Source organism: Prionailurus bengalensis, chromosome A2 (genome assembly GCF_016509475.1).
Source record: "Prionailurus bengalensis isolate Pbe53 chromosome A2, Fcat_Pben_1.1_paternal_pri, whole genome shotgun sequence".
Lineage (NCBI taxonomy): Eukaryota > Metazoa > Chordata > Mammalia > Carnivora > Felidae > Prionailurus > Prionailurus bengalensis.
Window position 1 is genome coordinate 162700703 of NC_057348.1, and position 133542 is coordinate 162834244.

Consider the following 133542-nt stretch of genomic DNA (forward strand, 5'->3'; position numbering starts at 1 on the left):
GGGAGGGGGGGAGGGTAACTATGCAAATTACACGGAAGAAATAAATAAGTGTTTAACGGAGGTGCAAAAGCTGGGAGGTGGGGTCCTAGACAAGTCACCCTGACTGCGGTAAGAAGGCATCTGTGGGAAAGAAGGATCGGGGGGGGGGGGGGGGCGCGCCTCCATAAGCTATACGGGACCTCCACACTAGTGGTTCTCAATCGTTGAGTAGGCGGAGTGTATCAGAATCACCAGGACAATTTTTTTCCCAAATACACGTGGCTGCCATCCCTGGAGCTCTGATCTGTCTGGGAGAAAGGGATGCATCACATGGAACGCGCACATGTTTTGAAAAAATTCCCCAGGCCCCTTTGGGTCCCTCGTCCCCTAGGACCAACACTCTATACTCCTTAGAAGTCCTGGGACATCTAGAGTCCGCCGGCAGCACCCATAGACCAGCAACCCCGAGGTCCCGGGTAACGCTGGCGCGTTACTGTGGATAACCCCCGCGGTGGAGGGTCGCACGAAGCACACGCTGCTGAAGTCACCCCAGGACTGGCCCGGGCAGCAGGCGGAAAGCAATGCCCCACTTGCTCGGCCCCGCCCACAGCCGGGGGCGGGCGGATAGTCGGCTCTGTCCAATCACACTTCCGGAAGGAGAAGGACCGAAAAGGCTTTCTTCAATCACAGCTTGCGACGAGATTGATGCGTCTTTCCGCCAATCGTCGCCGAGGCGCGAGGGGGTTGTCGGGATGGGGGCCGGCGCCAACATGGAGCCCTCAATGGGATGAGGGTGAAGCTGCCGTTGCCGGCTGCTCCTGTGTTCACGTCCCATCATGTTGGTGCACTTATTTCGGGTCGGAATTCGGGGTGGCCCTGTCCCAGGCAGGCTGATACTACCCCTCCGCTTCCAGACATTCGCGGCCGTCAGGTAAAAAGTGACAAACCTACTGGGAGCGCGGGCCGTTGACCGGCTGGCGGGGCGTGGGGCCTGCCGGGACATGGAGTCCCGGGCTCGCGCGAGGCCTGCTGGAAGTTGTAGGCCGGCCCGGGGGTAGAATGTCACTCCCCAGGGATTGGCTTCAGTTATTTATAGCGAGTACCTAGGTGCCAGCAGGAGACTCGGCCCGTCTGTATCCGCCTGTGGGCTGCGCGGAGGGAACGCTCTAGGTCGGTGACCACACCGGGTCCGTGCTTCCCACCAGAGGGCGCCAGGTGTCGAGCCTGGGTGCTGTTCCTGCCCCCTCCCTGTCCTCTTTCTTGGAAGTGGTCTGGCAATTTGGACAAAAACTGTTCGTGTCCAGAGACATGTAGTGTTGGTGTTGCTCCCAAGATTCAATATGAGCTGAACAGAAATTGTTCCTAGATCTGGATGTTTTCAGCAGAGATTAAAAAAAAAAATCTAGAAACACGTACATGTGTGTTTTTGTGTGTTTACACACGTTGGTCCTGAGAGAGAGAGGCAGGTAGGAAACCAACGTAGACCCTGAAACTGCGACCCCAGTGTAACTGCTTTTGAGAAGGGACGGATTCCTTTCTGATCCTGGAGTGAATAACCTGTGGGCCAGGAAGGCAGCAGATTGGCAGGGGTGAGCTGATAGGGACTTGTGTCATTTTGAAAGCCCATCTGATTGAAAGAGGAGAAGAGCTGGGCCAAGCTGGAGCTAGAAGTACCGTTGCTGGGAAGTAATTTGCCAGTTCTTGGCAGTGACCAAGCCTTGCTTAGAGTCTTAGTTTGGAGGAGATGAGAGAAGTTGGAAAGTAACCATGGTAAATTATTAAAATGCTTGAAACACTCCTTAGGAAGAGAGTAAGGGTGTTGATATCATTTAAACCAGAGAGAAACCCGGAGAGAAACCTCAGATAATATGCAAGTATTTGTGTGCCCACGAGTGCAATGTCTTTCAAATGTGCAAGTCACAACACAGTAGATCAAAAAATGAACGTAGTGCGTAGGATCATGTAAAAGTGAATGTAATAGAGAGTGCCTAGTGAGCATGTGACTCTTGATCTCAGGGTCTGAGTTCAAGCCCCACGTTGAGTGTGGAGCCTACTTTTTAAAACAAGTGAATAGAATAGAATACCCGCTTTAACATTAGAGAGAGTATTGTTTTGTGAAGCATTTCAATTTTGTGTGACCTGTGTTTATTGTACTGGGTGGCAATTTACAACATACTTCTTACTGTAGGCCTCAGTAAGTCTACAACTTGCAAACAATGCAGTAACAGGACAGGTCAGATTTTTCCCTTCTGCATTTCTTTTTTTTTTTTTTTTAATGTTTTTATTTATTTTTGAGACAGAGACAGAGCATGAATGGGGGAGGGTCAGAGAGAGAGGGAGACACAGAATCTGAAGCAGGCTCCAGGCTCTGAGCTGTCAGCACAGAGCCCGACGCGGGGCTCGAACTCACAGACCGTGAGATCATGACCTGAGCCGAAGTCGGACGCTTAACCGACTGAGCCACCCAGGCTCCCCTCCCTTCTGCATTTCTAACAAGGGCATGCACTCAACAAACATAACCATAACCGTTTGCTGAATATCTGTTATGTACAAGAACTCTGCTAAGTGCTGGGGGTGAATGTGGATAAGATAGAGCTTCCTGCCCTCGAGGAATATAAAGTCTCATGGGGAAATTGGACAGTTACACTGGGCAGAAGGAAGATGAGCTTCTCTAAAATTTAGCGTAGACATAAAGTACACAGTGGAAAATGAGACATAAAAGCCAGGCATGTGGAATGGGGTGGAAGGAGGCATAACAGAGAGGACCCGGGCCTCCTTGAAACGAGGGAAAAATTAGGTGGAGTCTGCAGTTGGGAGCATCTGAGAACACAAAAGACCATCCGAATAAAGAAAAACCTCATTCTATTTATTCCTTTTTTTTTTTTAATGTTTATTTATTTTGAGAGAGCGAGTGAATGCGTGCAAGCAGGGGAGGGGCAGAGAGAGGAGAGAAAATCCCAGTGCAGAGCTCAATGTCATGAACTGTGAGATTATGCATGACCTGAACTGTAATTACGAGTGGAATGCTTAACCCACTGAGCCACCCAAGTGACCCTTTTTGTGTTGTTGGTTTTTTTTGTGATGTTTATTTATTTATTTTGAGAGAGAGAGATCGTACAAGGGGCAGAGAGAGAATCCCAAGCAGGTTCCACGCTGTCAGCGCGGAGCCTGATGCAGGGCTTGATCTCACGAACCATGAGATCATAACCTGAGCCAAAATCAAAGGCCAGACGCTTAACTGACTGAGCCACCTAGGCGTCCCCGTATTCGTTTTTAAAAGCCTCTCCCCATCGATAACCTCATTTGAATCTTTGAACATCCCACCATTTACTCTTGGCCAAATAACTTCTGCTTGTAACAGGGTCCCCGTAGCCAGGCTTGCCCTTCTCCAGCCTTCTCCCCTCTGCTGTGATCTTTAAGATGCAGATTTGATTATGTCATACCTCAGCCTAAAAGCCACGAATGGTCTTCATTGCCCTCTAAAGTCCAGCTGTCCTATAAAAACTTCGATGCCTGTCCTGCCCATGTCTCCTCTCCCTTGTATTTCAGGTTCCAGCTCTTCCTTCTTTCGTACCTGCACATGTCCCAAACACGCTCCCTGCTGCCTACAGCTCTCCCCCACTTTATCCCCACCCCCTTCACTTAGCCAGCTCCTTCCCATTCTCCCTCGGGTCTGGTCAGGAAGGCCTCTCCTGATGCCCTCACACAGGGAATTCGTGGTCTGTGCTCTGAGCACCTGCCGTTCCCCTTTTCACACTCAGCAACCTTTGTCATTAGCTGTTAGTCCTTCCCACCATGAGGGTAGTTACATGGTCTGTCCTGTTTACCTCTTGTTCCCCGTGCCTCACAGCAGAGTGTGGGCACGCAGTAGGCTCTCTACCCGACATCACCGCGTATCGATGCAGAAACTGCAGACCAGAGAAGGTGATTTGGGCCGGTCTGAGATGACAAGATACATTATTTGGATTGTTAATTTCTTTTTTCTCCTTCAGTTGATAGAGAGGGAGTGTGTCACCGTTTTTCTCCATACGCTGCCACATAAGCACTCGGGGCCTGGGAGGAGTCTGGGTGTTGGGGTGCAATGAACAGTGACCAGGGGTCAGAAGACACGGGGCCGGTCCAGGCCCTGCCACACCCAGCCTTGGGCACAGCACACGTGGCAGACTAGAACAAGCCTGGATCCTGGAGTCACACAGCAGGGTTCCCCTCTTGTCCAGGTGCTGCTGCTTGGGGACAAATTATTCCAGCTCTCTCAGTCCCCGTGACATTCTCTTCCATCAAGTGAGAATAAGGGCGTCTCCCTCCCAGAGAAGGGAGGATCAAACACAGCCGGACCATTGTCTGGCAACATGGGGGCCACGTGGGCCAGGCGTCGCCACTGCAAGCCAGCCCAGTGCCGGGTGTGGCCAGGGGGCACTCTCCTCTTGCCTCTCTGAACCAGACTCACTTAGGACCTCTGCTTCCTCAGCTGTAGAAGGAGTGCCTGCAGACGAGCTGCCGTCCAAAGTGATGTCCCGTGATCAGAAAGCACGTGGGTTGGAGATGGCCCCTGACCAGAGGGGCCGCTGGAGGCTGAGGGGGCCCAGCTGTCTGATGGCGTGGCGAGAGCACCTTTCCGACTTGGTTGCCGACTATTGTCTTGCTCCTCAGCAACTTGGCCTCAGTGTGTTTCTCTTAGAAACTGAGGTGCTAAAGAACAGCCCTGGGAGGAGTCGTGTAGGACCCTACGGAGGAAGAAATGCTGTCCAGAGGCCTCAGCTCAGAGCCGGCCTGATTGGTTGCTCCCTTGAAGTTCACTCGGGGCCGTGAGCCATCGATGCCATTGTCTCCCTACAGGTGCTCTGATGGCCGCCACAGCTCCTACCTCCTCAGGGCTGTGGCCCAGCTGCGCTCCCAGCTCCGGGCTCACCTCCTTCGAGCGCCTCCAGCTCCCAGCCAAAGACCCTCTGCCTGGCGCTGGGTCGGGGGCATCCTTCTGGGCCCCGTGCTGTTGAGTAAGTGCCCCCGCCTCTGCCTTGTGGCGCTGTGTGAGGCAGAAGAGGCCCCTCCTGCCTGCTCCAGACCTTGTGTCGGGGATTCCCGCTTTAACTGGAAGCTCTTCTGGCAGTTTCTGCGCCCCCACCTGCTGGTCCTGGCGGCAGCCATCGTGGTGAGATGCCCCTCCCCTTTCGCCCACACCAGGGACAGGGAAGGACCCAGCCAGGGGTTTGCAGAAGCACCAGCTGGAGCTGCACAGGGGCAGCTTGTCTGCCTCACCAAGTCTCAGGATAGACCTCAGGAAGCAGCAAGGGCTGGCTGCCTTAGGGACTGGAAGCCAAGGGATGCCAGGCGATCCCGCACAGGGCAGCTGGCTGTGCAGGGTACAGGAATCCCCAGGCTCTGGCAGCCTGGGCTGGAACTCGAAGAAGCACACAGCCAAACATGAACAGCTGCAGGAGAGGGAGGGCCAAGGTCAGGGCCAGGGATGGGGAAGAATATGGCCCCCTCTAAATGTCTGCCCCCCCCTCCCCAAGCTGGCACTGGGTGCGGCCCTGGTGAATGTGCAGATCCCCCTGCTCCTGGGCCAGCTGGTGGAGATTGTGGCCAAGTACACAAGGGACCATGTGGGCAGCTTCCTGACTGAGTCTCGGAATCTCAGCACCTACCTGCTCATCCTCTATGGCATTCAGGTACAACAGGAGGGAGGGCCTGGGGGCACCCAAAGGAGCCTCCTGGGCGCCCCTGAGTGCCCCGGCCTCTCTCCCAGGGCCTGCTGACCTTCGGGTACCTGGTATTGCTGTCCCGCATCGGCGAGCGCATGGCCGTGGACATGCGGAGGGCCCTCTTCAGCAACCTGCTTCGGTACTGCCAGTGCAGGGTGCGGGCAGGGGGAACTGCTGGCCCCAGAGGTCTGGACAAATGTAGGGGCAGGGTCTTGTCCTAAACTAATGTCTCCTCTTCTCCCCAACCTACTGTACCCTTGACCTACCACCAGACAAGATATTGCTTTCTTCGATGCTAAAAAGACAGGGCAGCTGGTGAGCCGACTGACAGCTGATGTGCAAGAGTTTAAATCATCTTTCAAACTCGTCATCTCCCAGGTCAGTTCCCCAGGCCCCCCTGTGTGTATACACACACACACACACACACACACACACACACACACACACACCCCAGTGTAGACACATCAGGCCAGCCCCACCCGCCTTGCTGTTGGGCTCTGAGCTTAGGCTCGCACCAAGTGAGAAGCCTGCTGTCTGGTGAGGGTGTGGATGAGGGAGTGGGGAAGTTCACGGAAGGGAGGTACTGTGGTATCGTCCAAGGTCAGGACAGGCTGTTTCACTCCTGTTCTGAAATTCTACCTCCCCGGAAAACCTTCCCAAGGACTCAGACAAGAGCCTTTCTTGGACCGGCTTGCCAAGAGCAAAATCACCCTGGCCTGCCTTACCCCCAGAATGCCTGGCATGCTGACAAGTGTTAACGAGAACGAGTAAAGGCTTTTTACTGCATTACTGATGTCCTGTTCTCATCCACCCACATGGTCACTGTGGCTGCTGGGTCATGCCTCACACTGGCCCGTAGCAGTCCCTGGGTGACGTTCCTGCTCGATTCTTTTTTTTTCAGTTCCTAAAGCAAAAGGCAAAGCAAATTGGGATTTGTCTGGGGGAAGGAGGCTGTGGTCCATAGACATTCTCACCCAGGCCTTTCATGCCTGCTAGGAGAGAAAGGGTCATGCATTATGACTGGGTGGACTGCCGGTTGGCCTTCCAGGGTCAGACTCATGGCCTTGGCCTTCGGAAGCGTCCTTGGCCGCTGTAGCCAGTGGACCCTTGGTGAAGTCCCCGTGTCGTGGTGCTGATGCCAAACAGCCTTCCTGCGTCCCTTCTCTCCCCCAGGGACTGCGAAGCTGCACCCAGGTGGCTGGCTGCCTGGTGTCCCTGTCCATGCTGTCCCCCCGCCTCACGCTGCTGCTGATGGTGGCCACACCCATTCTTATGGGAGTTGGCACCCTAATGGGCTCAGCTCTCCGAAAGTTGTCTCGCCAGTGTCAGGAGCAGGTACCAGCATTCCTGCCATCCTTGCTTTCCCCATTTCTGTCTGCCCCGCCATTCCTCCCCGTCCCCAAGCCAGCCGCCTACTTCCTGGACTCCTTGCAGATTGCAAGGGCGACAGGCGTAGCAGATGAGGCCCTGGGCAACGTTCGGACCGTGCGGGCCTTCGCCATGGAGCATCGGGAAGAGGAGTGAGTCCCAGACGGAGAGGAGCATGAAGCAGGGAGGACTCCCTGAATGCACCCCAGCAGCCCTGCACCCCAGCCCGGCTGCTTCCTGACAGCCGGGCTTGGCCTCTCTCCCCAGACGCTACGGAGCAGAGCTGGAGGGGTCCCGCTGTAAGGCAGAGGAGCTGGGCAGGGGCATCGCCTTGTTCCAGGGGCTCTCCAACATTGCCTTCAACTGTGAGTGAGCAAGTCCCCACCCGGGGTGTGGGCGCGCCCCGTCACGGCTGGGGATGAGCGTGGAGCAGTGAAGGGCAAGTCCCAGCCACGCAGGGGAGGGGCGGCTCTCCGCCTGCTTGATGTCCTTCAGACATCTGTAGGAGTGCCAGGTGTGTGAGCTCCACCACCACACATGCACGTGTGCGCGCACACACACACACACTCATTTCCGCATGAAACAGGTAGACGCTATTCCAGGCAGACGCCTTCCTGACCGTCTGTCCCTTTCCACACGCAGGCATGGTCTTAGGCACTCTGTTTATTGGGGGCTCCCTCGTGGCTGGACAGGAGCTGACAGGGGGAGACCTCATGTCCTTCCTCGTGGCCTCCCAGACGGTGCAGAGGTGAGTGTGAGGCTGTCCCCGTCCTGCAGGAGCCCTGCTGAGTGGAGGGACAGGGGATGGTGGCCCGCCCCAGGGGCTGGCTGGGGAGAGTGCCCCCGTGCCATCCGTGAGCACCCTGTAACCTGATTCACCGTCCGTATGCTCAGGAATGCAGCTGACATCTTCGGCCGCCTAAACGGCTCCGAAATTTCCGAGACAGCTTCTTAAAAAATTGGTCATTGTAGCAAAACACACGTAATGTCACATTTACCATCTTAACCGTTTGTAAGCATAGAGTTTGTGCATCTGTTACCACCATCCGTCTCCCGCCCTTCGTGCTGCAGCACTGAAACCGGCTGTTAAATGCTGAGCCCCCACAACCCCTTCCCTCAGCCCCTGACAACCTCCACGTCTGTGATTTGCCCACTTTGGGTGCCTCACGTAAGTGAGATTGCACAGCGTTTGTCCTTTTGTGACGGGCCTATCTCACTCAGCATATCTTCCAGGTTCGTCCATAGCGTAGCCTGTGTCCATTTCCTTCCTTTTTAAGGCCGAGTGAGATTCCACGTATGGATAGACCGTCTTTGACATGCTCTTTACGAGCTCACCTGCCATCCTCTCTGACCTTCCCAGGGCTGAGCGGCTCAGCCTCTCCCCTGCCCTTCCCAGCCTGGAGCTCACTGTGTTCGTTGTTCTGCGATCTACCTGCCCCACTGGGCCTGTCTGCCCGGACCTCTCGGCTCCCTTTGCTCAAAACCCCCAAGGCCTCCCCTTTCCTTTCTCTTCTGAGCTAAACGCTAGCAGTTCCTGCTGCAGTTTCTCATCATCTCCCCCCCACACCACATATGTGAGAGCACGTAAAGCATAAGTAGATGTCGTGATGAATAACAGAAGAGCAAATATGCTGTAATAAATCATTGAAGAGCAGAGACCCAAATTACTGTCAAGCACGTCAAGAGAACAGACTCTCACCCCAAACACCCCTCCGTGCCCCTCCCCCATTGCTTCCGACACTCGTGGCCCGGCTCTGCATTGTGTCTTACTGCCTGTTTCTTACAGCGCCCCTCGTCATCAGCCTTGTTATTGTCCCAGGTAGACTGGAGCCAGTCTGAAGATGGGTTGGTAGAAAGGACTCCCATCCTTGGCCCCATTTGTGTCTGGTGCTCCCATATCTGGGCCCATTCACACCTTCTCTGAAGTTCAGACCCTGGGTGGCCTCATCCCTCCTCCAGCCTGGGAACTGTTCCCTGGTAGCCTGGGGACCGAGAGGACTGTTGTAGAGGTGGGACTTGGCACAGACCCCAGGCTAAGCCCTGGCCTCGTGCTCTGGTCCTGAGGAGCCCGACAAACCCGCCTGGTTCCACGCACACAGTCACCATATGGCCCTCCACAGGCAGTGATGGGAAGGTCTCCCTTTCCCTACACCTCCCGAGTCTGGCCCTCCTCCATCAGGCTCCCCTTCATCTGGGCCCCCACTTCCCTTTGTGGCCTGAGTTCCGACCCCTTCCTTTCCTCCCCACAGCATGGGCTAGCCAGTTAGCAGAGCTTTCTTATAAACAGAAAAGCCTAGGAAGTTCATCTATGCTGTCTCTCTCTCTGGCTGCTACACGGAGCTGCTCCCACAGCCACGGGCCTTAGGACTATCCTTTGTGGGGGGCCCTCCCCACGTGGAGATCCTTCACCACCCACCTTGGAGGAATTCGATCTATTTAGGAGGCTGATGTATTTCCTCCTGGGGTCCAGCAGGGCAAGGGAGGGGAGGGAGGCAGCCTCAATCTTTAGACCCCATTCTAGGTGTTCTTTTTGTGGCACTGGGTCTCTGGAGGAGACGGAGCGGTACCCAGACAGACCACAGTCAGGGCCAGGCCACCTGGTCTACATCCAGGTCTGTCCTCACCGGTAAGGGGCCACCCCCCCGCCAGGGCTCTCAGGGCTGCCTCCTGAGCTGTCTCTGAGAGCAAGGTCATCGCGCACCAACGTGTCATGTGCATCTGCTTTTTGGTTGCTGCCGGGCACCTCTGCCAGGCCCTAATGGCCTCCAGATCTCTTGTGGAGGATGTTCTCCCTTGTCGTCCACAGATAACTCACTGTCCTGGCTCTTCCTTGCTCAATGCCTCTCCACTCACTCCGGCAAATGCCAGTAACTCTCTGAGCCTGCCAGAACCATTTCCTTGCAGGCCCCTCCCCTCCTCACCCCTGGCGCTGGAGGAAGTGACTTTCCCGTTCAAGGCGCTCAGTCTTTTCCACTTCAAGGACCCACATGCACACTCACAGACACGCGCACTGTCGCGGACTGGCCAGCCCGGTCAGGGCCGGTGACTGAGAAGCATGACTCTCCACCTTCCAGCAGCCGACAGCCTTGCACTGCAGAGGAGGTGACCCCCCCTGGACAGAGACACACTCGCACCATGCCTTACACAGGGCAAGCCCGCGCTAGCGTCTCTATGGAACTTTGTTTTGGGGCCCATCCCCCACCCGTCACATGCTCCAGGGTCTTCGAGTTCCTTCTTTCTCTGAAAGGATTAACATCCATTTTCCACCTTAATTAGCCCTTGCTCCCCCAGGAGTCCACCGCACTAGAGCTGACCTTGCCCCATGGGCCTCGTGGCCCCGACCTGTTCACGGTGCTGGCGCTCTCCCTCGTGTTGTTGGTGCAGGCAGGCAGCACAGAGCCCAGCTCCCCTGAGCCCCGTGCCTGCTTCCTGTGCCCATCTCCCCGGAGCCCCCAGGCCTGAGGTGGCAGACAGTTGTCAGCTTCATCTGGCCAAGGAGAGAACAAGGAGATAACGTGGTTCCAAGGAGAAGCGACCTGCCAGTGAACTATCTGGTGTTGCTGGATCCCAGGGCTCCTGCTGTCCCAGATTTCAGGAACATCCTCTGTGTTCGCCTTCAGGCTGCCCGTTTCCTAGCCTCACGCGCCACGTCCTCTCTGCCCCCATGCAGCTGAGACCCATACCCTTCCCTCTGGCACCAGCCTTCTCTGGGGCTCCTGTCCCCACTCTTTGAATCTTTCTCTCCTCCTCACAGGTCCATGGCCAACCTCTCTGTCCTGTTCGGCCAGGTGAGTGGCAGTCAGGGGGCGGGCCCCGTGGTGTGGACATCGGATCTGGGCTGGAGTCCTGTCAGCAACCAGCATCACCTGTGTGCTGCAGGAACCAGGTGTCAGGTGGAGGGGGTGTCAGGAGATGGGGCTGCACTGCCAGCCTTGCCCTCAGACCCCACCCCTCCCTCACCTCGGACTTTAATTAACCCCCTCCCCAGGTGGTGCGGGGGCTCAGTGCGGGTGCCCGGGTGTTTGAGTACATGACTCTGAGCCCATGCATTCCGCTGGCTGGGGGCTGCTGCATCCCCAGAGAGCACCTGCGCGGGGCCGTCACGTTCCACAACGTCTGCTTCAGGTCAGCGGCATCAGCGGGTGGGCATGGGGGCGTGAGGCCCTGTGGGTCCGTGTCTCCCTCTAAACGAGCCCCCCCCTCGGGGTACAGTGAGACTCGAGCAGGGGCCAGGGCAGAAAGGGGCCAGGACCTGGTCTAACTAAGGATCTCCGTTGGCTCCTTCCAGTTACCCCTGCCGCCCCGGCTTCCAGGTGCTCGAAGACTTCAGCCTCACGCTGCCCCCTGGCAAGATCGTGGCCCTCGTGGGCCAGTCCGGCGGAGGTGAGAGGAACCCCCCGCCCTCCCACTCTAGGACCTTCCTTCCTACGGTAACCACTCAGAGTGGGATGGGAGGAGGGGCCCCTTCACCTGTCACCGGGGGTCCCTCTTCCCTGGCAGAGCCTCCAGAAACCATGCCACCTCCCTGACCGCCCTGTGCCCCCACGCCCACTTCCCCAGGAAAGACCACGGTGGCTTCCCTGCTCGAGCGCTTCTACGACCCCACAGCCGGCGTAGTGACCCTGGATGGGCGGGACCTGCGAACCCTCGATCCCTCCTGGCTCCGAGGCCAGGTCATCGGCTTCATCAGCCAGGTGGGAAGCGCGTCTCCGACTTGCAGACGCCGTCTGTCTTTTCTCGCGGTCCTTACTGCACCTGGGCCTTTCCCCTTCTTCCTCCCTCCCGCCCACTTTACCCCTGCTCTCTTTGTGGGGAGGGAGTAGGGGGCTGAGGCCATCCTGACTGGCTCCCCAGCGGTCATGGGATCTGGGGCTTGCCCTCCCCAGCCCGCCGCAGCTCTGCCCTTGCCTCCCCGGGGCAGGAACTCTGCTCCTCCCTTACTGCCATCCAACCAGGTGCAGTGGGACCCTATTTTAGGACCCCTGGGTCCTCTGACAAACATGTGGTGTTCAGAAGGTCTAGAGACCCCCGCCCCTGACTAAGCAAGCCCCCGTGGCCCCACCCTGAAGCCCTCAGCCTCACTTCTTTCCTTCTGTGTGAGGCGGTGCCCCCCAGCGAGGGTCCACCCTCCTCCCGTGATTGGATAAAGAGGGCACCCTCACCAACCCACCACTGCAGAGAAAGCTAGAATGAACACCCCCTTCTTCCCCATCTCTCCCAAGAGGAGAGGTTTTGCCAGGCCAGCTGGCTCAGCCACCTCCCCATCCCACTCCTGAGGGACCCTGTGCCCTGCAGGGAGCTCGGCCTCTCCCCACTTTGACAGATCTCTCTTTTTTTATTGGACTTGTAACTTTGAATTGCCCCTACCTGTCTTGCAAGAGGCCAGTTCCGGTGTGGCCAAAATCGCCTTTTTGCCCCGCTCCGGGGTTTGGGGCAAAGTCAGAATGTCCCATGTGGACCCACCCCGCCACCGCAGGAGCCAGTCCTGTTCGGAACGACGATCATGGAGAACATCCGTTTTGGGAAGCTGGGTGCCTCGGATGAAGAGGTTTACGCAGCTGCCCGGGAGGCCAATGCCCACGAGTTCATCACCAGCTTCCCCGAGGGCTACAACACCGTAGTCGGTGAGTCCCGGGGACAGTGTTCTGCTTGGATCTGCCAGGCCTGCGTGAACAGGCCACAGGGACACAGGCCTGGCATCAGGGAAGGCTAGGTCCGTGGCCGAGGGGGGCAGACACAGGTCTGTGGTTCAACCACACGCAGGCTGCAGAGACGGGGATGCCTCAGAAAGTGTAGGCGCAGGACCCGGCCAGGGACACTTGCAAGGGGTCTGTGGTGTCAGGGACCTTCAGAGCTTCCCAGAGGCCTCCACGTCCTAAGACGGGACCAGAAGCACTGGACTGCTAATCTTCTCGTAATTCCTTGTGCTTCAGGCTCCTGTTTCATTCCTGCCCTTTTGTTCCTTAATTTAAAAGCGTTTCCGTCTAGTTACCCACAGGGATTGATGTGACTGAACAGGTCTCCCTTCTGACCTACCCAGAGAAGGGCTTTCGTGGTTCTGGGACGTTGCAGTGTTGCGGCCTCACACTAGAATATTCACATCGCGGCTCGCGGCTTTGTGCATTCACAAAGGGGTCTTTTTTTCAACCTCTGGGGCCATGTTTATCACCCCCAGTCCTTGGCTGTGTTGCAGAATGTTCTGGCACGTCTCAAGGTGTAGGCATATCTGGGGTTCTTGGCACATCTTGAAACTTAGGCCTCAGTCTGGCTGAGCTTCAGGGGTGGTACCACCCCTGTCTATAGCCATCATCCACGCTGTATTAGTGATCCAGCCCATTCTGGTCACCACCCAGAGTCCACACTCCCCCGACTGGAGGTGCTGTGCCCACACCTCTCGAGAGGCACCTTCCTTGTACCTCTGACCCCAGCACACTAGCAGGCTCATCTGGGGCTTTAGTCTGCCCTTGCTGACCTCTGACCACCATCCCCATGGTGCTGTTTTTCACTCCCAGGCTGCCCCCTCTGCTGTTTTCCTGTGAGCATGGTAGACCCCAAGTGGGATCTTCCCAGAATGCCCCATGGCAAGCCGTCACTACACTCCAGGGCCCACATCTGGGTCGTGGACGTCCCCAGGGTGGCGGAGACCCAGCAGGCCAGGAGAAGGCAGCTGGAGCCACAGGCCCAGGCATGGCTCTGAGACCCCACCCCGGTGTGGGAGGGGCACTGGGTGTCTCCAGGGTGCACTGAATCCCGAGTGTGCGCCCCTCCTGCTGTCTGGTGTGAGTGCACATGTGCGTTTGCACAGGGTTATGGGATCAGGATGCTGACCCATCCGAGGCAGGCGAATGTGCATGGTGCAAGGTGGTGAGCCTGAGGGACCAGATGGAAAGTTCTAGACGGCCCAGGTGCCCCTTTGTAGGGCCGCCCCCAAGTGCAGAGCTGAAGATCGCTTCAAGGCCCTGCCCTGTCCCCTTTCTCCCCAGGTGAGCGGGGTGCAACCCTGTCTGGTGGCCAGAAGCAGCGCCTAGCCATTGCCCGTGCCCTCATCAAGCAGCCCACGGTGCTGATCCTGGACGAGGCAACCAGCGCACTAGACTCAGAGTCCGAGCGGGTCGTGCAGGAGGCCCTGGACCGCGCCAGCACTGGCCGCACGGTGTTGGTCATCGCACACCGGCTCAGCACCGTGCGTGGGGCCCACCACATCGTCGTCATGGCCCACGGCCAAGTCTGTGAGGTCAGCTGGGGGCCAGGCAGTGGGTTGGGACAGTTTTAGCCGTGGACGCAGTGGAAAGAGTGGCTCGGCTGTGAGGGTCTGGCCTGGCCCTGGGAGCCTGGGGCGTATTCTGGAAGCAACACCCTGTGTGGATTCAGGAATTCCTGCCCTGGCCTCCCAGGGCCCGTTTCTTCCACTGTCCCGTGGGGTAGTAGAACTACCTCATGACTCCCAGAACCGAAGGGAAGGGACTCAGAGAAGTGTGGAGCACCAGGGAGAAGGGGACTAGGGGCTGAGGTACAGCAGAGGCAGCACCAGGGACCCTGGAGAGGGGCAGGCAGGGAGCTGTTCTCCACAGGCTGGTCTGCAGCAAGGCCGGGAGGCTGCATGAGGCCCGGCCCCCAGCTCCCAGCTGCTCACTCAAGTGAAAGCTGGAGTCTCTGGGTTCCATAAGGGAGATGCTCTTCCAAAACCCAGCTAAGCAGGGAGATGGCACTAGCGAGTTCAGACGTGCCGGTGCTCTGGGGTCATAGTGTCTCCAGGAGGGACGATGGCTGAGAGGACAGTGCGCTCGATGGCTGATAAGAAGCCAGCCCTCCTAGGGCTGTGAACTGTGTTGGGGTGACCGTCTGCCCCTCCTTCCTCTCTCCAGGTGGGAACCCATGAAGAGCTCCTAAAGAAGGGTGGGCTCTATGCGGAGCTCATCCGGAGACAGGCCCTGGATGTCCCAGCTCCCGAGATGCCCAGAGGCCCCAGGAACCGCCACCCCAAGTCCTGAGAGCAGCTAGGGTCTGGTTGCCGCCGAGCATCGGCACCCAGGACTGGGGCTCGGCTCAGGGGAGCTCCCAGGGACCAAACACCCAGGAAGACCAGTGCACTGGGGTGTGGGCTGCTGCTCCCCTGCTCACAGTGCAACCTGGGACTCTCGCTGAGCTGGAGGCGGGGAGGTCGGGACCACTCCCTCCGCCCCCCGCCCCCGTTTCCCCCTCCTGCCTACCTCCCTCCTGCCAGAGCCATGAGTCATTAGGCTGCACAGAGGAGGCAGAGTCCCCAGGCCCCTGCTCTGTTCCCTCCGTCTGCCCAGATCCTCCCAACCCCTCTCAGGAACCCTGCCAAGTATCCCCCTACCTGATAGCCTAAAGGCTTCCGGCCCCACCTCTGTACAAATCAGGGGTTCACACTGGGGTTCCCCATACCCGTGCCAGGACCTCACCGTCCTAGCCTGACTCCCTTCTCTCCTCCGTCCCCACTGCCTCTCTGAGCCCTGGGGGAAGGAACCCGCCCCTTCGGCCAGCCCCTTGAACCCACAGTCCCCATCCTGAGAACAGTTTCCCCTCCTCCCTGCTCCGTGAATAATGGTCCTTTTTCTAGGTTTCATCCCCCCCTCCCACTCCCGTCCAGCGGAACAAGTGCCCCACATGCCTCCAGCCCGTGGGAAGGGGGAGAAGGGGCAGGGCATGCCATGGTCTGTTCCTCAAGGAGCTTCCGACTCACCAAGCCATCGCAGCCCTGCCCTGGCCCCGTGCACCTCGTCTCCGTCACCCTGTGAGATTGTGGACAGCCCCCTTACACGAGGACACCCAGCCCTGAAGGAGACTAAGGAGGAACCGACACACCCCAGGCTCCAGCCACAGGGGTCGTATGGTGCTGGTGGTCACCAAACCTCTAGGGAGAGGTTGATACTTTGCCCCCAGGCTGACAAAACACAAAATCAGTTGGACAGGCAGTGCCCTGTGTCAGGGGCGGCAGCCGTGCGTAGGACCAGCAGAGCCCGCTGTAGCCGGAGGCCAGCCTGGAAGAAGCAGCAGCGGCTCAGGTGTGAGTGCAGGAGGCCCCACAGCCTCTTCTGGGTGTGGCTTAGGAGCAGATGCTCCTCTGGGACAAAGCACCTGAAATGTCCCCGGGCCACAGCCACCCTAGTTTGATACCTGCTTCCTTACAGATCAGAGGTCACTGCCGGGGCGGCCACAGCCCAGGGGGGCAGCGCGTGGGCTGGCTCTGGGTTGCTTTGCCGCTAAACGCCCACCCAGGAGGCACAGCCCAGAGCCAGCCTCCGCTCCCAGCCGGGTCCACGGCGGCCTGCCAGACCCCTCCCAGGGAGAGAGAGCAGACAAGCTCCTGCTCCCCCAGCTCCAGCCCCAGCCCCCCCCCCAGAGACCCCTCCTGATGCCAGACTCCGGTCTCTCCGGACCTCTTCAGGGCGGCCTCTCCAAATCCCAGCCCCCCCACCCCTCAACCCAGGGAAGTAGTGAGGTCTGTGGCGGGCCTTGAGCCGGAAGGTTGTGCGGTCAGCCTCACGCTCGCCACGTGGCCTCAGCCTCAACCTTGGCTCCGGCGACTATTCAACGTGGGTCGTAAGCCTGGCGGTACCTCATCCCGAGAGTTTAAGAGTTGAAATGGGATGATCTGTGGTAAAGTACTTAAAACTCCCAGTGCCACAGCCTCGGGAGCTGGTCACATGTACAATAAACTGTTGTTCACTCCCTGTTTCCAAGATCCGTGTATCATGTGCCGCACAGCTGCCATGGGCGTGAGGATGTCCCCGCCCCCCCCCCCCCCCCCCCCCCCCCCGTGAAAGTCTTGTCAGGAGGACAGACAGGTGGACAGGTGACGACAGCACAGCGTGATCATGGTCCGTTGGCGCACTGTGTTTCTTCCACTCATGGCCAGGAGCCTACCAGTGTGAGCCCGGCGGCCTCAAGTGAAATAAGCTTCAGTAAATAAATTAGTGGAGGTAAACCTGTGTTCTCCCAGGCCTACCGTACAGCGTCTCCCCATTCCCGGTAACAGGCAGGTGAAAATTTACTTCACCAAATGCGGGGCTGGACACCAGGCCCTGGCCATCCTCCTTGGGGGGGGTGTCTGGGCTGACCCCACCCCTCCCCCTCCCCCCCCAGCCCTCAGCCACCAGGCTCTCCTGCTGTCCTTTGTCCCCATGCCTTGGATCAGCACGACACATTTGGCCCACTGCAGGCCAGTAGGTACCAGCCTTTCGGACCGCCGCTCTACTTCCTGGAGGTGTCTGCTCCAGCTGCTGGGAGTCCTGCCCTGGCTGCCCCATCGTCTCCTCTGGATCATCGGCAGCATCTTCAGTCAAATGTACCAGCTCTGCCCTCTCAAGGCTGGCATTGCCATGCCATGCTGGGCACTGTGGCCCGGGGCACCCCAGCTGGGTCAGGGGCACTGTATCTCTTCCTTTAGAAAAGCCCCCCTGCAGGGGCACCCAGCTGGCTCTGTGGGTAGAACATGTGACTTTTGATCTCAGCGTCATGAGTTCAAGCCCCATGTTAGGCACGGAGCCTACTTAAAAAAAAAAAAGAAGAAGAGGGGCACCTGGGTGTCTCAATCAGTTAAGCGTCCAACTTCGGCTCAGGTCATGATCTCATGGTTTGTGAGTTCGAGCCCTGCATCGGGCTCTGTGCTGACTGTTCAGAGCCTGGAGCCTGCTGCGGTTTCTGTGACTCCCCCTCTCTGTGTGTCTCCCCTCCCCTGCTCACCCTTTCTCCCTCTCTCTCAGAAATAAATAAACATTTAAAAATTAAAAAACAAAAACCCCGCCCTGCCCACTCCTGCAAAACAGGCACACTGCCCACCATGATACAGGTGTGCAAAATGGTAGAATTCCCACAGTGGGGAGTTTTGTGGTATCCACCAAATTATCCATTCAGCTGCCTCTTGACCCAGCAGTTCTATTTCTGGGAATTTACAACCATGCAATGGTATTGAGAGCACCATTGTTTACAATGGAAGACTGGAAACCCCCAGTGTTCATCAATGGGACTGTGAGTAGATAAAACTTGGTCCGCCCACATAGTGGAATAGAATGCATCCATTTAAAAAATGGGGAAGCTTTCCAGGTACGAGGTAATTCCAGTCTCCAGAATGTTTTTAAGTGAAAAAAAAAAGTGAAATTCTAGGGCACCCGTGTTCCCCCGGAGAGTGCCGCAGTCACTGTGGCAGAGGCCAGCCTCTCAGGAGGCCTCAGCGTGGGGAGGTGGGAAGAGGACACTCAGACCACTCCGGGACTTGAGACCTGCAGAGACTCTGGCCACGCGGCGTGGGCTGCTGGGGGCTCGAATCTGCCCACTCCAAACTTCCCACCACTTTCCAGCCTGGTCAAGAGCCAACTCCTCTCTTTGTGAAGGAGCAAATTATCCCAAGTGAGGTTAGTGGGAAGGGAGGAGAGACAAAAGGAGGGAGGGACCGGGCCGAGGGTCAGCAACTGACCCTCCACCCAACCGCAAGGGCCGCAGCTGGGAACCTAGAGGGCCATTAAGGCACCCCCAGCCCCGACATCTCTCCAGACTCCCTTCAAGCCCTACCCGGGATTGCTGTGGTTTTCCGCTGGCGCCTCTGGCCTCCACAGCCACGCCCCTCCCCCCCAACACGCTGCACTAATGGCTCAGCCTGGGGCCCCAGGGACCTTCCCTGCCCCCCAGACTGCTCTGCGGGCCCCCTTGCCCCCTCACTGCTGAAACCCAATCCTCTGCGGCAGCCCTGGCTCCGCAGAGCAGCCTCCAGCAGAGCGGCCCCTGCCTCCCAAGTCGGCTGCGCCCTACCTGGCCTCTCCTGCCGAGCCCCCGGCCCAGCGCCGAGCCTAGTGGAGCCCCGGCTGGTTCCTTCGAGACAGCCGAGCCGAACCTGCCCGGCCAGTGCCTTCCCGCTTCTTGGTTTGGGCCCCTCTCCCCACTCTCTCCTCCCCTCTCCTTCCCTGCAGTGACCCCTGCCCGGCCCCCCAAATCCTCAGTCCCTCCCAGTCCTCGGACTGACCCTCTTTCCTCTCTCCAAGTCCCTGCAGCCTGATCGCCAATCCCCAGCCCTCTCAGTGTCCCCCACCCTGGACCTCAGCCATGAAGCCCCATCCTGGGCCAGAGGAGGCCCGGCGGCCAGCTTCGGACATCCGCGTGTTCGCCAGCAGCTGCACGATGCATGGGCTGGGCCACGTCTTCGGCCCTGGGGGCCTGACGCCTCGCCGAGGGCTCTGGGCCGCAGCCGTGCTCCTGTCGCTGGCCGCCTTCCTCTACCAGGTGGCTGAGAGGGTGCGCTACTACGGGGAGTTCCACCATGAGACAGCCCTGGACGAGCGCGAAAGCCACCGGCTCACCTTCCCCGCCATCACCCTGTGCAACATCAACCCACTGCGCCGCTCACGCCTCACGCCCAACGACCTGCACTGGGCCGGGCCCGCGCTGCTGGGCGTGGAGCCCGCTGAGCATGCCGCCTTCCTGCGCGCCCTGGGCCGGCCCCCCGCGCCCCCCGGCTTCATGCCCAGTCCCACCTTCGACATGGCTCGACTGTACGCCAGGGCCGGACACGCCCTGGAGGAAATGCTGCTGGATTGCCGCTACAGAGGCTGGCCGTGCGGTCCTGAGAACTTCACCGTGGTGAGCTGGCTGCCGGCCCGGCCTACCAGGGACCCGGCCAGTACCTGCCCAGGACCCGCAATTCCCCCAGCCTTGCTGGCCCAGGCTCCTCCTAAGCTAGGGGACCTTCACACCTGTGCCGGGGATCCTTTCCTTCCCAGCAGGGCAACAGGCTCCACACCCCACCAGTGCCTTTCTGTCCAGCCCAGGAGACGGCCCTCCTTGGGGACCCCTGCCTGCCATTCAGCTGGACTGCAATGTACAAGGTCATGCCTTCCAGCACAGGGCACTCACTGGGGCTGGCTCTGGGCCCGAGCTCTGGTCTGTGGAGCCCCTGCCCCTGGGGCCTGGGGGAATCTAGTGGAGCCGTTCTAGAGCAGAACGCTCTCCTGCCTGGGGAAGTGGGCTTGTCTTCCCTCTGCCTCTCCAACATTCTGCCAGTCCTGGAGGAGGGCAACTGAGACCCACTTCCTTTCTTGCCATTCTCTGAAGACACACTTGTCCTACAGGCTGTGCCCTGGGCTGGGGGGCTGGGGGGCTGAGGAAGGGGGAGGAGGGGCCGCGGTGATGGGAGCCCACAAGGGTCCAACTAGTTGTGCTGGTAAGTGGGAGGGGCCGGGGGCACTGAGATGTGGGTTCCGTGTTCAAAGAGACCACATAGAGGATGGGGAGGGGAGAGGTCTCATGTTTGCCTGGGGGAAAGAGCTGGCCGGGCTCCTTGTCTCCTGGTGAGCTCTGTCCCCCATCTGCTCACCCACAGATCTTCACCCGGATGGGTCAGTGCTACACCTTTAACTCCGGTGCGGATGGGGCAGAGCTGCTCACCACTCCCAAGGGCGGCATGGGCAACGGGCTGGAGATCATGCTGGATGTGCAGCAGGATGAGTATCTTCCCGTGTGGAGGGACATGGGTATGGGGGCACCCGTGTCAGGCTGGAGGGGTGGCAGAGATGGTGTACAAAAGGATCTGGGAAGGAGAGGAGGCGCTAGGAAGGGCCCCAGAGGAGTACATCCTCTCCTGTGAAGTCGGTGGGGGGGGGGGGGGGGGGGGGGGGGGGGGGGGGGGGGGGGGGGGGGGGGGGGGGGGGGGGGGGGGGGGGGGGGGGGGGGGGGGGGGGGGGGAGGGCGGGCAGGGTTGGCCCGTCACAGTCCTGGGGCGAACCGTCTGCAGCAGGGGGGCTCCTGGGACACAGGCGTCAGGGTCCCCCTTTCCCCTGCAGAGGAGACCCCGTTCGAGGTGGGGGTCCGAGTGCAGATCCACAGCCAGGAGGAGCCGCCCACCATCGACCAGCTGGGCTTCGGGGCAGCCCCCGGCTACCAGACCTTCGTGTCCTGCCAGCAACAGCGAGTATCCTCACGGGTTTTTCCAACCCCCTACTTCAGCCGCAACATCTCAGACCATCCCAGGGGCCTCCAGCCCTCGGCATGCCGTCTCGGTGACCACTCACACTGCACCTGGTCACCCCACTTCTCCCCGAAGCCTCCTTAACCCGACCAACTACAGCTGAGCTTCCTGCCACCACCCTGGGGTGACTGCAGCTCCGCACCTCTGGACCCCGACTTTGAGCCGGAACCTTCTGGTCCCCTAGGTCCTCCCAGCCCCAGCCCAGGCCCCCAAGCCCCCTATAGTCTGATGGGGTGTCGCCTGGCCTGTGAGGCCCGCTATGTGGCTCGGAAGTGTGGCTGCCGAATGATGCATATGCCAGGTAAGGAGCTGGTGGGGGCGGAGGCGGGGGTCCAGGTACGGCGAAGGGGCCTGGGAGCTGCTCCTGAAGCGGTCTCCTCCCCCACCACGCCAGGCGGGGCGCCAGTGTGCAGCCCCCAGCAATACAAGGACTGCGCGGACCCGGCGCTGGGTAAGGGGCAGACCTCCCCCGCGTCCCCACCCCCGCTCGGCTCCGGCTCCCGGACTCGCCGGCCGGGTGGCCCTGACTCAGGTGACTGTGGTGGCCCTTAGACGCCATGCTGCGGAAGGACGCGTGCACCTGCCCCAACCCCTGCGCCAGCACGCGCTACGCCAAGGAGCTCTCCATGGTGCGGATCCCGAGCCGCGCCGCCGCCCGCTACCTGGCCCGGAAACACAACCGCAGCGAGGCCTACATTGTGTGAGTCGGGCCACCCGGGACCAGACGGGGCAGGGTGGGGGGAAGGGCGGGGGCACCCTCCCGCGGGCGAGCCTTCGTGCGCACACCAGGGTGCAAGCCCAGCTTGTACATCATCGCGGGGCTCCTGGGACTCTGGCCGAGCTGTTTAACCTTTGTGATAGCATCTCTTCTGCAAACGGGGCGTGACACCCGTCCCGGGGCTCTTAAGAGGAGTCACAGACGGGAGATCGCGCACCTCCCTCCTGCCAGCAGCTATCACCTGGGGGTGTCCAGCGAGCTTTCTTGGCCTCTTTTCCTCCAGAGAGAACGTGCTCGTGCTGGACATCTTCTTTGAGGCCCTCAACTATGAGACCGTGGAGCAGAAAAAGGCCTATGAAGTGTCAGAACTGCTCGGTGTGTGTGTGTGTGTGTGTGCACACGCGCGCATCCAGGTCATCCAGAAGTCTGGGGAGGTGTGGGCTTGCCAGGTGGCTGTGAGCTGATGGGTAACCTGGTCTCCACAGGTGACATTGGGGGCCAGATGGGGCTGTTCATCGGGGCCAGCCTGCTCACCATCCTTGAGATCCTGGACTACCTCTGTGAGGTGGGCCTGAGTCCCAGCTGGGGGAGGGGGAAGGAATCAGTGCATAAGATCCAGGAGAAGGTGTGCAATGGCCACTTCCCCCACTGCTTGCCCCCAGGTGTTCCAAGACAGGGTCCTGGGATACTTCTGGAACCGGAAGCACTCCCAAAGGCACTCTAGCACCAATCTGGTAACAAACCCTTCTTCCTTCTTTGCCATCTCCAATGTCTTCCCCTGAAGCCTAGAACACCATCCCTACCCAGCTGAGGAAAGAATGGTGGGGGAGGAGCGTGCAGTGACTTTGGCTGGTCCTGGGAGGGAGGACTCCTCCCCACCTCTGACCCTCTCCCTCCTCCCACAGCTTCAGGAAGGGCTGGGCAGCCATGGAACCCAAGTTCCCCACCTCAGCCTGGGCCCCAGGTAACAAGAAATGGCTCCCTCTTTCAAGGGAGGAGGGGCAGGTCCAGTCTAGGGGGTGACACCGAGGTTCAGGAGGGGAGGGCAGTGGGAACAAGGCCTCCTGTCCCAGCGCAGTGGTCTGGGTCTCACCAGGCCCCCCACCCCTCCCTGTGCCGTCACCAAGACTCTGTCTGCCTCCCACCGCACCTGCTACCTCGTCACACGGCTCTAGACCTGGCATCTGTGTCTTCCGGGCTGCACCTTGACATCTTGGGCGGGCCCAGCCTGCACATGTCTCTGCCCTCTTCACCCCAAATAAAGTTCTAGTGCGTCAGCCTCAGCTGTTTCTCTCACAGCCAGACTAGTCAGGCTAAGGTCAAAGAAGACCTCCGCCCACCAACCTCCAGTGGACGGCGTCTGAGATGCAGGTGGGTCCCAGTCAACCACCACAAATCTCTCTGGGCGAAAAGAGTAGTGAGAGGGCGTCCTCCCGTTGCACCTCAGCACGAAGGAGTTTATCAAAATGACATCTCAGAGAGAAAGGAGCCCAAAGCCAGGTATCAAGGCAAAGAGGACTCAGCGGGAGGACAGTTATGTTCGCGGCACACAGGGAATAGTTGAAGAAGGCTCTGACCCAGAGCCTGGCAAGAAGTGGGGGGCAGGGAGAGGACAGAGGGTGTGTAGCCACTTCCAAGAACACAAGCTGCTGTCCGCCTTAGATCATGACTCTTTTCTCACGTTTGGGACCAAGCACCAGCACACCACCTGTCTCCATGGGAACTGCTCTGCGTCTCCAACCTTCCCAAAGAGCAGAAGGTCCCAGCTTGAGATGGTGGAGGGAGGCCTTCCCTTCCCACTCCTGCCAGTAAGAAGACATCCTGGCCCCAGCTACAGACCCATCCCTGCTCTTTCTCTGTGCCTCAAATATTGGAAAACTGACAAGGGAGCAGGGGAAGGGATGTTCCTCGTCTAACCGCATCTTTGGATCCCTGCTGTCCCAGCCTATCAGCCTGGGTATGGGGGGTGGGGATGAAGGGAAAGATGGGGAGGTACACGTGGGGTATGGAGAGCCGTGAAGAAAGGCCCCGCCCTTTTTCTCCCCATTCTGGTGCAGGCCCATCCTCACTCTGACACTGGCTGCCAGCATAAGCACATGTGCGGGGGTGGTATTGCCCCGAGCCCAGCCGTCAGGGGTGGGGGGTGGTGCCCCCAGCCCCCAAGTGTCAGGCCACTCAGAGTAGTGGAGCAAAGGCTGGACCACTGGGCTGGGTCTGAGCCAGAAGCAAGGCCGGAGAGGGCGGTAAAACAGAGACCCCTGCCCAAGCCCACCCGCCTCTCAGAGCCACTCTACCACATCAGCCAGACTGTGGGAAAGGAGCCAATTTATGAAATTAAATAAAGTCCACGGAGGGAGCGAAGAACACGGGCCGGGGCACCCCCACCCCGGCCGGGCCCAGCACAGCTGGAGCTCAGCACCCCGTGCACCCCCGGCTTTTCCTCCCCTCCCGGGAGGGGGCTTAAATAGGCCAGGCCCCAGCCCGGCCAAGGTCCTGGAGCCTACGGGGGGCAGAAGTCGGAGAAGTAGGGGTGTTGCAGGGCTTCCTCTGCCGAGATGCGCTGGACAGGGTTACATTTCAGGAGGTTCTGAAGGCGCGAAGAAAGGCGCGAAGAAAGGCGGGTTCAGGCTGGGTTAACTGCCTCCAGCCCCAGCCTCCCCTAGACCTCCTGACAAGTGTCTGGATCCCACCCTCGGCCCCTGCCCTCGGTCACCTGTAGAAGGTCCCTCCCTGTGGCATTGAGCTTGGGTACGACATTCACCAGGGACGTTGTGGCCGGGTACATCGGGTAGGGCTGTGGGGGTGGGGGTGCAGGGAGAGTCAGACCAGCAGTGCGGGGGCCCGGAGGCTGCTACAGCTGGGAAGCAAAAGGGACCCCCGCTATTCCCCGTCACACCTTATAGTCTGGCAGCTTGGTCATGGCAGGCCACTGCTCCTCGGTTGGTGTCCCCAGAAGCGTGTCCATGGGGTCAAGGATCACTCAGGTGGAAAGGGGCGGGCGAGGGGCTCTTCCCCTCCTTGGGGGGGGTGGTTCTCATATACCCACCTCCACACCCCTCACTTTATCCCACCGCTCATGCCAGAGGCAGGACCCAGCACGTGCAGGGTGTTCCCGGGGCGCGCCAGGCACTTTACAAACGCTCACTCCTCTGACCTAAATAAACCCCGATGTCTGTTGCTGATGAACCAGTCGGCCTTCTCCTACTCACACATCTATCCCCCCCCCCCCCCCCGCTGCTTTTGGTTCCTGCGTCCTAAAGATTCACTTCTCAGCTGGAGGAACACGCTCACAGCTACTCCCCCAAGTGAGCCCTCCTTGTCACAGGTCACGCACTCTCCAGCAGACAGCTTCAACCCTGCCCTACCGGGGTGTCCGCCCTCCATCCCCTCGCCCAAAGCCACCCCCTCTCCTGGCCCAGCCCATGCACTCTGCGCTCCACAGGCTCCTTACTCCCCTTCATGTTTTTAAAATTAAACTCTACACCCAACGTGGGGCTCAAGCTCGTGACCCCCGTGGTCAAGAGTCGCACGCTCTACCGACCGAGCCTGCCAGGTGCCCCCTCTGACTCCCCTTCAGAGAGCTCGAGGCAAAGGGAAATGTCGAAGGATATCGGAAGATTCTCTTCAACTGGTCGTCTACGTCATTGCCCGGGAAAAGAGGCCGCCCCGCGTTGGCCAGCTCTAGGGGGTGCAGTGGGGTATGAAGAACCCCTCATTCCCATGGCACCCTCTGTGTGTCCTATCCCCAGCCCCAAGCGCCTCACTCCCTTCCCCAGAGGGGCCACTCCAGACCCGATCTGTCCACTCAGATGGGAGAGACAGTGGCTCCGCAGACCCCCAGGCATGTCACCTGCAAAGATGCAGCCGGCCGACCACATGTCGATGGACGTGGAGTACAGCTTGGCCCCAAAGAGGACATCCGGTGGGCGGTACCACAGCGTGACCACCTGGAGAAGACCCCACCCACAGCGACCCCCCTGCTTAGAGGACTGGGGAGGAGGGGCTCGGTGAGGAGGGGAAACAATTGTGTGGGACCTGGAGTAGGAGACGGAAAGGTGCTCAGAGGGGACCCCCTCCCTCACCCCCATCTCCCACCCCCCCTCCAGCTCACCTCAGCTGAGTAACAGCGAACTGGGATCCCAAAGGCTCGAGCCAAGCCAAAATCGGCCAATTTCAGCTCCCCGTTCTGAGTGGAGATGGAAAGGGACTTTGAGAGGGGTTTTCAACAGTCCCAGGGCAGGCCTCCTTCTTCTGCCTCCCAGCCCAGCTCCCCCCATCACTTGTGCCAGCCAGTGACTACAGCCTCCCTGACCTCCCACCTTCTCCCCAGGAGGTACCCTGTTTATCAGCAGGTTCTGGGGCTTCAGGTCCCTGTGCAGTACATTGCGGCTGTGACAGAATCCCAGGCCTTTCAGCAGCTGGAAGAGGAAGGACTGTGGGGTGGAGAGGGGTGGCAGGGGGAGAGCATCAGACCTTCTGGAAGGAAGCTGCAGCCAGTAGTGGGCCACGTTCCCCTCTTCACCCTCTGCTAGCCTCAAAACCCCACCCATCTTTCAGCAACCTCATCGCTTCGCTACGGAGGACCTGCTTTGTACGGTGGTAGGTATTATATACCCATATATATAGGTATATATGTGGGGGCCCTGCTCCCCACCCTTCCAGAACTTACAGCCTAGTGGGCCTTCCCCCCTCCCACTCTGATCTCTCCCCTAACTGGCCTTAGGTAAGCACACACTTCGTAGCCATCAATATATACGCTGTGCTGTATTATCATTCAGCGCTGCTTCCCCTGGGACTGGGGCCAGGCACTCGGGCCTAGCACAGTGCCTGGCATATAGCAAAGCATCCAATAGGTGTTTGTTGAATGAATGAATGAATGAATGAATGAATGAGTGAATGAATGAGTGAACGAACGTATCTCTCTGACTCTCATTTCCTCGTCTCTCAAATGCAAATCGTATCACTGATATCAAAGTATTACTGTCAGATCAAAGAGACCATGTCAAGATGCTTGCTCAGACAGAAAGCTCCTGGAGGGTAGAGACAGGGTTTTCTCGTTCCGACACCCCAGCGTGTCCCCGCTCAGGCCCTGAACTTGGTGCTCAGAGAGTGCATACGCTGAAGACAGAGTGCCACTTGGCCTCAGTGAGTCTCCAGGACACTAGCCCCTCACCTTTACAATTTCAGGATCTAGGTCACCATTGCAGCTGTCGAAATACTTCTTAAGGTCCTAAAAAGGGATGGGAGTGGGGAACGTGACAGAGTTTAACCTCAGTCTGGGCCCTTATACCCTCCCCCAAGGCTACTGGCCCCCAAGTCCCCCTGTCACCTGGTCACAGAACTCAAAAACCAAAGTCAGCTTCTTGTCGCTATGCAGGACGTCATGAAGCCTAGGGAGGAGGGAGGACTCAGCGGGGCAGGTCCACGAGTTTCAGCCTCAGGTCCCCAAGGGATCTGTATCAGCCCAACCCTGGTCCCAGCATCAGCCCAGCCCATCTCTGAAGCCCCCCTCCTCCAACTGACCACACAGGCAAGGAGGACCCTGCCCATCTACACACCTGACGATGTTCTTGTGCTTCAGCTCTTTGAGTAGGCAGATTTCCCGAAGGGCTGAGCTCGGCACTCCCTACACATGGGAGGGGGCCGGGCGGGCAACAGTCACATCCCACCCAACCTGGGCCCTCAACCCCCTCCCTAGCCCTGATGTCCCAGTCCTACCTCATCATCGTCATCCAGCCTCACCCGTTTCAGAGCCACAATCTCATGGGTCTCTCGGTTTTTGGCCTTGAATACTGTTCCATAGGTGCCTACAGGAAGGTCAGGGGCGAGGGTAAAGATGGGACACCCTTCCTACCCCAGGAAGTCCCTGTCAGGAGAGCAGGCAACCCAGGTGTGCGTTATTTCTGATGTCTGGACGAGTAAGGGAAGAGATTGAGGGTGAAAGGCTCAGCATTCGCAGAGCTTTGTAAGTGACGAAGGGGCAGAGAAGGTGCCTGTAGATAGATGGCTCACGCGTGTCTGCAGCAGGGATAGGCTGTGGCTGCGAGGGTTAGGAGGTCTATAATAAAGGCGGTGCTTCCGGAGGGTCTGGGGATGGTGGGCAGGTCTGGGAGAAAAGTGGGGATCGGCAGAAATGTTGAGGTTGGAGGTCTGCATCGAGAACTGAGGCTGGGGGCTGGGTGAGGTTTTGCAAATGGTGCTGAGGCTACGGGTGGAAGATGCAGGAAGTGTTAAGGTCGGCAGGTGGGTCTCCAGGAAGTGCTAAGGTTGGGAAGGGGCGTCTGCGGGAAATGCTAACGGGAAGGACAGGTGTCCGCAAGGAGTGTGGAGCTCGGGGCCAGGGCTGCAGTCGGGGCTGAGGTCGGAGCCTGTGGGTATTGCTGACGGTAGAGGAGCCAGGCTGCAAGGAATGTTGAAGGGTCTGTAGAGGAAGATCTTGCAGGAACATCTCGTAGTCCCATTACCTTCCCCAATCTTCTCGAGTTTCTCGTATTTCTGCATCGCGGCAGCCGCGGGGACCCCTACGGGCCCTGGGTTCTAAGACTCCGGCCCCGGCGTTGCAGAGGAGGCGGCACCCCAGCCTCCGGCCCTGCCCCGCCTCCCCCTCCCCCCCCCCGCCTGCGCAAGGGCTTCTGGGCCGTGTAGTACTAAGGGTACGCAGGTTTCCCAGCAATGTCCCGGGCATTAGGCAACAAAAAGACTACAACTCCCAGCAGGCTGCGCGAAGGTTCTCTGCAGCACTCGCTTCCCGGGGCCCCGGTTCGACCGCGGAGGAAAACCTTGGACTTCAAGTCCCAGGAAGCATCGCGTGTCCGCTTTCCGGGCCTCACAGCCGTCGCGCCACAGCTCCCAGTGTGCCCTGCTCTTGTTATTCCTTTCTGTGATCACAACCTTCTTTTGAAAAGAGTTTCTCTGGGACTACACATCCAGAATGCAGTAGGGTGGGGGTGGGGCGCTCTCTGGGGTTTGGGGTTTGGCGGCCTGCATCCCCGGCCCGGATAGCTGCGCTCTGACGCGACTGATGGTGTCGAGGTTCCAACGACCTCCTGACAATCGCGCTACGGATTTCCACCTCTCCCCAGGCCATCTGGAGACCTCAGGATTGATTGGGGAATGGCTCCGAGCCATATTTTGGTGATGACTTCACAGGGACCAGCTGAACCACAAGGCTGGGAAGAGAGGCAGGTGTGCCCCTGGACTTAACTTACGCCAGAGACCCCTCTCTGCCCTCGGCCCCGTGTGTCGTCTCGGAGCCCACCCGACTCCAGCCGTTCGCTACACTGTGACACCCCAAGGCAAGCTGGCTGGAACACTGGGAGTCCCCCACCCCCACCCCCCATACCCGTCTGGAGAGCCCGGGCCCACCGGAGTCAACCAGGGTGTGGCCGAGGACTGGCAGGTCGGCTACCGCCCTCAACAGACAGAAGCACAGACAGATGCTATACTTGCAGCAGCCTTGACCTCATCCCTTAAGGAGTTGATTATAGATTTTCTTGCTCTCCTCTCTAATTGTCTCATGATTGCATTCTTGAGGGCTGTGAACTGGACAAAAACGGCCCCAAACAGCACTCCTCAGCACCCAAACCATAGTTGGTGCTAAACATTTGTTAATTAACTCGTTTAGACCAGACCGTTTTCGGCAAACACAATGCTGTGCTTCACCTGGTGGCATACTAAAAAATATAAAAAATTTAAAAAGAAAAGTATACTCCTCCTCTGGAAGAATTTATCATCGAGTTGAGAAAACCAGAAATACACAGAGCGATCTTTAATGGCAGGGGATGATTATAATAGGGTTCGAGGAGGGAGGTCGCCACAGGGAAATCTCTCGGAGGCACAAGTACCCGGTTCGAAAAGTCTAGGTCAGCTCAGGGTAATAGGAATCCAACCTCCAGCAGCAATCACCCCTATCGCCAACCCCCTCCCGTCCCCCAGGCAAAGACGCGGCCTTTCTTGGAGGCAGTGGGGATTACTGGGGAGGGGGTGGTGAGGGGGGTGGTAGGGGGAGAATCTTGACTCCGATGCATTCTATTTCAAGTTCCTCCGCCCGGAATTTCCCGATCATTTTTGTGTCGCCGTTTTCCTGCCTGGGATCCCCAGCGTAAGGCGGGCTCCCTTCCGCCCCGAGGTGCCTAATGCGGCCAAGAGACGGCGTCCTCAGGGTGCTCAAGTCCCGTGCCGGGAAGCCCGGGCGGCGGCCTCACGGGACTGAGCCGAAGGAGAGAGGGTGGCCGCTGGGGCGCCGGGCTCCCAGCGCGGGGCGGTGTCTGGAAGCGCGCCTCCGTCCCGGGTCTCGGCCCCGGCTCCCCGCCTCCCTACCCGCTGCGGCGGGGCCGCGCACGGTGCGCCGGGGGGGCGCGCACGCAGGGGGCTGGCCTGCCCGCGGCGCGGGGGAAAGTTGAGTTGGGAGAAGTTGGGAGCGGCGGGGGTGCGCCCCGAGGTGGGCACTAGGGAGTCGTCGGGAGCGCGCGAGGGCTCCGGAGAAGGGGGAGAGACCCCGAGACCCCCGGGGCACGAAGTCCAGAGCAAGCGGGTAAGCGGAGAGGTGGCGGCGGAGGAGGGCCAGGGCCGCGGAGGGAGGAAGGGAGGGGGAAGGAAAGGGGGGAACTCGGGACTCAGAGCAGGGAGGGAGTGGAAGTGGAGGAAGGGGCGGAGACTGGGGCGCGGGGAAGCGAGGTCTTGGGGAGAAGGATGCGGAGGCGCGCGGAGTGTGGGTCGGGAGCGGGATCTGGGGTCCGTTTTTTAGAGTTAACCTAAATCGAGGGTGCCGCGCCCCCTGCCACCAGGAGAGGGTAGTCTCTGGGAGGCGCCGCCGGCCTTCCCAATTCCTGGGCGAGCTCCAGACGATACCCCCTCCCTAAGACCCCCTGCTCTATTCTTAAGGCCCGTCCAGGGTGCCTTAGCCTGGGGGTCGCCCCAGGCCGCTACCCCCGACCTCCGGGTTAGGAGGCGGAGCTGGGAAGGGAGGGGGTGTCGGGTCAGGTCAGGACAAGGGGTCAGGCAGAAGAGGGAGCACCTGGGTGGAGATGGGAAAGATGAGCCTGGAGAGTTGGACCTGACTGGGGGGGGGGGGGGGGGGGGGCTGGCTTGTCTGGGTGGGGAGCCGGTGCTGAGTGTGGGGGCGGCGCTGCCTGAAATCCACTTTATCCTCCTCCCTCCGCCCCCACCCCACCCCCACCAGCCACACGTCGAAGAGCTGTGGAATGTGCGAGTTCACTTGGGGGGTGGTTAATGCCCAAGTGGGGGTCCGGGGTGCTAATCCCTTGGGCAGGGGTGGGGGAGATGCTAATCCTCCGGGCCGGTCGGGGCTGGTCCCGGAATGTGCCCCCACCCCGGATTATCGGCACCGATGCTCTGGACAGAAGCTGCTTTGTGTTCTGGGAGGGCGGGGAGGGGGTGGGGGGCGGGGGGTGGAGGAGTACACTGAGGGCACAGCCTGGAAGTGGGAGTGGGGCACCTGCAGGTGCCCAAGACACCACACGCCCTTCTCAGGCGGGGGTGGGGGGGCCTCCCTGTGCCCCTCTCCCCCACACCAGACGTGATCTGGCTGAAGGCCTGCTAGGGGGAGGTGAAGAGAGCGTCAGCTGAGTGGGAGTGCTTGCCAAGAATGTGTTGCTCCCGGCTCCCCACCCTGGACTGACCCCCCAGATGTATATTGTTTGACCCTCCGCTGACCTGTCTTATGCCGAGATTGCCCTAAGTGGGACACTGTGTCCCCTTCCCCCCCCCCCCCCCCGCCGCCCCCAACAACACACTGGGGAACTTATTAAGTACTTTACTTTGGAGAACCTTGAGTGCCCCCCCACCCCTGCCTCCCCCACTAGGAATGAGTACCCTGGTTTGCACTGGTCAGGTTCCTTAACCACAACTGTTCTGCTTCCCCACCACACACAGTGCCCTCCCCAGACACCCCTACAGTCACAGTCAGGAGGGCGTCAGCCCTGACACTCATATTTTCCTGGCTCCCGCCTAGGGGAGGGGAGGGATCAAGACTGCCCCTTAGGGCAGAACCTCAGGGTTTCTGTGCCCACCCTCTTCCCAGTCCGTCACGTGCCCCTCCCCCATTATAAAGCTCAGTCCTGCCAGTGCCCGCTGCCCGCTGTCTTCCCTTCCTCCCTCCCACTGAGTGAGTGGAGTTGGGCTCCTGCCCCTCCCCCCAGGGAGCAACTTCATCAGGGGAGGGGGCACAGTCCTGTGTCTCCTCCCAGCCCTGGGTCTGGTGTCTCTGCCACCCCCTTGCTTGCTGTTTGGGGCTCCCTCCAGTCTCTCCTTTTCCTTCTCCCCACTCTGCTCCACGGGGTGTCTGCCTCTCCCCAGGATACTCTTTGCCTGGTCAGCCCCCATCGGGTGCCACCAGTCACTGCTCCTGATTCTGCCTTTTCAGCCTGTCTTTTCTCCCCCTCTCTCCTCCACTCCCCACCCTGATTTCTGCTGCCTTCTCTGGAGGTCTGGGCCTGGACTCCCTTAGTCACTTGGCCCTTTGTGGCCTCCTTGGCCTCAGTCCTCTCCTCTCTGTTTTTCTCATTTCTTCCTATAAGTAACTTTTTTCTTTGCCCTCCGGCTTCTAAGGGCCACCCTAAAACCCTTCCTAGTCTAGAGGATCCCGAGCCGCAGGGAGACCGGTCAGTGCCAGCTGGCGGGAAATCCCTGAGACCTGTTTCCCCCCCCTCCCCGGGCGGGGTGTATGTTGGGGGGCTGAGCAAGGCCAGGGCACTTCTGCCTGGAGGCCTGCTCTCACGTGATCGGTCCTCTCCCCCTGCTCAGGTTATGCCGCCGCCTTGTTGCCCTGAAAGCCGCAGTGACAGTGAAAAGGGCTAAGATTTGGCCATGAGCAGCGCCCCCCGGCGCCCCGCCTCGGGCGCAGATTCTTTCTGTACTGTGAGTATTGCCCAGCCCACCTCACCGCTCCTCCCACGGCCACAGGTGCTCTGACGGAGGGTCCACATCAAACGGGTGTGTGCGTGTGTGTCTGTGTGTGCGTGTGCGTGTGTGTGTGTAGGCAGACTCTGGAGGAAGGGGAGCCTCTGATGGATTGGGGAGGGGCGCTTCCATCCCTCCCCTGGCCTTATCGGGGTCTCTGGGGTCTGGGATGCGTATTGGTTGGAGGGGGATCATGCTACTTCCAGTCCCATGGAGGGAGTGGAGCCTGTCTCCTGAAGACCTGGGAGGTTCTTTAGCCTCAGAGAGAGAGGAACTTTGGGGACCCTGGGTCTGTAACCTGGCGACCCCCTCTGACCCAGCTTTAGAGGCAGTAGCGCCCTAGCACAGTGGTTCTGGGCAGTTTGCAGCAACAGCCCCGCCCCTGGCCCCACGTGCCACCCAGGCCCGCCCTGCCCCGCCCCACGTGGCCATCGCCCCACGTGGCCCCCTCCTGATTTTCCTGAGGAGTGTAATGATTAACCCCAAGTGCCATAATCAGCCCCTTATTGGTCATCTGGCCCAGCAGGGCACGTGACTGGGAAGGGGCACGGGCAGGTCCCCTCCCTCTCCTTCCCGAGTTCACCCCTGCCTGCCATGGACTTCCTCCTGCGGCCTCAGGTGCGAGGGGCTCTTGACCCCCCTGTTCCCACCCTGGGTAGCTCCCTGTGCTCACTCGCTTCAGCCACCTCCTGCCGCCTTCCTCCTGCTGCTAATTCTGGTGAGAGTGGAGCCCGGCGCTTGGGGAACGGGCTAGAGCTGCCGAGATGGGCGGTGGCGGGGCGGGGGTGGGGGGCGGGGAGCAAGCCCCCCCCCGACCCCTGTATATTGTATCCAGTATCCCTGCCACTCCCTGCTGCTCCTGTCCCCACCTCGGTGTCTCTCCAGGACCCGCCTTCTTCTTAGTCCTCCTCCCCTTGCTCTGGCCACTGGCACCGCCACGGAGGGGGCTCCATACCCCGCCCTTGGAGATCCCGATGCCCTTGAGGTCCAGAAGCTCTAGAGCAAATATTTGGCGGTGCTTGGAGCTGAGACTGGCAGGGGTGGTGGGGGCTGGACAAAGACTGTGGCTAGGCAGCAGGCTGCTTAGCTAGGCTGAGCTCTCCAAAGCATCGCCGCCACCGCAGTCCGCTGCTCCTCTCCTGCAGTATGACTCAGGTGGGGGAGGGGGTGAGAGGCGGGGCTAGGAGCCGGCTGAGGGGCCCTGGGCTCGGTGGGGTGCCGCTGGGGTTGGTGTGGGGGGGGGGGGAATTCCTTACAAGGTGAAGCGCTGCATTCCTATCCAGGGGCTTGGTTTCACTTTGACTCAGAAGAGTCCCGGCCAGTCAGCTTGGGCACCTCCAGAAGTTACTTTTCAGGCTCAATAGTTGTTCTCCAGCCAGAGGGGATTTGTTCACCAGCAGCCATGTGAACTGGCCAGTTCACACGCCCTGCCCTACCTCGGGGCTGGATCCACAGGATTCTGCACCTGCCCTAGAACGGACCGGAACGGGCACAGGCACACGTGCCAGGCGCGGATAGCCCTGGCCTTTGAGGGGAAGGCTGCTGGTGGGGGGGTCCTGGATCCCCAGCTCAGCACAGGGTGGGGTTTCAGGGTACGACCCTTGGTGAGCCCCCTTGTGTCCTCTCCACCCCTTCTTCCCCACAGCCAGAGCCAGAGAGCTTGGGCTCTGCAGCGCCTGGGTTCCCCGAGCAGGAGGAGGATGAACTCCACCGAACTCTGGGTGTGGAGCGGTTTGAGGAGATCCTGCAGGAGGCTGGGTCTCGAGGAGGAGAGGAGCCAGGCCGCAGCTATGGGGAGGAAGACTTTGAATGTGAGGGGGCAGCGGGGGCACTGGGCTCGACTGTCCAGCAGGGGAGGGGCTGGGGGGCCTAGTGGGAGGAACCAGGGCGGCGGGGGAGGGGAGGGATGCTGCGCCTCGCCTGCATCCTGGCCCCCTCCTCCCTGTAGACCACCGCCAGTCCTCCCACCACATCCATCACCCGCTGTCTGCCCACTTGCCTCCGGACGCCCGCCGCCGCAAGACCCCCCAGGGCCTGGGAAGGAAGCCTCGCAGGCGCCCTGGAGCCTCCCCTACCGGGGAGACCCCCACCATTGAAGAGGGGGAGGAAGATGAGGATGAGGCCAGTGAGGCCGAGGGGCCCCGGGCACTTACCCAACCGTCCCCTGCCTCCACACCCTCTTCGGTTCAGGTGAGTGGGGGCAGGGCTCCTGGGGGTGCCTCCGGGATCCCTAGCCTGGCCTCACCTGCCCTCATGGATTCCTGTTCCAGTTCTTTCTCCAGGAGGATGAAGGCCCCGACCGGAAGGCAGAGAGGACCAGTCCATCCCCTCCTCCACCGCTGCCCCACCAGGAGGGGGCTCCCCGGGCCAGCAGAGGGGCCCAGACTGGGTAAGTGTCCCCAGAGACTTACCCTCCCGATGTCAGTGACGTGATGTAGGAAAAAAAAAAAGAAAAAAGCACGAGCCTCAGGATCCTCAGACTGGGGGCTCAAATCCCAGCCCTGCCCCTTTGGGCAAGTACGACCTCTCTCAGCCTCAGCCTTTCCGTGTGCAGAAGAATAGAACCTCTCTCGCAAGGCGGTTGCAGGAATCGAAGGGTGGTGTGAATGAAAAAGCTAAGTGTGGGTTGGCCTGGCACAGAACAGGTGTGCAGGCTAAGGCCGCCCCCCACCCCCCACCCGCGTCTCCTGCACCTGTGGCTTCAGGTAGAGCAGCGAGCACTGGATCAGGGGTTGGATCCGTAACCTCCGAGTATCCCCTGGGGCTCCAAAGATGCGAGAAGACGAGGAGAAGCCCCTTTCGCTCCTGGGAAGTGGCACCAGAAAAGTTACTGTGCTGCAGGGCAGATTTAGGCGGTATCAGCGGGGGATTGGAGTTTGGGGGTGTCAGCCCGAAAAGGCTTGTTGGAGGAAACCACTTTGCCCTGGGTCTCAAGGTCACCACTATCACGGACCTGTTGTTTTCTGGGTGCCAGGCAGTGTGAAGGGCTGCGGGGAACAGAAGGGCATGCTCCACGACTCTCTGAGGCTGCAGGCAGCACATGGGCCGTGTGCACGGGGGCACAAGCTGGCGGGCAGCCCAGGGGCCGGTGGGAGGCAGAGGAGCCTCAGAGAGAGCGTAGTGTTGGAAAAGTAGGTCAGATTTGTGGGCAGGGGTGCAGACAGAACCGAGAGCCCGGGGGCGAGGGGTGGGTGGATACTGGGGGAGAAAGCCTGTTGGGAGGGCCTCGTTCGGGACCTGGGCTCGGGGCTGGGGAGGAGCCGCTTAGGATGACGTGGCAGGGCTTGGGCTCCCTGGCAGTGGTAGAGAGGAAGGGGGCATCCTGATTTGGGGGACAGGAGCAGAAGCTGGCACCTGTAAGGACAAGGCGTTTGTGTTCTCATGACCTCCAGGGAGCCGTCTATACTTGTAAAGGCCCGTTCTTACGTACTTGACTCCATTTGGTTAGGAACTTGGACGCGTGACCCTCTTTGGGTCCATGGCGAGGGGTGTGCTTGGTGGGGGCGGGGGGCGCTGTACTAGGGTGCGTTTCCCGGCACCACCTTGCCCCACACCCCAGGAGGCTGGCCCCAGCTCTCTTTTGCTGCTGAGCAGTTTATGTTTGGAGGGAGCCGGTGTGATTGCTCCGGCAGCACAGCCAGGAGAGGGTAGGGCCAGATTTAAATGCTGCATCCGTTCCTGGGATCTTCACTCTTCCACGCCCACACCCACCAAGAGCGGGGAGCAGGAGCAGGGGGTCTGGTTGGAGTCCCCTTCCCAGGATCCTGCTGCGTGACTCCCGCTCACGGCTGCTCTGTCGGTCCAGAGCCCCGGCGGAAGAGGTGGCGGCTGTAGCCAGTGGCGCGGCAGGAGGTGATGACGGGGGAGCTTCCGGGCGCCCCCAGCCCAAAGCGCAGCCTGGGCACCGAAGCTACAACCTGCAGGAGAGGAGGCGTATTGGAAGCATGACTGGGGCTGAGCAGGCTCTGCTCCCCCGAGTCCCCACAGACGAGAGTGAGGCCCAGACGCTGGCCACCGCTGACCTAGACCTCATGAAGAGTGAGTGCTGGGCGCGGGCCATGCCCCATGCTGGTGGGAACGGGGCGTAAGAGAAAGGGGGAGCCCGACACCGTTCCTCTGCCTCCCGCAGGCCACCGGTTCGAGGACGTTCCTGGAGTGCGTCGGCACTTGGTGCGGAAGAATGCCAAAGCGTCTGGGCAGGGTGGCCGGGAAGGGCGAGAGCCTGGCCCCACGCCTCGGACCCGGCCCCGGGCTCCCCACAAGCCTCACGAGGTACTGTTCTCTACTTCATGCTCTTCTGTCATCAACCTGTCCTTCTTCCCACAGCCGCCCCCCGCCCTCACCCCAGCAATAATTTCAAACTCCAGGACTGCCATCTGCAGTTGTGAGGCTTGTACACTGCACAAGAATCCTTGACGTTGTTGAGTTGGGTGTTAAGATTCTGTTTCACGTCTTAGACCCTGTTCTTTTCTATATCGTGGCCGTTTCCTGGCAGCTGGCAGTGAGGAGCTTGAGGACCCTTTGGGCCAGAGGTGGCTCTGTAGAGCCGTACGCGTCATTTTTCGGAATCCAGTCACCTGTGCTCATTTGGGCCTTCCACACCTGTGAAGATGACAGCCCAGCTGGCACGAGCCATCAGTCAGGGGCAGCGACTGGCCAGGATCACTGTTACTTAGTGACGCTGTCCATGTTAGGCTCCAGGGCTCTGGTCTTGAACCCTACCCCTTCCGGTGGATTTTTTTTTTTTTTTTGACCTTTTTATTGAGGTCTCACAGCATACAGGGAGGTGCGCTGGGGCTGAGCGTACAGCTTGGTGATTTTTTTTTTTTTGCACACGGAAACACCTGGCTAACTCTCCCTGGACACAGAGCGTTTTCCGCACTCGGTTCCTTCACGCCTCTGCTCAGTGCCCTCAGCAGTGACTGCTCTTCTGTGGTTCTCAGTCAGTTTGGTCAGTTCTTGAACGTGTAGACGTGGAAGCATAGGACACTCCAGTGTCGGGGGGCATGGGTGGTGACCGTTCATCAAGCATTTACTACGTCACGTACGGTGCCGAGCGTTTTGTGTACTTTTTCTTTGGATCCTCATAACAGGCCTTTGAGGTGGGTATTCCTACTCCCGTTTTACAGAGGAGGGAACTCCGTACCTATGTACCTCCGTGCCCGCGTGCCATGCCCCGTGCCGGGTCACACGCCCACCCTGACACTGGTTGTCTTGGAGAACAGCCCCTGGGCTCCGCCGGCTCTGACCTTGTCGTGCCCTTTTATCTTATCCCAAGGTATTTGTGGAGCTCAATGAGTTGCTGCTGGACAAAAACCAGGAGCCCCAGTGGCGGGAGACAGCGCGCTGGATCAAATTTGAGGAGGATGTGGAGGAGGAGACGGAGCGCTGGGGGAAGCCCCACGTGGCCTCCCTGTCCTTCCGCAGCCTCCTCGAGCTCCGCCGGACCCTGGCCCATGGTAACCTGCCCTGCCCCCCCGCCCCATCCTCATCCCAGGTAAATCTTGTTGACTGAGCCTGTTCTCTGAGGACCAGAAACCCACAAATTTATCTCTTTTTTTTCCTAATGGTTGTTTACTTATTTATTTTTATTATTTTTTAGTTGCGGCGTGTTATTTTTTAAAATATCTTTTTAAGCGTATGTAATTTGAGAGAGCGAGCGCGAGGGCGGGAGGGGCAGAGAGAAAGGATCCCAAGCAGGCTCTGCACCGTCAGTGTGGAGCCCGATGTGGGGCTCGATCTCATGGACTGCGAGATCATGAGCTGAGCCAAAATCGAGAGTCGGATGCTTAACCAGTTGAGCCACCCAGGTGCCCCAAATGTTTATTTATTTTTGAGACAGAGAGGGAGACAGAGCACAAGCAGGGGAGGGGCAGAGAGAGAGAGGGAGACACACGATCCAAATCAAGCTCCAGGCTCTGAGCTGTTAGCACAGACCCCGACGTGGGGCTCAAACTCACAAACTGTGAGATCACGACCTAATCAAATGCTTAACCGACTGAGCCAGTCAAGCATACTCCCGCCCCCCCCCCCCCCAAATTTGTCTTAACCAGCACAGTGTATGATGTTACCAGAGCTCAGGACAGAGCCTTCTCTTCTCATGATGTCATATAGCCTGTCACCTCTTGGGCTCTGTCATTGGTGATTGCAGGGCAGGATTGACACAACTCTCTGTTATCTGGGATTTTTAGCAAATGGCTTCTTTAAGTGATGTTTTCAGATAACTGAAGCTGGTATGTTTGGGATGCTGACATGTTTTTAAAGAATTTTGATGGAAACTTTTCTGAAATGATCTAATCTATAGGGCTACGTGAATTTTCTTTTTCTTTTTTTTCAAAGATTTTTATTTTTAAGTAATCTCTACACCCAGTGTGGGGCTTGAACTCACAACCCCAAGATCAAGAGTCACATGCTACACCGACTGAGCCAGTCAGGGGCCCCACAGGCTATGTAAATTTCACTAAAAAAATGAGATGCAGGAGTCTTGAGGTCTAGGTCTGATATTTCTGCTCTTTGTTTGCTCCTTCCTATTGGGGAGGTCACTCCTGGTTGCTGTCAGAAGGCCTATTTGTATGCAGCTGGGGACTCAGAAACCTTCTGTCAGAATTATTTCAAAACCAGGAGTAAATAGGCTCTGAGCGAGGCTTGCAGGCTTTGTATGAGGTGCCACAGTGCAGGTGCTTTATCACAGGACTTTGCAATCCGTTTTGGCTGCTCAGGGGTCTTTGGTTCTGTCTGTTCTTTGGTTCTATGTTCCTGCAAGTGACCTTGACAGATGACCTGGTCGCTTTTGAAAGGACTTCCATTTCTGTATCAAACAGTCGTTCAGAGCAGTGACTGGGAGAAAGATCTGGAAACTGTCCTGTGAGCAGCTGTTGGACTTGGGGAAGTCGAGGAGCTTGGGGCGGAGGGTGACATATTCAGGTGACTCAAGGCCACAGATGGGGTGTGTCACGCTCAGAGGGCAGAACTAGAACCCTAGAGTGGATGTTAGGGGAGGCAGCGTGGGGCTCGCTGAAAGGAGGAACTTTCTAACAACAAAAAAAGTGACCCTGCCTGAGTGGACGGCCTGGGGCGCCCCAGTTGAGGCTGCGCGCTCCTTGGAAGGGGCCTCTGGGAGGGCCCTGCCTCGGTGGCCTCTGCTGAGCCCCATGATGTTCTTGTGGGAGAGAGTGCTGGAAGGAACAGGTCAGAGAGGTGACGGGGCTGGGGCCTGGAGCCCTGCTCGTTGATTTCTCGGCCAGGGCTCCTTCCTGGGACCATGCTTACCTAGCTGGCCCCTTGTCCCTGGTTCTTTCTCCCTTCCGCCCCCTGGCTGCGTTTCTTGCCTGGGAATGAAGGCCCCTCTGTGCCATCCTGTTCCAGGGGCTGTGCTTCTGGACCTGGACCAGCAGACCCTGCCTGGGGTGGCCCACCAGGTGGTGGAGCAGATGGTCATCTCTGACCAGATCAAGGCTGAAGACAGAGCCAACGTGCTGCGGGCCCTGCTGCTGAAACACAGGTGAGACCCCCCCCCCATTGCTGCCCCTGCCTGCCTGACCCTTGCCCTGGCCACCGCTCTCCTTCCTTCACCGCCCTCTGCTCTTCTAGCCACCCGAGTGATGAGAAGGACTTCTCCTTCCCTCGAAACATCTCAGCCGGCTCCCTGGGCTCCCTGCTAGGGCATCACCACGGCCAGGGGGCTGAGAGCGACCCCCATGTCACTGAGCCTCTCATCGGAGGCGTTCCCGAGACTCGGCTAGAGGTGGAACGAGAGGTGAGGGGGAACAGTGGCCCTACCTGGTTCAGGTCCCAGCCACCACGGCTGGCCGAGGGACTGCGAGCGAGCCCGGTGTGAACACGCCAGGTGGGGCGGCGGGGTGGGGGCTGGGGCCGGCAGGGCTGAGCTCCGTTCTTCCGTGTTTCCAGCGGGAGCTGCCACCTCCAGCCCCGCCAGCCGGCATCACTCGCTCCAAGTCCAAGCACGAACTGAAGCTCCTGGAGAAGATCCCCGAGAACGCCGAGGCCACGGTGGTCCTTGTGGGTATGTGGGCGAGTCTCGGGGACAGGGGTGTCGGCGGCCACGCCTGCCTCGGTGCCACCCTGGGGCTGGGGACCAGGGGCCGGGGGGCGGCCCGTGCCCTCTCCTGCCCGTGATGGCACCGTGCCCTTAGGCTGCGTGGAGTTCCTCTCCCGCCCCACCATGGCCTTCGTGCGGCTGCGGGAGGCCGTGGAGCTGGACGCGGTGCTGGAGGTACCCGTGCCCGTGCGCTTCCTCTTCCTGCTTCTGGGCCCGAGCAGCGCCAACATGGACTACCACGAGATCGGCCGTTCTATCTCTACCCTCATGTCCGACAAGGTCAGGCCCTTGCCAGTGCCCGCCGGGACACCCCCGGGTGTCTCTCCCAGCCCGGCTCCGGGCCCCTTGGCCTCGCCCCGTGCCCTCACCGGTCCCCGGCCTGTTTTGACAGCAATTCCACGAGGCAGCCTACCTGGCAGACGAGCGGGAGGACCTGCTGACCGCCATCAACGCCTTCCTGGATTGCAGCGTGGTGCTGCCGCCCTCGGAGGTGCAGGGCGAGGAGCTGCTGCGATCCGTCGCTCACTTCCAACGCCAGATGCTCAAGAAGCGAGAGGAGCAGGGCCGGCTGTTGCCCACGGGGGCGGGACTGGAGCCCAAGTCGGCCCAAGATAAGGGTATGGGCCAGTGCGGGCCAGGGGCGAGAAGCGGGCTGCCCGCGGGGGCTCGGGGGCTCCGGCTGGGGTCCGTGTGTACGTGGAGGAGCGGGGTGAGCACGGAGGGGCCGCGGCGGGCGCCCTGACGGAGGCCTGGGCTGCAGCGCTCCTGCAGATGGTAGAGGCGGCAGGCGCAGTCGAAGACGATCCCCTCCGGCGGACGGGCCGGCCCTTTGGGGGCCTGATCCGGGACGTGCGGCGCCGCTATCCCCACTACCTGAGTGACTTCCGAGATGCGCTTGACCCCCAGTGCCTGGCTGCCGTCATCTTCATCTACTTCGCGGCCCTGTCCCCTGCCATCACCTTCGGGGGGCTGCTGGGTAAGGAGAGGCTTCGGGTGGGGGCAGGGCACGCACAGGGCCCTGGTTGCCAGCTCCTGAGCTGCTCCCTGCCACCCCAGGAGAGAAAACTCAGGACCTGATTGGGGTGTCAGAGCTGATCATGTCCACGGCGCTCCAGGGTGTGATCTTCTGCCTGCTGGGGGCCCAGCCGCTGCTGGTGATCGGCTTTTCCGGGCCCCTGCTGGTGTTTGAGGAGGCCTTCTTCTCGGTAAGGGCCCGCAGGCTATCTGGGGGCTGGCTTTTCCTGCCCCGCCGCAGCTGCCCCTCCTGTTCCCCGACACGCCCGCCTTGTTAGCCCCCCGGGCTCTGGACCTGACCGGTCGCCCCCCCAGTTCTGCAGGAGCAACAACCTGGAGTACCTGGTGGGCCGCGTGTGGATCGGCTTCTGGCTGGTGCTCCTGGCCCTGCTCATGGTGGCCCTGGAGGGGAGCTTCCTGGTGCGCTTTGTCTCCCGGTTCACCCAGGAGATCTTTGCCTTCCTCATCTCCCTCATCTTCATCTACGAGACCTTCTACAAGCTGATTAAGGTGAGCAGGCCCTGCTGAGAACAGGGCTGGGAGGGGTGAGGCCTCGGGACCAGAGGGAGCCAGGGCACATCCTGCCCGTCTCTGATTCTCGCTTCCGGGTGTGAGGTTCCAGGCTGTCTGAAGCTCCCCTGGGCTGCTGTCTGAGGAGCCCACAGAGCACAGGCTGGTTCTTCCTCCTGGCCCCTCGCCACCCTCCCTGTCACCACCAACACACATACTGGAGCTGCACGTCAATCTTAAAAACCCACGTGTTTTTGGTTTTGGTTTTTTAATTATTTTTTTATTTATTTTTGAGAGAGAGAGTGTGAGCAGGGGAGGAGCTAAGGGGAGGGAGACACAGAATCGGGAGCAGGCTCCAGGCCCCGAGCTGTCAGCACAGAGCCCGCCGCGGGGCCCGAATTCATGGACCGTGAGATCATGACCTGAGCCGAAGTCGGACACTCAACCGACTGAGCCACCCAGGCGCCCCACTCACACGTGCTTTAATAACAAAAGTAATACGTCCTTTTGTTGAAGTGGCAAACAACCCAGAAGCATAAAAGAGAAACGCCCCCAAGGTGACAAAGAGTCCCGGCTTGGGCACCAGACCCTTGCCTGGGTCAGGCTTAGGAGACTGCCACTGCGGTCCTCTGCGCCCTGCACTCTGCCCCTCTGTAGTCCACAGCTGCCCGAAGTAGACGAGCTCCTCTCTTCATGCCCGGTTTCCCTTGCTCACAGCTGGCGACTTCAGCCATTTTCTTGATCAACAGGACAACCCCTGTGAGGCCAGGCCCGCCATCCCCTATCCCGTCTGCCCCGCTCAGCATACATCTAGGCCCAGAAATCTTGCCAGTTTCACTGATGGAGTCCTTTGTCCTCTCCCCAGATCTTCCAGGAACACCCCCTCCACGGCTGCTCCGTCTCCAATAGCTCTGAGGCAGACAGCGGCGAGAACACCACGTGGCACGGGGCAGGAGCCACGCTGGGGCTGGGGAATGGGAGCTCACCTGTGCCAGCCGGGCAGGGGAGGCCCCGGGGCCAGCCCAACACGGCCCTGCTGTCGCTGGTGCTCATGGCCGGCACCTTCTTTATCGCTTTCTTCCTGCGCAAATTCAAGAACAGCCGGTTCTTCCCTGGCCGGGTGTGTGGGCTGAAATGCCGGAGGGAGGTGGAAGCGGGGGGCCAGGAAGGGTGACTGAGTCACGGCTGGAGGGAGGCGGGGGGCCTGAGCACGGTGCTTGCCCACAGGTGCGGCGGGTGATTGGGGACTTTGGGGTGCCCATCGCGATCCTCATCATGGTGCTTGTGGATTACAGTATTGAGGACACCTATACCCAGGTAAGGTGGAGCACACGCAGCAGGGAGGGGGTGCTGCCTGGCACCCGGCTCCAGATGTTCTCCAGCCCAGCCCCTGCCTCTCAGCTGGGCACACACCAGGCCTCTGCCACAGCAGGCCCTCGGCATTCACCCTGCCTGTCGCAGTTCAGGGCTCTCCCTCCAAGGTTCACCGACCCCCAGGCCCACCTCTATCCTGCAGAAGCTGAGCGTGCCCAGTGGATTCTCCGTGACAGCCCCAGAAAAGCGGGGCTGGGTCATCAACCCTCTGGGGGAGAACAGCTCCTTCCCCGTGTGGATGATGGTTGCCAGCCTGCTGCCCGCCATCTTGGTCTTCATCCTCATTTTCATGGAGACTCAGATCACCACGTGAGTGGTCCCAGCCAGGAGGGTGCCCTGTGGACAGGAACCACATCATTCACGGAAGGGAACCCCAGCCAGGCTGGGAGATAATGGGTGGACTGGGTGGGGGGAGCCCAGGATGCCTGGCTGGCCCCTAGAGTTTATTTTGTAGACAATAGAAGGTTCCACTGACGTTTGCTGGGATGGGCGCGGTACGGACCGGAAGCTGTCCTGAAGGGCAGGGAGGGTGGCCTGGGGAAGGCTCAGCCGTGACAGAGGTCTTATCCTGACGGGATGGGCAGGGACCACCAGCTTCCCAAAACAGACAGAGGCTACTGGCTGGATGCTCTGGAAAGACACGGCTCTGTGCCAAGCCGGTCCCAGGGCGTCAGTGAGTGCCTGTCCCCACTCAGGCTGATCATCTCCAAGAAGGAGCGGATGCTGCAGAAGGGCTCCGGCTTCCACCTGGACCTGCTGCTTATCGTGGCCATGGGAGGCATCTGTGCCCTCTTCGGCCTGCCCTGGCTGGCTGCCGCCACTGTCCGCTCCGTCACCCACGCCAACGCGCTCACCGTCATGAGCAAGGCCGTGGCGCCTGGGGACAAGCCCAAGATCCAGGAGGTCAAGGAGCAGCGGGTAACAGGGCTGCTGGTCGCCCTGCTTGTGGGTACGTCCACCTCTTGCCCCCGCCCTTCCCAGAGGGGTCTCTGAGGATGGGGAGCCCTGGTGCCAGCCGTTCCTCCCTCTCCGCCCCCCCGCCAGGCCTCTCCTTGGTTATTGGGGACCTGCTCCGGCAGATCCCCTTGGCTGTGCTCTTTGGAATTTTTCTGTACATGGGAGTTACCTCCCTTAACGGGATCCAGTTCTACGAGCGGCTGCACCTGCTGCTCATGCCCCCCAAACACCACCCAGATGTGACCTACGTCAAGAAGGTAAGAGCCCGCTTTGAAGAGCCCCGTGCTTCTGCTCCTCTGGGTCCGTGGTGGGTGGGGGGGGGGTCATACCCTCCGGCACCCCATCTGCCCACTTGGGCCAGCCGCCATTGAGTCTGCACAGACGCAGCTCTGGTAAGCACCCAGGAAGGCACTTCCATCCCCACCCCTGTGCAGGGAAGAATGCGGCGGGCCTCCTGAATGTGGCGGGCCTGGTGGCCCTCCGAGGCCGGGGAGAAGCCTGGGCTCACGTGTCTCCTCCCGCCTCACCCCCAGGTTCGGACCCTCCGTATGCACCTGTTCACAGCCCTGCAGCTGCTCTGCTTGGCCTTGCTCTGGGCGGTGATGTCCACAGCCGCCTCCCTGGCCTTCCCCTTTATCCTCATCCTCACAGTGCCGCTCCGCATGGTGGTGCTCACCCGAATCTTCACCGAGCGAGAGATGAAATGTGTAAGGCCTCCTGCCCCTCCCCACCAGCCCCGCCGGCGCCCTCTGGGGTCGTCCCCTTCCAGCTTGAGGTCAGGATCCACCTTCTTGATTCCCTCCACCCCCACAGCTGGATGCTAATGAGGCGGAGCCAGTGTTCGATGAGCGGGAGGGTGTGGACGAGTACAATGAGATGCCCATGCCTGTGTAGCCGCTGCCTGGACCGACAGCCGAGGGACAGACGGACAGAGGGAACAGGGGCTGGGGGGTGCTCTCCCCCTCCCCTCCCTCATTTTTATTTAAGTGAATAATTTAAAGTCCCCTTACCATCCTCACCCCCCCCCCCCACAGTAAAGTGCTTCGGCCCCCACCTATCCTTGGCCTTCTGTCTCTGTATGGGGAGGGGGCACGGATGGAAAAGAGGTGGGGGAACCCAGCCCGCTCCCTGTCCCAGAAACAAGATGCAAGATGAGGAAGGAAAGGGATTTTAATGAGAAACCGAAACAGAGAAAGCCAAAGTGCAAATCGTCCACCCCCCATCGGAGGGTCATCCTGAGCCCCGTGTGTGTCCCCTCACCCCCCTTCAGGCCCCCAGCGGAGGCCCAAGGCCTGGAGCTTCTGCCTCAGGTAGCTCTTGAGCTGGGGCAGGCCTCTCTGTGACTCCAGTTCCTCGAAGGGCAGCTGCGGGGGGGGGAGGACAGCACGTTACCCACAGGGCCCGTGGGCTGAGGGGAGAAAGGACGGCGTGGAGTCTCTCCCGGGGCGAGGCAGGGGCCGCTCACCGGCAGGAGCTGGTAGCCCATCAGGCCCAGGTGCCGCTCCCGTAGGGCCCGAGAGCCCAGCAGCACTCGGCCGTCGCGGCAGAAATGCCAGCGCTCCCGCAGCATCAGCACCACCCTGGAGGGGACGGACCATAGCTCAGGGCGCTGTCCACAGAAGCAGGGGAGGCTCCTCCGCCCTCTCCCCTTACCTTTGGGCCGGGTCGTGGGTCGTGGGCTGAGAGGCAGCCTGGCCCTGGGGACAGGACCTGGGAGGGTATGGTAGGAAAGGGTCCTGGGTCCTCACGGGCAGCACGGCACCAGAGCTGCTGACACACAACAGGAAGTCTGGAGGGAGGAAGAGAAAGGGCCGCTGGCTTCCAGCCACGGCTCTGTATCCCTGCGGGCTGGGCCACCCCACCTGGGGTTCACCTGTGCAGTAGCCTGGAGGCACAGTCAGGTCCTGCCGGTACTTCTCTTCCCCCAGCAGCTGGCGCAGCCCCTCCGCCACTATATCCTTGTGACTGAGAGGGGAGGGGGAACACCGATATGGAAAGGCTCGAGAGTCTCCTCCTAAATCACTCCTGCACGCTTCTCCAACCTGGGCAAATGCCTTCCGTGTCCCGAGGCCCATTTCTGTCCCCTCCCGTGACCACTTAGGGCGCACGAGCACCGACAGTTCAGGGTCCCCCTGGCTCTTCTACTCTGTGCTGCTTGCAGGCTGGTCCCCTCCCCTCCCCCAGGCTGCCCCATCCACCTGTACTTGCAGCGGGCACGGTCAGTGATGAGTGGCTGGGGGAAGATGGGCACTTGCTGCCTTCGGGGAAGGCGGGGACCCCGGTATCCTGGAAGTTCCAGCTCCACGGCTGCGTCCAGCAGGGAGAGGTAGCGCCGCACAATCAGGGCGTGAGGGGTGCCTGTGGGAAAGCAGGCCGGAGGCTCGCTGGGCTGCGGGGCCCCACCCCCACTCGCCCCTGCCCGCTGGCCCTGGGGGACCCAGCCAGCCCTCCTGTCCGCGCACCACTGATGTGGTTGATGAATCCTGGGGAAAAGACAAAGTGCAGGGCCCTGAAGGGCAGGCACCGCAGCTGGCACAGTGACATCAAGATGTTGACAGTAGCCAGGGGAGCCACCCCTGCTTCCCGAGCCAGGATCCTCTCAAGGCAGGGCATAAACTGCTGTTCCAGGGGCAAGTAGTTCAGCCGCCCAAAGGGCAGGACCAACTTCTGTACCACCTGTGAAGGAAGAGCAGCCCTTCACCCCGCACGAAACAGTTCTCCGGTATCCGCCACAAGCTGAGCCTCAGGGAGGCTTGGCCTGCAAGCTGCTGTCTCTGTAAAGGCAGAACGATCCCTCTACCCCGGCGTACACACCAGAAGTTTGACAGCGTAACCAGTGTCTTGAGCCCCATGTGATTAATCAAACCAGTAGAGGAGACGTCGCTGTGGGGGCCGGCCCTGAAGACTTAGAGGAGTGGGCTCAACGAAGCTAAGACAGCGCCGAGTGCTTGGAGAACTGCAGAGAACCAGGCATACACGCTGGGTAGGTGGACAAGCCAAGAGGGTCTGAGCAAAGACGAACCCCCAGGGGCCAGAGCAGAGAGCCTAGCTGGTTGTCTGCCGCAGGAAGCAGCAGCCGGTCAAGCTGCATAGGGGGCTGGGCCTGACAAGGTGCCTGAGGAGGGCTGGGAGAGGAGCATGGCAGGGCGGGAGGTAATCCCACCTTGCTGCTGAGCTGCATTTCCTGGACCACCAGGAAATGGGCAATGGCTTCCAGAAGCTGGGGCTCCCGCAACCGGTGCCGGGCCAGGTGCTGGGCCAGGAGCACCATCACGTGGGGTGTCAGTTCCTCCGGCCTGGCCTCTGTGAAAAACAGCCTATTATGCTGGACCCTCGGGCCAGATCTGGACGACGCCTTTTAGCCCAGACACCACCACCTGCCTCCTCTTCGGTCCCTCCCCGCCACCTGCCTTTAGTCCCCTCCAGCACCTGCCAGGCTGCGGATGAGATGCTGCCGTGGATGCCTCAGGAAACGAGGGCAGCTCAGAGCAGCTTCCAATCTTTGCCCACCGCGAAGGACAGGTTGCAGAGAGGGAGGTGGCTTCGGAGGGAGGCGGAACCTTCTCTCCTGCTCCAGGGCACACATCAAGGGCCCATCTGATGGGAAGCCTGAGAGGGAGAGGGTCAGAGGAGGCAGTCCTGGTAACGGAGAGCTGCTCTGCTCCAGTCCTGGGGTTCAGTGGGTGAATTCCCAACCTCTCACGTCTCCACGTTCTGGACTGGAAGAGTTGCTACAGTGTAAGTGGAAACACTGGAGAAAGGTGAAACGCCATGTGAACGTATGGTATCAGGACGGTCTGTGGGGAAGGCCTTATACAAAGATGGCAAGTGAGTTCTCCTCTCATGCCAATGGTGACACGCTATAGTGGCTTTCTAGAGCACTGTATTGGAAGGAATCAGGGTTGGCACCCTAGCTAAGCTGGAACGAAGGCTGCTGGACTCCTGGTGTCTGCTGTGAAGACGGGAGGGGCAGCAAGCGTGCCAGGGTATGCGCCATTCCTGGCAGAGCCTGAGAGGTGAATTCTGTCAGTGATCTCGGGTCTTCTATGCTCTTTCTCTACTCTTCCGTTAACACCCACCCACCCCCAGACACCCTCCTCACCAAGTAAGACTGCAAGGTGCAGACACACGTGGATGGTGTGAATATCAAAGGAGGGGCAGTTTCGGATGATGAGCTGACTCAAGTCCTGTAGTGTGGCCTGCTCCACAGGAGGGGGCCGTGGCTGAGACCCCAAGAGCTGGCCCAGACGACGAAGTGCCACGGGGTAGTGATGGGCGCGCACCTTGGTGGGGTTCTGGCCCAGCCAGCGCAGCAGCTCCCCAGGGCTCCTCGCCTGTTCCAGAAGCCGCTGTAGCCCCTGCACGGGGCCTGCATGGAGGCCTCCTCCAGGAGGCCAGTCCCCCCACTTGCCGGGCCCCAGACAACAGGGCTGTACTGGCGGGAGCAGCAGCAGGCCAGAGAGCCGAGCAGCAGAGGCCTGGGCAGAGAGCAGGACTCGAAGCATGGAGTTTGGTGTTGGAGACCCTGAGGGGCAGCCCAGAAAAGGGGGTGAGGTTTTCTCCAAAGGGGAGGAAAACCCACTATCTCACTCCTTACCTCGCTCCCCAATTCAGAGGGCCCTGGGGTCGGAGCAACCCAGACTCATGTTCACTCTTCCTGGAGACTGCTCTAGTCTTCCCCACCCCGCCCCTCTCTGCCTCCTTCCATCCTTTGAAACGGCACCTTCGGTGTACGCGGCACAGTGATATTTACAAAGCAATTCCACATGCATTGCGTATCTCCTCTGGTCCTCTACACACGCCTGTGAGGTGGTTGGTAGGCAGGGCTGGCACCACATCGATTTCACAGGTGGAGAAACCAAGGCCCAGAGAGGAAAGGCAGTGAAGCCTGAGGTCACGAATCGGGTTAGTGGTCGTGCCCAGCCTGGAGCCCAGCTGGCCCCGTCGATACGCCCTCCCGACCACCTCCCCCTCCCGCAGGAGGCGGCAGCGGCGAGGAGGGTGGAACGCGGGCTCCGGAGCCGGCGGTCCTGGGTTCCATGCTGGGCGCTCCCGCTTACCACCGGCATGACCTTGGACAAGTGGCTTCGTCTCTCAGCCCAAGCCTCCTCACCCGTGAAACGAGAACGCAGCGCCCACCTCGCGGGGCGCCCGTGGAGCCCGAGCGCGCAGCTTTGCAAAGGTGCGGAGTCGGCCGTGTCAGGGACCCCCACACCCACCCGAGCCCGGGGACGCCAGCAGACCGTGGTCATGGTCGCCAACGCCAACTCCCGCCGCCCGCCCGCAGCCCGCCCCGCAGATGCCACCCCTACATGACTCCCCAGGCCCCGCGCAGGTCGCTCCCTCAGTCGGTCTCGGGGCCCGGGAGCCGGGCTCCCTCCGCGGCTTCCTCATCGGCGGGCCACCGAGTCCGCCATCTTCCCAGCAGCCCCCGGATCGCGGCCCGGACGCCAATAGCGGCTCAGTCCCAGACCGGGACAGACGTGGCTCCCGTCAGGCCCTGCGCGCGCCGCCGCCGCGGCCGCCGCGGCCGCCGCGCGCCCCGCCCCCCGCTTCCGGGAAGCTGCGCGCGCCGAGCCTGGGCGGTGCCGGGGGCGGAGCCAGAAGGCCCGGCTCTGAGGCTCCGGCGAACAGAGAGCGGAAGTCGGCGGCGGGTCGTGTAAGGTTGGTTGGACACCCGGAGAGCTCAGTCCGCTCCCTTCGCTCCTTTTCTCCCAGTGGGCAAGGGCTCCCCGCCCAACACCCCCGCGGGCCCGCACACTCAGAGACACACACGGAGAGTGAAAACTTCACAGTTATTTAATCTGCACATGTTCCAGAGAAGCCCTCTGCCCCTCCCAGCTCCCCTTCACCAGCGCCCCGCAGTTCTTGGGTCCCCAAATCAGCCCAAGGAGTTCTTAGGGACTAGAAGTGGCTGGGTCCTCAGACAGAATACTAAGATGGGCCCAGGGGTGTAGCCTGGCTCTGCCCAGGGCCAAGGCAGTGACAGCAGCTGCCTGACCCCGAAGAGCTGACTGTCAATGGGGGCTGAGAGCCAGCAGCCCCAGGAGGTGGCCCAGAGCCATGGAGGTCACAGGGAGGGGCCTCGGCCGACTCCCGGAGCGCTCTGCTGCGCAGCGCTGGGCTCCAGGGTAGTGGGAAGAGGCAGGCGGGAGTGGTGGGCCTGGGCAGACAACAACTCCCACTGTGTCGTGGGGAGCAAGGTCCGGAGGGGCCGGCGACACTGCCGAGAGCCCGTGGAGGCACTACGGGCGGTACATGGCAAAGGCCAGGAGGCTGAGGAGCAGGGTGAAGCCGGCCAGACCCAGAGTGGCGGTCAGGGGAAAGAAGGGCCGGTACTGGATCTGGCAATACCAGAGCAGCAGCAGCAGCAGAAGCAGGAGAGGCAGCAGCAGGCTGCCTATTTCCAGCCCGGAGGGGCCTGGCTCTGACCCCGGTGGGCAAGGGGGATGTGGGGGACCCACGCGCGTGGACACGTGGCAGTGGAGAACGCAGTTGGGTGGGAGGTGAAGGCTGCCCAGAGTCTGGGTGTCGTCTCCTAGCAGTTGCCCTTGGTAAATGAGTCGCACCTGCTGTTCCCGGCCGGGAAACTGGGTCCTGAGGAGAGAGGGACCTGGGTAAGAGAGCAGGCCTCAGGCAATCCTGGTCCCTTGCCCAGAACAACACTCACCTTTGCCTCCACCCACCACCCAGTTGGTGGCCTCTAAGGGGGTCCCTTCTTGCTATGGGGGGACAATAAAATGTGCCATGTGGGGACCTCAGTTCCCTCCTCTATAGAATGAGGGGGAGGTCTCCGATCTCTCTCGTGGCCTCTCTGGGTCTGTGATCATTGCCACCCCACTCTTTAGAATTTTCTTTCCTGTCCCCATCCCAGCTTACCTTTTCAGGGAGCCAATGGTATCGTGGGGCCAGGCCCTGGCCACCTGCTCTGAATCGTTGAGGAATTTCAGCCGGAGCACTAGGGGCTCCTGGGGGGAGTCCGGGGTTGGTGACGTTGCTGAGAGCCCCATGCCAGGCTCTGGCTGTGCAGCCTGACCTCTGTGTCTCAAGCTGGGAGTTTCGGCTCCTGGGGCCTCCCCTCTGATGCTGCCGGTGACCGCCATGGCTTCACTGGGCTGTGCTGGTGTTGGAGTCCCTGATGGCTGGGGCAGTGGGTCGGCGCCCTCCGCGGTGTGTGTTGAGACCCAGGCGAGAGCCAGCACCAGAAGGCAGGCAAGCACCGCGAAAAGGATGGTCACCTCATCACCCACCCCTTCAATCAAGGCCATGGCACCTGCCTTGCCTGCCACGCTACTGAGCTGGAGAGGCACAAAGAACCCATGAGGGGCTGGATCGCTGGCCAACAGCCCTCTGAACTTCCACAGGCTCCTGAAGCCACCCCACCAAACTCTCCCACAGTCTTTATCCCTCTCCCGCTTGCGCAAGCTCCACCCTAGGGCACATTACTGCTCTGAAACCTGATGTCCCAACCTTGCTTCAAGGGCCCCTTCGCATCACCAAATCCCGAGTCCTAACTTGCTCTAAACTGAGTTCTAGGTCTTCAGCCCGCTCCTCCATTCATCCAAACACTCTCCCGACTTAAGGGCCTCGACATTCTAAGCAACCTCTTCCCTAAATTCAACCCTCACCGAACTTCACCCCAAAGCTGACCTAGTCTCCCATCACTGCCCCAGAGTTTATCTACTCCTTCGTCTATTTCATCCCAACGCTCATCTACTCCTCCATCATTAAAGGTGCTCCAAGGGGATAGAAAATGGGTTTCTTTCCCCCGCCCCCCGCCCCGTTATCATTTAACCAAACGCCATCCGCGGATGGGGACTGCTTCCCAAGGCTTCCCCACACCACACGTCAATCTCCGCCCTTTGGCAATTCGGAGCTTCCAATGGTTGCCATCCCCCGACCCAAATTGGCCCCTCCAGTCTACTGAAGGGCCACCCCGTGGCGGCCCGACTCCGCGCCTCTTCTGGAAGCCTCTCCAAACCCATTCCGCAGGCGGACCCCAGATCCCGCCCAGGAATCCGGACTTCGCCCTCCCTACCCCCAGCTCTTCCATCACCCCTCCCATCTTCCCGCCCCCCCCGGAGCCGCGTTAGGGCAACCGGAGAACCGGGGGCGGGACGAGAGGGGGCCAGCTGGGGCCCGGGGCGGTGGGGTGGGCGCGGTCAACGCGCAGGGACTCACCGCCCGGCTCCGCCAGCTCCATAGCGGACCCTCGGGCACTTCCGGGCGGGAGGCGCCGAGGTCGCGGACACCTGAAGGCACCCCCTCCTTCCCTGCCGCCGCCGCCCGAAGCATTGTGGGACTTGTAGTCCTGCGCGGTGCGCATTTCCCGCCCTCCACCCTGCGGACCCACGTGCGGGGATCTGCAGGATAGTCCTGGTGCCCGCAAGACGCTGAGGGGCCCGCGGGGGCGGGCTTGCTAGTCCCCTGAGGTTTGGGCGACAGTAGGATCCGCCCCCTCCCCTGCTGGCATCCAGGGCATCTGTCACTCCAAAAACCAACGTCAGCTAGAGCACGTCAGAGTCCCCGTGTTAACAGATGCAGTGACTGGAGAGCTCAGGTGGCCCCTATCCCGGTCTGCTCTTATGTCAGAGTGAACGCCAAAAGGCACTGTGGGCCCCCTAAATTGACTCTTTGGCTCAGAGCCCAGTACCCATGGGCTGTCTCATCAGGTTGGTTACGCACCCCTCCCCAAGGCTGGCCACGGTGGCTTGTGCTGTCTTGTTTCCCTGGTCCTTTCCCTTGCCCCTGTAACACTATGCAAGAAGCATGGACCTTGGAGCCTGGCACAGATGCCCATCGATCTCTTATCCTGTGTTTATCACCTGTATAACCTTGGGTGCGCTACTGAATCTCTTTGAATCTTAATTTCTTTGTTCCTAAAGCATAATTTCATAATGAAATTCTAAGGAAGAAATTAGATTTTATTAAATAAGCATGAAAACGATGTAAGGGATCTGTTACACAGTAGGTATTTGTTCACCTAGTATTAGTACACTCTCTCCACCCAGATCTGGGCTTGGAAACTGGGTCCTCAGAGTGTCACTGTGCAGAGGACATTGAGCCCCAGCCTGGCTTGGGTCAGCTAATTATGGCTTTCCCCTCCTTCCTCTGGGCCACAGAGATCTCATGTCTGGGTTTTATAGGCCAGTCTTGATGAAAAGCAATGTACCCTACAGTTTCCATTCATGCTTACCTGTGGGAGCAAGTACCCCAAGTGTTGCCTTGGGAAAGCCAGTTTAGATGTATGACAGACAGACCTGACTTCTCTCTAGTTCCTTCCCTCTCATTCATTCATTTATTCTAGAAACATTTTTAAGTGTATTTATTTTGAGAGGGGGGAGGGGAAGAGAGAGACTCCTAAGGAGGCTCTGCACCGTCAGCACAGCCCTGACTCGACTCAGGGCTCTATCTCACGACCCTTGAGATCATGACCTGAGCCGTAACCAGGAGTCGGATGCTTAACCGACTGAGCCACCCAGGCACGCGGAACATTAATTAAAGGTATACCAAATGCCACACACACTGCATGATGCTGGGAATACAATGGTGAATCACACAAGTAAACTTGTCCCTGCTCTCATGCGGCTCATATAATAAATAGGAGACAGACATGTAGACAAGCCCACGAGTCCTAACGAAGATCTGTTAGGCTGCTGGGGCAACCCATTTGAGATACTCTTTACTCTCAGCATCTCTCCTGGGAGGTACCTGGTGCAGATTCTTACCGTCCTTTCTAGTTAAGCATCTAAAAGACGTCTTTGCTATTGCTTTTAGAATTACACAGTACGAGAGCTAGGTGTTTTGCTCAATTACTATATTTTGCCGATGAAGCATGGAGAGGGTACAAGACATCAGTAAGGTCAAACATGTAGACAGAACCTGAATCTTTCAGGAGCTAGGGAGGCCCCGGGTATTGAGTAGCTTGTGCCTGGTTCTTTGGAAGGTACAAGACACTTAGGTGACTGCCTTGGTGACTGGGGCAGAGTTATGTGAATGGCCAAATGGGGTCAACTGTTTGCTGGGAAAAGACCTAGCTTGGCCTGGGAGGTGGAAGTGTGTGTATCGAGATTGACATATGTCAACTGTCCCAGAGGACATCGGGGCATGGCCCTGGATTGGCTGGGGCCAGTGCCCTGCACATGCCCTCTCTTACACGTTTTAAGAAAGATGGGGGATGGAGGTGGATTAGCAGGACTGCTGACGGCTTTGGCAATGGGGATGCAGAGGAACTGAGACATTGAAGGGAGCTCCCTGTCCCTGGAAGGAGCGGACAGGAACACAGGGTGGGTGAGGGGGTGACAATTAAGAGAGCCTTGTGGGCTCTGGTGAGTCTCTTGAATGGGATGAGAGGGGAGAAGAAAGCATAATATTGGATTCATCTCCCTTCTTTGCCTGTGTACCAGCCGGGACCAGGGTGGTGGCAGTCAGTGAACCGTCCCGGTCCCAAAGGAAAGTCTTTTAGGGGAAGGTTGAAGATGAGTGGGGACTGTTGTTTAGAGTGTCATTTCCAAGGGCCCTGCTGAAGGAAGCTCTCAGGGAGAACTGGAAACGGAAGCAGGGAACCCAGATTTCTAGGCTCTGTGCCTCAGCCCCCAGTCTAGAGTCCAGGGGAGGACCAGAGAGAGAACCGTGGGGACAGAGTGGTCCCTGGGGATGATCTCGGACGGGAACAGGGGGGCTCGTGTCGCACTAAAAGGCAGAACTGTGTGAGGCACAGCTGTGCCTGGGCCGGAGGCCCTTCTCGGCCAATCTGCCGCGTTCATCAGCACCCTCGGGCGCAGGGCACCGTTTCGGGCACTGCCCAAAGATCGGACACCCCACCCAGACCAGAGCAGGGAGGCGAACGAGAGAGCCGGGGCCGGGAGGAGGCCAGAGTGGCTGTCCACTTCGGGCTGGTGGCCCTCACGGCGGGTGTGGGTGGGGGCTGGAGAGGAGGCGGAAGGGCCAAGGCTAGGTGGGAGGGGCCCGGGCGCCGGAGCTGGAGCGCGCGGCTTGGGGGTGGAGGCTGCAGAGCCAGCTAGCGAGCGAGGGGCGGGGGCGCTGGGGCCGGCGCGCAGGAGGGGCGGGGGCGGCGGGGAGGGGGGCTCGGGCTGCGTGTGCCGGAGCTGGCGGGGGCGGCGGTGCGTGCGCATGACGCGGGGGGAGGGCCCGGGCCGCGCGCTCCCGGTCCCGTTGTTGTTGCCGCTGGAGGCTGCTCCGAGGCAGCGGGATCGCGACGCCGAGAAGCGCCCTGCAGCGGCGGCCACAGCGTGCCCGGCGGCGCCTCCCGGCCTCGGCCCCCGGCCTCCGGCCTCATGCGCTAGCCCCGCGCCGCCGGCTCCTTAGTCCCGGCCCCGCCAGCCCCGCGCGCCCGCCCGCCACCGCCGCCGCCGCAGCGCCGCCCCGGGCCCCGGCCGGGCCCGCCTCGGGCCCCGCGGCTCTAGAGCCATGAACTTCCAGGCGGGCGGGGGGCAGAGCCCGCAGCAGCAGCCGAGTCTGGCGGCGCCGGGGGGCGGCGGCGGTGGCGGCGGCGGCGCGGGGGGCGGCGGGCAGTTCGGCGGCGCGGGGCCGGGGGCCGGGGGCGGCGGCGGCCCCTCGCAGCAGCTGGCCGGAGGGCCCCCCCAGCAGTTCGCGCTATCCAACTCGGCAGCCATCCGGGCCGAGATCCAACGCTTCGAATCCGTGCATCCCAATATCTACGCCATCTACGACCTGATCGAGCGCATCGAGGACTTGGCGCTGCAGAACCAGATCCGGGAGCACGTCATCTCCATCGAGGGTGAGCGGAGCCGGGGTCTGCGGGAGCTGGGGCGCGGTGGCCCGGCTCGGCCACGCTCTCCCCGTCTGGGGTCGTCGCGCGCCTGAGGTCCTGGCCACGCGGTTTTGCTGATCGCCAGCGCTGCAGAGCGGTCGTCCAAGCTTCGCTGTATCTCGTCCGGGGACACTGGGGCTCGGGGCCGGTCCCGTGCCAGGGGACACGTTTTCCGTTCTTAGTACCCCAGGGCGTGAGGGTGGTGTCGCTCCGGGGACAGGTGCGCTCAGAGCCGCAGAGGTGCGGGGGGCTGGGGCCGGAGCTGGCCAGGCATGCCTTGGGAGGGTGGGCGCCGCGGAGGGCCTCGGAGGGCCTCGGCGGGCCGGGAGGTGGGGCTGCTGCCCCGGCCCGGCCCTGCCCCGCGGCGGGGCGGGGGAATCGAGCCTCCCGTTAGTGGATGGCAGCCTTCCCGGGCCCAGCGCCCGCGGGCCCCGGAGGGTGGCGCTCGCCGCGGCGCCCTTTCCCGACGCACACCCCCCACGCTGCCGCTGCCAAGGCGGGCGCAGGCCGGGCCTGGCGCGGGGCTCCGGCGGCGCGACCGCGTGGGAGGCACCGGCCGGTACATCCGCGCTTTCGTCCGGTCCCCCGCGCACCCAGGAGCCGCTCGGGAGGCGGGCGCGGGACTGCGGGGCGCTGTCTGACCTCCACGGACACGGCGCTGGGCGTTAAACCCCAGAATCCCGGGCCACTGCCCTGCCTAGCGCCCTTTTCTCTAGGCTCTTGAGCCCCGGAATTTGGCTGCCACGGGGGGGAGGGGGGCGGCGCAGAGGAAGTGGGTTCACGCTGTCGGCACATATCCCACCACCCCTGATGTGTCGGGGTGGGGGGCACCACACCCACAGATTCCCTGGTGGCACCGTGACCTTTGAGCATCCAAGGGGCAGATGGGCCTCGCCCTGGGTCATCTCCTTCCTCTCTGGCTCCATTGGAAGGGGGACGCCCAGCAAGCAGGTGGTGGGTTCAGCTTTAGCGGAAATGCGGGGCTAGTTGCGAGGTGTTTTGGCGATGACATGGAGTTGTGGGCAACGGCCTGTCCACTTCTTGGGCCTGGCAGTTAGGGCCACACTCCCACCTTCTCCTTGTGTAAGGCTCCAGGGCTCCTGTGCCTGAACACTACTCCCTTCCTGCTTTTGGACGTCCCCACAGCTGAGGAAGGAGCATTCAGTGTTTTGGGAGCCGCAGACCCCATTTAGACCCAGAGTCCTGCCTTCTTGTCACACTCCAAGCTGACTTCCTTCTGTCCTTTCCCCAATCCTCTGTTACCTCTTTCCTCTCAAGGCTGAGTTCACAGGGAACTAATTAGGCGACGGGGAAAAACTCATTAACATGGATCCAAGTAAATGGCCTGAATCACCGTTGTGGCTGGGGACCAGGAGATGGCATTTGTGTGAGCCCAGGGCCCCAAAGAGAGGAGATGACCAATTTTTCCTCCTCGATCTGAAACGGGTGGGGCAGGGAGAGTCGCCATTCCCCAGAGCGTCACTGTCCCTCTGGGGAAGTAGAAGTTCAGGAACAGCTCTCAGATACCCCCCCCTCCCCCCAGCTCCTTTTGTCGAAGAGACTTGATGGACTAGCCCGAGCTGGGGGCTGAGGGAGGACGCCTCCCTCAGAGCGCTTCCCAGAGCAGGGAGAGGCAGAATCAGCTGGGTTCCCATCCAGCTCCAACTTCCTTAGCAGTGGCTTGTGACCACCCCCGCCCCCCCCCCCCCCAGCCCAGACTCAGGAGGCCTCCAGCTGGGCATCTTCTGTGCCACGAGGCTCATGATTCCCGGGACGTGCTCAGTTTTCGTCCCTGTCTTAAATTCAACGTGCTGGGCGGAATTTCTCTTCGTAGAGCCCTCCCCCGTGACCAACTTCCCCATTGCGGTTTGGAAGTACCCCATGTTCTGTCTGCTTAGCCTGGAAGCTTGGTATCGTGAATCCCGGGACCCGATGTCTCATTGTCACCGGGCCCAGCTGTTCCGCACGCTGCATTCACAGCTCTCCTGATCCCCGCTTCCCTGCTCTCCCTCGGCGGGGCCTTGCACCTCTCTCCTCCCGCTCCCCTGTTTTGTCCAGCCTCTCTCCTGGGATCCATCTTTATCACCCACCTCACCCCTGCTTCCCCACTTTTGTCACATAGATTTTCTGCTCTGGGCAGGCAGGGAAAAACAAAAAACGAAAAACAAAACCAAACAAAAAAACAAATAACCCCCCCCCCCCAAAAACAAACCAAAAAAAAAAAAAACCCAGAAAACTCCTTCTCCAATTTCTGCCCTATATCCTTTCTTGCTGTAGAGCCTCCATCTGCCAAACCATATTGCTGCTGCCTTGTAAAGCAGTGTCCCCACCTTCTTGCTTGGGGGAGGGAGGAGAGCAGCTTCTTGGGGCGTTTCCCGGCTCCCTGTGAGCCTGGCCGAGCCCCCCTGCCAGGGCCCAGCATCAAACCTGGGTCCTGGCGATATTGTTACGTAACACATCCGTAGCCGGGAGGCCGGTCTGTGTTTACTAGGGCTGAGCCTCTTAGTGGGAAGGGATGACATTTTCCTAGTGTATAATAAGCTTCCGCCTCACTCTGGTAATACTTCGGTGAAGGATTTATTTGTTCCAGCTCTGAAGGTGACCCAGGAGACGCAGTCGGAATCCATTTGGGACTGAGGGAGCACCATGGCACCTTGCCCTCCTGTCTTCTGCCTGCTTTACTCAGTCACCTCAGACCCCGCAGCCAGGGTAGGAGGAAGGAAGCAGAGGAACATTCCGCTTTCCTGTCTCAGGACAGGATTTGAGGGGAAGCAGGCTGTTTTTGAAAAGTTCCTTTCCCACCAAAGGCCAAGGAAGGAGAAAAGGGGTCCATCTGGCTGTTTTAAGGCATGAAAGCAGTGTACCCGGCAGGTGGGGGTGGTGGGATGGCAGGCTCACCGTGTGCAGAGCCTCTGAGCCAGGCTCTTCTCCCTGGTGGGGAAACTGAGGCTCGGAGAAAGGAGGGATCCACGCTGATCAGTCAGGGCTCGTGTGGGGCCTCAGGCAGGAGCTCTCGGGACTTGCTTGGTCTCCTGGCTGTGCCCTAGAAAGAGGGCCGCAGAGGAACTGGCTCAGTCCAGATAGGGGACAGCCTGGGCACGTGGAACGTGCAGATGCTGGGCCAAGTGAGCCAGGAGCCAGGATGAGTTCCTGCAAGAAGCCGCCTGGGGTCCCAGCAAGTGGCCAGGAAAGGCAGGCTTGTCTCTGAGGAGATGTGAATCCCGGGAGGTCTGCCCCAGGGGAGTGCAAGCAGGGGTGGGCCCTGTGGGCCCACAGGGAGGACCAGGAAGCCGGCCTTGGCCACAAGTATGCCATGTGGCTCCTACTTGGGGAGGAACCAGACTTTGTCAACTGGGCGACTTGTCGCCCCCTTTGTTTTCCTCCAAAATTAAAAAAATATTGTTTTTAGTATTTATTTATTTTTGAGAGAGAGAGAGAGACAGAGTATGAGTGGGGAAGGGACAGAGAGAAAGGGAGACACAGAGTCCAAAGCAGGCTCCAGGCTCTGAGCTGTTAGCATACAGCCCGCTGCGCTGTGGGGCTTGAACTCAGGAACTGTGAGATCGTGACCTGAGGGGAAGTCAGAGGCTCAACCGACTGAGCCACCCAGGCGCCCTGTTCTCCAGGATTTTTTTTTTTAATTTTTTTTTTTTACATTTTATTTAGTTTTGAGAGAGAGAGAGAGATACAGAGCACAAGTGGGGGAGGGGCAGAGAGAGAGGGAGACACAGAATCCGAAGCAGGCTCCAGGCTCTGAGCTGTCAGCACAGAGCCCGATGTGGGGCTCGAACCCACGAACCGTGAGATCATGACCTGAGCCGAAGTCAGTTGCTTAACTGACTGAGCCACCCAGGCGCCCCCAGCATTTTTTTTTTTTAAAACGATGAAGTGCCTTTGAGCATTCCCAAAGTGGGCTGATTCGTTCTCCCTTCCACCTAGCTCTTGAGGGTGAACTCAGGATCTGCGGGCCTGCCACCGTGGGCGGGGGGCTGGGGAGTGTTCGGGACTGGGGTAAGGAGGTACAGGTGTTCCCGTTGCGTTTGAGCCTAGGCTGGAGAGGGAAGGGGGCCCTGAGCTGAAGGCAGAGGTGTTGGGGAGGGCTCAGAAGGAGCTCACGGGCCTGCCTGGGGGCTTGAGTGCGCCCTGCTTTCTCTGTGTCCTGTGGTCCCGACAGCAGCCCCATCGTGCGGTGAGGCAGGTGGAGGGCAATCATAGCCATCTTGGAGACCGGGAAACTCTCCCGGCTGTTCCCCAGCCTGGCAGTAACATTCACTTGAGGGACTTGCTGAAGTGCACGTTTCTGAGGCTTCCTGCAAGGGATCTGATTCAGTGGGTTTGAGATGGGGGCCCAGGGATCTGGGTCTGTCACTTACCCTGGAGTTCCGGTAATTAGCTGGTTTCGGGAATGAGTGCCTGGTGGTGGCCTGGAGGCCTAGGTAGGACTTTGCACAGATGAGTTCTAGGAATTCTGAAAAAGAGGATATCTGGGTGGGTGCTAGTGGCCTGGGAAAGCTGCGTTTGTTCCAGATACATTTATTTAGCTCCTACCGTGTGGCCCAGTTGCATGTAGCACAGTGGAAGGCAGGGGGGGAGCCCCGCCAGCATGCTGGACTGACTGAGGTTGAATGGATCCGCCTGCAGATGCCAAAGCAGGGGTTGGGAGGGGTGGGAATAAAGCCAAGATTTGAACACAACCAGGGCAAAGGTTAGAGCCTGTGGAAGACTTATCAAGACCCCTTTCTTGAAGGTCACAGGAGAGGGATGGAAAGACTACCTCCTCCAGACTGCAGGGTGGCCCCCCTCCCCCCACCCCCCCCCATTCAGTCCTCTGTCCCTGAACTTCTTTTCTCTGCCAAGTGGATGACACCCTCCGAATAAGACACTTCTTGCTCCTAAGTACCCTGGGGCTAGCTCATGTTACATACTTTTCTCTACCTTTTTTTTTTTTTTTAACTTTTTTGTTTTGAGGTTTACTTAATTTTGAGAGAGAGAGAGAAAGCAGGAGAGAGGGAGAGAGAGAGAATCCCAAGCAGGCTCTGCACTGTCAGCAAGGAGCCTGATGGCGGGCTCTAACTCAGGAACCATGAGATCATGACCAGAGCCGAAACCAGGAGTCGGATGCTTAACTGACTGAGGCACCCAGGCGCCCCTCCTCTGCCGTTTCTTTCTTTCATGGAACCTGTATGCCAGGCATGGGGCTCCAGGAGACTTTCCCTGCAGAAGGAACAGGTTTGCAGAGGCAGCAGGGGCGGGGCGGGGGGGCTGGTGAAAGTATAAGGTGGTATTCAAGGAGCAGCAGGCTGGTCTGTGTGGCTGAGGCATTGAGTCTGGAGGGGACGGGCCTGGGGACCCCGGTTTGAGCATCCAAGGGAGCAGTGGCCCCAGGGAGACCAGGCGGGAGCGAAGATGCCTTTCTTGCAAAGCAGGCTTAGGGGAGCTGAGGCCTGGAGCAGGGGCAGGCTTGGGCCCTGAGAACTCCTGTGTCCTCATTCAGCATCCCCTGAACACCCATCCGGGGAACCTTCCGCTCACCTCACCCTCATTCTCTTTTTAATACGCAGCTAACTTGAAATTAGTTTAACCGGATTGCCTTCCTCCTGACTTCCAGGCCAAGGGGTAAAGGGGAGCTAATTTGGGGGCATGGAGCTGAGCCCTAGGGTTATGGAAGCAGAGGAGGGCGGTAACCTGGAGCACCTGCTTTGAGGATGTGGGCACTGGCTGGTACTGCGTTGCCCTGGTTACCGTTCCCCGCCTGCCCGCTGGAGATGGTCATGGGCTTTTGCAACAAACACTTGGCAGGTCTCTTTCTAGGTATGCAAGTATCCTCTCCATTTTGCAAAGCCTGGGACCTGGATTGAGTAACTCTCCCAAGGCCGTACCAGACACTGGTCTTCCAGCTGCGGGGCTGGTGCTCCCTCCCTTGGATGGATGGACTAGATGAGCTCTGGCCAGTCAGCCTTCCTGTGGTGCCTCTCAGGGAAGCTTTTTGACCTCCAGTTTAACCCATGGAAACTTTTAGGATGTAACTTAAGGGGAACTTAGGGCCCCTCTCTCTTGCTGTAATTTTCTTCTGGATGTTTTGAATCCCCAACTGAGTGGTGGCTCTGGGAGGTGTCTCTCCCCTCCAAGAGCAGCACAGAGATTGCATATAGCACAGAGATGCTTGCTCAGGAAACACTCAGAAATATTTAAACACTGTGGGGCACCTGGGTGGCTCAGTTGGTTGAGCGTCCGACTCGTGATCTCGGCTCAGCTCCCGATCTCGCGGTGTGTGAGTTCGAGTCCCGCGTCCCTCTCTGTGCCGACAGCGCTTGCACCCGCAGACTCTCTCTCTCCAAAAATAAATAAATAAACATAAAAAGAAACATTTAAACATTGAAAACAGCTGAACATATGTGTGAGCGTCAAAAGTCACGCATGCTTGTGTAACAAATTCAGATGTGGAAGGAAGCAGAAGAAACACGTGTACCCCCCCCCCACCCACTGCCCCTTAGAGGTGCCCACTGTTACCTGCCTGATGCTTGTCCTCCTGGTCTGTTCTCTAGCTGTTCTCTGCTGTCACAAATCAGTCACAGAGGAGCTGATTTGATATTATTGGCATTTCTCGGCAAAGGTGGGATTTGTGTGTTTGTGGAAAAGCCTCCACTGGTAGAAAGGGAGCCCCTGCGTTCATCTGTTCATCTGTTAGCGTTCATCTGTCCATCTGTTAGCTCCCTGTCGGGGACTCGGGATACTTGGGGTCTCATTCCTGCCAGGCTGTGACTGGCAGGTCACTCCTTGCTTGGCCTTTTTTTTTTTTTTTAATGTTTATTTTGGAGAGAGAGAGAGAGAGTGAGAGAGAGAAAGGGTGCGAGCGGGGGAGGGGCAGAGAGACAGGGAGACTCAGAATCGGAAGCAGGCTCCAGACTCTGAGCTGTCGGCCCAGAGCCCAACGCGGGGCTCGAACTCACGGACCTCGAGATCACGACCTGAGCCGAAGTCGGACGCTTAACCGGCTGAGCCACCCAGGCGCCCCACTTGGCTGCTGTTTTAAAAGGCTGCAGGATGGGGCGCTTGGGTGGCTCAGCCGGTTAAGCGTCCGACTTCGGCTCAGGTCGTGATCTCGAGGTCCGTGAGTTCGAGCCCCGCGTTGGGCTCTGTGCTGACAGCTTGGAGCCTGTTTAGGATTCTCTGTCTCTCCAAAACAAATAAACAAGCTTTAAGAAAATATTTTTAAAAAACCATTAAAATGCTTTTTGTTGTTGTTGTATTTCATATTCAGTTGATTACTAGTGAGAGCGTTAAAAAAATTTCTAGGTCATTTGTATTTTGTTCGATTCCGTTCTCATCCTTTGTTCATCTTCCTTTTGGTTCCTTACTCTGTTCATACTGCATGTCAGATGGTTTTAATCTCTTAATGGAGATTTTTCTGAAGTGAACGTTTGTGTGCCTCCATCTCTCAGGCAGCGCCTGGGCCCCCCGCCCCAGACCCTGAGCCGGGCTGACCAGGCTGTGCTCTGGGCGCTGAGAGCGGCCCCACACCGCATGGCTTCAGAGGGATGTGCCTCTGTTTTGCGCCTGTTTATAGCGGGTGCTTTTCTTTCTCTTTCTTTTCAGTCGGCACCCCTCCTTGCCACTGTTGGTGAGCCCGCCTCCAGTGGTTTCCCTTTTGCCTTTTAATTTGATGTTTTGATGGCTTGCAAACCCAGAGCCCAAGCTCACAGAGTGGGATTCAAGCCCAGCCATGGCCTCTCAGGGCGTGTGTGACTGTGTGCGTGGTGGGGCGGGCGAGACCAGGAGGTCAGGCCCCCACTCGGGGCTCCCTCTCTCCCCTCTGCTGCTGGTATGTACCTTCCAGGGAGGGGCCGACGAACTTCCCGGCCGTGAGGATTTTTTTGTTAAACAGGCCCCTTGGGTGTGAAGGGGCCTGTGTGGGGCACAGACCTGGTTCTGGAACCACAATGCCTGGATTTGAATCCCAGGCTGAACCAGTTGGTAGCTGTGTGACCTTTGGTGAGTCTCTTAACCTCTCTGTGTCTTGGCTTCCACGTTGCCAAGATAAGGTTAACAAGCAGCCGTTTCGTCGTGTAGGTGTGAGAAGGAAGTCGGTTAATGCCTGCAAAGCTTTTAGAGCGGCACCATTCCCTCGGAAGGGCTCCTCGAGTGGCAGGCCCCGTCACGATTTCCAGGGTGGGGGTGGCGACTAAGTGAGGGCACCGAGAGTGAGTGCACGGTGCGCGGTGCCCGCGGCCTGGGGCTCCTCCTGTAGCTCGGACTCTGGAGGGGCGGAGATTGGGGCGAGCTGGTATAGCCTGGCAGGCCCCAGAGCGGGGAGCCACCTCAGGATTTTTCCGAGGCTCTGGCTGAGGGGTCCAGACCCTGGACCGCAGTTTGTCACAGTGAGTGTCACATGGCCATCCAGCATGGCCTTCATTTGATTGTTTGCCTGTCGATTCAAGTGTTTGCTGTAATTCAGCACTGCCCAGTTACACATGTGAGTCCCACGTGTCGGCTGAAATCTTCAAGTAGCCATATTAAGAAAGGTTAAAAAAAAAAAAAGGGCAGTGGGTGCTTGGGCTCAGTCATTTAAGCCTCCGACTCTTGATTTCAGCTCAGGTCTTGATCTTGGGGTTCATAGGATTGAGCCCCACATCAGGCTCCCCAATAACAGCGCGGCACCTGCTTGGGATTCTCTCTGTCTGCCCCTCCTCTGCATTCTCTCTCTCTCTCTCTCTCAAAATAAATAAATAAACTTTAAAAATAAAAGGTAACCCCCCCCAAGGTGAAGTTAATTTAATACTGTATTTTATTGAACTCAGTATATTTGAAATAATAATCATTTCCACATGTGATCAGGATGAAAAATTATTAATGGGGTATTTTACATTCTTTTCTCGTCCTGTCTTCAAGCTCCGCCCTCAGCATGGCTCCATTTGGACAGGCTGAGGGGGGGAGGGCTCAGTAACCATGAGGGGGGGCCGTGGCCGTGGTGTTGGAAGAAAATCTTGAATTTTAGCCCATAATAAGCAAAAGAACACCTGTTTGTTGTAAAAAGTGAATGCAGAGGGTATATCCTTTTGGATTCAGCTTTCTAAAGTATTGTACAGTAAAACCTTGGATTGCGAGTAACTTGTTCTGCAAGTGTTCCGCAAAACAAGCAAACATTTCTGTTAAATGTTAACTTAATAAACGAGGGATGTTTTGCAATACGAGTTGTACGTGACCCCGAACATTGCAGGATCACAACTGAGCCAATGGTTCTTGAAATGCGCTTTGATGTGTGACCGCTTTGGATGACAAGCATGTTTCCGGAAGAGATTATGCTCGCAAACCAAGGTTCTACTGTATTTAAAAGTTTCAAGCAAAAAAAAAAAAAAAAAAAGTTTCAAGCAGCCAGTCCACAGGCACGGACTTCCTGAGCACCTGCCACGACCCCGATGACTGATCGCCAACAGATCCACTGAGATCGCAAACAGATCCTACTGGATTTGCAGTAGGTTTTTGTCGCTGTGCGTTTTTCTTAAAATCTCAAGCGGCCTGCTGTTGTGGGAGCACCACCACAAACTTTTTCTTGTCACCGGGTCTCACGCACTCCTGCGGTTTTGTGCAAGGATGGAAGGGGGGGTGTGAGCCCAGGCCCCCCTCTCGCGAGATAAATAGGTGCGTCGGGGGCCCCTGGTGGGCAGCGCCTTGTTACCGGTGGGTTGGCCGCAGGCCTCGGTGTAGCTCACGTCACTTTGGTTTGGCCTCCGCATCCCATGCGGCTGCTGCTCGGCCCTCCTCGCGTCCCCTCTCAGCCCCTTGCCTCTCTGTCGCCTGGACCTGGAGGGTAATCCTGAATTTCGGGTGAGGGAAGAAAGGTGGGCGGGGAAGGGCCATGACACTTCCCCGGCTCCTTCCGTCTCCACAGGACGGGCCCGCAGGTTCTCGAGTGCGGACTGGTGAGCTGCTGGTGGACGGGGTCACGTGAACGGCCCAATCTGTGGACTAGGTGGCCTTCTGCCTGTCAGCTTTACACAAGGTCAGACGGAGCACTGGCCGGGGAGGTGCACCCGTCAGGGAATCGGGTGCTGATTGCGTGGCCTGGGTCACAGTCGGAGAAGGGCGAGCCCAGTCTTGGTGCCTTGCAGGCCAGGAGGGCGGAAGAAGCCACTGACCCAGGATTCAAGGTCACTGGTTAGCAGCCGGGCCTGGTTTGGCCTCCAGCTTTTTTGCCTCATGGTGACCTCCTTCCAGCTCACAAGAGGAGAGGTGGCCTGGGCCATCCTGCTCGTCACCTCCCCTTCAGCCATGACCCATGGCGGTGGTGCCAAGATGCTACACGGAACCAGCAAATGTCACAATATTCTCTTCACCGTGTCTGGCATTTTAGGCAGAGGCTGTTTTTGTAGGCTTTCCTGGTTTATGTTTTGCCTTTAATTTATGGTTGTGTGCGTGTGTGTGTGTGTGTGTGTGTGTGTGTGTGTGTGTGTGTGTATGAATAGCGGAATATATATATTCTAGCAGAAACTTTGTAAACGTGTGTGCAGTTGGAAGACGTGTGGCACAGAGTAAAGCCCCCAATTAGCCTATAGTTCTCGGTTGGCTCCCTTGGTCTGTCTCAGCCCACTCTCCTCCTGTGGAAAGGAGGCGCCCCCCTGCTCCCTGCTCGGGGGTGAGGTTATCCTGGACCACACCCAGGAAGGTGTATCCCGTTTATTGCAGCAATAAATGCTAGGTTCCTTTTACTCCTCTGCTCTTCTAATGGCAGGAAGGGCCTGGATTCTTTGTCCAGAGAGCCACTAGGGAACCTGCGGATGGGGTGGGCTGGGCATCCCTTTGTGATAGCTTCGATGGGACACCTCCGAGCCAACCCAAGGAGACAGAGGCTGTCATCTCGTAGGCCTCTCATCGTCCCGAGCCTCGGCACTGTTGGAAAGGAGACCCTGTCCTGAACTAGGTTAATAGGTTCTCTTGTCATTTCCTGGGCCCCAGTCCCCCTGCCGGCTGGGGCCTCGGGGCTCTGCACCTTTCCCCCTGGACCCCGAGTAGTCTTGGGAAGAGAGCCTCATGGAGAGCTCGGCCGGCTGGGGTCTAAACCTGGTCTGTCCAGCTCCAAGGCCCACCCTTCCAGTTTGAGGCCCTCGATCCTCACAGGGCCTAGAGCGGTTGGTGTTCTTACCCCAGCTGGCCTGTGTCATAAGCTGGTATCTGCTTCCCCTGTGGGCACAGAGCCCTGCTGTCACTTCCAGAGAATGCTTGGCCAACAACCAGGGGGCCTCCCTGCTCTGTAGCCAGCCCAGGAGCCCTGCTGGGCACTGGCGGTCCTTCAGGGAGCCTCCTACCTGTATCACTGTGCTCTGTCCCGCTCTGGGGCCATGGTGCTGCCCAAGGGGCCCTCTCCTGGCCGTGTGGGACCCTGCTGGCCTGAGGAGCAGGGCCAAAAGTTGGGAGGCCATTTATGGTGGGGGCCAGGTGTCCTCGTTCTGAGGCCTGTGTCTTCTCTCTGTCAGGAGGGTCGGGAGGGGTCTCCCACTGGAGTCTGCGGAGCTGGCTCTCCGCTGGCTTGGGCCTGGCTCTGGACCTTCATGGAGTGACATTGGGCGGGAGGAGGCATGCCTGGTTCTCTGTCCTCCCTCTTGGAGTTCACGCTCCTCCCCGAGGGGGTCAGAGCTGGGTCAGAGCTGCGAGATCACTGAAAACACGGGTGTCGTGCTTGCTCTGTATGCTTCTGACGGGTCCGCTGGCTCAGGCCTGAAATGCCATTCCTGTCCAGTAAGGAAGCTTCCCTGGGAAGTATGGGAGTGTGGCCCTGCCTCCATCAGGCCCGTGCCAGGCGGAGGTGGGGAAGGAGCCAAGTACTGGCAGAGAGATAGCCCTGAACTGGCCCACACTGTGTGACCCTCACTGGTGGGTGGCTTGACAGGGTGACCGTGGTGAGGCCCCGAGCAGAGGCCTTCCCTCATCTCAGCGGCCTCAGCTGTTCCGTTGAGCCGCCACCGAAGAAAAATTGTGTCTCCTGCAAGCGTGCGTGCCTCAGGCCGTGATGGGGTTTGTGCACGGTGACCTGGTGTGGAAGGGCGGCCGAGTGGGTACAAGGCAAGCCTGGCTGCTTTGATAGGCACGGCGAGACACTGTTTTACTGGAATAGTGGTTTGATTATGAAAATTGCTGGCGTAGTGTGTTTTTCAACTATTCAAATGTGCCACCCCACACTCTGGCACTTTGTGTTTGTGCTGCAAACGCGGCAAGATTGACGGCTCTTGCAGCGGTGCGGGGAGCTGCAGGGTTCTATGGGGTTCTACATTAAGGGCGGCAGGATCAGATCTGGGATCTCGGAAAGAACGGTACTGAAAAGGTTAACCGGCCGATGGTTCTCCTTACGTGCCAGGCACCGCCCCGCGCGCCTCCTGGTCATTCTCTGGACATCCCTACAGGGTGAGTGTGACCCCCATCCTGCTGGTGGGGGCAGGGAGATGGAAAGGCACGTGCCCAGCGTGGCCCCCAGATGATGGCGGAGGCGGGACCTGACCCCGGAAGGCTGGTCTCAGAGCCTGTGCTCTCGGCCAGCATATGCGGCTGCGCCATGAAACGGAGAAAAATTTTAAAACACGGGAGGAGGTGCCTGGGTGGCTCAGTTGGTTGAGTGTCTGACTTCGGCTCAGATCTCACGGTTCATGGGTTCGAGCCCCATGTTGGTCTGTGTACTGACAGCTTAGAGCCTGGAGCCTGCTTCAGATTCTGTCTTCCTTTCTCTCTGCTCTTTCCCCACTCACCCCCTGTCTCTCTGTGAAAAATAAATAAATGTTAAAAAAATAAATAAGTAAATTTAAATAAAACACGGGAGAAAATTTAAAGAATATTATCTCTTCTGGGGATAAGAGGGATCCTCTTAAGCCAGATAGGAAACCTAGAATTTATAAAGGAAAAGACCTGACAGATTCCCCCCCCCCCCCGCCCCAGCTTTTTATTTTGAAAAATGACCACCGCCAAAGGCCTCGTTAACATTTTAACACGTGTGCGGGTGGCTCAGTTGGTTAATGGTCTGACTGTTGGTTTCCGCTCAGGTCATGATCTCGCAGTTTGTGAGTTCAAGCCCCACATCCGGCTCTGTGCTGATAGTGTGGAGCCTGCTTGGGATTCTGTCTCTCCTTCTCTCTGCCCCTCACCTGCCTGTGCGCTCCCCCCCCCCTCAAAATAAATAAATAAACTTAAAAACAACAACAACAACGTACATTCGCTCCTTCCTCTCTCCTCCCCGCCTCACATTTTTTTTGGTGATGGGAGCGGTCAGCAGCTGTCGACGGGGTGGTGCTTCAGCTGGCATCTCCTAGCGCTGGCACATTCTTCCACGTCACAAGATACCGGTGTCCTGCCCGAGAGAATGAGCCAAGAATTGTCTGACATCACTTGAGAGCTCACCCATAACTAAATTTCCTCAGTTACCCCCAGATACCTTCCGTAACCTTCTTGTCTTTCCAAATCGGGATGGGATTGGGATGGAACGGGATCCACCAAGATGCTTTTTTCCCCACCACGCGGCCCTTGAAGAGGCTGGGTCAGATTTCTTGTAGCGGGTCCGGTCCGTGCCCCGGATTCAGATGCTGTTGCTGGTTGGCTGTATCGACGTTCTTCCTCTCTTCCCCCCCTGCCCCCGCCCCTGCCCCCTCGTGCCGCCCAGGACCTGGGGTGAGGTCTGGGGGTTGATGAGATCCAGGTTAAACCCTGTTGACAGGGTTACCCCCTATTGTGTCACATCTGGCCCTGCTGTTAGTGATGCTGAGGAGGGAACAGTCTGGAGGGGCCATTTCCTCCCGTCCAGTAGTTGCACAGTGGGCTGGGGTTTGAGCACCTTGGAAGTAAGCTCCCTGCAGGGACCTCACCCTCTCTGGGGCTGGTTCGCAGGCACCAGCGATCCTCGCCTGCATCGGTTGTGTTAGGGTGGCCACGGGCTGATTTTCTCAGGCGCGTGTTCCTTCTGCCAGTCCTAGCTGGCATTAATCTTCGATCGAGCAGAGCTTCGCCCCAGCCCGCCTCTTTTTATGATCGCTGTTTCACGGATTTTTGTTGTTGTTGTTGTTCAGACGTTCTAATGGAATCCATTACAAAATTAACAGATTTAATTACGTTTCTGTGGACTAGAGTAGGAGAGTTTGCTTGCCGTGTCCATATGCCAGTTAAATGCTTACGATGCCTGTGATACAGAGTTCCCGCGAACCGTTAAGAAAAAGATTTTTAAAATTCCAAAGACAAATGGGGAGAGCACAGGGCCAGAAAGACACTTCAGAGAAGAGGAGGTGAGCGTTGTTGGTAATCATGAAAAGATGCTTAACCTCATGAGTCATCGGGGACCCAGATCAGAAGAGCGAGGTCCTGGGCTCCCCTGTCTGACAGCAGGCGGCCAGCGCATAGCCATCGATGCTGGCCGGAGGGCCGCTGTCGGGCCGCCTCGCTCGTAGGAGATTGGGTCGATGAGTCGCTGTTTGGAGAAGCCGTCAAACACGATCCATTTACATGAAAAACTCATCTGCCTTTGAACACAACTGTCCTACTTTTGGGCCTGTAGCCCATGGAAAGGAGAAGCTTGTAGTGGCTTAAAAAATTAAAAAAGGAAGCCACCAGGATGCCGTCGAATAGGGGAATGGTTGGATAAGGGTGGTGAGTATGCGCCGTGACACGTGAAGGTGGTAACAAACCAGGGTGAACGAGAACTGAGTCCACAGCGGGGGGTGGTACAAGAGCATTCTGGAAGCCGCTGGCACAGTTCGGTGCAGGGCTGGAGGCCCAGTCCTTTTGAGGTAGTGGGGGGCTGGATACTCATTCTGGAAACTTCCCCCCGAAGGAAAGGGGCAGGGGGCCAAAAGCAGTTTTTGAGTGTGTTGTGAAAGCGGTTTTATACCCTCAAGTAAAATTTTAAGGGGCGCCTGGGTGACTTCATCTCAGGCCATGCACGATCTCACAGTTAGTGAGTTCGAGCCCTGCGTCGGGCTCTGTGCTAATGGCTCAGAGGCTGGTGCCTGCTTCGGATTCTGTGTCTCCTTCTTTCTCTGCCCCTCTCCCGCTCGTGCTCTCTCTGTCTTTCTCAAAAATAAATACACGTTAAATTTTTTTTTTTTAATTTTAAGAAGATGGAAATGGTACATTTGCTATATGTACTAGCCCTAGCTCGCTTTCTTATCTTGTGTCTCACCCAGAGCCAGGCTTGGAAGAAGGCTCTCGTGAGTCCTCGTTAGAATGCGTGGTGACCCCAGAGCAGCTGCAGATGTTGGGGCTGGGGGCTGGCCAGAGCAGGGCTTTGGGGGGCCGAGAGAGCAGCCAGCAGAGCGCAGACTCGCCTGTGTTTCTGGTGAACCGGCTTTCCTTTCCTCGTGCAGCTCTGACCCCTAAGCGTAACAGCCTTCTGGCTGCTTCTGTTTCTTTTTCCTTTTACCAAAGTCGTGTGCTCCCTGTAAATGTTTTGGACAGCAGAGTGAATAAAACAGACATTTCACAATTTTTTTTAAATGTTTTTATTTATTTTTGAGACAGAGATAGAGCATGAGCAGGGGAGGGGCAGAGAGAGAGGGAGACACAGAAACAGGAGCGGGCTCCAGGCTCTGAGCTGTCAGCACAGAGCCTGACGCAGGGCTCGAACTCACGGAGTGTGAGATCATGACCTGAGCTGAAGTCGGATGCTCAACCGACTGAGCCACCCAGGCTCCCCTGTTTTTTTTTTTTTTTTTTTTTTTTTAATGTTTATTTTTGAGAGAGAGTCTGAGAGCACATGCTCATGAGCGGGCAAGTGGGGGAGGGGCATAAAAAGGCAGGGACAGAGGCTCGGAAGCGGGTTCCATGCTGACAGCAGAGAGCCCGACTCAGGGCTCGAACTCATGACCTGAACCGAAGTTGGACACTCAACTGAGTGAGCCACCCAGGCGCCCTGTTTTTTAAGCAACGTTTGTGATTATTAACCCATTGACACGGTCACCTTGTTTCCCCCCCAGGTTTGATTTCCCTTTAATTCTATTTTTCGTTGGGTACTTAGAATTTGTAATTGTTCTGGATTTTGTATTTTTATGTAGTTGGACCTGTTGATCCTTTTTCTGCCTGGAAATCTGACAAGCCTTGCTGCGTATTGCTTCCCGCCTCCCCCCTTCCCCGCAGCAGTAGCTGATGGGCGTCCCCTGGCTCCCCGCTTCCCCCCCTGCCTCCCCCACCCCCCGCACTGTCGAGTGTGGGTAACCAGGGCCTTTGGGAAGCGAGGGGCGCGAGGAGGGTACGCAGAGGCGCCCCGTGTCCCTTCTGCATGTGGGCTGGCACGGGGCTTGGGCACCACCTTCGGGTGTGGGCAGAAGCGAGGCAGCAGGCACCCTGCAGGGCAGGTGGGGAGTAAGACACTCAGCTCAGAAAGCTTGCGCTCCCCCAGGGGAGGAAAGCATCTTCAACTCGGGAGGGTGTTCTCATGGACTTGTCTCCTTCCTGACCCGCAGCCCCAGCCTCTCTGTGGCTCTGTCTACGTGGCATGAAAGTCATATGGGCCAAGGGCTCATCAGCCCCAAACAGCCTCCCTTTGCCTGTTAGAAGTAATCATTCGAGGCGGCTTTCTCCTTTGTAAGTGCCACCTCTCTTTCTCTCTCCCTCCCCCCCTCTCTCAGAGGTGTATCTCCAGAGCCTGGATCAGGCAGGCTCTGACTGAGGCAGTGAGACTGGGGCAGGAGTTAGTTTGGAAGGTAGGGAAGGAGGAAGTTGGGGGGTCTTTTTGGAGGGAGGGCCCTTGCTAGGGAGGGCAGGGCTGGTCTTGGCTGATGCCAGGACCGGGAACGGAAGACAGGCAGGGGCTCCCCGCAGGATGAGCTCTGGGCCCAGGTCGGCCTGTGTCTGCAGAAATCTGGCCGGGCCACCCGGCTTCGGGGCCAGTCAGAGGGCCCGGGTTGGAATGCCAGCTTCAGCCACTGCTAGCTGGTGACCTCAGGCTGTGTGACGTCTGTGCCTCAGATTTCACATCTGTAAGTTGGGGAGATTAACTACCTTTCCCAGAGGGTTATTGTGCGGGTCAGTGTGTGTGAGGTGCTCAGTGTGGCTTACTTGTGTTCAGTAAGTGGCTCTTATGATCAGGTGACCGGTGGTGTCCCATGTGGCTGCTGCCTTGGGTGTAGAGGGTACCGAAGGTGGCTCCACTGTCTGCAGAGCTGGCCTGTGTATGTCCAGGAGCCCAGGACCTGGTGAAGTGAGAGCAGATCAGATACTAGCTTCGACAGCAGAGACAAGTCCAGCTAGGGATGCTGAGAGAGGGCTGCAGGGTCTGGGAACTGGCAGGGGCGGAGGGAGGTGATCTCCCTGTCCAGGCCCTGCTTTCAGTTACCTTCCACGGGAGCCCATGCAGGACCCCCCCCGCCCCCCGCCCCCGCACTGGGCAGGTGTGGCCTTGGGAATGGGGTAGATAGAGCCTGGGTCTCAGCATAGGCCCCACCCCCTGTGGAAGTTACCTGCCCTGCCTTCAAAATCTGTAAGGGGAATTCAGACACTTTTAAACTTCTGTTTAAAAACTGGCCTCTCGGGGCACCCGGGTGGCTTAGCCGGTTAAGCGTCCATTTCCTGATATTGGCTCAGGTCATGAATTCCTCATCGTGGGATGGAACCCCTGTCGGGCTCTGCACTGAGCATGGGGCCTGCTTGGGGTTTTCCCTCTCCCCCTCTCTCTGCCCCTCCCCTGTGCATGCATGCGCCTGTTCTCGCTCTCAAAATAAATAAGCATTTTTTCTTTTTTTCCCCCAAAATGTTTGTTTGTTTATTTTGAGAGAGAGTGAGTGTGAGCTTGAGTTGAAGGGCAGAGAGAGAGAGAGAGAGAGAGAGAGAGAGGGAAAGAAAGAAAGAGAGAATCCCAGGCAGGCTCTGAGTCATCAGCACAGAGCCCGATGCAGGGCTCTGTCCCACCAACTGTGAGATCATGACCTGAGCTGAAATCAAGAGTTGGAGGCTTAACCCACTGAGCCACCCAGGCGCCCCAGTATATAAACATTAAAACAAAACTGGACTACCCAAGCCTTTCTTTTTTTTCCCCTTTAGGGTACAGTACCCCGCAGCCTCCTTTCCTTTGGGCCCTGAACTTACCCCTGTGCACCTGAGCTCCCTGGGTGGGGTCGGTGGCAGTGGGGCACCTGCTAGCAGTTCACTTTCTGTGGCGCCTCCATTTTGGAGCCGAATTTGTGCAATTATTATACTTCATCCGTTCTTTCCTTTAGTAAGATACATTTTTTAAAGGTTTTATTTATTTACTTTGAGAGAGAGAGTGCCAGTGCACATGCACAGGAGGGGCAGAGAGAGAAGGGGGGTGGACAGCGGATCCAAAGTGGGCTCTGTGCCGACAGCTGAGAGCCCGATGCGGGCCTCGAACTCACAAATCACAAGATCATGCCCTGAGCTGAAGTCCGGCGCTTGACTGAGCCACCCAGAGGCCCCAAGATATTTTTTTTTTTTAAGTTTTTTTTTTTAATTTTCTTTTTTTTTTTTTAATTTTTGAGACAGAGACAGAGCATGAACGGGGGAGGGGCAGAGAGAGAGGGAAACACAGAATCAAAGCAGGCTCCAGGCTCTGAGCCGTCAGCACAGAGCCCGACGCGGGGCTCGAGCTCATGGACCGCGAGATCGTGACCTGAGCCAAAGTCGGACGCTTAACTGACTGAGCCACCCAGGCGCCCCAAGATATTTTACTTTTGTAAAAATCGGGTGAACACAAATAAACCCAGCTCCTGCTGCTAAGGAATGAAGATCTCATCAACTGACTGCCCTTGGAAGCCAGGGGACTGGAAGAAGCAGATTGTTAGCTCCTGGGACTTGGGCCGGACCATTGCTCAGTTCTGAAGGAAGAGAACACTTTGGAAGACACGTGAAATGTAGGAAACGGGTCAAAATTGGGATGGAAAGGCAAGGAGCCATTAGGAAGCACACGCTGTGGTACGTTGTGAGTCTGGAGTCCCCAGTGTCCCCCCCCCCCCCCCCAGGCGCTGGAACAAGGCAACAAGGCAAGTGCCACGCCCCTGCCCCCCGCACGGTCACAGGGAGGAGACGAGGTGAGACGGCACAAGCACACTGGTTGGAAGGCAGAGGACTTGTCTGGGCAGAGCGCAGTGTGCTCGGGGCCCACGGTCCTCAGACAGCCCTGTGGCTCTTTCTCGGTCTGAGCGGGGGAAGCAGTATCTGTCTGGGTCTCTCTTAGGGTTTTAGGATGTGGCCAGGCAGAGAAAGGCCAGGAGGCTGGTCCGGGAGGTCAGGAGGGCGCACAGAGGTACTGAGCCTCGCGCAGAGTTTGTGGACAGAAAGAAAACGAGGAAACTGCTATCCAGTAGCTAGCTGGGTGCTAGAAGGCCATTTCCAGGCTGGCCAACTGCCCCGCAAGGGGTGGTCCTGGGTTCCTCCCTTTGCCCCCAACCCCCACTTGTCCCCTTGATCCTCTCCACTTCTCCACGGGGTGGGGGGGGGAACGCAGCCACTGGTGAGCTCCCTGAGACCCTGACCTTGGGCGATGGGGGCGGAGCTCCTATTCCTCTGTGCAACCCTGGGAGGGCCTGGGGACAGGAGCTGGCTTCTGTGCAGTCACACCTGCCTGGGCCCCTGGAGCCCACCGTCTTGGGTCTAGCTCTCGTCCGTCTCCTGGGCTGCCGTCACACGGCACCACAGCACATTCATTTTTATGGTCTGGAGGCCGGAAGTCTGAGATGCGGGAGTGGGCAGGCAGGGCAGGGCGGTGACTCCTGTGATGGCACTCAGGAGGGTCTGTTCCAGGCCTCTCTCCTCAGCCTGTAGACAGCCGTCTTCCTCCTGTGTCTCTGTACATCATCTTCTCTCTCCATCACTGCCCCCATGTCCACATTTCCCCTATTCGTAAGAACAGCAGTCATAGGGGAGTTGGGACCCACCCTACTCTGGTGTGACCTCATCTTGGCTAGTTACATTTGCAAGCACCCTATTTCCAAATAAGGTCACATTCCAGAGCACTGGGGGTTAGGACTTCATAATACAAGTGGGGGTGGGGGGGTTACACAGCGCAGCCCATGACAGCTTTCATCAGGTGTTCAGAGAAAGACGGGATCCAGCAGGGCCCCGGGGATCTCCGAGGTCTGCATCTTGCAGAGAAGAGAGAGAGCGAGCTAGCAAACGGACGGGCCTGTGCTGATGTGTAACTGCTGGCGTGTCCAATTAGGTTCCCGAGTGGAAGAAAGCTGGCACCAGTTGAAATTGTGCCTGCTTCCGACAGGACTCTCCACGCTGTCACTCAGCCGGCAGGAACGGCTTCCTTAACTGATCACCTGCTTTGCGCCAGGCACCGTGTCGGACCCTCCGCAAATCACAGCACTGGTCTTCTATTCTAGCAATGTCAGGGGGCAAGATGGGATTACTCCTGGTTCATAGACTAAAACCCGAGGCCCAGTGAGGTTCAAGTGACTGTGGACAGACGCAGCCAGCAGGGTCCAGAGGTTGAATGTGAACCAAGTTCTTTCAACTACAGAGCCTGTGTCTTAGTGCACCCCACGTCTCTCGACCGGCAGTCTTTGCAGATGATTTGGGCTGTCATTTATCTCCTTAGCGGACCGTCCCAGCCAGGGACCGTCTAAGTCTGCCTCCCTCCTCACAAGGAGAATGAAAGTCAGGGTATGCAATTCGTGCTTAGCATGCATGCATTCATTCATTCATTCATTCATTCAACCATTGTGTGTCTCCTGCGTGCCAGCCCGAGGTCTAGTGGGGGAGCAGTAAACGCAGCAGAAAAGCACCTGAGAGGGATGAGTGTTCCACGCACGCAGTAACGAAGCTGTCGCTGTGCGTCTCAGTGGACAGTTCCTGACCCTTAAAGAGGGCCGTGTCCCCCATTACGGTGGGAATGGTGCGTTGTTGGGGAGGCCGTGGGCCAGCCTAGTCTAGAGTGTCCCCCTCTTCGCGGCCTCCCCAGCCCCCCACCCGGAGGCCCACTCAGAGGGCTAGAGACCATCCAGCCACCGCAGCTCTGGGTGTGGCCCTCGCCACTGTCCTCCTGCGGCCTTGTTCCCACCTTCCTGGGGCCTCCCTTCTCTGCGGCGCCCAAGCTGCAGGAAGATGTTTTGCTGCCACCTTGTGGACAAGAAGAGCATGGCCGATGTTGGAGACACCAGGGTGACTCTCGGACCCCTCCGGCCGCCCGGAAGGAGCCCAGATCACTTCCTCCACTCACGTGCACCCTTTGGCTTTGAGCAGAGAGCTAGCCCTTCCTCCTCTCTGAGAAGGACGTCCTCAGACTCTCTCTGGCTGGGGTGGCCTCAGCCGGGCACGGCTGCCTACTTATCAGTGGGTCACCCCTAGCAAATATTTGAGCGGAGACTAGGTCCAAGGTTGTGTGGGATTCTCAGGCTGGAGGCTGCCCTTTCCTCACACCAGTGTTCGGTTTCTGTGCAGTGCCTCCCAGGTCACGCCGTCACAGGGGTCTTTCTCTTTCCAAACCCCGGCTCCCCGGGGTTCGTAATGTCGCAGGCCCAGGCCGGTTTACCTAGTGGGTCCAGCCCACCCAGCTGTGGATACATGTAGAGTCGGCTTCTGATATTACCGCTCGTTTTCCGTACTGTCTGCTTCCAGGTAAAGTGTGTCCATTCTCTCCCCCACCCCCCCGCTCCCCGAGTGCACACCGCAGGCATCCAGGCATCCTGCGAAACTGTGTCTTTAATTCCCCCAGAAATTGCCACGGACTGTTTCACCCCTCAGCAAGAGTTAGCCTGGTGTTTCTGATGACCCTAGGACTCTGCGAACTCAGGGCCAGCGTCGCGGGATTTCAGTGCTCTTCCCGTGACCCCAGCTTGAAGCTTTTTAGGAGGGGCCTCAGGTCTTTGGGGCTGTGTTTGCCACATCTCTTTGGAGCAGAATCTTGTCAGGCAGAACACAGACTTCGTCTTGACCAGGGGCTGACGCCAATGAGAAAGGGAGGTATGTGTCCGTGCTGTTCTCGTTCCTGAGATCTTCGGCTGGCTTGGTGTCCCGGCGGTATTTATGTGTAGGCAGGTGTCCTTCTCTGGGTCCGGGAAGGGGGGATAGGAAAGAGGCAGCCAGGTGAGGATGAGGACGCTGTTGCAGGTTTGGGAACTGACGCAGGCTGAGCATTTTGCTTGGACTGGATTCTGCAGGTGCCGTGGGAGCCAGGAGCTGGTGCATCCTCCCAGAATGTAAGGTGTTTTTCCCTTCTCGGGGAAGCCACTGATGTCTGTGTCCCCACAGCACGTATGCGTGTGTGTCTGTCTGGGAGCCTCTTCCCCTTTATGCTGTCCTGCTCCTCTCCCACGGAGACAGCCAGTGGGGTTCTACAGCAGCCCTGTCCCTTCTCAGTCCCCAGGCATAGCCGCTGTCTGGTGTTTGCAATTTCACTGGCTTGGGGGGGACGGTTGGTGATAAGCAGCTTTGGTCTTCTGGGGAGGGGTAACTCCCCGGGTGTATGTGAGAGGGAGGGCAGACAGACAGATAGGCAGATAGGGAAGTTGAGTGTGGGAGACTTAAATGTGGAAAAGCGAGTCAGGGTTCCAGGGCCGTCTCCATGCCTGAAGGATCCTGGGGAAGGTTCCTCTGTGGAACCATCTATTATCTGGGGGCTATGCATCCCGGAGAGGGAGAAGCCATCCCCATCACTGTTAATAACTAGTCCCAGGAAAATAGGCAATCACCCCCGGGGCTCTCCAGCCCTGGGAGATCCAGCCCGGGACTTGAGAGTTTCCAGCTCTGGGTTCTTCGGGAGCACCTAGGGTGGAGAGGCTCTGCCTTCCTTAGGCATTCCCCCACCCCAGCCCCCTCAGGAATGTGCCACTTTGCTTCTAACCAGGAACTTGGAATTCTGAGGCTGAGAGGGACGTTGGCAGTTGGGCCGGACTGGGGGTGGAGGAAACTTGGGAGTATTCTTTTAAAGCGCGTGCGGGGGCCCCCCCTTATCCTTGTCGCTGCCTAAGCTGGTTTCTCTGCCTGCTCATGGTCCTTGTGGATTCTGGTAAACCAGCTCATGGCCGAGGCCTGATGTTTAAAATGCGCTGGAAAGCACAGCGGGCCAGCCCCCTGCCCCTGGGTGAGCGATGCACTCAACGAGTCTCTGGTGCAGCCCACATGCGCGGACAGGACAGGAATCGGAGCTCCGAGGGAGTGAGCGTCAGGCCCCAGCCAGTATTGAGGGCGAGCACTTCACCTCGGCAGGCCAGCCTCTGCACAGCCTCCTGCACAGCAGGAGGTGCGACCCAGCAAGCAGGACACTGGAGACCTCAGACCAGAAATGAGTCGCTTCGTCCAGAACTGTGTGGCCCGGGCCCGAAGGTTTTACCCGTTGACTTTCTGCTGCCCTTAGGCGGGACACTTAACCCAGTCTAGACAATGTTCTAGTCTCTGAGGGAGAAGATCACCTCAGCCACTAACAGAAGAGCCAGCGACTCTGATTCTGGAGTTTCCCAACCTCAGAATGTCTCAGCCCCAAACTAAGGATGACCCCAGTCAGGCCCCCCATTTTACAGATAAGGAGGCTGAGGGTCAGCGAGGGCCTATGACTTGCCTCCTGACTGCTCCCTGAAGCTTTTCATCATTCTGGGCCCCGTGGTGTATCGCCTGTTTGGTGCTTCAGAGAAAGAGCAAATGCCCACTTCTGTCCAAAACAGGGCCCGGTGTGTGGCTTGCTGAGGACTGTTATTTATTTGGCCCTGCTGGTAATGACGGCTCCTCACCTACTTGCCCCAATCCGAGGAGGAGCCCTGGGCTGGAATTTCCTGTTTTCTGAGGGCTCCGGGGGCTGCCCCAGCAGGCCGACTCCCCTGGTGCCGCCGTTCCAGGGTGTTCCAGGCCAGGCTTGCCGCCTCTCCTTGCGGGGCTGGCTGCAGGCCTCTCCAGGTCTGGGCTTGCCGGCTGCGAGGTGGAAGCGTTGAGGGACTCCGTCGCCCGACACCAGGTGCCCAGAGGCCGGAGGTCCGTGCGCCCCGGCCGCGGCCCCGGCCCGGGCCCAGCCCCGCGCCCCTCGCCATGGGCCTGGCCCTTGCCCGCGGGCCCTGAGCATGGAGCGGGGCTGGCCGCCCGGGGACAGTTGCAGCCGGGAGCGGCCCGCCGCCTGCCGCCGCGCCCTCAGCGTCTGCGACTCGCTGGACCTGCACGGCGCCCCGACCGGCCGCGCCGCCGTCGCCCTCCAGGCCGCCCTGAGCGCCGCGCGCGAACAGCCGGCGCGGCCGCGGAGCGTGTGCTCGGGAGGCCCGGGGCCGCCGCCCGCCGGCGCCCGCAGCCTGCTGCTCGGCCTCCTGCGCCCGCGCCTCGGCCGCCGCGGCCCCGCCGACGGCCGCCCGCAGGCTCCGGGGCCCGCGCCTTCGGGGCTCCCTGGCTCGGCCGCGCCCAGCCCGGCGCCCAGCCCCGCGCCGGCCCGGCGCAGCCGCACGCGGGGGGCCCAGGAGCCGCGGCCGCGGCCCACCAGCATGACGTTCCTGGAGGTGAACCGCCTGGAGCTGGCGGCGGCCGAGGGCGCGGGCGCGGGGCTGGGCCGCGCGGGCAGCGCGGGCTTCTTGCGGGGCGCCTCGCTGTGGAGCAGCCAGCGCTGGCAGGTGCTCCGCGGCGGCGGCGGCGGCGGGCGCGGCGCCCCGAGTCCCCGGCGCGGCCTGTCGGCGCTGAGGAAGAGTTTCAGCTTCCGCCTGCGCCGCGGCCAGGAGATCCGGCGTGCCGAGTCGGGGCTGCTGCCCCGGGCGCGCACCCGCAGCGACGGCGACGCCAGCTCCCTGGGCGCCTTCCCCAGCCGCCGCGACCTGTTGCTGGGCGCCGAGGCCCCGCGCGCCGCGCCCGAGCCCGGCCGGCCCCGCACCGCCGCCGGCCTCTGGAGACTGCTCACCAGCCGCTTCCGCCGGAGGGAGCCCGCGCCCGCCGAGCCGCTGTGGAGCCGCCGGGCGGCCGCGGCCCCCGGGCTCCTGGGCGCGCCCAGCGGTAAGGGAGAGAACCCGGCCTGGGAGTCCTCTCTGGCTGGAGCCCCTTGTTGAGAGCGGGGGTGAGAACAAACCGTGAACCTGCCTGGGAGAGGTGGGTGTGGTGTGCGGGGCCAGGGACCAAGTGAGATCGGCGCCCCTTTGGGCTCTGGGTCGCTGATGGGCCGGGGAAGTGGCCGTGGCAGAGGAGGCCTTCCAGGTGCGTCCAGTCGGGGTCGCCCGCCGCGGGGTGCTACCTCTGGCCCGTGGCCTGGTATGGTAGGAGACGAGGTCCCTTCCTCACTTTTGGCACCTGCAGAATTGAGGCCCAGGAGGGGCGGAGGCTGAACGAGTTTCTAGCTTCAGGGCGGGGCTTGAGCCCTCCCGGCTGTTTGTGCAGATGAGCTGAGACTACTTGTGGACCCGATCGATGCTGGTGGCTACTCTCTGAGACAGCCTGGGGAGGGCAAGCAGGCAGAGAGGCCCGCCCAGGCCAGGGCCACCTGGAGCTGGCTGGAGGATGTCTGTTACAGTGCAGAGTTTAAAGAACACGGGTCTGGCCGTGGGGGGGAGGGGGACTCTGGGCAGCTGGAGGCTTCCTTTCCCGGGACACTGCCAGAGGCAGGCCAGAGCTGAGAACTGGAGCCCAGGCAGCCCAGGAGGCGGGTCCCTGGGGAAAGAAAGGGTGGTGGCCTCCCAACTAAGGAGGAGCTTGGGGAGGAGGGCCAGTTGGGCAGGCTAGATTCATTCAACCTGCCCTTCACAGAACAAGGCCAGGTAAGGGCTCCTCCCTCTTCACCCTGCCTAGGAATGTGGTGGGTGGCCCCACCCTGTGAGGGTGAGCTGTCCCTACTCGCAGGAGGCTGGCCCCCCTGCCCAGCTGCCAGGCGCCCAGCCCAGCTTGGGTCTGAGCTGAGACCTATTGGAGAGGCCTCTCATCTGGGCCCTGGTGGCACCAGGCCGGTGTGACAGCTCAAGGAGGGAACCGCCTGCTGGAGCAGTAAGAGATCAGGAGGCACACAGGCCCAGGCGGGGGGTACCTGGGCCCACACCTCTCAGGGTCCTCTCCCCTGAGGACTATCATTCTTCCGGTCCCCTCCAGAAGAATTTTCCTGCTGCTCTCTAGGGAATCAGGGGTGAGGGTTGGGGTCCCATCAGGACCGTGCTGTTTTCTGGCCTTGGCCCAAGAAGGGGCAGTGTAGGACACAGCTGGTTGCAGATAGCACAGGTGTGTGCCACCTCGGTCCTGATGGGTGGCCTTCTCTTCTGCAGACTCCTTTGTGAACAGCCAGGAGTGGACCCTGAGCCGCTCGGTGCCGGAGCTTAAAGTGGTGAGTGAGCCCTGTGGGAGGTCCAGGCCGCCCTGGGGCTGGGTGGGTACGGGTAGAGCAGTGGGCCCAGGCTCTGCTGCACCCCACCCCCTTGCCCCCGATGCCAGACCCTTCCTTTTCAGGTCTTGGCCTCTCTCCGAGGCCCCTTGCTTCTGGTCCTTTCCTTTCTGGCCCTTAGCTCTGGCCCCTCTCCTTCCTAACGTCATCTGCCTTTCCTGCCCCGTCTCTTCCCTCTGACCGCTGCTCTCACCCCTTCCTCTCCCACAGGGCATTGTGGGGAACCTGTCTAGTGGGAAGTCGGCCCTGGTGCACCGCTATCTGACAGGGACGTATGTCCAGGAAGAGTCCCCTGAAGGTGAGCGTCATTGGCTTGCCTGGGCTCTGAGGCTGGCCCCTCTGCCCCCTTCCTCTCTTTGCTGTCGTCTGTGCAAAGGGGGGGCTGGAGCCCCTTGTCCTTCCAAGTCCTCCCGTCTCCTGTGTTGCTAGCTGTGGATTTCAGAATCGCTTGGCCCCCGTGGGCTCTCCCAGTTTGGGGCCTGACCGTGCACTCTGTCCTAGGGGGTCGGTTTAAGAAGGAGATTGTGGTGGATGGCCAGAGTTACCTGCTGCTGATCCGAGATGAAGGAGGCCCCCCTGAGCTCCAGGTGACGCTCCTGCCCCAGCCCCGGCCCGTGGCGCCCCTTTCCCGAGGATCTGGTTGGGGCTGGGCAAAGCTGTGTGTGTGTGGACAGGGGCGCAGAGGTTGCCCGTGAGCAGGTGAGGGTGGTAATTCTGCTCCGTCCCCCTAGTTTGCTGCCTGGGTGGACGCGGTGGTGTTTGTGTTCAGCCTGGAGGATGAAATCAGCTTCCAGACCGTGTACAACTACTTCCTGCGGCTGTGCAGCTTCCGCAATGCCAGCGAGGTGCCCATGGTGTTGGTGGGCACGCAGGGTGAGCGGGCACACGGGGCTGGCACGGGGGAGGCGTGGTCCCGGGTCCCTCCCCTCTCGGTGCTTCCTGAGCCCTGGTGTCACCCCAGAACGGGCAGCGCCTCCTTGCCGTGCGCGCGCACGCTGGATCTCCCCCCCCCCCGCTAGACCCTCCCACCTGCGTGACGATCGCGCCCATGTCTTTTGAGACGCGGGAACAGGGCAGCTGGCTCATTTCTCCTCTGAGTCGGTGGCAGGGCTGGTCTAAGGCCTGGAGGCCCTTACGCTTGTGCTCCGTGTCGCCCGCCGTCTCGGCTCCCCGCCCACCCGGCCTCTGCCCCAACGACCCTCCCTGGCCGTGGCACCTGCTTCTCAGCCGGCTGAGTAAATTCCCACCCTCCCGCCTCCGACAGACGCCATCAGTGCCGCAAACCCCCGGGTCATCGACGACAGCAGGGCCCGCAAGCTGTCCACAGACTTGAAGCGCTGCACCTACTACGAGACGTGCTCTACCTACGGGCTCAACGTGGAGCGCGTCTTCCAGGACGGTAACTCGGGCGCGGGGCGGGACGGCGCCCCCCGGAGCGCGGTGCAGGAGGCTCTGCGGCCGGCGGGGGGCCGTGGGCCCTGGTGGGGGCGGGGGACGGCTCTAAGCCGGGCTTCTCCCTTTCCCCCCAGAGGGGTAACTGACTCTGCTGTCCCCTGCAGTGGCCCAGAAGGTCGTGGCCTTGCGGAAGAAGCAGCAGCTGGCCATCGGGCCCTGCAAGTCACTGCCCAACTCCCCCAGCCACTCGGCAGTGTCCGCTGCCTCCATCCCGGCCGTGCACATCAACCAGGTGCGGCCAGCCTCCCCGCCTCCCGCCATGTGTCCTCCCCACCGCCCTCATCATCCTGTCTGTCTGCCTGCGTGTCCCCACCCCGTCTGCTCTCGCGCCTTGCGGATCGTGTGGAAGCGCTGGCTTGAGTCCCCCATCGCCTGCACGCCTGGCCTGGCCTCATCTGTGCCCCGTGGTGACCGCCTCCCCGTAGTGTCCATCCCTGCAGCCACTTTAGCTGAAGCATCCTGAGAGCTCGCTCAGGTCGGTGCCGATAGAGCCGTGTCAGGAGCTACGCCCCGCGGAGCCACACTCGGGAGGCGCAGAAGAGTTCTCTTAGGCCCGCTTGCCCCTCACCTGTGGGGCCTGAATTTGGAAGGACAGCACGTGCCCCACAGGGACCAATGGCCTTTGTGCCGTGAGGGGCGTTAGGGGTGTTCCGAGCCGGGTCCTGCCCGTACTTTTCCCGTAATGCCCCTCGGATGCCTGCCCGCTCGCTGCCTACTGCCTGGTTGTTTCCTGGCCCTTGGCGTTTGGGTCTGGCCCTTCCTTTTGTAACTGTTTCCCCGACTCCATGGCCGGCTCTGCAGAAAGCCCTGGGTCGTCACAGATGAGCCGGATCGAGTGGTCAGGCGGACAACCTCCGCTCTCCTTCCGCCAAGGGCTGTTGTCTTGAGGGCCCACCCCGGCCCACCAGCTTCCTGAGGACAGTCTGGTGGCTTTTTCCAGAGGCCCCTCCTTTAGTGTGTAGAAGACAGACAGTTTAGTTTCCCTGAAAGCGTCCCCCACGGAGAAGAGGTCTGTCTTCACTATCTCTGAACCGCTGCGCCTCAGCTGGCACATTTCAGGGCGTGTACATCTCGGCTCTGCGCGCGGGCCCTGCCGGGTGGCTCTGCCGGCTGAGGGCCAGCGTTGTGCTCTTTGTGCGCAGGGGAGGATTCGAAGAGGCTGTCAGGGCGGGACACCTTCTCTACCCAGTGACCGTCTTACGGGCAGGCAGGGAGCAGGCCTTGGGCCGTACGTGTTTCCCGGGTCCCAGGGCAGTCACTGCTGTGCACTCTCTGTCTCCATCCTGTGATCCCTTCTGTCTCTCTTCCTGTCCCACCTCTGTCCCTCATCCGCTTACTCTGGTGGCAGTCTTTGCTCTGGTCTGCTCTCGGGCCTCGGCTCTCCCGGACCCCTGCCCCTGTCGCACACACTGTCCAGAAGCAGGCCTCAGGCTCCCCTGGCCCCCCTGAGCCCCACCCTGGCCTCCTGCCTCTTTGGCATAGGACCTGGGAGCTCATCCAAGGTGACCTCTTGCTTCGCGCCAGACCCACCCGTGAGATAAGACCCCACAGTGCGCTCACTTAACTCTCACCTCTGTCACTTAACACTGGCCCGCAAGCGCTGCCTCTGATTCAGCTCGCTGGTGGGCACAGAATCACCCCTGCCGGGGCTCTCGGGGGGCAGCCCCGTGCGGTACTGACTGCGTCCCGCTGGCCTCCAGGCCGCCTCTGCTGCCCCGTGAGTCCCAGGCCAGGTCCCCATGCCTCAGGGGTTCCCAGCTCCCACCTGCTGCCTGCCCCTCACCCCAGAGCAGCCCTCAGCAGCCCTCTCTGTCCTTAGGCCACGAATGGCGGCAGCAGCGCCTTCAGCGACTACTCATCCTCAGTCCCCTCCACCCCCAGCGTCAGCCAGCGGGAGCTGCGCATCGAGACCGTGGCGGCCTCCTCCACCCCCACACCCGTCCGCAAGCAGTCCAAGCGGCGCTCCAACATCTTCACGGTATGTGCCCCGAGCCCTGCCCTGGCACCTGCCCGGCTGGCTTCACTGAGTAGGCGGGACCCAGCCCCCAGCTGGGAGGGAGCAGGCAAGAACCGCAGACGGCCGGGCCACGGGGCAGCCTGAGTCGGGAAGATGCCACCGCAGGCTCTCCATCTGCACAGACACACACAGCTTCCATGGGCCCCTTACCAGGGCCCTCGCGCACATCCAGACTCTTCCAGATTGTTCTTCTGTGCCCACAAGGGCTTTCCCGCAGCGTATCCATACATACTGTCCTGCCTCCGCTGCATACACTCACCCCCTCTCCCTGACCCTTAGGTCTTCTGGGCCAGCTTAGCTTGAAGGATCTTTGGACGTGTCTGTCCTAACTCCCTGCTCCCTCCACCCCCTGCCCGACGCTCTTGATTCCACAGTTGTGAACTGAGCCCCCTAAGTTTTTGGCCCAAGGCCGCACGGAGATTAGCTGGTGGAGCCAGAATGGGGGGCTCAGGCCTCCTTGTCCGCACTCTGTTTTCTCTGTGACCTTACGCTTCCCACCCGCGCCTGTGGGTCCCCCAAAGGCTTAGACAGCTTTCCCCAGGCCTCACCTCCCCACCTCCAGCCCTCAGTCAGGCTCCCGCCCTCACAGACCTCACACCAGGGACCTTCCACTGCCTTCCACTGCTAGGGGCCCAGCCCCTCAGCTCTTAGGTGCCCCCAGCATCTGAGACACAGTGCCCCCAGCCCCTCACCTCCAGCCGGGACTTGGCTGGGTCATTCTGGGAGGCTTGGGTCAGACACAGGTGGCTGAGCTGCCCGTGTGGATTCTCAGGAGATCACTCTGTACTGCTGCGTCAGTCCGTGCGCCTCTTTCGGACCATCAGGGCTTGGTCCCCAGCCTGGTCCCGCGGCCGGCCCCGCCAGGCTCTCGGGAGCCCCGCCCAGACAGAGCCAGTGCCCCCAGGCCTTGTTCATTCATTCTCGCCTCCGCCCGCCCGGCACACTGCCGCTCCCGGTGTGCCCCGGTCCGTCCGCCCTGTGCCTGCCGTGTGCCCCCTCCTTGTCCATGCCGACCAACCCTTCCTGCTGACAGCTGCCGCCGCATGGCACTTCCCCGGCCCCGACCCTGCCTAGACCTGAAGCTTTTTGTTTCTGTTCATGCCCATTGAGACACACAGAGCCCTGGGCTGCCTGCTTGTGCCCACGCCCGCTGCTGCCGCTGCCGTAGAGCCCTCGGGTGCCTGTGTTTGCAGTGACCGCCGTCTGCGCCCTTGGCATCTGCTGTCTGACACCCGCTCCCTCAGCACCATCCCGAACCTCCCACTTCCTCCGCTGCCAGGCCTGCAACACCCCAGGGCACGCTCTCCTCCCTCTGCCCCCCCTTCTATCCACCGTCCGTGCGCAGCTCCCGGCCTCCTCGCCGCGGCCCCTCGTGCCCCCTGCCCTGTGCTCTCCGCTGCCTGCTCCGCTGTGCTGCCTCCGCCTGCCATCCTTGCTGCGCGCGCCCATGGCACAGCCTTCCCTCGGGCCCTTTCATTCTCTCCATCTTCACTGTGGCGACCTTAGTTTTTCTTTCCATTGTTTCCATGGTGACCTCACTTGCGCCATTGTCCACGAGGAGGCCTCGAGACATGTCCGTCTCCAGGAGTGCATCTCGGGACCTCCCCCTCTCATCGTTGCTGTTGGGGCCACCTCCTCGCCCTCATCGTCCTCCCCAGCAGAGCCACGCCTGCTCTGTGGCCTGGTGTCCTTGTGACCCACCCCCCTGGATGTGGCCATCGATGTCCCCAGTCTCCCCCATGACTTCATGTACTCATTCTGTTGCCACTCTTGCCCCGGTTCCCATCCTGGGCTGGGGTGGGGGGGCGGGGGGCTGCCCCTCGGGGCTCCCAGGGATCCTCCGGTGGTTGGGGGGGCCTCCTGGCTCACCAGCCTGGCTGGGGCAGGCTGCACCCCCCCCCCCAACCAGCTCTTTGCTCCGGGGACCCGGTGGTGGTAGTCCCCATCCACCTTCCTCCTCCCTGGGCCGAAGGGGCAGAGGCCGTGGCGCCCAGGAGACACCCCGGGCAGGTGCTGATGGTGGAGCTGCGGGCAGCAGCCTCTGGCCCGATTCTTTCTGCTCCCTCGGTTGACACCCCCCCCCCCACCCCCCCGCGCTGCATTTGCAGTCCTGTGCCCTGTGTCCTCGGCTCCTGGCAGCCTGGGACAACAGGAGGGACAGGGGCCCCGGCTGCCCAGTGGCGAACATTCCCCGATGAGATGGACTGCCCAGCGGCCTCTGCCGCCACCGCCTCCTCCTCCTCCTCCTCCTCCTCTTCATCCCGCTGCCTCCTCTCCCCAGGCACCTGGGTCTCTGCCCTCACCAGTGCTGACCGACTCGTGCGGGGCTTGAGTATAACTTGCCAAAATCTTTATTCTTTCGATATTTGCAGATATGTGCCACTGTTTCCAACTTTTCATCAACAAAAAGGCCTTTCCAACTCCTTCCAAATTAGAAGACCAGGTGGTGACACACAGCACCTCTGGACATTCTCCCCTGTGCGGGGCCGGAGGCGGGCCGGGCCTTGGGACTGCTCTCAGATGAGAAGCGGCCGCCGTGCTCCCCACTCCAGAGACCCACAGGAACCTTTGTAACTAACCCCCACCCCCAGGGAAGGCTAGGAACGCTGGAGCCCGCGGCTGGGGGCTGCCGGGGGACCAGGCCCGGCTGGACGCGCTGCGCCAGGCTCGCTGCATGGAGAAGAAGGGAGCTCGGCCCCACGCCCGGCGCCCCGGGCCAGCGCAACGAGGCCCCCGAGGGGCGGGGGCGTCCGAGCGCCCGCCCCGGCCCAGCTGCTCCTGGGGGGAGCTTTCCCGCCCCTCCCTCCTCTGCTCCTTCCTGCATGGACTCCTGCCGTTCCTGCTCCGCTCCGGACGCCACGCCCACGCCGCGCGCGCTTGCCTTTCCCCCTCTTGGCCCCTCCCCGTTTCCTAGGATCCGCATTGGGGCGGGCTCTGCCCCAGGAGCCTGGCAGGGGCGCAGGGCCTCTTTTGGCCTCTCTCCTCTCTCTCTCCATCCACTGTGCCCCTCGGGCCTCGCCGACCGCGCTCGGTGCAACGTGCCGTGTGGTGTCTGTGCCGCAGACGGGCCCCTGCCCGCTCACTTCTGGACTTGGCTCTCCCCGGTTCTCGTGCCCTGTGCTCCCAGCCGTCCCTCAGCCCCACCGTCCACCTCTCCTCGCCCCTTCCCTTCTCTTACGCCCCAGCCCCCTGGGCTGCGCGCTCCTTGCGCCCTCGGTATTTCGTGTCCTTGCTCTTTTGTAAGGGACGGGCCTGGCTCAGTGACCTGTGCTGCTCTGTATGGTGCCGTGTGTAAGAATAAACCCGTTGGAATACTCGTGGTCTCAGTTCCTTCCCGGTCCCGCCGCCCCGGCCCCGCCCCCACTGCTAGGGCCTGCCCAGGAGGAGGGAGGAGGGGAGGGCTGGGGAGTCCAGGCGGGCAGCTGTCCCCCGTGGGCCCTGCGCCCCTCTAACACGCCTCCTCTTTTCTCTTTCAGTCTCGAAAGGGTGCCGACTTGGACAGGGAAAAGAAAGCCGCCGACTGCAAGGTGGACAGCATCGGGAGCGGTCGGGCCATCCCCATCAAACAGGTCAGCAGTCCCTTCCCCTGTGGCCAGAGAGCAGTGGAGGTGAGGGATGAGGCCCAGGAAACGCTGGAGGGCGGCGCTCTTCAGCGCCTCTGGGGGCTGGTTACTGTAAGGCCAGCACTGCCCCTGCCGGGCCTGAATCCTCAATGAGAGAGCGGATCGCCTGCTGAGGGCAAACCCCCCTGGGAAGAGAGGCTACCGGGCGGGAGCTCGGCCGCGTCCTCCTCACCACCACCGGGGGGCAGCAGAGAGCCACCTGCCGTCCTCACCCGCTGGCCCGCGCGGGCTGGCGCTTCTGGAGCCGGGCGACCTGGCCCACCTCTCCCAGTCCCAGAAAAGGAATTCACAAAAGGGTACCCCGGGAGGGCTGGTCCTCCCCTGGGTTCATTGGTGCAGTTCTGTCCACACGAGCCTCTGTTCGCTGGTTAATGAGGAGCTGAGTTGGGCTGCCCCCTCCTGGCCCCCCTTTTTTTTCTGAGTCTCTGCCTGGCAGGGCTGGGTCACTAGACAACCGCCCCCCCCCCCCCCCCCCCGCCCCCAGAGCGGTCCCCGTGCCAGAAAAAGACATTGAACAACGGAGGGCGTCCTTATGCAAAGATGGCGGTGTGTCGAGCAGGGTTCTTGAGCTGCTGAGCTGGATGGGGGTGAAGCGAGGAGGTGTCCGTCTCTGAGGTGCCCATGAGGTTGGGGGCGGTGGCTTGGTTGGTTGGTCTGCTGGGCCCGGCGCGGATCTTGGGAGCTGGTGGTGAGACGCGCCGTGTCTACAGGGGCCACGTTGTCTGTCGGGTGTTGACCACACAGGAGACTGGTGTGGCCAGACCACCAGAGCTTGGCCAGGCCCGGGCCCTGGGGTCGGGTTAGTCCTCCAGGCTGGGCCTGCTGGGGCCCATGGGCAGTCTGACCAGAATTCCTATGTGAGAGTGAGATTCCGACCCCACAGTGAAGGTTATTTAGAATGGAGACCCCTGGAAGCGTCAGGGTCCCAGAAAGCAGGGAACTACCCGTCACGTAATGCCTCTGCCCTCCCCTGAAATAGCGTCACACTGAGGCCTGGCAGAGACCAGTCTAGTGGGGCCACCTCCGGGGAGGCCACGTGGAGTGGCTGAGAGAGACGTGTCTGTGTGTGTGTGTCTGGGTGCAGAATCGGACGCCACAAACCTGTTGGTGATGTGATCCCGTGTCTCTGGGACTCTGCAGACCGACCGCCTCCTTGGGGGCGGTGGGGGGGGGGCGCGAGCCGGGCACCGTGGATGCGTCTCACGGAGGCCCGTCACTGTCTGCTTTGGGGGCGGGTGCATTCTGAGAGGGTGTATTCGCGCACACAAACGTTAAATAAATACAAGAGAACACTTTCTCCAGGGCCTTTGCTCTGAGATAAACGTGGTCTCAAATGCCTGCGTCCTGTTTGGGGTCCCATCTTGTTTGGGGGTACGGGCTAAGGTATCTGTTCCCTGAATCCCCCACAGAGAGGGGAGGGGAAAACTGAGGGGTGGGGGTGAGGCCCTGTGAACTTGCACCCAGGGTTCAGGCCCAGCCCCTGGCCGGCCTAAGGGGTCGACTGGGCCACTTGGCCGATACAGGCCACTAAGCCTCAGGGACCCCCTGCAGGAAGAAACCTGAGCGCTGATCCGCGGCGGGATCTCTCTCTCGGGGCGGTTAGGGTGTGCCTGCGCTGGGGTTGGGGGGGGTGCTCCCTGCTCTAGTTTCCCAGCCCCAGGGGCTCATCCTCGGGTGACTTCCCCCAACCTCCAGCTGCCCGGGCCGCTCTGGCCCCTTCCCCACCCTCGGGTCCCTTCCTCCCCATTCCACTCCCTCCCCCTCCCCGCCCCCCCACTCCTGCTGGGAGTGGAGATTGCATTTCAGTTGCCATTTGCATTCCCAATCAATCCGGACTCCGCAATTAAGCCGGCTGGCGGAGCTGGGAGGGAGGCGGCGGCGGAACGGGTCCTCTGGGGCTGGCGCCTCCGCGCCGCTCCCATTCCGCCCCAGATTGCTTCCTGCTCCGCCGTGCGCAGCCGGGCCGGCCAGGGAGGGGAGCAGGAACCCCTGTAGCTCGTCTCCCTCCTCGGAAGGCAGGACTCGAGAGGGAAGGAGGTGCCGGGTAGGCAAGGCCTATCCACTATGCGGCTAGCCCAGCCTTTGCCGCCTGCTCTGCGTCTGGGCCGGGCTGGCAGGTGAGAGGCGGGCTGGAGGCGCGAGTGGGTGGCAGGTTGAGGCCCTGGCCGGCTTTTCTCCATCAAGCCGGCACTCCTCCCACACCCCTGCCGGTGAGCTCACTGAGCTCATTAGCGCTGGGCTGGTCCGTGGCTCCTCCGTGGCTCCTCCCCGACCGAGGCCCAGGTGAAGGAGGGGAGAGAGTTCTGGGTAGAAAAGGGCCTCCCTCCTTGGCATCCTGAGTCCTGATTCCGTGCTGGGAAGAGGGAGGAAACCTCCATACGTGAGTCTGCTCTCCCTATCTGTCTGTGGAAACTGAGGCTCAGGCGGTCACTTGTTTGATGTTAGGGGCTAGCTGGCCGCAGAAGGGGGAGCGGAGTCTGGCTTCCCTTTCCCTCGACCTGACCCGGAGCTGGGACCGGGCCCAGGAGGGAAGGGCTCGGCCATGATAGAGAGGAAGGGTCAGGCGAGGGAGGCCAGGGCGGGGCCTGCGAGGACTTGAGAACAGAGGCTGGCGTGGACTCTCCCACTGGAGGCTGAGGAGGTGTGGAAGAAGGAGAGAGGAGGGGCAGGGGAGCTGCCGTCCCCCCAGCGCTTCCTGAGGGCACCGGGTGAGACGGGGGGCTGCCTTGTCCAGAGTCTGGCTGTTGGTTCTCATGGGTGTTGTCCACAGCCCGGGGACGGGGAGCAGCTTACCGTTGCCTTGTTCCTGGCTGTGAGGGGGTGGATGCCACGCCCAGAAGCAGGTCACTGAGGCTCCTTCATGGACCCCTGGGCAGGGGCCTGACTGCCTTCCGGAATGTTCCAGCCACCCACTCCAGCGAAGGTCCCATTAATACCACTCGTCTTCAGGTGCTCCATGTGAGGATAGGGTGTCTGGTGCTGAGGGGGACCGGGTGGTAGAGCGTGTCCTCAGATGGCCCCGGACGCTCAACTGAGTCTCCCCGCAACGGCATCTGCCTTTTGGGGGCGGCGGGAAGAAAGAGAGAAAGGAAGAAGTGCTAGTGGGGATGTATTGAAAGGTGGGAGACTTTCTCAGCCCCATCTTGGTCCCTCGTGAGGAGGTAGATCGGGCAGGAAATTCCAATCGCCTGTTGGCTAACCTCCTCCCTTTAGGACTGAGCCTGCTCTCCGGAAGAGCTTAGAGAGGAGGTGTGAGAGAACTGGGGTTAACCTCCCCCTTTGGGCCCCAGAACCATAGGTGATACTATTTCCTCATACTTGAATCTCTCTCTCTCTCTCTCTTTTTTTTAATGTTTATTTATTATGAGAGAGCACGTGCAAGCAGGGGAGGGGCAGAGAGAGAGAGAATATGCCAGGCAGGCTTTGTGCTGTCAGCACAGAGCCCGACGTGGGGCTCGAACCCACGAACCGTGAGATCATGACCTGAGCCAAAGTTGGACGCTTAACCGACTGAGGCCCCAGGCGCCCCCACACTCGAATCTCTTAATCCCGGTTTTCCTGCTTGTCTGAGAGCAGGGCCCTCCATTCCTAAGGGAGAAGGCCTTGTGATCAGGGCCACATCTTTGAGCTCCTCCTCTCTGGTGCCCACTGCGGTTGGGCTCCGGGTGCTTCCCCTGCTCTCCTAGGCCGCTGCTGATCCTGACTCCCCGCTTGAGCCCCCTCCCGGTGGCTGTGCCCTTGGAGTTTTGTCTGGGAATCTCCAGGCGGCACTGCCTCTTGTCGGCCCTCCTGCCTTCGGTTGATGCTGGTCCTGAGAACCTGCCACCGGGACCTGTTGGTGGTACTGTCCTTCCCCTGACCCCCGCTCCTCTCCTCAGCCATTCCTTCTCCTGTGATGACTGTCGTGTCAAGGAGAGAGCCAGAGACGGGTGAGGGCCTCTTCAGGGGTTGCCCTTAGAGGCAGGTGGAGGCCGTTCTTGGAGTTCTCTGCAGGTGTCCTCCCCTTTCAGCATCTCTGGCGGCCACGGTCTCAGCTGGCTTCTTTCAACCCACCCACCGGACGTTCGCCGAGTGCCTGCCGTGTCCCAAGCACTGTCATGGTGCTGAGGGTGTGTCAGTGAACAAAACACACGGACAGGCTTGCAGGGGAAATTTGGTCGCTGAGCTCTGTGGCCGGGGCTGCGCCTTGGGGAGTCTGGAACATTCCGGGGGCGGTTAGGGGATTTCTGCCCTATTCACCCACCCCTGGAGACACACGGGCAGGAGCATCACTGCCAGAGGCCACCTGAAACCCTGCCTCCTGCTGCTGGCACGGCCCCACGACTCCGGGGAAGGGGGCGGCCCCCAGGCTGCTTGCTGGTGAACCGTCAGGGAAGCCCAAGTTCCGTGGAAGGTCCCGTCTAACTGGCTTCCCCCAGGTCGGCTCTGGTCCTTTACAGCCTCTCTGCTCAGAGGAGCACAGTGGCCCAGGAGGACGGGCGACGGAGGACGGTGTTCCCTAGTGCCCCCCTGACCTTCTCCGGGCCCCCCGACGTGCGGGGCTGGCACCTGTCTCTGATCCCGCCTCTGTCCTCAGGGCATCCTGCTGAAACGGAGTGGCAAGTCCCTGAACAAGGAGTGGAAGAAGAAGTACGTGACGCTCTGTGACAACGGACTGCTCACCTACCACCCCAGTCTGCACGTGAGTCTGGGGGAGGGGTTGGGGACCCGAGGAAGAGTGACCCGAGTGGAGGGGGGCGCTGACTCCACGACTGAAGGGAAGCAGGCCTCAGTGGGTTCAAAGGCACCTGCCCTTTGGGAAGAGCCTCACTTTGGCGGCTTGGGAACCACACCACCTGTGCGACCGAGGCCGGGGCCGAGCCCTTCATTCTAAAGTCTGACTTGTGGCTGCGCCCTTGAGAGGAGACTCACCCCCGGGGATGGCTGCCTCTAGGCGAGGCTGCTGTGTGCGGTCGGGCCCCACATCCTGGCCCCCGCTTGTGGAGAGAGCGGGATTGGGCCCCACTTACCTGGAATTGCTCAAGCTGGGGATGCCGGTGTCACCGCCCAGTTGTCTCTTGGGGAGCCACGCGAGCACGGGAGTCCCTGGGTTCCCGGGCCTGGCGTGATGGAGAGCCGGGGGGCAGTTGGGCCGGGGCTGCGGAGAATGGCACGCGTCCTCTCGGGGAAAGGGAGCGTGGGGGTGGCGACGATGGCGGGTGGAGGGGTCTGGGGGGGGGTGGCCTGTGCCCCGGCGAGGGGGGCGGTGCGGTGACTGTAGAGTGGCCCCCGTGGCAGCTCTCCCACCCTTCCCGCCTCCCGCCTCCCCTCACCGCGTGGCTCCAGCACACAGCTGTCACCAGAATCCATCTCTGTCACCGCCCCACTGTGGGGCTAATGAGTTCTCCCGTGAACCCCCTCAAGCACAGCACGCGGGCCGGCCCCACCCCCGGCCCAGGAGCCCAGGGCCTGCCTCCGAGGGTCCCTTGGCTGCCTCTGAATCTGCACAAGGTGTCGGGGAGGCCCGACCCAAGAGGCGCCGGGGATGCGCGGTTCTGGCCGTAACCCGGTCCCGAGGGCACCTCCCAGGCACGAAAACGCACGAAGGCCCGGCTCGGGAATAGCGGCCGGGCGGTCTGCTTCCCATCAGGCCGGAGCCCGGCCTCGCCCTCCTGGGTTTCTCCGTATCCGACTCCTCGGGCACTAACCGTTCCCCTTAACTCGGGGGACGCCGCTACTTAGCGTTTCCTCCTAGCGTCTCATCCTCCACAGGGTGGGAGCCGGCCTCAGGAGACTGGGGGGTTGAGGACGGGCCACACCAGGTGGCCTTGGGGACTTGGTAGAGGCCCCTCAGCACCATCCCCTCCCCTACTCCAGCGGCCGCCTTGTACGCAGACCCGGTCCTGCTGCTGAGCCCGTGCGAGGCAGCGCGACACAGGTGTCCTAGAAAGTCACGGGGCCTCCTGCAGGTACAGGGCTCTGTAGCACAGAGACAGCAGAGCCTCGGCATTTCCCAGCCAGGCCCGATTCTAGGCCAGTCTAGCTCCTGCTAACTCCCAGCTGCTTGTATTTTCACCCCGGCCGCCCCGGCCCCCAGGCAAGATGGACTCGCTCTCCTCAGGCGGCGTCTTGCCAGTGGAGCTGGGAACTAGCCTCTCCGAAGCATCCTGGTCCCCCCTACACCCCTCCCCGCTCCGTGTGGGGGTGGCCTTGGCGTTCCCCTCTGTGCACCCTTACCTGTTCTTTCTGCTTTGTGCCGCCCTAGCTGTGTCTGTCCCCTTAGCCTGTCCCCATGTCTCAGATAATGGAGGAAGCCCGGAGAGGGGGAGGGGGACCGTAGAGGGGTCCCGGGACACAAAGGAATGTGTGAGATGCTGTGTTTGGTTTGGGTTTAGGAAGGGAAGGTAAAGGCTCGCGAGAACTCTGGTTTTACACTCAACCAATTAGAGAGCAGAAGCTTGGCGGGGCCGGCTGGATCGTCATCGGTCACCCAGCCACTGGCTGAGCTAATACTTGGACCCATGACTTTGACTCGGAGCATCACCCGGAATTTTCTGCATGTGCCGAGAGCAGCTCTCTTCGGGGCTGGCTGAGAAAGTTCTCGGAGAGTTAACATCCGGGCAAGTGTTGCCTAGACTGTTGTCAGGAAGGGTGGAGGGACCCCATGGGCCTGCCTGGGCCAGGATGGGTGCCTGAGCTTCTCCGAGTCCCTTCCAGCGCCTCGCCTGTTGAGCTCTGTGCTTCTTGGTGTGTTCAGGGGCCTGGGACGGGATGTGGGTGGCAGGGGCTTCCAGCCCCTTCCTTGCTTTCCTGCAAGGTGAGTCTAAGAGGCAGGCGGCCCTGCTGGCCTCTTGTTCTCTGGGCCACGGGACCTCGTGGAGAGGTTGAGCAAAAGGCTCCTCTGAGAGCACAGGCTCTGTGTCTGCTCTTCATCCATTGACTCTGGGATCAAAACCTATGTCTTCCTCCCACGCCAGCATCCGGGGGGGACTGGGCTGTGCAGATGGCAGCATCCCTGCCCTGTGGGCGCTGCTTTTCTCAGCAGACACGAATCGGGGTTCAAAACAGAAGCTGGAGTGAAGACCAAATCAGGGGTCGTCACGTGCCGCTGCGAGACCGGGGTTGGCGTCTCCTCCTGGCTAAGGCTGCCCGCTCCGTCCGCCCCCCTCGCTTCTTGCTTTCCTTCCTCGGTTGCAGCTCTCAAGTGTTGTTGGCTTACCTGCCTCCGTCTCCCCTTTGCCGTGTTTCCCAACCTGAGCAAGCGTCTTAGTTGACCGCCATCCCCGTGCCGAGGGCGGCCTGTCTCCCGGGAGGTTCCCTCCTGTTCGGGCGCCGTGCGGCCGAGGGGCCTTCCGGTAACCCCAGAGGGACGCGCACTACTCTGGGCCTAGGGTGCTGCCGTCTCAGGGACCAGAGGGCGGCCGTACCGGTGACTCACCTGCCGACAGAGGCCAGTGGGGTTGGAGGGACTGGAAGGGCGTACAGAGGAAGGGCTGGTGGGCAGGCCTCAAGCCTTACGCCCGATCCTTGCCTGGCCCAAGAGAGCCCGCCACAGCCTCCCCCATTTTGCAGCCAGCGGAGCCATTCACACAATCACCTTCTGTTAATTCTATCTGCAACATCAATTAAATTGTTTGTAGAAACTAATTGAATGTGGCTTAATCACACATCTTAATAGCTTTCCACGCTCTGAACTCGTTGTTAATTCCAGTAATAAAACGAGATGAGAACGCTGGCTGGGTAATTAGCGAGGAGGCTGGGGAAGAAATTGCTGTTTGATGGTGGGTAATAAAGGCAGCCGTGGTGACCGCTCTCCTGAGCAGCCGCTGCCACCGCCACCGCCGAGCTCCCCGTTCTGCTGACGGAGGGAAACGCTGTTGCTCTGCCCCTCGTGTCCCTGTCCCTGCTGCTGCTCCTCGCGCTCCTTACCACACTGTCCTTGGGCTGGGTCCCCCTCTCCTAGTCTCCTAGCGCGGTCCCGGTCCCAGAGCCGAGCAGAGCGCGAGGCTGCAGGCCTGCCCTGCCACTAGCCACGCCCCCTGGTGTGGCCAGGGAGCCCGAGGGGGGCCGGGCCCCTCAGGTTGGTCTCTGGCCCCTGGGCCCAGAACAGAGTCCCTCTGTGCAGCTTCTGTCCTCGGCATGGGGTCCGATTGTCCCACGTCCCAGCCTGGGCGTCCCAGGGCCGTCGTGGGGCCTGAAAACTGTTGCAGCTGCTGTGACCTCCTTGTGAACTAGAGCAGCCCGAGCCCCTCCCCCAAGAGGGGGACCGCAGCTGCGTCTTCGGCCCAGCCAGCTGTTGACAGTTGTCTGGAGCAGCCAATCCGAGATGTGAGACTCTGTGCGGGGACCCGCGACGGGTGCGTGCAGAAGCCGAGTGGACGCTGGGCTCCCACCAAGGAGGGCTCGAGACGGGCCGATGCTGGGCTCTGGGCTGAAAGCAAGAGCTGAGGGCCAGCCGTGGCCGGATGGGCGTGCTGAGTTTGCTGAAAAGTGGAAGCATAGAAGGGACACGGGGCGGGGGACAGGAAAGGGGCTCCTGGGTTTGTCTCTCCCAGCCACCGTGGCGTGGCTCAGCGCTGGTGACAGAGAACCCTGGGGGTGAGAGGTTGTCACAGGGGTCCCCCCCATGAGTGAAGACTGCTCCTCCTGACTTCTCTAGTGTCGTCCTGTGGTTCTGAGACCTGAAGCCGACCCCCTGGGAGCCGGGGGGGCCGGGCACCGGGCGCTGTTCCTAATGGGGGACCAGGTGGTGGCCGGAGGGGGTGCACGCAGCCCAGAGCTGCGTGGAAGTGAGCTCCTCCCTGGTCACACGGGGGGGGAGCAGGGGGGCGCTCTTCCTCTGTGCCTGACGAGGCCCCTCTGTCCTTCTGAAGGGCCGTGTGCCTGTGAAGGTGTCCGAGCTTCATGGAGAACAGAAGACATCTACAGGCCCGGCCGGGCCTCACCGCTGCTGGTGAGGCCACGGTGCTCGCCTCAGCGGCGCCCCTCCTTCCCATGGCCCTCAGGGGTCCCCTGCCCTGATGACCCACCTCGGAAGTGAGGTGCAGCCTGAGGCGGGAGCCTGGTATCGGGCGCCCTTTCCTTTCTCTTGCCCCTCCTCCTAACTGGAAGCTCGCATGTTCTCTTGGTTCCGCTCGACGTCTTGGTCGTTCCCAGAGCAGGGGCTGCTGCGAGCCCCTGGTCAGCCCCTGCCTTTTCCTTGTCTCCCAAAAGGTAGCATTCCCCTCCTGCGCTTTAAAACAGAGGACACCGGGGGCACCTGGGGGGGCTCAGTCGCTTGAGCCTCCGACTTCAGCTCAGGTCACGATCTCGTGGTTCATGAGTTCGAGCCCTGTGTCGGGCTCTGTGCTGACAGCTCGGAACCTGCTTCGGAATCTGTGGCTTCCCCTCTCTCTCTGTCCCCTCCCCAGCTCATGCTGTCTCTGTCTCTCAAAAAATAAACATTAGAAAAAAAAAAAAAAACTGAGGACACGGTCCCTTTTCCCTGAAGCTAACGGGTGAGAAGGCAGGAGAGCCGCCAGGTGACAGAAAGTCTGAAGTCCCAGAGCGGGTGAAGGTACGAGGGGCTGGGGGCTGTAACCACAGGGGGACCGTGTCTCAGGGAAACTCTGTGTACCAAGCTCCCCCAGGGTGCTCCTGAGGGGAGAAGAGCAGGTTGGAGTCTGATCGGTGGGATCCCATCAAAGCTGCAGCTGGCACCACCGGCCTGATCCTGTTCCCTGGAAGGAGTTTTTTTGGCCACATATCACCGGGGACGTGAGGCTGGGACCTGCTGCAGACCTTGCCTTGCCGGTGACGGCAGCGAGGAAGTGGGAGTCGGCCGTCTGGAAGGAGAGACCAGAAGCAGTGGGCAGAGCTCGGGTCCGGCCAGGCTCGGGTCTAAAGCAGGAAGCTAGAGGCCGGGGGCCGGGCTCTGCTCTGTGGCCCCCAGGTTGTGGCTCCACCGCGGGACTCTTAGGCCAGTGGCCATATGGTGGGAACGGGTGGGGGCAAGGAGCGGCTCTCACTCTCTGGTTGCTCCCCACTCCTCCCCTTCTGGGGCCCCTTGGGTGCTGACTTGAAGTCGGGGGGAGTTCCTGGGCCGCGGAGGTCTGCCTTCAGTGCACTGCCTTGGGAATCTGCAAAGGCGGGGCCCGAGTCTGGTTCTGCCGCCTTCTGATCATGTGACCTTGGGCAGATTAACCTTCGTGAGCCATTTCTTCAACTGTAAAGTGGCCCTGGTAACACCCCCTCCTATGTCCTTGTGAAAATACAGGAAATATAAGCTGTGGCCAGAGTGCAGGGAATAGCGGGGCGTATAAGTGGGCAGGTGAGGTGGTGACAACAGTTACTGTTATTTCGCTGGTACCTGTGAAACCGTGGACCTGTCTCTGTATTCCTAAGAATGGCAAAAAGAATCAAAGGCTTCTTTTTGACTGCTCACAAATATTTATTGTCAGGCACTGTTGTAAGGAGTGAGGGACTGTTCGAGGGTCTGAAAGTTCCCTGGGCCCCAGTGGTGGCGGAAGCTTCTGGAAACAGGGCCCAAGTACTCGGTGGCTGGCCACCCAGAGCCTGGAGCAACCCAGTCATCTGTGTCCTGGGGAGTTTGTCAGTTCCTCTCCTGGCCACGTGGGCCTTCTCTTCCTAAATTCCGCCTCGGTCCGGTGTTTGGCCTCATTTGCGTTGCCTCCTGAGCTGTCTTTCCTCGAGGAGCCCCGCGCCTCAGCTCTTGCTCCACGCCCTTCTTTCCCCCTGGACGCTGCCCCGCTCCTGGCTGAGTCCCCCCAGAGCTGCGCTCGGGTGTCGTCCAGAGGTGGAGATCGGTGGGCTTCCCAGTCCTGCTTTCTAGAACTTGGGCTTTCTCCTCTCTCTTTCTGTGTCCTCCGGCGCGGGCAAGACCTGAGTTGGCGGGTCAGCGTCAGGGACCAAGTGCTGCCGAGGAGTGACCCGTCCTAATGAATCTTTGTCTGTTTTGTCCACGTGGCCCTTAGGATTACATGCAGAACATCCACGGCAAGGAGATCGACCTGCTGCGGACGACAGTGAAAGTGCCAGGGAAGCGCCTGCCCCGAGCCACGCCTGCCACAGCCCCAGGCACCAGCCCCCGGGCCAACGGGCTGGCCTTGGAGCGGAGTAACACGCAGCTGGGCGGGGGCACAGGTGAGGTGGCTGCCAAGGTGAGGGGGGTTGGCGGGCACGTGGAGAGCATTGCTTCCTTTCTCTAGAAGAGTGGAGAGTGTGGCGACGGAGGCCTAAAAAGGTAGGCGGCTGTGGGGCCTGTTTCGCAGCCTGGGTCCTTAGGGCTCCAGACATGCCTGCCACCCAGGGTTATGCTTCAGGATCGGCTCGGCCAAATGCATTTGCCAAAACGCTGCCCTCACGGAGGTGGCAGGGGTAGCAGCCGGCATACAGCCCGGCGGGTGGTTTGCAGATGGAGCATAGGGCCCGACAGCCTCCTGCCGACAGGTGCCGTCAGGGGTCCTGGGACCATGTGGCCTCGTCTGGAGCCAAGGCTGGCGACGGTGGGACCTCTGGCATGCGTGTCGTGTGGGTGGGGAGGGAGGTGGACGGGGGCAGAGCTCCCTGGGGTGCCCCGGCAAACGTCCGTGGGGCTGCAGTGAGAGGTAGGGTCTTTGCTCAGAGAGGACGGAGTTTAGAGGGAAGCTAAAAGCCGCGCCGACTCTGCCGTGTGTCTGGCGGTGCGGGAAGAAGGACTAGAGCCTGAGAGTGTGGACTTGGGGCGTGGCGGCTTTTCCTTGACCGGTTCTTACCTTTCCAGATGGTACCCTGAGTTCAGGTGAAGGATGCTTACGTTCCTTTCTGTCTCTGGCTCTTTGTGCCTCCCGAGGCCTCTGTGGCTCCTAAGCCACACTGCTGTCCTGCCCGCACCGAGTCCCCTTGCCCCAGATCCACCTTGGCTTCTGGGCCCTACTGTTGTCCTACATGATTGGCTCTCCTTGTCCTTGGACCCAGAAACAGCTGCTCACGACACTCTCCCGCCCTCCCAGTTGCTGCGAGGTGCCCCTGTCCCAGGGGTGGCTCTTAGTGGCACAGGTGTGCTGTTCCCCAGAGGGCAGGGAGACCAGGGGGTGCTTCTGCATCACAGCACTAGGCCGCTGCGGGCATTCAGTGGACGGAGGGGTGGGTACTAAGTCCCTGGAGTCGGACGAAACAGACCCCGTAGAACCGCCCCCCTCGGGATGCCGATAGGCCCGCAGGAGCGACTCCGGGTTCAGAGGTCAGACCGTGGCCTCCTGCGTGGCCTCCTTGTTTGGGGCAAGTGGGCACGTGGCACCCCGGCCCCGTGGCATTTGTTCAGTCCCCGCTGACCAGGCTGGAGGGACTGCCACCTGCCGATCGAGCCTGTCGGGCCGCGGTTTTGCAGCCCCGGGAAGTGGAGGTCATCCTCCCCGCTTTGCGGATGAGGAAACAGAAGGCTCGGCGAGCTTAAGAAAACTTGCCTGTAAAATCCCACAGTAAGTGGTAGAGCTGCGGTTTGAACCTAACCGTGCCTGACTCGAAAAGCCACGCTTCCCCAAGCCACCCCGAGCTCGGACGGAAGCCCTTGACCGTGCAGAGGGGGACCTCTAGTAGACTAAGGGAAGGAAGGAAGGAAGGATGGGTGAGCATCACGGTGGGGTGCTGAGAGCCCCCTGGAGGGGTGCACTAGGGGAAGGGTTGAATGGCAGAGACGGCGGGCCACGTGCTCTGCCCGGAGAGCCAAGTGAGGGCTGCTGGGAAATCGCTGGCCTGCAGGGGCACGGAGGGCTGGGGATCAGCCAGGGCCCTAAGCGCTCCGGAGCTGCACGGAGGCCATGCGGGGCAGCCTCTCATCGGGCTTGGGTGGGGGGTGGGCGTTCTCCTGTCATACCAGAGGATGAAGAAGTGTCAGGACTCTAGGTGGGGAGCCTTTCCTTGAAGTCAGGTAGCCAGGGGAAAGCCGGGCGGCTTCCTCAAAGGGAAACAGTGGGACCCCCTGTCCTGTCACATTCCTGGGCCCTGATAGCCTTCCCCTGGGGAGGGGTGCCCCTGGACGAGAGAGACACACACGGCATGCTCACCCGCACGATTCCCGGCACCCACGAGCACCGGCGTCCCCAGAACACACAGACGGGGCATTTACCCAAGCCTGTGTCCCCTCCACCGCACGCCGACACCGACCTCGTGCACACTCACACATGTCTCGCGCTCACCGGGCGATGTTAACATCTCATTATCTTTGTTACTGTAATTACATTATCCGCTGCTTTATGCAGAATTATCCTCCGAGGACTAATTGATGGCTCCATGTTTAATTCATTAATCATTAGCATCAAATTCGACAATTACAGTGCACACTGATTGTGGGATTGCAGGCGTAATGAGGGGAGAATTAACAAAGAAAAGGGAAAGCACTTTCCCTCCCTCGGGGGTTTTGAGTTGGGGGGCTCGGGGAGGAAGTTGGGCCTGTGATGTCTTTGGGTGGGGCCGGGACGAAGCAGGGGTAAGATTTGGAAGCCAGGAGGGGACGGGAGCGGGAGAGGGGTAGGGGGAAGCGAGGTCTCTGAGAATTTAGGAACTGCCTATGCCGCCCTGGAGGGTCTCCTGCCAGGGAGCGAGGAGGGTGCCCCGGGAAGGGCAGTTTGCAGGGAGCTGTCAGCCCAGAGTGGCAGGGGGGGCGGGATTGTGAAGAGAAAGTACCGGCATGTTGCCTCGAGGGGATGGGGGGGACGGGGAGTGGGGCAGGCCGGCAGGCAGTGTTGGCACCACACGTATATTAATAGGCACTTACTGAGCGTCTGGTCCTGCCTCGGGTGTCACGACGAATACAAGAGAAACACAAAACGTGCCTTCCACCTTTCGGCATCGCACGGTCCCCAGAGCACGTTTCTTTACCTTCTAGTGGCTTCAGCTCAGAGCTTCCCATCCCTCGGCTTCCAGAAACTCCGCCCGTGTGTTCCCGGGACTGGTGGAAGCCTTGACTCTGACGCTTGCTCTCCCACCGTGTCCGGCCCCCGGGCCCTGTCTCTGCCTCCTTACTAACCTCCAGCGCTGGGCTGCCTCTGCTTTTCCAGCACCTCGGGCGTGGTCCACCTGTCCTCAGACTTCCCATCTCCATTGCCCTCTGGCCTCAGTCCCCATGCTTAGGTGGCCTGAGGTGAGAGGGCAGCGGAGGCCCCGTGGCTGTCCCCGCGGGCTCTCTTTGAGGGACTCCGTGCCGAGGGAGTCCGGCGGGAGTTGTGAGGGCATGCGAGGCCCTCCTGCCCTGGCCTTGGACTCCTGAGCCTTTGGTTCCCCTTGGCTCTGCCATTCCTCCCTGATGGGAAACGAAAGATTAATTTTCTCCAGCCCAACAGGATAATTACTAATACTAATTAGACATAATTACTTGAATTTGATACACTTATTTCTCGTCGGAACGGCACCAAAGCTGAGGCAAAGCAAATGGCATGTGTGGACTAGAATGCAGGGTGCAGGGGCCCGGTCAGGAGGGGAAGGGGGCCGGGGACGGTGGCCAGGCGAGGAGCACCGTGGTCATGGGGGTGTGGGTACCCCGTGCCCCGCTCTTCCGGCTACAGGAAGCGGGCAGGGGCGGACGCGCTCTTCATGGAGAGGGGTGTGAAACGTGGGACCAGCTGCCTCCCGAGCTGTGGAGGGCCCGGGTGAGGCCTCTGGGTCTCCAGCACGCCTGGCCCGGTACCTGGCAAAGCCCTCGTTTTCGGTCAACATTCTGCTAGAATTTCGCACGTTCTGCCCTTAGCCCTACTTTCAGGAAAGTCTGTGTGCCCCTTCCCCAGCCTCCCTTCCCAGTCTGACCCTTCCCCCCCCCCCCCACCCCCAGGTGCCCCCTACACGGCCAGCAGCCCGGCCTGGGCTGGCCCTCGCCCTGAGGGGCTGCACCAGCGCTCCTGCTCCGTTTCCAGCGCCGACCAGTGGAGTGATGCCCTGCCCCCAGGTACGCAGGACCCTGTTCAGCGACACAGAGGAGGGCAGCCAGGCAGCGTCTGCAGCCTGGGAGGCTGTGTTGGGATGGTGCCCAGGCCAAGGGGAGGGGCCCAGCAGAGCACTGCGGGGCCAGCTCTGGGTGGTCTGAGGAACGCTGTAGCCCTTCCCTTCTCCAGCAACCAAAGGCCACTTCGTGCCCGTTTACCCCTTTGCTGCCCCCGGGCCCTGCCTGTGGCTGGCTGGTGCCACAGAGACCTTCCCTCTGCAGCTCGTCTGCCCACCCACCGCTGTCCCCAGGCAGCGCCGGTGGCGCCTCCCGCATCCCCATCAGCCCCCTGCGCAGCCAGCTCATCAGCCTCACCGCGGGGGGGACAGGGAAGCGGCGGAGTAGGGAGGTCGGAGGCTGGGGGCTTTGAACGCGATTGGAAGGCGGCAACTCTCCTACCACGGAGAAGGGGGTTCCTAGAGGTAGGATCCGGGATCCGGACAGTTTTCCCAGGCCTGCTGCTGGACAGGCTGAGGCCCCATCCTGTGTAGCTGGTCAGAAATTCGGCCTTCTCTCTGCCATCCCACCCGCCTTCTACCTTCCTTCCTTTTCTTCCCCTTTTGTCCATTTTTGTGCCTTGCTCACATCCCGACTCTCCCTTCCCCTTATTTCTTCTCCCTGCGTCTTCAGTGAGCACCACCCCCCCACACACACACACACACACACGCGCACACACACTGCCCTTCCCCTTCCCCCTTTCCTCCCCCAATTTCTCTCACCCGTATCCTAACCCTTCGGTCACAGCTCAGCAGTTCTGCAGATTGAAAGGGAAATGGGCACAGGGCTGCCCTCCTTTCCCAGGTAAGGGTGTGAGGGAAGCAGGCCAGTCCAGGGTGTTCCCTGTCCCCTCAGAAGCCCAGGCAAAGCTGTTCCTCCCACTTTGCCTCGGGCGGGGCAGCAGTGCCTGGCTGGCCCAAGGCCCATCAACTCTTTTCCCCCCGTGCCTCCCAGGAGCCCCTCACAGGCTCCCATCCCCCTCGAAGCACTAACCCCCTAACCCCCGTCTGAGCTCTGCCGGCAGGAAAGAACTGGGTGCTCACAGCACAGGGGATCTCCCCCACCTCCTACTCCAAGTGCAAGCGCCCCTGGGGGCAGTGACCACGGAGGGTTGGAGAAGGGGAGCTGAGGGCGCTTCCCAGAGTCCCTGTCCTGACGGCCTGGGGCCCCTCTGTTGAGTCTGGAAGGAGGAAGGCAGGGAGGGAGGGAGCGTGTCTGCCTCTAATGAAGTTTGACATTTAGTGGTGAGCGCCGGGCGGGGTGTGGGAGACGGGAGCTTGATTAGCGCGCTCTAATTGACAGTAATTAGGCAGCTCCCTGATTGTTTCTAATTCTGCTATTAATTGTGAGGAGCGGGGAGTGTGATTGAGGATAAATTTGGTGCGGAGCTGCTGGGGCTTCAGCTCCCTGTGAGTTCCCTGGGCCGCCTTCCGCCCCTCCGGGCTGCCAAAGCCCTAGCCGCCCTGCCCTAGCCGCCGACTACGATGCCTCCTTGCCTTTCATCCGAGTTCCCCACACTCTTCCCCTTTCACCTTCTCCTCCTCCAAGGCTGGGGAAGCTCTGGGACCTGGGATTGGGACCGGCCGGCAGACCCCTCCCCGGGGCTCTCCCAGGGTGGTCCAGCTGCAGTTCAGGGTGGAGCTCCCAGTGGCACGAGGCAGGTCTCGCGCTCTGCGCACCCCCCTCCCTCCCTCTTCCCACACTTCTCCCACTCTCCCCTCACCAGCCAGTGGCCCAGCTGAGGTGCTCAGTTCCAGCCCCAAGCTGGAGCCTCCCCCATCTCCCCACTCCAACCGGAAGAAGCACCGGCGGAAAAAGAGCACCGGGACCCCCCGACCAGACGGCCCCAGCGGTGCTGCTGAAGGTTAGGGGGACCTAGAGGGAAACTGGGGCACAGGAGGTGGGCTGTGGGATTCGGGGATAGTACCCTAAAAGCAACACCATTCTTAACATTTTTAGAGTAAGCATTTTGTAATAATAATTAGCAATAACCATACTTCCACAACTTCTTTTGGTAATCTAGACCCAGAATCTTAGAAAAGCGCTTTCTTCTGCCTAATTTAAACCCTTTCTACTAAAACGTGAGCTTCTCTTTTATTCCCTGTAGAAGGTAAAAGACGGCAGGCGGCTACTCCAATAGCCCTTCCAAGACTCGGGGGCAGGACCTATGCTTTGTGTGTCTCTTGTATCAGCCGTTGAGTTTCCTGAGTGCTGGGCACATAACTGGTGCTTGATACGTGTGTCTTAGCTGGCGAGGTCTCTCCTTAGTCGTCTTTAAGCTAAGGAATTCCAGCTCCTCGAGTGTTTTCCACGGGGCCTTTCTCATAATTTGGCGTTGATCATGGCACTCCTCTGATTTTCTCCCAAAGTATCTTCAAAGTGTTCCTCTTCTCAGTGGTTGAAGTCTCTTTGCTCCCAGATAAGTTGAACTTCTCGATGCGTAGTGGCTCATTTCCGCTCCGACTGTCAGGGATAGGGGTGTGGGTGGAGATCACCTCTAGGGGAAAGAGCCGCCCTTCCCAGCCTACCGTGGTGTAGTGATGCTTAGCACGCGTGGCAGGGGACCCAGGTACCCGGGAACTGAGCCCCGCAAAGGGCCGAGTTTGTGCAGTTCAGAGGCTGTACTGAGAGCAAGGTGAGGTGGAATGGTGGAGCCTGGGGAAGGAAGGGTACCAGCGTTCTTTTTCTAGGAGGCAGTTTCTGTTAGAGGTGCCCTTAGAGCAGGAGCCCAGCAGGAAGACGTCCAGGGAATGTGTGTCACTGAGGCGAGAGGCTGCCCGCGGGGCAGAACCTGAACTCCGGCCTTGGGCCTCCCCACAGGTATCTGAGTTGTCTCTCCAGCCCCCAGGACACATTCAGTCTCAGTGCTTGTTAGGAATCGTTCACCCGTAGGGTGGTGACCGCTGGGAATGAGATTTGTGTCGCTGTCTTCTGTTGGCCGAGAGGAGCAGAGCTTGGAACAGCTTCACCACGTCGCTTGGGGTCGCGGTCCGGCCTACAGAGCGGGGCACCACGGCTGTCCTCAGGTCCCTTTCCGCTCACACATCCCAGTTTGTGGGGACAACCTCGCCTCCTCTCCCCATCCACTTGTCCTTCCTGCCTCTCTCTGCCAGGGTAGCGGGGGAGGGGCCCGGCTCCCAGGAGCCCCACGCTGACGCCGTCAGGAATATTGGGTTTAATGAGCTGCAAAATGAGGCGGCTGCAGCTGACATGTACGGATGGTGCCCGCACCCGCCTTCCCCCACCCTCTCCCAGCGTCGCCTCCTAGCACCCGTCGCATCCTTCTCCAAACACCCCGCTCTGCTCCGGGAGGCACCCTGCTCCGAGTTCCAGGCCCATTCCTGGCAGTGCCAGCCAGGGACGCGAAGACCTTGCACCCTGTCTTTACCGAGGCGCCACAGGTGGTCGGGAAGAGGGGTTTGAGGGCTGCTCCGCACTCGTGGGCTTGGCCTTGGAGGCTGGGGTGGGGGGAAGAGGACGAGAGCCAGGCAGGCAGGAGAGCGGATGGAGGTGTGGCAGCGGGGCGCCCTCCCTGATGGTGGCAAATATCCCTGTCCCCACAGAGGCGGAGGAGTCCTTCGAGTTTGTGCTGGTGTCCCTCACCGGGCAGACGTGGCACTTCGAGGCCTCGACAGCGGAGGAGCGGGAGCTGTGGGTGCAGAGCGTGCAGGCCCAGATCCTTGCCAGCCTGCAGGGCTGCCGCAGCGCCAAGGACAAGGTTGGCACGGAGGCCCGGTTGGGGTGGGACCCAAGGTGGCCTGGTGACTGACCGCCCCCCCCCCCGCCCCGCCCCCGGTCTCTCCCGCTGTGCAGACTCGCGTGGGGAACCACAACGCGGCCCTGGCCGTGCAGGCCGTTCGCACCGTTCGCGGCAACAGCTTCTGTATTGACTGCGACGCCCCCAGTGAGTGTGGAGGCCGGCGGGGCTGGGGTCGGGGTGGCTTTGGGAAAGCCTGACGAGAGCCTTCCGGTGGGCCACCAGAGGGGACCTCCCCGGTGGTCTCACGCTGGTTGCCCGTGGACTTCATGCTGCTTCCTCTCCTCGCCTAGATCCAGACTGGGCCAGCTTGAACCTGGGTGCCCTGATGTGCATTGAGTGCTCAGGGACCCATCGACACCTGGGGGCTCACCTCTCCCGCGTCCGCTCCCTTGACCTCGATGACTGGCCACCCGAGCTGCTGGCTGTCATGACCGCCATGGGCAATGCCCTGGCCAACAGTGTCTGGGAGGGGGCCCTGGATGGCTATGCGAAGCCTGGGCCCGACGCCTGCCGGTGAGTGGATGAAGGGGGGGCCCTGCGGCTGGCCAGAAAGGGAAGGGACGGTGGTGCCCAGGTATGGGGAAGATCGGGATGGTGCTGAGTAGCTGCAGCCGTGCTCCAAGGGTTAAAACTGGCTGTTGCTCTGCTCCGCAGTTGGCCCCTTGGGGTGCCCCTCCCCCTCCCCGCCTGTCACTCAGGCTCCTCACAACAAGAGGCCCTTTCTGAGCCTTATCAGCAGGTCAGGGGCCAGCAGGAGGCGCATGCGCAGGGCCCTATCGCTCTGTGGCGTGAAGGCCCTAGCCTGAGCTCTGAGATGGGGAGAATGGGTGGGAGATAGGATAGCGCACGGGCCCCTAGTGTAGGCCCCCCACCCCCTTTGTTCCAGCAGGTCCAGATAAGCTACCACGGGAGCCCTGCCTGGAATCTTCCTGCCCTCTCAGCCCCCTACGTCCCTGCTGCCCCCGAGGGGCCTCTCTTCAGTGTTCCTCCCTTTCAGCCTCTTCCACACCCTTTGCATTACCCACTCTGTGCCGTCCGTTCCCTAGGTTTGTCTCTCCACTGCCCCGTCCTATGCCTTGTCTCTGCCGATTCCCCTTTCGGGGTGCTCCTGCCATTTCCTGACCGCCCTCCCCAGCCCCTGCCCGTTGGCTCATGCCTCGATGGACCTGTGGTTGCAGAGAGGAGAAGGAGCGCTGGATACGGGCCAAGTACGAACAGAAGCTCTTCCTGGCCCCGCTGCCGAGCTCGGACGTGCCGCTGGGACAGCAGCTGCTCCGGGCCGTGGTGGAGGACGACCTGCGGCTGCTGGTGATGCTTCTGGCCCACGGGTCCAAGGAGGAGGTGAACGAGACCTACGGCGACGGGGATGGGCGGACGGCTCTCCATCTCTCCAGCGCCATGGCCAACGTCGTCTTCACACAGCTGCTCATCTGGGTGAGTCGTGGGCTCCCTCCTTGCCTTGCCAGGGCCACCCTCGAAGGCTCCTCTGACCTACCTGATCTCCGTTCTGCCCCCAAGAACCCACACCTTCCTTGCCATGTCGTGCCAACTGTGAAAATGTGCTTCCTTCCGCAGTATGGGGTGGACGTGAGGAGCCGGGACGCCCGGGGCCTGACTCCACTGGCCTACGCCCGTCGGGCCGGTAGCCAGGAGTGCGCGGACATCTTGATCCAGCACGGCTGCCCTGGGGAGGGCTGTGGCTTAGCACCTACCCCCAACAGAGAGCCTGCCAATGGCGCCAACACCTCTGCTGAGCTGCACCGAAGTCCTAGCCTTCTATAAGGCCCAGGAAGAGGGCACAGGGGCCAGAAGGACTCCATGGCCTGGGGCCCCTCCTCCCTACACGCACTGGGGGGAGCCAAGACAGAGAAAGGAAGGAGAGGAAGAGTCAAACAGAAGAAGAGCCAAATGAGAAAGACAGAGGGACCAGAGGAGGCATCTGGGATTTGAGCTGCAGCAGAGGGGGAGTGGAGGTATTTTAGCCCTCTACCCCACGGTGCCACTGAAAAGGGACAGGACCCTTTGGAGGTACCTGTGAGGAGAGGGGAGCAGGACCTCTCCCTCCTCCAGATTCCTACCTTCTCCTGCCAGCCCCCTGCAAGCCTTCATCCTAAAACGGAGCCTGGACGGATAGGGCACAGGTTGGGGGGTGCTGGATGAAAGAGACGAGGGGGTGATCTGTGAGTCCGTGTAAATTTGTACATTGGAGTATTTATGTTTGTGTACATATCTGGTGTGTGTGATGAGCCAGTAAACCAGACTGTGTGTGGCCTTGTTTTCCCCTTTTATGTCTCTGCCCTTCCAGAAAGGTCCTTCAGCCCTACTTCTTGGTGCTATCTTCGGTCTGTACTCTGGGACTTCCTCCTCTCTCGGTTGGCCTGAGGCCCTGAGGTCTCTGCTCAGGCCACTACATGCGTTTCCTTTGGCCCTTTCCTGCCAGCAGCGTAGTTGAGTTTGTGGGTAGCACTGGCTTCGAACCCCGAAAGCAGGTACGGAGCTTTGTGCTTCCTACTGGAAGCTTTCTGCTGCTTCCCCTCCTCACATGCCCCACCCCTACCCTCGGAAAGGTTTTCCGGCTGGTCTCCAGTAACCTCATGCCACACCTGGTGCTGGCCAAAGTGCACCCAGAAGGAGGACAGAAGCGTCGTCCTCTTTCCTAAGAGTCTGGGAAGTAGCTCACACAGCCAGACCTACGGGGAGATGCTCAAGGCGCAGGAGAAGAGTTCTGAGGAAGCCACAAGGGCAAGTGGCTGGACTTTACTAGGGCAGCACTGCCGCCGGGACTCAGGCCTCGGCTTTGCTTTTGAGGAGAGGCGAGGAGGTAGGTCACTGATGCCAGAACCACCACCTGGATTCCCACCAACATCCTGCCAAGCTGGGGGCAGAATCCTGAGCTCCTGTTCCTCCCTCTATCCCTCATTCTAGAAAGACCTGAGGGAAACCCCTCTATACCTATTCTTGAAGGATGAGAACTTGCAAAGTTGAGGTCCCTGCTCTCCAAGGAGCCCGTTTTCCCATCCCTACAACCGCTTTGCTGGTGGCCCCGTCTTTCTCCAATATTTAATGAGTGTACACTGGGGAGCGGGGGGGGGGGGGGGCTGGCACTCTGATGGGAACCCACCTAAGTGCAGGTAGATAACTAAGCAAATGCTAAGTAAATGCTGTTCAGAGAAGAAACCAGATTGTATTTTCTTGGTCCGCAGCCCTTTTGCAAGGCTGATAAGAGCCTTAGGCAAAGATCAGGGTAGAACAGAGATAGGGCCTCTGGTATGTATAAGAAGGGGCTCCTGGGCTCAGAAACATACTAGCAATAATCAACTTTCTTATTTTCCCTAAGGAAAACAAGCTGCTTAACTGGCTGAGTACTGTCCAGTGTAGTTTAGGAGGCTTCATAGTAAATCCGGAAAAAAATGGCAAATCAGGGCCTCGGTTTCCCCCCAGCCTCCTTCCCTCAGGCACAGCACTAGAGAACGTCTGCTCTAGCCCTAGACCTGTGGACATGAATTCCCGACCGCCAAAGTGACAATAGCGCCTGTGATCCTCAACCACTGCCTGGCCTGGCCCCTAAAAAGCATCTAATCTCATAGGTTCCCTTCGTGGGCAGAGAGAGCCTCAATCTAGATCAGGAATGGGGCTGGTCCGGACTACTTTTTTTAACCTAATTTTCAAGCCTTGCTGGATTTTAGCCAAACAGCAGCCTGGACCCCTGCATCCGAGCTGGGGAACCGCGACCCTGTTGCGAATAACCGGTCACAGCCCCGGCTTGCTGTTTGGTTGCCAAAACCAGCTAGGAGAAAGGAACTGCCAAGGAAAGCCTGTCTTCATCATACGAGGCGCTCAGCAGATGTTGGAGTAAATACTGGTTGGTCTGCCATGCTAGGAATCAGGAGTAGCAGCAGTTTTCTAAGGAAGGTGAGGGGGCCGGCCAGGTATTTGAGCTTGTATTTCCCTCCCTGACCTTAATCTTCTGAGTATCCTAGCCTCACTCCTCACTCTGCCCATTTTTCTTCTCGGCGGCTCTGTTCTCTCCCCTAGCTGTCCTCCCAGATCAGTGCAGGTCAGGTTTCTTCCCAAGAAGCCCCGCTTACCATGATCCCAACTTCAGCTGGTTTCTGTAATAATCCTCTTTCCCCAATGTCTGTGCAGGCGTGTCTGTGCAGCCCCGCTCCACAGTTGGTACAGGATAGTAGCCCTTCTGTGAAGGTGGGGGAAATGGCAAATAGCTTTAGTTTGTCTTCTTTCGCTCACAGGATACCCGGTTTCTTGCAAGTGCCCCTGAAGTCTCTTATCCTCACGTTTACTTGGTCCCCCTAACTAGCTCTTAGAATCCCAAGCCCCAAGCTCCCAGGTCCGATCTCTGTAGCTTCTCCTATAGTACACACGTCCAGAACCATCATTCCTTCCTGCCTCATCCGTTTTGCGGGGGGGGGGGGGGGGGGGGCCTCTCAACCAATGTCGTTTCATAACGGAAGAGGATTTGGTACCCCAACCTTGGTAAAACGCACGATGGGGAGGAGGAGACACCAGTTAACGCAGTACGAACAGAACCAGAAAGGAGTCGTGCTCCGGGCCCTCACATCTGAAATACCAAAGCGCGGCAGAGATGCACTAAGCTGCTGCGTCCTCTGCCCGGAAAGAGTAACGAGCTCGCGGATGGTAACGGTGCACCCCCAAACTGCCCTGCCTAGTCACTGGCGGGACTGCCAGCGTCTGCCTAGTCGGGGCCTGGCCGTACGCCAGCTAAATAAACTAGGGTCAAGTACTCATTTCCCCTCGTAACGCAGAAGGGAGTGGATCTTCTGTTCTCAAGTCTGCCAGCTCTTCCAAAGAGAAGAAAGCAGAGATGAAGAAGCTTGCCTGTTTAATGGGTAAAGAGAAAAGAAGCGTTGTGCTGGGAACGTGAGGCCCAGGTGCGGACCGTGGGAGGTACCGGGACGGGGAAGGACAGAGGTGAAGGTAGTTTACATGGGGGGAGATGGTGCGAGCCGAAGGTTTTCTAAGGAGGCTGGTGACAGTTTCATTCTGTTTCTTTGCATGCCCTTGCGCTACAGACAGGCCAGGCCGCGCCCACGAGGCAGTAAGAGGGAACTGAACTCTGGCTAATCATGACGGAACATCGAACTTTCCCAGTCTCTCTCAGGGGTGCAGACAGACAGACAGACAGACAGAGGCAGATAGCTCCATATATACAAACTTTACAGAAAATAAATAAGGAGCTGTGATCAGCTTGGCTAGGCATCACCCTGGATTCTTTCCACCCCTGTGAGAAGTAGTCCCAGGGCATTAGTGGGAAGCTCTCAGGCCCTTGGCGGGTGAGAACCCACCCCCTCCCCAGGAGTCCGTCTCCCCCCGCCCACAACAGCTCCGCAGTGATGAGGACTCAAGCCCCGTTAACTCTGAAGCCCCCGGTCTGAGGATCCCTGGAATAGGCTCAGGGCCAGGGGCCCAGGTCTCAGGTTGCCAGGAGAGCGTACCTAGCGCTAAGTTAGTTGCCGACGGAGCCCTCTCCCAGGGCAGCATCGTAGCAGCAGCCCCGCTGGTCCGCAGAACCCTAACCCAGTCTCAGAGCAGGCTCGGGGACAGATCGGCTGCCTTCCAGGATCCTTGGGAGCCCCTTCAGGGCCGGGCGCCCTGTTCCATTTGTTGGTGCTGGCTCCGTACAGCAAACCTGTTGACATGCACAGGTATGGGGACAACAATCTTGGGGTTTCTCACGGGCTCCCCGGAACGGCTGCTCACGTTGCCAGCTTTGATGCGCTTCCACTTGGCCCGCCGATTCTGAAACCAGATCTTGACCTGCACCTCACTGAGCTTGAGGGCGTGGGCGATCTGGGAACGCTCTGTCAAGCTCAGGTATTTCTTGCAGTGGAACTCCTTCTCCAATTCCAAAAGCTGCTCACTGGTAAATGCCGTGCGGCGCCGTCGGCTTTTGCCCCCAGGAGCTGTGACTCCAGCTGCCACTGGTGCCCCCTCCTCAGCTCCAGTCCCCAGGCTTCCCTTTAGCTTCGGTTTAGGTCCCAGGAGAGCCCCTGGGCCCCCTGCAGAACTGTCCAGGAAACCGTCGTCCTCGCTGTCACCGCCTGAGCCCTCTTCCTCCTGTTCGCTGCCTGCCGGGTCTCCTGCTGGTGCCTCCAGCTTCTCCTCATCTGAGCTGTACACCTTCCCCTCTGCTGTGGGGAGCGAAAACCAACGGATGGGGAAGGAGCAGGCAAGGAAAAGGCAGACAGGTTGGAGGAGGCACATGGAACCAGGGCCGGGCACGGACAGGATGACGGCAGGAGGGCACGAGACGTGGAAGGGAGGAGATGGGGAGGAGGGGAGACAAGGACAAGGACGGCACATCCAGGACATGGGGTGGGGAAGAGGTTCAGGGAAGACAAAGAGATGGAAAGAGAGCTATTAACCAGCACAGATTTCACTACAGCAAAGTGGGGGGAGGCAGTCAGTGCATATCAAAGGAATGTCATTCCCAGGACTGTGACCCAACTTTACGACCCGCCCCCCCCCCCACCTCTTTCTCCCTACCCACTACCTTCCCAGCTTTCTCCAAACCCAGACCAAGCACTTTCCACTCCTTCACCGCCCCTCCAGATCCAGACTGCACGGCCTCAGGCCCCAGAATGAAGCGGTGTGGGACCCGGCCTAGGAGGCTTTCCGTTACTGTGGGCAGGAGGAAGCCGTGTAGAAGGATGCGCTTCTGCAGGATAGAGGGGGGACATCACACTGCGGCCTTTGTTACTCTCCTAGGAATCCTCACCCGCCCCAGTGCTAAACTGTCTCCCCACCTTCCCTCTTCCCTAGATCTAGAATCTTAGGATCTCATTTCCAGACGGAAACCTAAGGGTCATCTGACTCCCCATCCCCACCGATCCCCCAATCTGGGCCCAAGAAATATTACCATCAAAGGATTTCCTTACCCCAAAGAGGTTTCCTTACCCCTACGTCTAATTCTTGACCAGATCGTCCAGCCCAGAATGGCGAGCCCTCCCAGGGCCACCTTATCTGTGGCCAGATTTGTCTTCCAATCGCTTAGCCCTCTTAGTCCCCTCTTCACCCTTCCCCTACTCCTCAATGATAAAATGATACCTTCTCTTTCCCACCTTCCCTCTTTCCCAACCGAGGATGCTTGGGCAGCATAAACAGCTGCTTTCTGCTCAAGTTCAGAATCCTGAGGCCCCCGAGCTTGACGTCAGCTGGAGGAACTGGAGGGAATACGGGAGGAGACGAAGAAAGAGAAGTGCAACAAGGGAAAATACAGATAGGAAAAGGGTGAAATAAATTTTGGCTCATTTAGTAGATTACTGATTATTTGTAATCAGCCATATGAAGCATTTCAAATCCGTGTGTAGTTCTAATACTTAATCATTGGTTTTACTCCTGCCCACTGTTTTGTCAGCACTGCAAAGAACGCATTACAAATATTTTCAGTAGTTGAGTTGTAAAACTGCCTTGTTTGCTGCCCAAAGGGCCAATAAGCAGTGAAACAAAAACTCAAAAGAAAGCCAACCAATAGGAAAGAGAACAAGAGTAAACTGAACAGTCAGCTTTTTACCATCCGGTTGACGTGCGAAGGGGGCAGGATTCTGTAAGTGCCGGAGTGCATCTATCTATAACCACCACGCGTCACACGGACACGCAGAAGATCTGAGGTGGAAAATACGGCCCGAAGTAAAGTAACTTCAGGGAGCGGTGAAATGCTTTAAAGGGGAAACGTGTGTGCACGTGCCTACGGGGCTAGAACACCTTCCAGCACACCTCCCCACCTGCCTGTGCTCCAGAAGGAACTTCTCAGCGTCTCAAGGACCAGCCCAGTAACTTTCCCCTTCGCCATCCCCAGGGTCGTCCTTTCCCTTCCCTGACGCAATCAATCTACGCCTGTTTCTTTTCCTTGAGAACCATGTTTACACTCTCCTTAGAGGCCAGAATTGTCAGCCCACCTCCAGATTACCCACCACCGTCACAGTCAGCTGCTGCGCATCTCAAGGGCATTTTTATCCCCAGGCCCTGCCTTTGCTTCCTTTCGTGCTTCATTCTATCTGACTCCAAAACCCGTGTGGCATACCCTAGTTTAGGCTCACCCAGCCTTCCCATGTTCCTCCTGTTTGTTGCTTTTCATTAGCAGGGATGCTCTATTCTCTTTGGCAGCTGGTCTGAGCTTCTCAGCACCCGCTCCACGTGGTGTCTCGATATCCCTCCTCACGTCCTCCCCTCTCGGTCCACACTTTCTTCCGTCCCTCCGTCCTGGCCAAGTACATTTTGTTTTCTGCAACAGTCACATCCTTGGCTTCCTCCTTCGCGTCGCCAACGGTTCCTCCTCACACCCCTTTCCGTTTCCACGCACCTCAAACTTAACATGTCCCAAACTGAACTCCTGACCTCTCCCCCAAACCAGCTCCTCGCCATCTGCACCCATGCATTTCCCGGCTTGGTTAATGGTAGTTCCGTCCTCCTTGTGGTTCAGATCAATCCTTCACTCCTCTCTCTCACAACCCATGCCCGATCCCAGAGCCTGCCCTTCTCACCACCTCCTCTGCGACCACTAATCCAAGTCAGCATCATGTCTTGCCCAGTTCATCGACCTTTTCTCCAAACTGGTTTCCTTGCTTCTGCCTGCCCTGCCCTCCCCCTCCGCTAGCTTATTCTTCTGTTCGGAATACTAGGCTCTTCATCTAGATTTTTGCGCTGGCTCATTTCCTGCCTCCTTCAGGTCCTTGCTTTACCAAGGAGATGTTCCCTGATTATTTTTTAAAAATGACAACTCCCTGGGGCGCCTGGGTGGCGCAGTCGGTTAAGCGTCCGACTTCAGCCAGGTCACGATCTCGTGGTCTGTGAGTTCGAGCCCCACGTCAGGCTCTGGGCTGATGGCTCAGAGCCTGGAGCCTGTTTCCGATTCTGTGTCTCCCTCTCTCTCTGCCTCTCCCCCGTTCATGCTCTGTCTCTCTCTGTCCCAAAAATAAATAAACGTTGAAAAAAAAATTTTTAAATAAAAATGACAACTCCCTAAACAAACAAACAAACAACTCCCAGTATTCCCATCTCCCTTTTCTGCTTTATTTGTTGCTACACTACATGTCACCAATTTTATTTGTTTATTTTATTGACTGTCTTTTCCTATTAGAATAGAAGCTTCATGAAGGTAGGGATTCTTAATACATTTTTTTCACTGCTGTATCTTCAGCATCTAGGAAATCAACTGCACAGAGTAGGCACCTAATAAATATTTGTTGACTAAATAAAAACCTATTCCCAGCACTTTCTCCCTTCCTCCCTCTCTCCCACTTCTATTTATTTATTTATTTATTTATTTATTTATTTATTTATTTATTTTTCTTTTTGAGAGAGACAGAGCTTGAGGAGGGAAGGGGCAGAGAGACAGAAGGAGACACAGAATCTGAAGAAGGCTCCAGGCTCTGAGCTGTCAGCACAGAGCCCGACACGGGGTTCAAACTCATGAACCACGAGATCGTGACCTGAGCCGAAGTTGGACGCTTAACCGACTGAGCCACCCAGGCGCCCCCCTCTCTCCCACTTCTATCTCTGTTCTTCCTTTCCCAACCCTCTCCTAAAATATTCCCCACAACTCCACCCCATCCAGTGCCCAGAAGACATCCTCTCCATGAGTATGATTCTATCCACTTTTCAGTATGCCCTCTGATCTCACATTGGCTGGAGAGAAAGCCATATGCAGTGGGAATCTATAGGGTCTTATGCTAAAAGAAAGGAGGGGAAACCCCTCATTACTATATACATCATTACCAAATACATGAAGATGAAGTGAACGTACATCATTACTAAATCCTTGAACTTGCAATTTTTAAAACATGGTTTGTAGTAAATAATAACAAAAAGAATAAAAGCTTGTAAAAACGCAGCCCAACACTACAATATTTTAAACAGCTGCTAAAAAGGCAGAAACTGGATTTCAGGGCCTGAAGGGTGAAATCATTTAGCACAGCTCCGAGCACCCAGGGGGCGTCCCATAAATCTAAACTGATGGTGATTGAGACGAGGCTCCCAGCTTCCTTGATCTGGCAGGGCCCCCTGAGATCATATCATCTATCCCTCTGTCTTCAGACAGATTCCATAAAACCAAGCCCACATAAGCAGGCCTCCCTCAGTGCTGCTTTTAAAGCCATACATGGGGCACAGGTTCACAACCTCTCTTGGTTACTCGATCCCGGTGGGATGCCGAGTGACAGGGGCCAGAGTTTCTCTCTGAGCCTTTATAATCATGACATCGAGGGCTCTGATAAGGAACTCTTGGAGGCAGGTGGGGGCGGGGCAATAGGAGAAAGCCACGGGAGGGGGAAATACAGCTTGACCTCAAAGGAGAAGGTCTAGGGCAGTGAATAACACTGAGAAGTGAGAAAGAAAAGGTAAGGCCAAAGAAGGCAGAAAGAGGACTGGGACAAGAGAGAAGTGGGGTAGACGTAGTGGCAGGAGAATGAAATGATGAATCGGAGAAAGTCAAAGGGTTGGAAAGTCGAAAGAAGGGGTAGAAAGTAGGGGGGAAAAGAGCAAAACGCTTAAAAAATCACACCCCTGCCTTTCTCCCCCCAACCATTGCTGCATTTGGAGCAAAACAAAACATTTTCACCCTGCCACATGTTCTTTGCTCCACTAAGACAGAGCACTCTAAGAATCATTGCCCAAAGTGAAGGAGACACATTCAAAAGAATTGGGTGAGGCAAAAAGGGAGACCAACCCTTAACAATGTACCAATCCTGCGGCACCGAGGTGGCATCCACTTCGTGAGTTCTGCTCAGGTCATGATTTCGTAGCTGTGGGACCGGGGCTCCACACTGCACGTGAGCATGGGGCCTGCTTAAGGTTCTCTTGCTCGCTCTCTGCCCCTCCCCGGCTTGTGTGCACGTGCACACTCTCTCAAAAACAAAACAATATAGTAATCCTGAAACAGCTTACTCTTTTCTAATGGATGAGCTACAAAATAAATGCAAGCTATTTTATTTTATCTGATTTGTAATGAATATTAATGGTAAATATAATCAAACAAGATAAAACAAACTGCACGTAGAAAAACGTGTTATTGACTAAAAACTGACAGAAGCAAATCTTTTTAATAAAATTTCTAATTGCAAAATTTGATTTAGAATAATTGGGCTTGGTAGATACAATGTCCATAAAAGTAAATTACTAATTGCAGACGCTATAACCGGTTGATATGAACAAAAAACTTGATCCATAAGATAAGACCTCATTGAAATTTTTACATGGGAAATAATGATTCTGATGAGAATAATTTCAGAAGAAAAAAGTTTTAATTGGAAACAATTTGACTGTGTACATAGCTAGGCCAAACAGAAAGGTTCTGTTCTTTGCGTATGAAAGTGATGTTATTGGTGACATAAGAGGATGCTGAGTTTTCAGTTTACTCCTTACGTGTAAGCCTAGGATCAGGAAGAAGTGTGGTGTCTATCCTATGAGTGTGGGGCAGATCAGTTACGAGGAAATATCTAGAGTTCTTAAGAATTCTCACAGTGGATGTGATTATCCTAAGAACCAGAAATCAGAAGGTTTATGCCACAATTACTTGTCAAGTCCATGCCGAGAGTATACTTCCCACTCCAGAGAGCAGTACTCAGGCTCCAGGGACATATCTGCGTGGGGCCTTCCTTCCAAGAGGGCACCAGAGGTGCAGAAAAGCCCATCTTATGAGCGGGTCTGGTCAGGCTGGGGAAGAAATCAAGGGCCAAAGAACCCCCGGTAGATACTCTCCAGGAGAAAAAATAAATAGCACCAGACTTGCACCATCTAGAGCTGTGGTCACCAAGAAGGGTGGGCTGGGCCTGGGTTGTGGTGCAGACAACCACCCAAGGAGTGGAAAACCACTTTAGACCCCAGCTATGGGAACTCACAGAGCCCCTGTGCTGTCCCTCATCCATCCTGTTCTGTTTCACCTTCTATAAAATCAACAGCCTTTATTATTCACTGAAGAGAAGTCTCTCTCTCATGATACTCAGTTCTGACTTCCCTCTACTTCCAAAACAACTACCCTCACACACCCCGAACTACTGTCAGGGTAGTAAGTCTCCTCCCGAGTCCACTACTCAGCTTCCTGAATACAGAAACAATTTTGCGTGAGGTCGAAAGGTAGAAAGAAACTCAGGTCACCCCTCAAAAAAAGAGGTAGGTTTGCCACCATTCTCGTTTCCAAATCTTCATCATGATGTCCAGCATGGAATTATTTCTCTGTTCTTTGTGGAGACAGTACTTTCTCTCGTCATTTACGGCAATTAGCTCACTTTCAATTTATTTTTCACTCATCCCCTTTCATGCTACCACCCCTTCCTATAACTTTTGGTGCAATAAGGAAAATTCATTCTTACCTTCTGTCTCTCCACTCTCCCACGACCCTTCAGCACTCCCTACTCCAAATTGACTTGAGAGTCTTCTCTACACCACTGTCGTCCAGGACCCCTCCCACCTTCATGACGAGCTCAGGGCAATTTCCCCACCACTCCAAGCTCAGAGTTCCTCTCATGGCATACCAACACTGTCATTGCCAAGGGCACCCTTGTAAACGCTGATGTTCCAAAACATCTCCACGCTTACTGTTTACCTTTAAGCAACTCGCTGAAGTAGAGTAGACCTATTAGTAGCACTAACGGAGGGCTTGGCAACCTTATTTCAGGTGAAAACAGGGAGTTTCAGAAAGATTAAATGATTTTCCTAAGTCACGCAGCTAGAGATAGATTAATGTCTACAATCTTGGTCTCCTAAATCTCCAACCAATGCTCCTTCTATCCTTTCCAGTAAAATATCTTCTTTTCCCTTCGCACTTGAAGTAAATGCCCAGACGCCTCATCAGATAACCTTCCCACCAAACCTGGTTTTAGTTAGATCTCATCCCCTTCACTTATCACTCCAGAGCTCCAGCCTCATCATTAATATCTTCCCTTACTATGCTCAGAGAAGCCTCTTACACTTGCCATAAGAGAGGCCTCACTTACCAAATTTCACCTTTGTCCTTAATAGGCTATTTCTCCCATCATTCCCCAAGACAAAATTCCTACCAGATCAGTTTTTTCTGTCCTTATTGTTTGTATGATGTAATCTTACCAGTCAGCATTCCTTTTATTTAGAAATGTATTCTTTCATTAAAAACTTTTTTACATGTTTGTTTACTTTTGAGAGAGAGACAGACAGAGCACGAGCAGGGGAGGGGTGGAGAGAGAGGGAGACACAGAATCCAAAGCAGGCTCCAGGCTCCGAGCTGTCAGCACAGAGCCCGATGTGGGGCGGGGCTTGAACCCACGAGCTGTAAGATCATGACCTGAGCCGAAGTCAGACGCTTAACCAACTAAGCCACCCAGGCACCCCTGTATTTTTTCATTTAAAAAATAGTATCACCAAATTATGGAAACAGTTTTGTTTTACTATCCATTTCTTCTTCTAGCTTCTAGTTTACAAATATCTCCATCATCCCTCAAGTACAGCGCTTTCTTGTACAGGACTCAGCCTCACTGAGGAATAGACATTTTTCTACCGTGCCCATCTCTCTACCTCGTTCATTACAGAGCTCTCTTCAGCGCTCCGCTCTCCCTGTCTCTTCCCTCACTCTTAGGAGTACTTAGTGAGCCAGGGAGAAGGCTTTCCTCCCTAATACTGGAAGGGAGTTAAGGTAGATTCTTTCTTTTGGGTTGAGGTAGACATCTGTTTGGGATTTGTTTTTGTCTGCTCAGCACCCGTCCCTCCCTCCCTTTGGGCACCGCTTTTCATCAACTACCCAGTACGGTGGCCTGTCCGTCGCATTTCCCCGCCTTCACGGCCGTGCAGCACGTGGCCTGGATCTGACCAATCCTAACATCCCATCTCTCCCATCTGCCAGGAGACTGGACTCCAGTGAATCGGTCACTCTAGAATTTTGTGTGTGTTAGAATCCACTGGGGTCTCAAGCTAGGATTGTAAAAATTTAGAGCTGCTTACGCTTGTGCCCTTTCCCACCTCTCTTAAAGACGGAATGTGGCAAAGCCTCTTTCCTTCAGCCCAGTGAAAGGAAAAAAAAGATCTAACCGATACTGTTTGCATTTTCGGATCCACTCAACTCCTATACTTAGAACCACGTGAATCCATAAATGCCCGTTTTAGCTTAGAGTTGAGCTACTGTCACCTGCAACCCAAAGAGCTCTGACCGCACCCCGTGCTGTAACTGCAAGTGACAAGAATTGCATGACTCCGGGGAAAGTAAGCCCCTCCGCCTCACTCCACAGCAATCCCATCCAAAACAGTGTTTCCGCATTACCTGAAATTATTCATGACGACGCCACCTAATATTCCACCAGTTTGAAATCCATGTGGACTTTAAAAAAGTCTCCTTAATCCATCTGAGTGTGAATTACTTTAATCCAATAGCTTTGCTCTTAACGTCAAGGCGAGATCAGACATATGAGGGAATAGGAATTCGGGTGAGGAGAGGAGGAGAGGTGTTTTTTAATATACACACAATGTAAAGAAAAGAACAGGCTCCAGTGGGACACGGAAGGAAGGTGTTGGGTAGTCTTGGCTTCTACAGAGAATGCCGAAATGTGAGACAGAGACATCAAAGGAGGGGGAAAGAGCCAAAGGAAAAAATGGGACATCTACCCTCATCCGCTGCATACACTGGTTCTCTCCCGGCATTCACTTCTCAGGATATGGTGCTATTTCTAGCATTACTTCCAGACTTATTTCTCCCTATCAGCACAAAGGGTGTCGCCTATCCTATGCGATTCTAGTAAAGAAGTCTTCCACAACTTAATTCCCAGCGAGGCTCCCCATCCGTTTCCAGTACACGGACGACACCAGGAATTTCTTGCACACCTGTTACGTGAGGATGCTGAACAACATCTTCTCATCCAATCCTTAACTCTGTGAGGTAAGTATCGTTGCCCCATTTTGCTGGGGAGGAAACTGTGACTGAGTATGCTGCTGTTAATATCTGTCTCGTGAAGAAAGGGTAGCACCGAGATCTGTATCCAAAGCCCCTGCTCGTTCCGCTGTGCGGCACCACATCCCTTTGTGAACACTGGATTGCCGTGGCACCCTAGCACAAACCCTGTACCAGATGACGACGTAACAGAGAAGGCCAGAAACGGGCTCCACAACACGGCTTCTCTTTTTCTCACTCCCTCCCGGGCACACTCCTTCCTTCCTCACCAGGTAAAGTCAGGCACAACTGATCCCCAATTTTTTAAAGTTTTTTTGTTGTTGTTGTTGTTGTGTATTTATTAACTTATTTAGAGAGGGAAGGAGGAAGGGGGAGAGAGAGCGCGAGAGAATGAGAACGAGAACGGGGAAGGGACAGAGGAAGAGAGAGAATCTTAAGCGGGCTCCAAACCCAGCACAGAGCCAGATGCTTGGTCTCACAATCGTGAGATCGTGGTCTGAGCCGAAATCAAGACTCAGACGCTTAACCGACTAAGCCACCCAGGGGCTCCCATCCCAATTTTTTTTGGCCTTGATAAGATCACTCACCTTCATCAGACGTTTCTCTCTCTGACAACCGTACACAGCCATAGCTCTGATAACACCTCCCCAATCCCAGAGGACAAGACCTCCACTATCCTCAAGCCCAGCCCCGATTTCGCCTCAAGATGTACATATCCCAGCCTGCCTCCTTTTCAGCGGCCACGACAATTCAGCACTGAGAAGTACAGAATTGCCCCCAACCCCTTTGCTCAGGATGCCTTTTTTCCCCCAAAGGAAACAATTAATTAATAAAGGTATCCTTACAGATAAAACGATTGTAGAGCTGGAAGCGACCTTGGAGATCATCTAAGTCAAACCCCTAATGGTACTGATGAGGAAGTTAAGACATAGACGGGTGTGAGTTGGCCAGGATCCCTCAGTCACACGATTCTAGTATCTACGTGTAACGTGTAGAAGGGCTGTCACCAATTCCAGCACAAAGCGCTTCTTACCTTCACTCTCAGGATAATTTCGTCTTCCTCCCTCCTTCTAGTATACTTCTGCACTACACTTCTCTTCCCATTGCTCCCAATACAGACTTCCATTGTCTCCATTGCTTCCATTGTAATTCCATTTCCTCCGTAATCTGGTCAAGAAATCCATCTCCCTTCACCCCCAGTTCAGAAGCATTTTTTTCTGCTCATTTTTCACACTGTGCTCTTTCCTCCTCATAACCCTAGTCTCTCTGAGTCCCTGCAGCCCCCTTGCTTCTAATACAGATTTTTCATGTCATCACTTGAAGGTTATTCCTTTCCCTTCCACAATGGGAAGGCAATGAAGACATTGCTTCACAACTAGTTGTAGTACTGTGTTGTCTCTTCCTACCACAACTCAGTTCAACTTGTGGAAGTCCGCTGTTCCATCACACCAAATTCAAGCATCTCTTCTCCCCACACTCTTTCTCCCAATTAACACATCGGTGTTTCTAAGCTGGCAACTTGCTCCCGGCATGGCCGTATTGCCAACGAAAAACCCAAGCCTTTTCTCCATCACTCCCACATCCAGACCTCTTGCCTCATCGTCACTACCACTGTAGCCGTGAGCACCACCACCGGCATAGACAGTGCCATCCTTTCCATTGGTTCGGGGTTTCTTCTCTCCTACCCCAGCATGGGGCATTTTCCTATTCCCTCTAGATAAAAATCCTCTCCCACCAACCCCTTTCCCTGCCATCGGTCCTACTTAAGCTTCTCTTGCTGCACATCTGCTCCATCATGCTCGTTTCCATTTCCCAATTCCCAGCTTCGGTTGAGGCAAAGCTCCTTCTTTCCCCATTACTTTCAAGGCAAAATTCTTGCCTATCGCTTCCCATCGTGACATTACTCTCAATGCAAAGCACTTCGTTCGTCATGTCATGTTCCTCCTTTCCAATTAAAATATTTCCCCTTCATTATTCCAATTACTTCCTTGCTCCCATTATTCCCAGTATAGACTATTTATGCCCATCATTCTGCGTATAAGAATTACCCTCCTAATCATCTAAATATATATCTCCATATTTACATATGCCACTGCAGAGATCCCCTTTCTCTATTCCAGCCCTCCCAAGTGTTACTTGCACAATGGTATAAGGCACCTCAATATCCCATTCTAATCCTCCGGATACAATTTTCCTCTTGTCGTCTCTAAGATCTCTGTCCCTCATCTAGGGGTTCTTAACACTGTGCCATGAACTCCTTGGCAGTCTGATACGACCTGTGAATCCCTTCTCAGAATAATGTTTTTTAGGTGTATAACATAAAACACATAGGATTACATGAGAAGCTAACTATATAAAAATGCAGTTTTCAGATATTTAAAAATGCATTTGTGTTATAATCATATACGCTTGTTAGTTCTTTGAACAAGATGCCTCCAAAGACTATATAAACTTATAAGAAAGCATCTGTAATTTCTATTGATGACAAAAATCTCAGTTACTGCTGAAACTACTATCGTTTCTGGCCTACACTCGTAATTAAAGAAAATGCCAACTTTTAGTTAGGAATAAAGTAAAAATAAAGATGTAATTTTTCCCCTACTAATAATTAACAGATCCCTTTACAAGGGGCCCATGAAACGCACTGAAGCTAGAAAAACAAGCGTTTATTCTATGGAACTGACAGAGACATTAAAACTAATCTGGGGGCGCCTGTGTGGCTCAGTCGGTTGAGCGTCTGACTTCGGCTCAGGTCATGGTCTCACATTCCGTGAGTTCAAGCCCCGCGTCAGGCTCTGTGCTGGCAGCTCGGAGCCTGGAGCCTGCTTCCGATTCCGTGTCTCCCCTCTCTCTGCCCCTCCCCCACTCATGCTCTGTCTCAGAAATAAATGATTAAAAAAAATTTTTTTTAAATAATCTAAATCAAAACTTTTATGTTTCAAAATTTTTTTTTCAACGTTTATTTTTATTTTTGGGACAGAGAGAGACAGAGCATGAACGGGGGAGGGGCAGAGAGAGAGGGAGACACAGAATCGGAAACAGGCTCCAGGCTCTGAGCCATCAGCCCAGAGCCTGACGCGGGGCTCGAACTCACGGGCCGCGAGATCGTGACCTGGCTGAAGTCGGACGCTTAACCGACTGCGCCACCCAGGCGCCCCAAAACTTTTATGTTTCAGATGAGGAAACTTAAGCCTAGAGAAGTTATAAGACTTGACTCTCCCATAGTGTCTTGAATATACTAAGCCCGTAATAAACACACAATAAATGTTCCCTGAATCGAAGGGAGCAACTTGCCAAAGCTGCACAACTAATAAGTGACGAAGCTGAGACCTGAGTGCATGTGTCATGACTCCTAAATAAATGACCCTTCGATCACATTAAGTTAATGCAACACTTGCCTTTCTATAAATGTCAGCGGAGCAAACACTCTGTGTGCTCAACGTTTCTAGGAAAACATGCGTCTCCATTGCTTCCAAGAAAAATTTCCCTCCTAATTGTAACAGAAGTCTCTGATTCCATATCACATTATCATTTCCTGTTTTTCTCTCATGAGTAAATACATCTTGACAGTCACAATGGGCACCTATTCAAAAATTGGTCACCTAAAATGTTCTCTAGCTACAATTGGGTGCTTAGCGCATAGCAATCAGCCCTCAAATATCATGCTCCTAGAAAGTTTCCCTAGTCTCCTTGCATGGTTTCTGTCATTATTGCCAATCTCTATTCAGAAATCAGCAAATTTTTAATTTAGTTTTTAAAAATAACGTTCACTACACTGTCATCTCGCAGTTGGTCCCAGCATATTCTTCTTCCTGCATCATCTCAGTGTTTTCTTCTCAAATGTTTTCTTCTCTTCACCATGCTCCATACTGGCATTATCTTCCATGTGAATCTCTCACTATATGTTTATCATCCATCCAACGATTATATATGGACTCTCTGCCATCCCTCACTTCTTAAGTCTTTGTTTTCAAGCAATCCAATTCCTTTCTCCCTGAATCATTGCTGTAAGCACCCCCAATTTAAAGTTTTCTTCTGTATTTCTACCAACGGACAGCTCTTTCCATCATTCCCCCGGCACACAGCATCACCTTCACCCATCGTTTCTGTGACGCGTATTTGCACCACGTCTGCAAGTCAGCTGGGACCTACTCTCGGTCAGAGCTCACATGCACCTTCACATACAACAGGATCGCCGCTGCCCAGCCCACTCCCTTTTCTCCTTTTATGGTTTACTTAGAGTTTGCTACTCTCTTTTCTGCATTATTCCTAACACAGAGGAGACTTCACTGTCCACCCCGATTCAAAGCTCCTTGCCCCCATCACTTTCACATGACTCTGTTCTCACGACTTTCAGATCACTTATGTTGAGTAAAAGCCACCACTGCCCACATGAGGCTACTGACCACTTGAAACACGGCTGATGGAACTGAGATGTGCTGGGAGTATAACACACACACTGGAGACGGAAGGCAATATGGAAAGAGGATATAAAATATCACATTAAATATTTTGATATCGATTAATGCTGAAGTAGTATCAGACATATTGGGTTTGATGAAATATGTTATTACAGTTAATTTCATCTGTTTGTTTCTACCATTTTAATATGGCTAATGATTTTTTAATTATATAAATGGCTTGCTATTCTGGGCTCTTCTGTTGATTCATACTTTTAAATCTTCTCCAGGAATCCAAATTCTCTCCTCTTTTAGCACTTCCACCAAGATACCTTCCCCAATTATCCTCACCGTTGCCCACACTCTAAACCCAGAATTATTTTTAATCTACCATTCTCAATACCTTTTCTACCCATTATTTCTGAACACCGTGTTGGGTTGTTTTGTTGTTTTTTTTTTTTTTGCCTGCTAATAGAGCTTCTACCCCTGCACGCAAATCGTAATAAAGTTCTGTTTTCTTCATCATCAATTGTAGTAAGGTGGTCTCTCTTGAAGCAAAATTTCAAAAAAAAAAAAAATAGTAATTCCCAAGAGAAAGAACATCACTCATCATTCTCCAAACTGGCCTACCTGCACTATAATTTCACTTAACAGGGCTAGTAACTGTAAAATGCTAAACAAATGGAAATTTCTAATTTCAGACTAATGTTACCCATTCACACTAGGAGAGCAATTCCTCCTCTGTCATTTTAAAGACAGCATTCTTTCTCCAAAACTCCTCTAATGTTGAGGCTTCAATCCCATTATTCAAGCAAAACTCTCTTATTTCATACTAAATATTCTAATACGATTCCCCAAATATCCGTTTTCCCATTTTCAGCAAGGGCCATGTGTCGTCAGTCCCCACACTGATTCTACGTTTAACATTTCTGGAACCTCCTTTTCTTTTCTCAACTACTTAAGGAGAAAAATGAGGGCTGGCCAGGGGGATGCGAGTGGCCTGGTGAGTGATAGGAGGTGGCAGTCACAGATAAAGATCTCAGTCTCTATCCTCTGAAATCTCTCCTTACTGCTCTGCCCCACAAGCCCTACTGTAAACCCTTTATGTGTATGTACCTCTTCCCAATATGACTGATTACCTTCACTCTAGCACCTCTCAGAATTCTTCCTCTGTAGGGTCTCCTTCTCATCATTCTTAGCCAAAAAAAAAAAAAAAAAAGTCTTTTTTATTAAAAAAAATTTTTTTTAAGTTTATTTATTTTTGACAGAGACAGAGTGTGAGCAAGAGCTGGGGAGGGGCAGAGAGAGGGAGACACAGAATCCGAAACAGGCTCCAGGCCCCGAGCTGTCAGCACAGAGCCCGACATGGGGCTCGAACCCACGAACCATGAGATCATGACCTGGGCCGAAGTCAGACACTCAACCGACTGAGCCACCCAGGCACCCCCCCGCCAAAAAAAATTGTCTTTACTCAAAGAACAAGTGTCTTGTTATTGCTTCCAACATTTTCCTCAGATGATGATCTCTCCTTGATCATTCTCTACGTATAAATTCCAGTTTACCATCACTCCCAATATTGAAAAACCTTCTTAAAAAATTACTCCTAGTGTTGACACTTTTCCCCATTTCCTACTAGAACATTTATTTAGTTCGCTCCCAAACCTCTCAAAACAGAACTCTTTCACACACACACACACACACACACACACACACACACACACAGTACACTTCTGGTCCAGAGACTCTGTTCACTATTCTTACAGCCCAGGCTAGAAATCCCTTGTAACTATCTCTTCCAACAGACAGACCTCTTCTGTCTCTTTTCTCTTTGGATAATCTGGGGACACAGCACATTTGTTGGTCCTTCCTTTCCTCTATTCCTCTTTCCTCAATATTTCTTTTCAGTTCTTTTCCTCTGCTTACTCCTCTCATTTCCTCACTCACTGTCTGCTTTTACAGCAAATATTCTATCTGCTTCAGAAAAGAGCCTCCATTCCATAAATGGGTGAAAATAACCGAGGGGACCTGAAAGAGTAGGACGAGTCTCCCCAGGGCTCAGGCAGATTCCTCCCTCAGTTCCCCTTCCCCGGGCTGCCTCCCTTTCTCCTCCCCCTCAGCTCACCTCGTCCTCAGGTATCTGCTTGTTCTTCCAGCTCCTACTGCCCCCAAAGCCATCCCTCTGATGGCCTGCCTTGCTCTTTTCTACCTTAGGACTATCCTATTCTGAAAAGCCTCCTGATTCATTCTTCTTCCGAATGGCGTCCCGCCAGCTACTTTTCCCCTCCTCTCTGGGCCCTTGAATTTTGTGGACATTTCCTCCCACCATCCAAGAGCTGCTCTATCATTTCCTTCTGATCCTCCTTAGAAGAGGCTGCTCAGACTTCAGCCACTGGACACCGCAACCCGCCCCCCCCCCCCGCCCCGGCCCAACCAGGTACAAAAACAACAACTGGATCCCCAAAGCCAAAATGGCCAGGGGTCAAGGGGAAAAGAAGAGGAAGACAAGCCCTGTAGCAGCGCTTGGAGTCTGGAAGGATGACGAGACCTCTGGACCATTTCAAGGAAGAGCCTAGAAACCTATCACCGGGAATTGTCTTCTCCTGGCAAAGGACAAAAGGACTCTTGGATCTCCTCCTTGCCTCTGCTAGAGTCAGCCTCCAGGCCTCCTGAGGTCACTTTCTCCCGCCAAGCTGATGTGATGAATGGTTAAGCATAGGCGGATCCATCCTCAGGCTAAAGAAGTTTAAGCTTCAGGAACCCCACACCTGCATGCAGCCCCTCTTTTCTTAAATAGAGTCCACTAAATCCTATAAGCTTTGGATCTCCTCTCACCTGGATTTGCCCCTGGATAGGGGAAAGCTGTACTGGCTTCTAGGGGTTAAGGATTGACCAGGGAGGTCAGGAGGGCTCAGAGTAGTTTCATTCTAAACCGGGTTCAGCTTAACACGCCCTGCCTCCGTTGAGAGGGCATCTTCCCATGGAGGATCCAGGGTTCCTGAATTATCTCTTAGCTGAATCTCACTGGTTCCAGAATCTTAGCTAGATTCTTGACTCCAGGCATTTGTGCCACACCCAACCCAGCCCAGCCTTCAGCCTCTCTCTTGACCTCCCAGTCAGTACTGGTCAAGCAGCTGCTAGGCCCTTTACTCAGTTCTTCAAGGCTTATCTCTAAATCTGCCAATTCAGAAGTGACCTCTACTACTAAGGCTAAACCGGGTCACCAGAGTGGTCACCACTGCTTTAAGACTCTCCCTTTGCCCCTGCAATCACAGAGACCATTTGGGGTCCACACAGAAGCCAGAATCGCCTTCCCCTTACTGGACTGACAGCTGTCCCAATGTACCCTCACCCTGGGGTCTTGCTAGTGTCCCCAGGAATCCCACAGTCGCAGCTTCTCTATCCTCTGCAGAGAAGAAAAATGAAGGGATTCTTAAAAAGAGACATGGGAGCCAAGGCGTGAGGAGTAGAGTGCTGGGAGAAAAGGCACTAATTTGGAAGGGAGTACTGGGAAGTCTTTGGTGAGGCTTCAGGCACTCGGGAAGACAGAGCAGGGCAGCGGTTCTGGGCTCTAGAGGTGCCGTGTTTGGAACAGAACTGGAGGTGGTTCTGCAGAACCCAGCATCTGGGGGTCTGGGATTCCAGGGCTCCAGGCAGGTGCTGAGATTCTGAGCCGGCTGCTGTCTGGGATTTCCAAGTGAACGAGCCTCCCGCCCGGCGCCCTGGTCGGCCCCAGCACTTACCCGGCAGACTTGGGAAAGTCTCTGAGAAGTGCGGAGGCGGGGGCGGTGGGGGCTCTGCCACTTTCTCCCGGGCGGGCATCAGCTCCTCGGCTTCCAGCCCACCCTCGGGGCGTCGGCCACCCGGCTCGGGGTTGTTTCGGGCGGCAGTGGCGGCGGCGGCAGCGGCGGCGGCGAGCTCCTGGGGCCCGTAGAAGGCGTCGGGCGGCTCCGCGAAGCTGGGCAGCGCGGTGGTCAGCGCCACCATCGAGGGCACGGCCTGGCCCAGTCCCGCGCAGAACGTGTTGGTAAGGCGGCCGGCAAAGGAGGCTAGTGGGGCGAGAGGCGGGAGGCCGGCAGGCAGCGGCGCAGGGGCCAGCGCCTGCGGCAGCACCAGCGGCCGGTAGGGCATGAACATGGGATAGCCGGTGTAGAGCAAGTGGCCGGAGCGAGGCGGCGGTGGCCCGATCAGGGAGTCAATGGAGAAGGCAGTGCCCGGGCCCCCGCCGCTGCCCCCGCCGCTGCCCCCGGGGGCACCCCCGCCTCCGGCTCTCTGCATCGTGCCCGGAGCTACGGCCGCCCCGGGGCGCTCCCCTCCGGGCGCCGCCGTGCGCCCCGCGGCTCGGGCGCCCCGCGCGGACACGCAGGGCTCGCTCCCAGGCTCCCGGGCCGAGGTGGCGGCGGGGCGCGGGCTCGGCGCAGTGTGGCTCCGGCGCCGCGCTCCCTCGCTCTCATAAGGAGGGAGGGGGCGGGCGAGCGGGCGGGCTGGGGGTGTCGCCCTCCGGACTCATCCATCTTCCTCAAATTACGCTTCACTTCCTCCCTCCGCCCGCCGCCGCCGCGCCCGGCTCCGCTCCCTCCGCAGAGCCCGTTCCCAGCGGCCCGGCCGGCCGGCCCGGGACCCCGCCCGCCCCCCGCGGCCCAACCAACTATTATTAATGGAGATTGATGAGGCCGGACACGCCGCTTTGTGAAAGTTTGCGGCCGACGAGAAGGCGGCGGCAGCTGCTGGGTCGGTGCCCCTCCCTCCACCCAACCCGCCCCCCCCACCCCCACTCGGCCCGCCCGGCCTGGGCGTGGACGCGGTGAGGGACGCCCGGCAAGGAGGGCACACCGCGAGGGGCGGCAGGGCGGCGGGGCCGGACCACAAAGCCCCAGGCCCCGGCCGCCGCCCGCCGCAGGACCCTGGGCCAGGCCCCGGAGTGCCTCCCGGGCCGCCCCAAGAGCAAGCCCCTGCGACGCGGGCGGGACTGGACCGCGGCGCCCCCTCGGGCGGCGAGGCGGGGACGGCAGGGGGCGCGCTCTGCCGCCGGGCACCGCAGCTCAGGGTCCTCGTGTAGGGGCCCCTTTCCCCCTCGGTACTTTCTTCCCAGCCCCGTTCCCCTCTCCCCGGGTCTCTGCTCTCTCGACAGTGGCTCTTCCCCTTCGTCCTCACTCCCTCCTCCGTGGCGGACTACCTCAGTTCCTCACTGTAGCCTCTGGAGGTAATTTCCTCGAGTGCCCACACTATGCCAAGTACTTACCATTCCTCTCACCTCTCCCCCTTCCCTTACGTGCTCTTCCTTCCTCCCACTCTTCCCTTTCCTGCCTTCCTTTCTATCCCTATTCCTGCCTGATTATTCCTATTTCTCATTCCCTATCCCAGTTGTTATTCTATTTTTTCTCATTTCTCACCTCTATCTGTATCTCTTGTCTGTCTGTCCGTCTAGCTCTGTCTCCCTCCCTCCCTCCCTCTCTCCCTCTCTCCTGCTATTAATTTCCCTGATTGGCTCCCTGGCTCCAGCACCGCTGATGAGCCCTATTCATTCCTGGGCCTGACACTCTCGACCTGCCCTAGCTGATTGCTGGGGGCTGGCCCCAGGAGCGCTGATGAGCCCCAAGGGTCAGCAGCGCTAATTATTCGCTAATTGCAGATGACTCTACTCACCTCCCCCATTCTCAGACACAGAAATGGTAGCGTCTTTTGCCGCCCCCACCCCCAATTCCCAGCAGCGTAGTTGTCAATCTAGAGGCAAAAGTCATGGGCGTTTTTGCTTGATAGGAGCCTCAGGTCAATGGGCAAGAAAGACTTAAGACAGGCAAGTCAACAGAAGAGTGACCTGAGCTTCAGGATACAGAGCAAGCCTACCTCGCT

General features: G+C 58.4%; 8 protein-coding genes across 24 annotated transcripts; 4 read left to right on the plus strand and 4 right to left on the minus strand.

Annotated features, from left to right (window-relative positions):
• Positions 1-711: 711 nt before the first annotated feature.
• On the plus strand, positions 712-16749 carry ABCB8 (ATP binding cassette subfamily B member 8). 3 transcript variants are annotated; one of them, XM_043589922.1, is made up of 16 exons: positions 712-910; positions 4816-5128; positions 5493-5648; positions 5726-5820; positions 5954-6059; positions 6855-7016; positions 7116-7201; positions 7317-7414; positions 7692-7797; positions 10804-10837; positions 11038-11174; positions 11338-11432; positions 11610-11743; positions 12526-12673; positions 14033-14283; positions 14915-16749. In XM_043589922.1, exons 1-16 carry the CDS (start codon positions 816-818, stop codon positions 15038-15040), a joined length of 2142 nt encoding a protein of 713 aa, XP_043445857.1. In that variant the 5' UTR covers positions 712-815; the 3' UTR covers positions 15041-16749. The 3 variants fall into 3 exon arrangements, with proteins under 3 accessions (XP_043445857.1, XP_043445854.1, XP_043445858.1); XM_043589919.1 differs by having other exon boundaries at positions 714-910; positions 6855-7201; XM_043589923.1 differs by lacking the exon at positions 4816-5128 and having other exon boundaries at positions 752-910.
• A 1058-nt stretch (positions 16750-17807) lies between these two features.
• On the plus strand, positions 17808-23025 carry ASIC3 (acid sensing ion channel subunit 3). 4 transcript variants are annotated; one of them, XM_043589924.1, is made up of 11 exons: positions 17808-19646; positions 20386-20536; positions 20846-20973; positions 21130-21331; positions 21425-21481; positions 21583-21730; positions 22032-22123; positions 22234-22313; positions 22411-22482; positions 22654-22712; positions 22845-23025. In XM_043589924.1, the coding sequence occupies exons 1-11, from the start codon at positions 19113-19115 to the stop codon at positions 22921-22923; spliced, it is 1602 nt and encodes a 533-aa protein (XP_043445859.1). In that variant the 5' UTR covers positions 17808-19112; the 3' UTR covers positions 22924-23025. The 4 variants fall into 4 exon arrangements, 3 of the variants coding, with proteins under 3 accessions (XP_043445859.1, XP_043445860.1, XP_043445861.1); XM_043589925.1 differs by having other exon boundaries at positions 22822-22957; XR_006298636.1 differs by lacking the exon at positions 22234-22313 and having other exon boundaries at positions 22845-22902.
• Positions 23026-24056: 1031 nt separating this feature from the next.
• CDK5 (cyclin dependent kinase 5) lies at positions 24057-28337 on the minus strand. Its single transcript, XM_043589927.1, has 12 exons — positions 28213-28337; positions 27467-27555; positions 27307-27374; positions 27078-27138; positions 26922-26978; positions 26086-26181; positions 25860-25934; positions 25599-25695; positions 25360-25429; positions 24645-24705; positions 24462-24542; positions 24057-24335 (listed from the first exon to the last, which is right to left on the minus strand). Exons 1-12 carry the CDS (start codon positions 28247-28249, stop codon positions 24249-24251), a joined length of 879 nt encoding a protein of 292 aa, XP_043445862.1. The 5' UTR covers positions 28250-28337; the 3' UTR covers positions 24057-24248.
• A 1475-nt stretch (positions 28338-29812) lies between these two features.
• SLC4A2 (solute carrier family 4 member 2) lies at positions 29813-45639 on the plus strand. 2 transcript variants are annotated; one of them, XM_043589928.1, is made up of 23 exons: positions 29813-30281; positions 32513-32626; positions 34314-34479; positions 34617-34858; positions 34939-35057; positions 36474-36706; positions 36798-36940; positions 37947-38127; positions 40034-40169; positions 40259-40424; positions 40577-40691; positions 40822-41006; positions 41119-41344; positions 41488-41703; positions 41784-41932; positions 42057-42251; positions 43117-43371; positions 43479-43568; positions 43768-43934; positions 44321-44574; positions 44670-44839; positions 45116-45289; positions 45396-45639. In XM_043589928.1, exons 2-23 carry the CDS (start codon positions 32576-32578, stop codon positions 45474-45476), a joined length of 3714 nt encoding a protein of 1237 aa, XP_043445863.1. In that variant the 5' UTR covers positions 29813-30281; positions 32513-32575; the 3' UTR covers positions 45477-45639. The 2 variants fall into 2 exon arrangements, with proteins under 2 accessions (XP_043445863.1, XP_043445864.1); XM_043589929.1 differs by lacking the exons at positions 29813-30281; positions 32513-32626 and adding an exon at positions 33248-33286.
• Positions 45161-50121, minus strand: FASTK (Fas activated serine/threonine kinase). Of its 5 annotated transcripts, none has more exons than XM_043589933.1 (11): positions 49895-50121; positions 48685-49107; positions 48012-48191; positions 47746-47885; positions 47045-47258; positions 46781-46940; positions 46456-46547; positions 46236-46371; positions 46048-46162; positions 45843-45946; positions 45161-45264 (listed from the first exon to the last, which is right to left on the minus strand). In XM_043589933.1, the coding sequence occupies exons 1-11, from the start codon at positions 49974-49976 to the stop codon at positions 45255-45257; spliced, it is 1656 nt and encodes a 551-aa protein (XP_043445868.1). In that variant the 5' UTR covers positions 49977-50121; the 3' UTR covers positions 45161-45254. The 5 variants fall into 5 exon arrangements, with proteins under 5 accessions (XP_043445868.1, XP_043445870.1, XP_043445866.1 ...); XM_043589935.1 differs by having other exon boundaries at positions 46236-46349; positions 46445-46547; positions 49895-50100; XM_043589931.1 differs by having other exon boundaries at positions 46236-46547; positions 49895-50100.
• A 242-nt stretch (positions 50122-50363) lies between these two features.
• TMUB1 (transmembrane and ubiquitin like domain containing 1) lies at positions 50364-52942 on the minus strand. The gene is made up of 3 exons (XM_043589936.1): positions 52764-52942; positions 51462-51880; positions 50364-51179 (listed from the first exon to the last, which is right to left on the minus strand). Exons 1-3 carry the CDS (start codon positions 52875-52877, stop codon positions 50828-50830), a joined length of 885 nt encoding a protein of 294 aa, XP_043445871.1. The 5' UTR covers positions 52878-52942; the 3' UTR covers positions 50364-50827.
• Positions 52943-55728: 2786 nt separating this feature from the next.
• Positions 55729-110676, plus strand: AGAP3 (ArfGAP with GTPase domain, ankyrin repeat and PH domain 3). 7 transcript variants are annotated; one of them, XM_043589937.1, is made up of 18 exons: positions 55729-56343; positions 82506-82564; positions 82832-82919; positions 83123-83208; positions 83353-83494; positions 83886-84020; positions 84181-84308; positions 85896-86054; positions 89570-89662; positions 94293-94397; positions 100669-100837; positions 104499-104612; positions 106372-106509; positions 108209-108363; positions 108459-108549; positions 108696-108918; positions 109584-109839; positions 109981-110676. In XM_043589937.1, the coding sequence occupies exons 1-18, from the start codon at positions 56013-56015 to the stop codon at positions 110185-110187; spliced, it is 2679 nt and encodes an 892-aa protein (XP_043445872.1). In that variant the 5' UTR covers positions 55729-56012; the 3' UTR covers positions 110188-110676. The 7 variants fall into 7 exon arrangements, with proteins under 7 accessions (XP_043445872.1, XP_043445874.1, XP_043445873.1 ...); XM_043589941.1 differs by lacking the exon at positions 55729-56343 and adding an exon at positions 81232-81255; XM_043589939.1 differs by lacking the exons at positions 109584-109839; positions 109981-110676 and adding an exon at positions 109452-109562.
• Positions 110677-112490: 1814 nt separating this feature from the next.
• GBX1 (gastrulation brain homeobox 1) lies at positions 112491-132461 on the minus strand. Its single transcript, XM_043589945.1, has 3 exons — positions 131433-132461; positions 113880-114575; positions 112491-112600 (listed from the first exon to the last, which is right to left on the minus strand). The coding sequence occupies exons 1-2, from the start codon at positions 131965-131967 to the stop codon at positions 114022-114024; spliced, it is 1089 nt and encodes a 362-aa protein (XP_043445880.1). The 5' UTR covers positions 131968-132461; the 3' UTR covers positions 112491-112600; positions 113880-114021.
• Between the last annotated feature and the right edge of the window lie 1081 nt (positions 132462-133542).

Excerpts from the sequence above, each read along its gene's own strand:
- ABCB8 (XM_043589919.1), top strand. The coding sequence starts at position 816 with ATGTTGGTGCACTTATTTCGGGTCGGAATTCGGGGTGGCCCTGTCCCA. Across the intron at positions 911-4,815 it reads CAGACATTCGCGGCCGTCAG|GTGCTCTGATGGCCGCCACA; the intron begins GTAAAAAGTGAC and ends GTCTCCCTACAG. Across the intron at positions 11,433-11,609 it reads CGTGGGCCAGTCCGGCGGAG|GAAAGACCACGGTGGCTTCC; the intron begins GTGAGAGGAACC and ends CCACTTCCCCAG.
- ASIC3 (XM_043589925.1), top strand. The coding sequence starts at position 19,113 with ATGAAGCCCCATCCTGGGCCAGAGGAGGCCCGGCGGCCAGCTTCGGAC. Across the intron at positions 21,731-22,031 it reads CGCAGCGAGGCCTACATTGT|AGAGAACGTGCTCGTGCTGG; the intron begins GTGAGTCGGGCC and ends CTTTTCCTCCAG. Across the intron at positions 22,483-22,653 it reads GGCACTCTAGCACCAATCTG|CTTCAGGAAGGGCTGGGCAG; the intron begins GTAACAAACCCT and ends CTCCTCCCACAG.
- CDK5 (XM_043589927.1), bottom strand. The coding sequence starts at position 28,249 with ATGCAGAAATACGAGAAACTCGAGAAGATTGGGGAAG. Across the intron at positions 25,696-25,859 it reads TTCGCTGTTACTCAGCTGAG|GTGGTCACGCTGTGGTACCG; the intron begins GTGAGCTGGAGG and ends GGTCTTCTCCAG. Across the intron at positions 24,336-24,461 it reads CAGGGAGGGACCTTCTACAG|AACCTCCTGAAATGTAACCC; the intron begins GTGACCGAGGGC and ends TCGCGCCTTCAG.
- SLC4A2 (XM_043589928.1), top strand. The coding sequence starts at position 32,576 with ATGAGCAGCGCCCCCCGGCGCCCCGCCTCGGGCGCAGATTCTTTCTGT. Across the intron at positions 34,480-34,616 it reads TGGGGAGGAAGACTTTGAAT|ACCACCGCCAGTCCTCCCAC; the intron begins GTGAGGGGGCAG and ends TCCTCCCTGTAG. Across the intron at positions 36,707-36,797 it reads TGACCTAGACCTCATGAAGA|GCCACCGGTTCGAGGACGTT; the intron begins GTGAGTGCTGGG and ends TGCCTCCCGCAG.
- FASTK (XM_043589931.1), bottom strand. The coding sequence starts at position 49,976 with ATGAGGAAGCCGCGGAGGGAGCCCGGCTCCCGGGCCCCGAGACCGACT. Across the intron at positions 47,259-47,745 it reads AAATGCAGCTCAGCAGCAAG|GTGGTACAGAAGTTGGTCCT; the intron begins GTGGGATTACCT and ends CTTCCTTCACAG. Across the intron at positions 46,941-47,044 it reads ATTCATCAACCACATCAGTG|GCACCCCTCACGCCCTGATT; the intron begins GTGCGCGGACAG and ends GCTTTCCCACAG.
- TMUB1 (XM_043589936.1), bottom strand. The coding sequence starts at position 52,877 with ATGCTTCGGGCGGCGGCGGCAGGGAAGGAGGGGGTGCCTTCAGGTGTC. Across the intron at positions 51,881-52,763 it reads GGAGCTGGCGGAGCCGGGCG|CTCAGTAGCGTGGCAGGCAA; the intron begins GTGAGTCCCTGC and ends GTGCCTCTCCAG. Across the intron at positions 51,180-51,461 it reads ACCATTGGCTCCCTGAAAAG|GACCCAGTTTCCCGGCCGGG; the intron begins GTAAGCTGGGAT and ends CTCTCTCCTCAG.
- AGAP3 (XM_043589937.1), top strand. The coding sequence starts at position 56,013 with ATGAACTTCCAGGCGGGCGGGGGGCAGAGCCCGCAGCAGCAGCCGAGT. Across the intron at positions 106,510-108,208 it reads CCCCAGCGGTGCTGCTGAAG|AGGCGGAGGAGTCCTTCGAG; the intron begins GTTAGGGGGACC and ends CTGTCCCCACAG. Across the intron at positions 108,919-109,583 it reads CCTGGGCCCGACGCCTGCCG|AGAGGAGAAGGAGCGCTGGA; the intron begins GTGAGTGGATGA and ends CTGTGGTTGCAG.
- GBX1 (XM_043589945.1), bottom strand. The coding sequence starts at position 131,967 with ATGCAGAGAGCCGGAGGCGGGGGTGCCCCCGGGGGCAGCGGCGGGGGC. Across the intron at positions 114,576-131,432 it reads GACTTTCCCAAGTCTGCCGG|CAGAGGGGAAGGTGTACAGC; the intron begins GTAAGTGCTGGG and ends CGCTCCCCACAG.